Source organism: Pistacia vera, unplaced genomic scaffold (genome assembly GCF_008641045.1).
Source record: "Pistacia vera cultivar Batoury unplaced genomic scaffold, PisVer_v2 Contig132, whole genome shotgun sequence".
NCBI lineage: Eukaryota > Viridiplantae > Streptophyta > Magnoliopsida > Sapindales > Anacardiaceae > Pistacia > Pistacia vera.
Window position 1 is genome coordinate 117,455 of NW_022195380.1, and position 144,179 is coordinate 261,633.

Here is a 144,179-nt window from a genome sequence, read left to right on the forward strand (position 1 = left end):
TCTGTACTTGCAGCCAATTATAGAGAATAAAGGTTCTTTTCTCTATTTCCACTTGCTGAGAACTCAGCTTCAAGCATGTTAGTTTTATTGTCTGTGTCTTTTGGTTTTGTATTATAAAGGTAAACCGTAACTGGGTTCATGAGAATGTGGTTGGTATCATGAATCAGAGCTTTTAAAGAGCTCAAAACTGCTTTATGTTGTGGAAACTACTTTGTGTTTTCATCGAATGAGTTCAAGTCTTTAATCAGCAAATTATGAGAAAAAAAAGGGGTTCTTTTCCGTTGTCACTTGTTGAGAATTAGCTTCAAGAAGGTTAGTTTTCTTGTTTGGGTCTTGTAGTTGTGTATATGGATTTAAATTGTAACTGAGTCATGAGAATGTGGTTGGTGTCATGAATTAAAGCTTTTAAAGAGCTCAAAACCGCTGTTTGTTGTGGAAGAAGTACTTTTGTTTTCATTAAATGAATTCCAAGCTCTTTATTGCAGCAATTATAGAGAGCAAAGGGTTCTTTTCTTCAAGATCACTTGCTGAGAACTCAACTTCAAGAAGGTAAGGTAGTTTTGGAGTATGTCTTGTAGTTGTGTGCATAGGTAAAACTTTTAACTGGGTATATGCGAATGTGGTTGGTTTATGAATCAGAATTTTTAAAGAGCTCAAAACTGTGTTGTTTCAGAAGTGCTTCTAGTACTTGATGCCCTTGTTAAAAGCCCTTTTCATACCTTCTTAACAGAGTTCATAAAGAGAGAAAATTTGCAAGATTTTGACTTGTCTTTTAGAAATGAATGATGAAATTTGTTTAAACAACTCTAGCACAAAGGTTTGAACTTGATTGTATTATTTATTGTTACTATTAATGAACAAAATTTAAGAATGTCAAATGCAATTAGAGGATGTGAGCTGAGGTGCCCACAAAAAGCAAATAATTTGGTGAAAGAGAAGTGTTGAATTAAGTCCTAAAATTCTGCAAATTTGTGCTATCTTTCCAATATATTTTTAAGTACTAGGACTGAGATTAAGGTGGCACCTCTTCAATTGTAGTCTAAAGTAAAATTCCCTGTTGTAGATTAGCGTAATAAAAAATGGACTGCTTTTCACCTTGAAAGTGCTCTTCTTGCCATCATAGTACATAGAATTCAAGCTTTCTACATGGTTATGACATTGGAGTTTTTGGGATTTTTATTTTGGTGGATTGGATTTTAGTTTATTGATATTCTTTTGCAGGTCAAGAAATGGCTGGTTATGAGAAAGATGATTTACCAATGCTGTCAGATTCCGTTTATCCATTGAAAATGTGGATTCTCGGCTTAATGTCTTTGCCTCCAGGACCAGGAGTGCATCACTTTCTGTTCCTATGGACTCCACAGAGTCTATGAACCTCAACCTAATCTGTGGCCATACTGGTCCTCTACGGATGAGAGAAGAACACCATTTTACAGATGAGTGGCCCTTTATATATAGCCGTAATCGGGAAAACAATTTCCGACTGACTCAAGGTGTTACAAGTATTCAAATGCAGAACGAACGATAGAAACATATCCTTCTTTTAGTGGAATGGAACAAAAGATTGGTTTGAAGATAGGTATGCAAGAAAAAACGAACATTTACTGAGGTCTGGACAATTGGGGATGTGCAACGATCCTTATTGCACAACTTGTCCGACGTTTTACAATTACCAAGCCGGACAAGCAAAACATCAAAAAACTTTGGTCTTTTTGATGCCAAGGTATTTTTCTTACTCTGACTATCGGATTCTTCTGAGGCTGTTTTCATGTGCCTTATACTTTTGTTGCAACTCCTTAGAAGCATCATGGAACATCATACAACTTAGCTATTGAGACCTTCAAGTTTGATGGAAGTTCCAGTCACATGGTTATGAGTTGCCTGTGTTGAGCTTGGTGTTAATATTGGGGATTTTGGTTCGAACTTATGATATACATACATTCTTTGTATAGAGCACACATATGTTCATACATATCACATATGCAACTGTAATCCTTTTATACATGCTTGTTTTGGAAAATTATAATATAATTTAATATCATAATTCTATATATTTGATACTCATGACCTATTGGATTTTTTATTCTAGAATCATTTTGGGCCACAACTCAACTTATTATTCAGTCTTATTTTTGTTTGCTTTCAGTATAATGCTCTTTACGGGATGCCAAAGGTTGCGCTAGAAGATTTTTCTCTTTCTGAGTTCGTTTGTTCCTGGAATCATGAATCCTCATACTAAAGTTGTTCAACAGTGGAACCTTTTATGTTATTTCTTGCTTGGTGGCGATTTTCATAGACCCTTTGTTTTTCTTCTTGTTATACATCCAAAAGGTACTCATCAATTATTGGTTGTGGAAATATTAAGCTTGGTTGTTCCCAAAGTTATAGATTTTCATATGTTGTGTTCTTGAATACGATTCTAAAAAGTAGTTTTTGGTATAGAAGCTTCAACCTGTCAACGTGATTTTGAGTTTGATCTTGCTACTTCTATGTACAGCATCGGAAAGAAGGCGGTTGTTACAAAAGTTGGAAAACTCTATTCATGTTTTACTAGATTTTTGAGAAAATTGATAATGTGTGGTCGCTTGAGCTATCTTTTCGGATGCCAAGGCTTTAGTTAGCAGCACAAACCAAATAGGTGTCCACTTAGGAGATCAAATTTTATAAAATCACTATTTGTTGAACTCCTTTGGTGAATATTACTTTAGAGCATATATGAGTTCCATTACCTTTTTACTCCATTAAGTGTCTAAATGAACAAGATACTATATCATTTCTGCCTTTTACATGTTGCATGATTCTTTGGGAGAGTCGAGTTACGTTTCCTTACAGATCCTTTGGGCTTGTGGGTTAGGGTGGTTAATTCTGGCTTCTAGAGAATTATTTTCCTTTTGACTCATGTCCTTGGTTACTTTGTTCTAGTATTCTTCTCTTCTATTGCTTTTTGTTAATAGTGACTCTTTAAGGGTTCCTTAATTGCTTAGAGATTTCTTAAATGAGAAGATTATCCCTAGGATTACAGAGAAACATGAAGAGAGAAGGGCATACCAAAATACCAATGTGTCATTCCATCTTGAACCAAAAAATACTTTTTTTTTAATGCTTGGTCTTCAACGTTTGAAACAAATCTTTCTCATGCTTTTTGAGTGTTATTATTGCACCTGTGAAGATACTTAGATGTTTGTGAAGTTTTTAAATCAATTTTTCTGGGACAAGGAGAAAAGGCACTCCTCTTAAGTATCTCTTATTTTTCGGATTAACTTCCTTTCAAGTCCTGCAAAACCCCGTATAGAGCTAATTGAAGGATAGCTTTACCAGTAGCAAGGAATTGCAGTGTTCAAAATTTTCATTGTCTTATTTTCACCATACGTTGTTGATTTCAACTCAGGCCTTCCTGAGCAGTAGTCATTTCGTGGAAGAGTCCATATATTATTTATATGTGTGTGTGGTGTTGTTCACGCCATATGTTTTATCTTTATTTGCATACTTTGCGCATGGCTTCTGAGGATCAATATCCACTTCTAACCGAAAATGTTGATATATCATATCTTCTTTCATGTTCTAGCTAGGACTTAAAAACTTTCATAATAACCCTAATTTAGTTACCCTAATATGAAAATAAATTAACTATTGAAAACCAACACGAATACAAGTTTAACGTGGTTGGACAAAACCTTGCTATTTGCATAATGAGAAAGAATGTGCAACACCTGATGTTGAGAAAACAGATCAGACAAGCACAGCCCCTCAAATGACATTTTAACTGGATTTCAAAATGGTTTTACTTTAGTTGCCATGGAGCAAAGTCCTATTTCCTGTTGTTGCAATATCTTCTACTCTAACTCGTGAAACCCTTCTCAATAGCTGCCCTGGTCATGGCTTTTCTACTTCTTTTTCAAATATGGTGGGTGATTTTTCTTCCAGTTTTCTTAAAAATATATGTTTTTGTTGATTACTGATAGTTATTTTTCCCTTTTTCCTTTTAAGTTTTTCTAAAAACTGTAGTTCATCATTTGACTTTTCGTTGGTACTATGTGTTTAGGTTAGTTTTATAGTATGTTGTGTGCTGTTCAAGATTTTCAGTATAATATTCATCTTATTTCATTACTTCAGCATGTAGTTTTTACATATGCTTCTTTTCTGGATGCAGGATATAAGTGCATAGCCATCAACTGGCCCTGGACTAAAGCTATTGTGTTTTTTAGATCCGTGACGGATTTCGTGTACTTTTTGAACATGCTCTTCAGGTAGATTGATCCTTATTGGTTTTTCTTTTTTGTCACAACATTTGCCAATATAGTTTATGCTGATTTTTGCTACTAATTAATTTCTTTATTGGAATCACAAGTGACGCCTTCATATTACAAATCTCATAATGATCAGCCATACATCCATAAGACTGCATATGCAAGAGTGAGGCTTAGATTGATTTTGTTCCAAATTTGCTTATCAATTTCCAATAGTAGCCATGTACTCAAACTATAGAGGTAGATAGAAAAATAAGAAACATGGTGACCTGAAATGCATAACTTAAATTGTTTCCTCTAAGTCAGTGGGTATGGATTGTTAAGACAAAAATAGATGTAGATGCATGAGATATACAGAATATGAACTTAAGGTCTTTGTTCTAATAGACTAATACTATTCAAGTAATCACTGACCTAAAAGTTTAAGTTGACAAGTAATGCTCAACATAGCATTAAGCTTTTTAACACAGAAAGATTGGATTGAGCTCAATTATGGTTGATTAGATTAAGGAGATAATCTCATTTGTAATACTTTTACTGGAAGAAAAGGAACTACATTGCTTATTTGTCACCTATGTATTTTCAGAATAAAGTTTTCTGATGTTTACATTGGTCAGATTGTGGATATACGCTTGAGGGTAAAACAAAATTCTATCATTTTTTCTTATGTTTATTTTATCATTGTGTTTTACTTAGCATTGAAGGTCTTTGATTTTGCGATTTGGTAGCTTGATTAGTTTAGAACTAAGAAATCCTTTTAGAGAAAAGCTTCATATGTGTTATCTGATGCATTGCATATGTATTGTGAAATTTTGTGTGGTATGGTTGTCTAAGGAGTCCTTCTGTAATTCAGCATGGTACAGTGACTTATATATCTAATTGATTTTTTTTTGCTTGTCTGATTAAATGATTTATATTTGTATTTGCAGTTTAAACTGGCATGTTGCTCCGAATCTAGGGTGGTTGGAGCTGGGGAGTTGGTTGACCATCAAAGAAATAGCTCTCAATTACCTTCGTGGATACTTTTGTTTTGACTTCTTCGTAGTATTACCACTCCTCCAGTGGTTTACCTTATCCTTCAACCCCCTTCCGCTTTCTGGATATCAAAAAAGAAAAGGTAGAAAAAGGAAAAAAAAAAAAAAAACTCTTCGCTTCTCTGCGGTAATTTCTTATGTTTTTATTCTTTCTTTCATGAGTATTTATTTATTTATTTTTTTAAATAATATTTTGCATTCTCTTTATGATTTAAGATGGTAGATGTTTATACTTAAATGTATCAATCGATCAAGTTTTGACTTTGGCTCGGATTTTAGGGTCTGAACTGATTTTGGTCCAGAATATGTATAACTTTGAATAGTATATAATTTAGTATGTGACTCCTGTTATGTACATAATCTATGTACATCTGTGTGCACATGAAATTGTGTGTGTATGTGACAGTTAAGGATTGGCGGAAGGTATAACCACAAGTTACACTCTGTGAAGACATTTAAGCTCCTAGTATTATATTATTTTTTTTAATCTACTTGAAATTGGTTAGGCATGTGCTTTTGTATATATCTATTTACTCCACCGCATATGTTCATGCTTCATATTTATTGTTACTATACGTGTTTCCATGTCATAAGTTATATCCTTTCCTTGTTTACAGATAATGATATTGATTGTTCTACCCCGTAACTTGGCATTATCGGGGCAAATTATGCTAAAAATCTTTTACGAACAGCAGTTCTTGTTCAGTATGTTCCCAAATTGTATAGGTTTCTGCCTCTGTTTGCTGGTCAGTCGTCAACTGGATTTGAGTCGGCATGGGCAAATTTTTTCATGAATCTTTCACTTATGTCTTGTCCGGTCACGTTATTGGATCAGGCTGGTACCTTTTCGGATACAGGTAGGCAAAAGTCATTGTGGCATTTAAAATTTGCTTATTTCATCTTTTAAATACTTTCCTGCATTTGCTTATCTGGAAGTTTGACATGCTTTACATTGGCATGCTCTTAAGTTGCTAACTGTTTGTGGTGCATTATAAATCATATTCAATCATTTATCACATGAGATATGCAGGCATAAGGCAGTCCCTGATTAATGTTTTCTTGAAGTGATAATTCACAATCAAAATATTGCATCATTCTCTCTCTCTTCTTTGGGTTGCACATCGGAAATGCATGTCTTCAGACTTTATAACATGCTTGAAAATATCATTTTATAAATTAGCATCTCAAACATTTCCACAAATTCTTTCATTCATGTTGTTTTTGCACTTAAAATCTAACGCTGGGAACATAGAGAAATTTAAGCAACAAAATAGATTCCTCATTTTTTTCTATTGTTATGATAATGTCCTTGCATGCTGTTACTTATAGGATTCTAGATAATTCAACATGAAGTTTCTTGTTATTATGGTACCAGAAAGTTTTTTTTTTTTTTTAATTAATAAATGTGTGAAGTGTAGATGGAATTTTTCTTTACTTTCTCTTGCTTCCCTGTCTCTTTCTTGTAAACAGGGGTTATCAATGTCTTCGAAATGCCTGCGATGGAAACAAACTTTGCGATATATAGATTGTGGCGTGGGAATGTTACTGATAAATTTATTTAATGTTACAAAATGAATACTTGGAAAGAGATGAAATATCTAATTCTTGTTTCGGGGAAGATGATTTCATGGAATTTATCAGCAAGCTGTCAACCTTACCACAATACATAATATTGCCATCAGATACACATATTCGCTGTTTTGGGGATTCAGGTAATATTGCCACCAGAGCACTTGGCACTGCTGAACTCACTTGGTGTAGGCTAATTAGACATTGATTTTCTGATTAATTTTTACATTAAATTCATTTGTTGAGTGGTAATAGAACGTACAGCAGTTCTGTTCGTAGAGGTTTAATGTTTTGTTGGTATGCCTCAAGTTGGAGTCAAGTCTGAGCAAACCTAATACCTTTTCCTCATATGTTATATCAGGATGTTGATTGTCATTGACCATTTGTTTTCCTATCATTCCTAAGTTGAAATCTTACTGGTTTTGCGTCTGCTTAATGTTTGAATAGAAGCTCAGGCTTGATTGCTCCTTTGTTCTTAATGGTAACACGTTTTAACATGTAAATTACGAAAAAATTGGTTTTGGATTGAAGTACTTCGCTTTCCGTTTATGCTTCATATTTCTCTCCCATATGTTTTTTTCTGTTGTTATCTTTTTAATAAAAGTATTTCGATAGTGAAATTGATAGGAAACACACTCTAATAACTCAACAATTTGGGCTGGGCCATGGGTCTTCATGTGTTGGGTAGAACTCTCCTTGGAAAACCGGCTTGCTAAGGGAGGGTGCCCAAGCCTTTATAACCCACATGCCACCCTTTTCCCTTTCAATGTGGGATCCCAACATTCCACACGCTTCTGCAACCGACGTTCCACGTCGGCCTCTTTACCCCGTCGGCTTTTACCCCTGGGGACTACGCGGATCCCCTTTTCCCTCGGGCCTCCATGCCCTTTCTTCGGGGTAGCAGCCCGGGCCAAGGTCAGCCTGCCACGGGTCAGCCACGGGTCAGCCTGCCACTCGTGCGCTGCCACATAGGCACAGGATCATGCTCTGATACCAATTGATAGGAACACACTCTAATAACTCAACAATTTGGGCTGGGCCATGGGTCTTTCATGGGTTGGGGTAGAACTCTCCTTGGAAAACCGGCTGCTAAGGGAGGATGCCCAAGCCTTTATAACCCACATGCCACCCTTTTCCCTTCAATGTGGGATCCCAACAGAAATAAATATTGTTTCAACTCTGTAAACTTATGATACTTGTTTTTTGACATTATGTGTTATGTTTGATTATTTGAAGCAAATCAGTACTCTTGCGGGAAATCTAACTCCAAGCTATTTTGTGGGAAGTCCTTTACCATGGCCATATTGGGACTCGGGCTCTTGCTCTTTGCTTTTCTCATTGGAAATATGCAGAACTTCCTCCAGGCTCTCGTAAAGAGGTACAACTTTTACTAATTCATTTTTAGAAGATTGTCATATTGTTTGCCAGTGGTACTTTTTCCCCTACAAAACTCAAAACCCTCAATAAGTAGATAATACATGGATCCAACGACAGACGATGAGTTCAACATACTTGTAATTAATGCATTTGATTTCTGCTCAAATTCACGGATTCACCTGGAAATGTTTGATAAATTTCCATTCTGAAGGTTACATGTGGCAAATCAGGTATCACAATTATAATAATAAGAGTTTGTCTTAAAGAGAAAATCGGCTAACATGAATATTTGACATCCAATATTCAAATGCCTCTCTACCAATAATTTGTATGCTTAGGATTCTCTTGCAAGTGATAGTTTTGACTAATTAAGTTAGCTTGTTAAACAACTTTGACAATTTTCAATAAAATCATTCAATGGGACTTTTTGCTAATGATATTGTTCGTTTTTCAGGAAGTTAGAAATGTCACTAAGAGACGAGATGTGGAGCAATGGTGAGCCATAGGCGCTTGCCTGAAGACCTTAGAGAAGTATTTCACCAAGTTTGAAACTTATATCATACTTGTGAATTATTACATTGAAAAGTGTTTGTTTGACTAATGGCTTGTGAAATTGTGTTTAAACTTGATCTTTGTCAACGCCAATCAGGGCTGTGTTTATCTCTAGACGTGCCACCATGCAAGTCACTGAAAACACCTGAATGAACAATATAAATAGGCAGTCAATTTATTACTATAACAAAGACAACCTCTTTCTTGATTTTCCATTCCAGTAAAATAGATGCAGTGTTGTAGGTTCTATCTAATTAGAATCATGGACCGGAACCCTATTTGATCCCCTAGTAAATTGTTATTGGATCCCAAAGTAAAGCTTTTTCCTGAGTGACGAGAAGGATCATGCCGGCAAATGGCCTATAGACTTTTATGTCTGAAGCAAAAGAAAAAGTAGTTGACCTTTATTCAGAATATCTGGTCTTAGGTTTGGTTCAGTGAGATGTTAGTCTTGCTGACTCTAGGTGGGCTTGATCAAGGGCTATTATTCTCCTGTGAAAAGATCATAGATGTACGAATGGCGTTGATGAGAATGAGAATGTTAATTGTATCTTTTTTTAGTTCTTTCTTCAGATGATTGCAACACTATTTACAAATTGACCTATAAATTGCTGTAATGAATAGGCAGTACGAGCGCTGGCATGAACGATATAATTGGGCGCAACCAGAGGGGGGATGAGAAGATGCTGTTTGGAGAATTGCCTGAAAACCTTCGAGAGACATCAGGACGCCATCGCTTCAAATTGGTGACGAAAGTAAGCAACAGAATATCTAAAATCTGAGTTGTATACCAGTTGGTGACATGCGCAGTCAAAACGAAATTGTTGTCTTTATGGTTAGCAGTAGTGGTAGCTTTTGTAAATTCCTTGAGCTGTGGTCTTGATAATATGTTGTCAAATTATGTCTATCGTAGTAAACTTGGAAATGTGTCATTTCACAGGTCGGATTTTTGCTTGATGGAAGAACAATTTTAGAGTTGATTTACGTGAGGAGGTTGAGACAAAAGACATACAGCAAAGAAAGCAAAATTCTAGATCACGGTAGCTGTGATAGAAAAGATGGTGTTATTGTGCGTGGGAAAAAATGGGGAGCATAGGAGGAAGAGGGATAAGAGTTCCCTTATCCGAGGGGGCTGTTTGTGGTGAGGAAACTTCTACATGGTGTCTTGAGACAGTTTCGGCTGTAAATAGACGGTATTTATTATGATTCGTATAAATCCTTATTGAATTGATTCTGTTCGCCACGAGACGCTTCGCATGCAAACATATAACATTTATTTCCATCAACATGATTTTCTGTGGCATATGTAAAGCAAAAAAAAAGATCCTCGGGCCAGCGGGTGCTCAGCAACAGGACATGTAAGAAGCTAACAAATGTAGAAGCTTTTGCTCCGAGCATCAGATATTGAAGAAGTTACTAGTCTTTTCGCTAGATTCTTGCGGAATCCTCGCGTTCAAGGAGCCATAAGGTTATTTCTGAATCAATTCATATCTTAATGCATATAAAAGTAATATTTTCTAGTAAGTTCACCTGATTTACTTTACAAATGTTGATATTGTTTTACAAAGTTATTTCTAAAAAAAACAAACAGATCTAGCAAAGTAGGACTTCTAAATTCTGTTGAGACTTGTTATTACAAGTTATAACAAATGTTAGACTTGTAATACTTGTAAGATGTTATGAAATGCTCGATATTTTTATCGATACTGTAGCCAAATCCTACTTTCTATGACGAATACGAAAGAACAAATAATTATCAATGGATAAGCAGTATTTTCTAGGAAGTTTTGATAAGAAACAAAATCTCTCTTTCGTTAATACAAGATGTAACAATATCATTTTTCTCTTCACATGCAGGTATGAATCCCCATATTGGCGAAGCCTTGGTGCTACACGTATTCAAGTAGCTTGGCGATACAGGAAGAAACGCTTGAATCGTGCTGATACCTCACAATCTCAGTCCAAGCATTCTTCCAGATCATAGTCTTTCTACTCCTTGTAAGATACACATTATTGATTGATGATTATATGCAGTACAGTGTCAGTATCTAGCTTTCAACATCAAGCTAGATATTTTGCCAGCTTTTAAAAAAATATATAATGTAAATTATAATATCACACACGTAGTCGTAGAAATATTTTCTATTCTAGAATCTGCGTTGTGTGTCCTCGTCATGAGAAGGTCTAGATTACCACAGACATACCAGATGATCTATATGTTCATGTATTTAAAATATTTTCTTTGATTCTATTTTGAACATCAACGTGATTAGTTATTTTAATATTAAGTATTTTTATGCCTCAATGTATCCAGGTTGAATCATTTCTGGGAGGATGAATTAATTGTGATAATTAGAATGCAATCTCTTGAGATTATATTTGATTATGTGATTATAATTGTTATATATGAGATTTTTATAAAATGAAGATGGGTGGCTTTAATCCATGTAGCCTTGTCTTGATATAAATTGCTTTGATATCTGCATCAAATGTCTATGCACCTCTGGAAGAAGTGTTAAAGTAGAATTGATGTATTATTTTATCTGCATGCTCAGTCTAATGGCATTGTATGATGTATGTTCATTATCTGTATGCTCAGTCTATGCACGTATATACTTATCAACCAAAAAATTAAGTATACTTTATATTATGATTTTGGAATATACAGTATGGTTGTCAAATCGTGTATGGTATCGTCTATTGAAAACTTAATTTTTTGAATCGTGTATCGCGTATTGTATTGCAGGATATGCCTTTTTTAAAAAAATAATAATTTTTTTCTAAAAATTAATATCATTCCCATGATTAATTGGCAAATTTTGTGATATTAATGGTTTTAAATTATGGTATTACATAATCAAAATTAATTACAAAATTTAAGAATATATCATTTTCTCACAACCGTTTATATCATTTTCAAGATCAATGTCAATATCTATAATTTCATTTGTGTTATTATTATCATGTAAAATGGGTAACACATATTCCTTTTCACCTTTTTTATGCAAAATAGGTAAATTTGACAGGTTTTAGTGAACCGGGTTGGGTGACCCGAATTCGACCTGAATTTTTTTTTGGACCTTTGGCCCAAATTAATAAAATCGTATCAATTTATATCGATATTTTTAAGGATACAAACGGATACATATCATATTGTAGGATACATATCAACGTATAGATATGTTTATGATTCACTCTCTGATATGTATCGTTGGTGACTCGTATACGTATCGCGTATCAGAGGATACTAACAACATGATACAGAGAGTAATTATTAGTTTATAAAATTAAGAAGCCGAGGTTGTTCTTACTAAACCCTGAACCCGAAATCGGCAATAATCTTGTCATTTTTTGCCTAAAGTTTTTGGTAGCAAAATGAAAATAAAAAACTTGATTTTATGTTTTCGATATTTGAAAACCCATTCCATGTTAGTTTTAGAAATAATAGAAGTATGAAACATTGTAACAAGTATTAAATGGACAATGGAAACATATAAATCATGCTTTTTACGTTTTGTATATTCTTAATATTTAATTACGGTTTCAATTTAAAAAACCGTACATTCTTTACACAAGTTTTGACACATCTATCGAATCATTAAAAATTGTTTTTTGAAATTGGAGATGGCATATAAATTATGACATTTCTAATATGTATTAATTATACAATTGTTTAATTTTGTCATAATATAATTAAAAAAACAAAGAGGGATGTCCATGAACCCCTTTAATTATATATATGATCATCTATTTTTTTCTATTTAAAAAATTAAAATAATAAGTAAACAAGTATTATACATTGCACTAACTAGAGATAGATGGTTCCCATCCCTTGAACTCATAAAGTTTTTTCTCTGTGCTAATGTTCCAAAGCTGCAATGTACCTTCCTGACTAATAATCGAGAGGAATCGAACTCAATACCTCTTAAGTAATACATCAAAAAATTCCTATCATCCCACCCGATCACCTAGGGGTATTTTTTTTTTTTTTTTAATTTCTTTAACAACATGGTCGAGGAGAATTTGATTTATATTTCTTAATTAAAAAACAAAAATTCTAACACACTAATAATAATTGTTATTATTATTTAAAAAACAAAAATTGTTGAAAGTTTGAAAACAATCTCCACTTTATTGCTTACAAATGGTCAACTCCCCGCCATATGAAGTATCCACTCATTTTCACAAGCAGATGCCACTCATTTTCTCTTTAACTTTCTTGCATTTTCTCACCAACCAAACAACCCAACAAAATCATAAATTAAGAATTAAACCTTAAGTGGGTCAAGGTATACATTGCTTGAGGGTTGGGTCAAACCGTCAAAGGATGAAGCTCCCCAAACCCTAGCCTTCGACTTAAATTAAACATCGAACAATCTAAAAATTCCCAAATTTTACAATCTCGATCTCAATCTTTTCGATCCGGATTGTGTCCATTCCCTACATTAGTTTTATTGGCTCATGCCTAATTGTCACATGATAAATATATAACCAAAAAAAATAAAATATATTCACATGTTAATGACATTTTTATTGGATATCACATGATAAAAGATTATATAAATAGAAAGATTTAATTGGATAGACGTACGAATAAATAGTAATTTTTATAATTATTGTTGCGCAAAATGCCAAAATTGAAATGATATCAAATGGGCCAACTTCCAGGAAGGCGAGCCGAAGACCAAACGAGTAAACTCCGTAGCCTTTGTTTATTATCACTCTATATTGGTTGGTTGATTGTTTAAGAAAATTTCATTTTCACTCCTGATCTATAGCTTTACTACAAATCTATACTTTAACTTTAGAAATTAACAATATTTCCCCTTCTTCCATTACATTTGATGCTTAATATTCTAATTTTGGAATGTGGAGAGTAACTATTAGTTTATAAAATTAAGAAGGCGAGGTTATTATTACTAAACCCTAAACCCGAAATCTACAATAATCTCATCATTTTTTGCTTAAAATTTTTGGTAGAAAAATGAAAATAAAAAACTAGATTTTATATTTTCAAAATTTGAAAACGCATTCCATGTTATTTTTAGAAATAATAGAAGTATGAAACAAGTATTAAATGGACAATGAAAACATATAAATCATGCTTTTTACATTTTGTAAATTCTTAATATTTAATTACGGTTTCAATTTAAAAAACCGTACTTTGTTTACACAAGTTTTGACACATCTATTGAATCATTAAAAATTGTTTTTTGAAATTGGAGATGGCATATAAGTTATGACATTTCTAATATATATTAATTATACAATTGTTTAATTTTGTCATAATATACCTAAAAAAACAAACAGGGATGTCCATGAACTCTATTAATTATGTATATGATTATCTATTTTTTTCTATTAAAAAAATGGAAATAACAAGTAAACAAGTATTATACATTATACTTAACATGATAAAAAATAGAAAAGAAAGCAATGGTAACCACGTAGGGTTATTATTGTTATTTTTGAAACAAATAGGATATACATGTGATTTACCCTTGACAGAGAGAGGAACTCCACCTCATGAAAAGAGACACAGACAGACTCAAAGTAGATAACAGCAACTGGCCAATAACATGAAGCCAAACCATTTCCTACAACAAACCGACTTTTCAAAGTCTTCCGGGCATTTAAGTATAGTCAGCTCTCTCTTTCTCCTTCACTCTTGTTAGAGCTGGTTAAGTTTCCTATTCACTTCATCAACAATGAGTTCAATGCTCTTTTCTTGCATCCAATTGTAGAGAAAGGAGGGTTCTTTTTTCCTTTGCCACTTGGTGAGAATTCAGCTTCAAGCAGGTTAGTTTTCATTTCTGTGTCTTGTGGTTTTGTTTATAAAGGTGAAACTTTTACTGGGTTCATGAGAATGTAGTTGGCTTCATGAATTAGAGCTTTTGAAGAGCTCAAAATTGCTGTTTTTTTGTTGAAGTACGTTGTGTTTTTCAGTAAATGATCAGTTCAAAGCTCTTTACTTGCAGCCAATTATATAGAATAAAGGTTCTTTTCTCTATTTCCACTTGCTGAGAACTCAGCTTCAAGCAGGTTAGTTTAATTGTCTGTGTCTTGTGGTTTTGTATTATAAAGGTAAAACCGTAACTGGGTTCATGAGAATGTGGTTGGTGTCATGAATTAGAGCTTTTAAAGAGCTCAAAACTGCTGTATGTTGTGGAACTACTTTGTGTTTTTCATCGAATGAGTTCAAAGCTCTTTACTCAGCAAATTATAGAGAAAAAAGGGTTCTTTTTTCCGTTGTCACTTGTTGAGAATTAGCTTCAAGAAGGTTAGTTTTCTTGTTTGGGTCTTGTAGTTGTGTATATGGATTTAAATTGTAACTGAGTTCATGAGAATGTGGTTGGTGTCATGAATTAAAGCTTTTAAAGAGCTCAAAACAGCTGTTTGTTGTGGAAGAAGTACTTTTTGTTTTCATTAAATGAATTCCAAGCTCTTTACTTGCAGCCAATTATAGAGAACAAAGGGTTCTTTTCTCCAAGATCACTTGCTGAGAACTCAACTTCAAGAAGGTAAGGTTAGTTTTCTGGAGTATGTCTTGTAGTTGTGTGCATAGGTAAAACTTTTAACTGGGCATATGAGAATGTGGTTGGTTTCATGAATCAGAATTTTTAAAGAGCTCAAAACTGTTGTTTGTTTCAGAAGTACTTTTGGTTACTTGATGCCCTTGTTAAAAGCGCTTTTTCATACTTGCTTAACAGAATTCATAAAGAGGAAAAATTTGCAAGATTTTGACTTGTCTTTTAGAAATGAATGATGAAATTTGTTTAAACAACTCCAGCACAAAGGTTTTGAACTTGATTGTATTATTTATTGTTACTATTTAATGAACAAAATTTAAGAATGTCAAATGCAATTAGAGGATGTGAGCTGAGGTGCCCTCATAAAAAGCAAATAATTTGGTCAAAGAAGAAGTGTTGAATTAAGTCCTAAAATTCTGCAAATTTGTGCTATCTTTCCAAATATTTTTTTAAGTACTAGGATTGAGATTAAGGGTGGCCCCTCTTCAACTTGTAGTCTAAAGTAAAATTCCCTGTTGTAGATTTAGCTTAATAAAAAATGGACTGCTTTTCACCTTGAAAGTGCTCTTCTTGCCATCATAGTACATAGAAGTCAAGCTTTTCTACATTGGTTACTGACATTGGAGTTTTTGGGATTTTTATTTTTTGGTGGATTGGATTTTAGTTTATTTGATATTCTTTTGCAGGTCAAGAAATGGCTGGTTACGAGAAAGATGATTTACCAATGCTGTCAGATAATGAAAATGGGATTCTCGGCTTAATGTCTTTGCTCTCAGGACCAGGCGCATCACTTTCTATTCCTATGGATCTACAGAGTCCTATGACTCAACCTAATCTTGTTGGCCATACTGGTCCTCTACGGAATGGAGAAGAACACCATTTATACAGATGAGTGGCCCTTTATATATTAGCCGTATCGGGAAAACAATTTCCGACTGATCAAGTGTTACAAGTATTCAAATGCCAGAACGACTAGAAACATATCCTTCTTTTAGTGGAATGGAACAAAATGATTGGTCTGAAGATAGCTATGCAAGAAAAAAGAACATTTACTGAGGTCTGGACAATGGGGGATTTGCAACGATCCTTATTGCACAACTTGTCCGACGTTTTTACAATTACCAAGCGGCCAAGCAAAACATCAAAAAACTTCTGGTCTTTTTGATGCACGGTATTTTCTTACTCGACTAGCGGATTTTTCTTTCTGATGTGTTTCATGTGCCTTATACTTTTGTTGCAACTCCTAGAAGCATCATGAACGCAATACAACTCTAGCTAGCTATTTATTGCAGACCTTTCAAGTTTGATGGAGTTCCAGTCACATGTTTGATGTTGCCTGTGTTGAGCTTGTTGTTATATTGGGGATTTTGGTTAGAACTTATGATATACATACTTATTTGTATAGAGCACACATATATTCACATATATGCAACTGTAATCTTTTATACATGCTTGTTTTGGAAAATTTAATATATATTAATATCTAATTCTATACAACACTTATTTGATACTTGATTGTTTATTCTGAATCATTTTGGCCAAACTTCAACTTATTATCAGTCTTATTTTGTTTGCTTTCAGTATAATGCTCTTTACGGGGAGCCAAAGGTTGCGCTAGAAGATTTTTCTCTTTTCTGAGTTCGTTTGTTCCTGGAATCATGAATCCTCTACTAAAGTTGTTCAACAGTGGAACCAATTTTTATGTTATTTCTTGCTTGGTGGCGATTTTCATAGACCCTTTGTTTTTCTTCTTTTGTACATCCAAAAGGTACATTTCATCAATTATGGTTGTGGAAATTAAGTTTGGTTGTTCCCAAAGTTATTAATTTTCATATTTTGTGTTCTTGATACGATTCTAAAAAGTAGTTTTTAGTAATACTTCAACCCTTTCAACGTGATTTTGAGTTTTGATCTTGCTACTTCTATGTCCACACATCGAAGAAGGCGTTGTTACAAAAGTTGGAAAACTCTATTCAGATTTTACTAGATTTTTGAAAAATTGATAATGTGTGTTCACTTGAGCTATCTTTTCAAAACCATTGGCTTTAGTTAGCAGCACAACCAAATAGGTGTCCACTTGGAGATCAATTTTTAAATCACTTTATTTGTTGAATCTCCTTGGTGAATATTACTTTAGAGCATATATGAGTTCCATTACCATTTTTACTCCATTAAGTGTCTAATGAACAAGATACTAATATCATTTCTGCCTTTATACTGTTTGCATGATTCTTTGGGAGAGTCGAGTTACTGTTTCCTTACAGATCCTTTGGGCTTTGTGGTTAGGGTGGTTAATTTCTGGCTTCTAGAGAATTTATTTCCTTTGACTCATGTCCTTGGTACCTTTGTTCTAGTATTTCTTCTCTTCTATTGCTTTCTGTTATTTATGACTCTTAAGGTCTCCTTAATTGCTAGAGATTTCTAAATGAAGAAGATTTTCCTAGATTACAGAGAAACATGAAGAAGAAGGGCATACCAAAATCCAATGTTGTATTCATCTTGAACCAAAAAACTACTTTTTTTTAATGCTTGGTCTTCAACTTTGAAACAAAATCTTTTCCTCATGCTTTTTGAGTGTTATTATTGCACCTGTGAAGATACTTAGATGTTTGTGAAGTTTTTAATCAATTTTTCTGGGACAGGAGAAAAGCATCCTTTAAAGTATCTCTTAATTTTTCTGGATTAACTTCTTTCAAGTCCTGCAAAACCCCGGTAGAGAGCTATATTGAAGGATAGCTTTACAATAGCAAGGAATTGCAGTTTCTAAAATTTGCACTTGTCTTATTTTCTACCATACGTTTTGTTTTCAACTCATGGCCTCCTGAGCAGTATCATTTCGTGGAAAGTCCATATGTATATATATATATGTGTGTGTTGTTTCACTGCCCATAGTTTTATCTTTTATTTGTCATAACTTTGCGCATGGATCATCCCCACTTCTAACCGAAAATCTTTTGTAATATCTACTTCTTTCATGTTCTAGCAGGACTAAAAACTTTCATAATAACCCTAATTTAGTTACCCTATATGAATAAATAACTATGAAAACCAAACAATACAAGTTTAACGTGGTTGGACAAAACCTGCTATTTCCATTAATGAGAATAGAATGTGCAACACCTGATGTTGAGAAAACAATCAGACAAGCACAGCCCCTCAAAATGACATTTTAACTGGATTTCAGAAAGGTTTTATTTAGTTGCCATGGAGCAAAGTCCTATTTCCTGTTGTTGCAATATTCCTTCTACTCTAACTTGTGAAACCCTTCTCAATAGTGCCCTGGTCTTTGGCTTTTCTACTTCTTTTTCAAATATGGTGGTGTTTTCTTCCATTTTTCAAAATATATATTTTTTTGTTGATTATTTGTAGTATTTTTTCCCTTTTTCTTTTAGATTTTTCTAAAAACTGTAGTTCATCTTTGACTTTTCGTTGTTACTATGTGTTTAGGTTGTTTTTTATATATGTTGTGTGCTTGTCAAGATTTTCAGTATTAATATCATCTTATTTCATTACTTCACAGTAGTTTTACATATGCTTCTTTTCTGGATGCAGGATAATAAGTGCATAGCCATCAACTGCCCTGGCCTACAGCTATTGTGTTTTTAGATCCGTGACGATTTCGTGTACTTTTGAACATGCTTCTTCAGGTAGATTGATCCTTTATTGGTTTTTCTTTTTGTCATAACATTTGCCATATGTTTATGCTGATTTTTGCTACTATTAATTTCTATTTATTGGACCACAAGTGAGCTCCTTCATTATACAATCTCATATCATTGATCAGCCTACATCCATAAGACTGAATATGCAAGATGAAGGCTTAGATTGATTTTGTTTCTTCAAATTTCCAATAGTAGCATGCTCCAAACTATAGAGGTAAAAATAGAAAAATAGAAACATGGTGCCCTGAAATGCATAACTTAAATTTGTTTCTCTCAGTCATGGGTTGATTGTTAAGACAAAAATATAGATGTAGTGCATGAGATATACGAATATGAACTTAAGATCTTTGTTTCAATAGACTAATACTATCAAGTAATCACTTGACCTAAAAGTTTAAGTTGACAAGTAATTGCTCAACATTAGCATTAAGCTTTTTAACACAAGATTGGATTGAGCTCAATTATGGTTGCATTAGATTAAGGAAGATAATCTCATTTGTAATACTTTTACTGAAGAAAAGGAACTACATGCTTATTTGTCATTATGTATTTTTTAGAATAAAGTTTTCTGATGTTTACATGGTCTAGATTGTTGGATATACGCTTGGGATAAACATAACTTCTATCATTTTCTTTTCAGTTTTTTTATTATCATTGTGTTTTACTTAGCATTGAAGGTCTTTGATTTTGCGATTTGGTAGCTTGATTAGTTTAGAATCCTAAGAAATACTTTTAAGAGAAAGCTTCATATGTGTTATCTGATGCATTGCAAATGTATTGTGGAATTTGTGTGTATGGTTGTCTAAGAGTTCTTCTGTAATTCAGCATGGTACATGACTTATATCTAATATTTTCTTTTGCTTGTCTGATTAAATATTATTTATTTGTATTTTGCAGTTTAAATGGCATATGTTGCTCCCGAATCTAGTGGTTGGAGCTGGGGAGTTGTTGACCATCCAAAGAAAATAGCTCTCATCATTCTGGATACTTTGTTTTGACTTTTCATAGTATTACCACTTCCTCAAGTGAGTTTACCTTATCCTTCAACCCCCTTCCGCTTCTGATATCAAAAAAAAAAAAAAAACTCTTCGCTTCTCTGTGGTAATTTTTTATGTTTTTATTCTTTCTTTCATTATTTTTTTTTTTTTTTAATATTTGCTGCCTCTATGATTTAGATGGTAGATTTTATACTTAATGTACAATCAGATCGGTTTTGATTTGGCTCGGATTTAGGGTCTGAACTGATTTTGGTCCAGAATATGTAAAACTTTGAATAGTATTATAATTTAGTATGTTTGACCTCCTGTTATGTACATAATCTTATGTACATCTGTGTGCACATGAATTGTGTGTGTATGTACGATGATGGATTGGCGAAGGTATAACCACAAGTTACACTGTGTGAAAGATTTAAGCTCCCTAGTATTTTTTTTTTTTTTTTTTAATCTACTTGAATTGGTTAGGCATGTGCTTTGTATATTCTATTTACTCCCACCGCATATGTACATGCTTCTATTTATTGTTCTATACGTTTTGTTCCATGTCATAAGTTATCTCCTTTCCTTGTTTACAGATAATGATATTGATGTTCTCCGTAACTTGCATTATCGGAGCAAATATGCTAAAATCTTTTACGAACAGCAGTTCTTGTTCAGTATGTTCCCAAATTGTATAGGTTTCTGCCTCTGTTTGCTGGTCAGTCATCACGGATTTGAGTCGGCATGGGCAAATTTTTTCATGAATTTTTCACTTATGTCTTGTCCGGTCAGTTATTGGACAGGCTGGTACCTTTTCGGTTACAGGTAGGCAAAAGTCATATAGCATTTAAAATTGCTTATTTCATCTTTTAAATACTTTCCTGCATTTGCTTTATCTGGAAGTTTGACATGCTTCTCTTAAGTTGCTTAACTGTTTGTGGTACATTTATAAATCATATTCAATCATTTATCACATGAGATATGCAGGCATAAGGCAGTCCCTGATATGTTTTCTTGAAGTGATAATTCACAATCAAATATTGCATCATTCTCTCTCTCTCTTGGTGGCACATCGAAATGCATGTCTTCAGACTTATAACATGCTTGAAAATATCATTTATAAATTAGCATCTCAAACATTTCCACAAATTCTTTCATTCATTTTGTTTTTGCACTTATAAATCAACGCTGGGAACAGAGAAATTTAAGCAACAAAATAGATTCCTTCATTTTTTTCTATTTTTGATAAGTCCTTGCATGCTGTTTACTTTATATTTCTAGATATCAACATGAAGTTATCTTTCTGTTATTATGGTTCACCAGAAAAGTTTTTTTTTTTTATTAATAAATGTGTGAAAGTGTAGATGAAATTTTTCTTTACTTTTTTCTTTACTTTCTCTTGCTTCCCTGTCTCTTTCTTGTAACAGAGGGTTAATCAATGTCTTCGAAATGCCTGCGATGGAAACCAACTTTGCGATTATATAGATTGTGGCCGTGGGAATGTTACTGATAAATTTATTTATAATGTTACAAAATGGAATACTTGGAAAGAAGATGAAATATCTAATTCTTGTTTCGGGGAAGATGATTTCTATGGAATTTATCAGCAAGCTGTCAACCTTACCACAATACATAATATTGCCATCAGATACACATATTCGCTGTTTTGGGGATTCCAGGTAATATTGCCACCAGAGCACTTGGCACTGCTGAACTCACTTGGTGTAGGCTAATTAGACATTGATTTTCTGATTAATTTTTACATTAAATTTCTATTTGTTGAGCGGTAATAGAACGTACAGCAGTTCTGTTCGTAGAGGTTTAATGTTTTGTTGGTATGCCTCATAGTTGGAGTCAAGTCTGAGCAAACCTAATACCTTTTCCTCATATGTTATATCAGGATGTTGATTGTCATTGACCATTTGTTTTCCTATCATTCCATAAGTTGAAATCTTACTGGTTTTGCGTCTGCTTAATGTTTGAATAGAAGCTCAGGCTTGATTGCTCCTTTGTTCTTTAATGGTAACACTGTTTTAACATGTAAAATTACGAAAAATTGGTTTTGGATTGAAGTACTTCGCTTTCCAGTTTATGCTTCATATTTTCCTCTCCCATGTGTTTTTTTTCTGTCTTGTTATCTTTTTAATAAAAGTATTTTTGATAGTGAAATAAATATTGTTTCAAACTCTGTAAACTTATTGATACTGTTTGTTGACATTATGTGTTTATGTTTGATATTTTTGAAGCAAATCAGTACTCTTGCGGGAAATCAAACTCCAAGCTATTTTGTTTGGGAAGTACTTTTTACCATGGCCATTATTGGACTCGGGCTCCTGCTCTTTGCTTTTCTCATTGGAAATATGCAAAACTTCCTCCAGGCTCTCGTAAAGAGGTACAACTTTTTACTAATTCATTTTCTCGAAAATTGTCATATCGGTTATCAGTGGTACTTTTTTCCCCTACAAAACTCAAACCCCTAAATAAGTGGATAATATCCATAGATCCAACGACATACAACGAGTTGGACATACTTGTAATTAATGCATTTGATTCTCTGCTCAAATTCAACGGATTCACCTGGAAAATGTTTGATAAATTTCCATATTCTGAAGGTTACATGTGGCAAATCAGGTATCACAATTATAATAATAAGAGTTTGTCTTAAAGAGAAAATCGGCTAACATGAATATTTGACATCCAATATTCAAATGCCTCTCTTACCGATAAATTTTGTATGCTTAGGATTTTCTTGCTACGAATAGTTTTGACTAATTAAGTTTAGCTTGTTTAAACAACTTTGATTTTCAATAAATCATTCAGTGGGACTTTTTGCTAAATGATATTTGTTCTTTTTTCAGGAAGTTAGACATGTCACTAAGGAGACGAGATGTGGAGCAATGGATGAGCCATAGGCGCTTGCCCGAAGACCTTAGAAAGTATTTCACCATAAGTTTGAACTTATATCATACTTGTGAATTATTACATTTGAAAAATGTGTTTGTTTGACTACATGGCTCGTGAAATTGTGTTTAAACTTTGATCTTTGTCAATGCCCCATCAGGGCTGTTGTCTTATCTCTAGACGTGCCCACCATGCAAGTCACTGAAAACACCTGAATGAACAATATAAATAGGCAGTCAAGTTTATTACTATAACAAAGGCAACTTCTTTCTTCATTTTCGATTCCAAGTAAAATATATGCAGTGTTGTAGATTCTATCTAATTAGAATCATGGATCGGAACCCTATTTGATCCCCTAGTAAATTGTTCATTGGATCCCAAAAGTAAAGCTTTTTCCTGAGTGACGAGAAGGATCATGCCGGCAAATGGCACTATAGACTTTTATGTCTAAAGCAAAATGAAAAAGTAGTTGACCTTTTATGCAGAATATCTGGTCTTAGGTTTGGTTTCAGTGAGATGTTTAGTCTCCGCTGACTCTAGGTGGGCTTGATCAAGGGCTATTATTCTCCTGTGTGAAAGAGATCATAGATTTTACTAATGGCGTTGATGAGAATGAGAATATTAATTGCATTCTTTTGTCTAGTTCTATCCTCAGATGATTTGCAACATCTATTTACAAATTGACCTATAAAATTGCTGTAATGAATAGGCAAGTACGAGCAGCTGAACGATATAATTGGGCTGCAACCAGAGGGGTGAATGAAGAAATGCTGTTTGAGAATTTGCCCGAAAACCTTCGGAGAGACATCAGACGTCATCTCTTCAAATTTGTGAAGAAAGTAAGCAACAGAATATCTAAAAATCTGAAGTTGTATATGAGTTCGTGCATTGCGCATAAAACGAAATTGTTGTCTTTATCGTTATCATCATTATTGTTAGCAGTAGTTGTAGCTTTTCGTAACTTCCTTGAGCTTTGGTCATTGATAATATGTTGTCAAATTATGTCAATCCGTAGTAAACTTGGAAATGTGTCATTTTGCAGGTTCGAATTTTCGCCCTGATGGACGAACCGATATTAGATTCGATTTGTGAGAGGTTGAGACAAAGGACATACATCAAAGAAAGCAAAATTCTATATCACGGTGGTCTGATAGAAAAGATGGTTTTTATTGTGCGTGGGAAAATGGTGAGCACAGGAGAAGATGGGATAAGAGTTCCCTTATCCGAGGGGGATGTTTGTGGTGAGGAACTCCTTACATGGTGTCTTGAGCATTCTTCTGTAAATAGAGGTATTATTATGATTAGTATTAACTCCTTTTAGTTGAATTGACTTCTGTTCGCGACTGAGACGACTTAGCATGAAACAAATAAACATTATTTTCATCAACACGATTTCTGTTGCAGATGTAAAGCAAAAAAGGATCCCCGGGCAGCGTTTGCTCAGCAACAGGACAGTAGAATGCTTAACAAATGTAGAAGCATTTTCACTCCGAGCATCAGATATTGAAGAAGTTACTAGTCTTTTCGCTAGATTCTTGCGGAATCCTCGCGTTCAAGGAGCCATAAGGTTATTTCTGAATCAATTCATATCTTAATGCATATAAAAGTAATATTTTCTAGTAAGTTCACCTGATTTACTTTCCAAATGTTGATATTGTTTTACAAAGTTATTTCTAGAAAAAAAACCAAAACAGATCTAGCAAAGTAGGACTTCTAAATTCTGTTGAGACTTGTTATTACAAGTTATAACAAATGTTAGACTTGTAATACTTGTAAGATGTTATGAAATGCTCGATATTTTTATCGATACTTCAGCCGAATCCTACTTTCTATGACGAATATGAAAGAACAAATAATTATCAATGGATAAGCAGTATTTTCTAGGAAGTTTTGGTAAGAAACAAAATCTCTCTTTCGTTAATACAAGATGTAACAATATCATTTTTCTCTTCACATGCAGGTATGAATCCCCGTATTGGCGAAGCCTTGCTGCTACACGTATTCAGGTAGCTTGGCGATACAGGAAGAAACGCTTGAATCGTGCTGATACCTCACAATCTCAGTCCAAGCATTCGTCCACATCATAGTCTTTCTACTCCTTGTAAGATACACATTATTGATTGATGATTATATGCAGTACAGTGTCAGTATCTAGCTTTCAACATCAAGCTAGATATTTTGCCAGCTTTTAAAAAAATACATAATGTAAATTATAATATCACACGCGTAGTCGTAGAAATATTTTCTATTGTAGAATCTGCATTGTGTATCCTGGTTATGAAAAGGTCTAGATTACCACAGACATACCAGATGATCTATATGTTCATGTATTTAAAATATTTTCTTTGATTCTATTTTGAACATAAACGTGATTAGTTATTTTAATATTAAGTATTTTTATGCCTCAATGTATCCAGGTTGAATCATTTCTGGGAGGATGAATTGATTGTGATAATTAGAATGCAATCTCTTGAGATTATATTTGATTATGTGATTATAATTGTTATATATGAGATTTTTATAAAATGAAGATGGGTGGCTTTAATCCATGTAGCCTTGTCTTGATATAAATTGCTTTGATATCTGCATCAAATGCTGGAAGAAGTGTTAAAAATAGAATTGATTTATTATTTTATCTGCATACTCAGTCTAATGGCATTGTATGATGTATGATACGATTCGATACGGGTCGTTAACAATACGTATCAGAGAGTGAATCATAAACATATTTATACGTTGATATGTATCCTACAATATGATACGTATCCGTTTGTATCCTTAAAAATATCGATATAAATTGATACGATTTTATTAAGTTGGACCAAAAGTCCAAAAAAAATTTTAGGTCGAATGACATTTGTATGCTTGTCTAATAGCATTTGTAGGTATGTCATTTGTATGCTTGTCTAATGACATTTTGTACATCCATCATCTACGTATTCTTATCTAATGATATTTATACACGATTCTATGCACGTATATACTTATCAACCAAAAAATTAAGTATACTTTATATTATGATTTTGGAATATAGAGTATGGTTGTCAAATCGTGTATCGTATCGTGTATTGAAAACCTTATTTTTTGAATCGCGTAACGCGTATTGTATTGCAGGATATGCCTTTTTCTAAAAAATAATAAATTTTTCTAAAAATTAATATCATCCCCATGATTAATTAACAATTTTGTGGTATTAATAGCTTTAAATTATGGTATTACATAATCAAAATTAATTACAAAATTAAGAATATATCATTTTCTCACAATCATTTATATCATTTTCAAGATCAATGTTAATATCTATAACTTCACTTGTGTTGTTATTATCATGCAAAATGGGTAACACATATTCCTTTTTACTTTTTTCATGCAAAATAGGTAAATTTGATAGGTTTTAGTGAACCGGGTTGGGTGACCCGAATTCGACCTGAAATTTTTTTTGGACCTTTGGCCTAAATTAATAAAATCGTATCAGTTTATATCGATATTTTTAAGGATATAAACGGATATATATTATATTGTAGGATACATATCAACGTATAGATATGTTTATGATTCACTCTCTGATACGTATCATTGGCGACTCGTATTGAATCGTATCATAGGATACGTATCGCGTATAGAGAATACTAACAAAATGGTACAGAGAGTAATTATTAGTTTATAAAATTAAGAAGGCGAGGTTATTCTTACTAAACCCTGAACCCGAAATCGACAATAATCTCATCATTTTTTGCTTAAAGTTTTTGGTAGCAAAATGAAAATAAAAACCTTAGCTCCGTTTGGTTGGTTTTTGGGAATACTACTTTTAGTATTCCCAAAAAAGTTAAACAGTAAAATACCAAAAAACTCACAATATTATTCAACTTTTTTTAAACCCCCTAAATTTGTTAATTTAATTAAATACCCCTAAATATTTTTTAAAAAATTACAAAAACACCCCAATAATCCACATTTACCAGATTCCGGCCACCACTGCCGAAAAATGGCCAGAATCTGGTAGGATGGCGCACTACCGGCTGAATCTGGCCGGTAGTGTGCCGATCTAGCATTTTCCGGCCAGAGCCACGGTGGATCTGGCTAGATCTAAGGCCGTAACCAGTCGGTAACGACGACCAACAAACGGTAGTCGTTGACCATCAACGACAACCGTTTGTTGGTCGTCATTGATGAGCAAATACAGGCACCGTAAATCTGGCCGGAACAGGCCATATCGGCACACGACCGGCAAGATCCAGCCGGTCATGTGCCGATACGGTGACTTCGGCCACCCTCCGGCGGTGGTGGCCGGCTGTCTGTATTTAAGGGTGGGTTGTGAGTGTTTTTGTTAACTTTTAATGTTTTATTATAGGGGTGTTTTGTAAACAAACAAACATAGGGGGTATTTTATTAATTTATAAATCCTACATCGTAGTACCCACCCAATTCAACTTTTTTTAACTTTTTTTAAAAAACTTTTCTCAAAAACGCAAAAATTTGGACCAAACGGAGCCCTTGATTTTATGTTTTCGAAATTTGAAAACGCATTCCATGTTATTTTTAGAAATAATAGAAGTATGAAACATTGTAACAAGTATTAAATGGACAATGGAAACATAAGTTTTGACACATCTATTGAATCATTAAAAATTGTTTCTTGAAATTGGAGATGGCATATAAATTATGACATTTCTAATATGTATTAATTATACAATTGTTTAATTTTGTCATAATATACTTAAAAAAACAAAGAGGGATGTCCATGAACCTCTTTAATTATCTATATGATCATCTATTTAAAAAATTAAAATAATAAGTAAACAAGTATTTTACATTACACTAACATGATAAAAAATAGAAAAGACAGCAATAGTAACCACATAGGGTCATTATTGTTATTTTTGAAACTAATAGGATATCCATGTAATTTACCCTTGACAGAGAGAGGAACTCCACCTCACAAAGACAGACACCTCATAATATTTAACAGCAACTGGCCAATGACATGAAGCCAAACCATTTCCTACAACAAACCAACTGACTTTTCAAAGTCTTCCGGGCCTTTAAGTCTAGTCAGCTCTCTCTTTCTCTTTCACTCCTGTTAGAGCTAGTTAAGTTTCCTATTCACTTCATCAACAATGAGATCAGTGCTCTTTTCTTGCATCCAATTGTAGAGAAAGGAGGGTTCTTTTTTCCTTTGCCAATTGGTGAGAATTCAGCTTCAAGCAGGTTAGTTTTACTGGGTTCATGAGAATGTAGTTGGCTTCATGAATTAGAGCTTCTGAAGAGCTGAAAATTGCTGTTTTTTTGTTGAAGTACGTTGTGTTTTTCAGTAAATGATCAGTTCAAAGCTCTTTACTTGCAGCCAATTATAGAGAATAAAGGTTCTTTTCTCTATTTCCACTTGCTGAGAACTCAGCTTCAAGCATGTTAGTTTTATTGTCTGTGTCTTGTGGTTTTGTATTATAAAGGTAAATCCGTAACTGGGTTCATGAGAATGTGGTTGGTATCATGAATCAGAGCTTTTAAAGAGCTCAAAACTGCTGTATGTTGTGGAACTACTTTGTGTTTTTCATCGAATGAGTTTAAAGCTCTTTACTCAGCAAATTATAGAGAAAAAAGGGGTTCTTTTTTCCGTTGTCACTTGCTGAGAACTTGGCTTCAAGAAGTTTAGTTTTCTCGTTTGTGTCTTGTAGTTGTGTATATGGCTTTAAATTGTAACTGAGTTCATAAGAATGTGGTTGGTGACTTGGTGTCATGAATCAGAGCTTTTAAAGAGCTCAAAACTGCTGTTTGTTGTGGAAGAAGTACTTTTGTTTCATTGAATGAATTCCAAGCTCTTTACTTGCAGCCTATTATAGATAACAAAGGGTTCTTTTCTCTATGATCACTTGCTGAGAACTCAACTTCAAGAAGGTAAGGTTAGTTTTCTGGTGTCTGTCTTGAGTTTTGTGTATAGGTAAAACTTTTAACTGGGTATATGAGAATGTGGTTGGTGTCATGAATCAGAATTTTTAAAAAGCTCAAAACTGTTGTTTGTTTCAGAAGTACTTTTGGTTACTTGATGCCCTTGTTAAAATCGCTTTTTCATACCTGCTTAACAGAGTTCATAAAGAGAGAAAATTTGCAGGATTTTGACTTGTCTTTTGGAAATGAATGATGAAATTTGTTTAAACAACTCTAGCACAAAGGTTTTGAACTTGATTGTATTATTTATTGTTACTATTTAATGAACAAAATTTAGGAATGTCAAACGCAATTAGAGGATGTGAGCAGAGGTGCCCTCGTAAAAAGCAAATAATTTGGTGCAAGAAGAAGTGTTGAATTAAGTACCAAAATTCTGCAAAATTGTGCTATCTTTCCAAATATTTTTTGAAGTACTAGCATTGAGATTAAGGATGGCACCTCTTCAACTTGTAGTCTAAAGTAAAATTCCCTGTTATAGATTTAGCTTAATAAAAAATGGACTGCTTTTCACCTTGAAAGTGCTTTCTTGCCATCATAGTACATACAAGTCAAGTACATTGGTTACTGACATTGGAGTTTTTGGGATTTTTATTTTTTGGTGGATTGGATTTTAGTTTATTAGATATTCTTTTGCAGGTCAAGAAATGGCTGGTTACGAGAAAGATGATTTACCAATGCTGTCAGATTCCCGTTTATCCAATGAAAATGTGGATTCTCGGCTTAATGTCTTTGCTTCCAGGACTAGGAGCGCATCACTTTCTATTCCTATGAACTCTACAGAGTCCTATGAACCTCAACCTAATCTTGTTGGCCATACTGGTCCTCTACGGAATGAGAGAAGAACACCATTTATACAGATGAGTGGCCCTTTATATATCAGCCGTCATTGGGAAAACAATTTGCGACCGAATCAAGGTGTTACAAGTATTCAAATGCCAGAACGTAAGATAGAAACATATCCTTCTTTTAGTGGAATGGAACAAAATGATTGGTCTGAAGACAGCTATGCTAAAAAAAACGAACATTTACTGAGGTCTGGACAATTGGGGATGTGCAACGATCCTTATTGCACAACTTGTCCGACGTTTTACAATTACCAAGCTGGACAAGCAAAACATCAAAAAACTTCTCGTATTTTTGATGCCAAGGTATATTTCTTACTCCAACTAGCGGATTTTTCTTTCTGATGCTGTTTTCATGTGCCTTATACTTTTGTTGCAAGTCCTTAGAAGCATCATGGAACAACAATACAACTCTAGCTAGATAATTTATTGCAGACCTTTCAAGTTTGATGGACGTTCCAGTCACATGGTTATGATGTTGCCTGTGTTGAGCTTGGTGTTAATATTGGGGATTTTGGTTAGAACTTATGATATAAATACATTATTTGTATACAGCACACATATGTTCATACATATATGCAACTGTAATCATTTTATACATGCTTGTTTTGGAAAAATTATAATATAATTTACTATCAGAATTCTATATACACGAATTCATGACCTATTGGATTTTTTATTCTAGAATCATTTTGGGCCACAACTTCAACTTATTTATACAGTCTTATTTTTGTTTGCTGTCAGTATAATGCTCTTTACGGGGACGCCAAAGGTTGCGCTAGAAGATTTTTCTCTTTTCTGAGTTCGTTTGTTCCTGGAATCATGAATCCTCACACTAAAGTTGTTCAACAGTGGAACCAATTTTATGTTATTTCTTGCTTGGCGGCGATTTTCATAGACCCTTCGTTTTTCTTCTTGTTGCACATTGAAAGGGTACATTTCATCAATTTTTGGTTGTGGAAATATTATGTTTGGTTGTTCCCAAAGTTATTACATTTTCATATGTTGTGTTCTTGAATATGATTCTAAAATATAGTTTTTAGTTTCAATCTTTTCAACTTGATTTTGAGTTTTGATCTTTCTACTTCTATGTCCAGCATCAGAAAGAAGGCAGTTGTTATGAAAGTTGGAGAACTCTATTCATGATTTTACTAGATTTTTAGAGACAATTGATAATGTGTGTTCTTGATCACTTGAGCTATCTTTTCAGGAACCAATTGGCTTTAGCAGCACAGACCAAATATGTGTCCACTTAGGAGATCAAATTTTATAAAACCACTTTATTTGTTGAATCTCCTTTGGTGAATGTTACTTTAGAGCATATTTGAAGTTCCATTACCATTTTTTACTCCATTAAATGTCTAAATGAACAAATACTAATATTATTTCCGCCTTTTACAAGTTTGTATGATTCTTGGGAGAGTCGAGTTACTGTTTCCTTACAGATCCTTTAGGCTCTGTGGGTTAGGGTGGTTAATTTCTGGCTTCTAGAGGATTTATGTCCTTTTTTACTCGTGTCCTATGGTACCTTTGTTGTATTTCTTCTCTTTTATTGCTTTCTTATTAATAGTGGCTCCAAGGGCCTCCTTAATTGCTTAGAGATTTCTTAAATAGAAGATTATTCCCTAGGATTACAAAGGGCATACCAAAATACCAATGTTGTCATTCTATCTTGAACCAAAAAGCTACTTTTTTAATGCTTGACATTCAATGTTTGAAACAAAAAAATTTCCCATGCTTTTTGAGTGTTATTATTGCACCTGTGAAGATACTTAGATGTTTGTGAAGTTTTTAAATCATTTTTTCTGGGACAAGGAGAAAAGGTATTCCTTTAAAGTATCTCTTAATATTTCTAGATTAACTTCCTTTGAAGCCCTGCAAAACCCCGGTATAGAGCTATCTTGAAGGATAGTTTTACCAATCATAGCAAGGAATTGCAGTTTTGTAAAATTTTCACTTGTCTTATTTTCTACCATACATTTATTTATTTCAACTCACGGCCTTCTGAGCAGTAGCCATTTCCGCAGAACAGTCCATATATATTATATATATATGTGTCTTTCACTGCCCATATTGTTTTTATCTTTTATTTGTCATATACTTTGCACATGGCTTCTGAGGATCAATATCCACTTCTACGGAAAATCTTGTTGTATATTATATTGTCTTTCATGTTCTAGCTGGGACTTGAAACCTTTCATAAATAACCCTAATTTAGTTGCCCTGAAATGAAAATAAAATAACTACTGAAAACCAACACGAATATAAGTTTAACGTGGGTGGGCAAAACCCTGCTATTTCCATTAATGAGAATAGAATGTGCAACACTTGATGTTGAGAAAACAGATCAGAGAAGCACAGCCCCTCAAAATGACATTTTAACTAGATTTCAGAAACGGTTTTAGTTTAGTTGCCATGGAGCAAAGTCCTATGTCCTGTTGTTGCAGTATTCCTTCTACTCTCTAAGTTGTGAAACCCTTCTCAATTGCCCAGGTCATCTTGGTTTTCTACTTCTTTTTCAAATATGGTCGGTGATTTTTCTTCCAATTTTTTCAAAATACTATTTTCTTTGTTGATTATTTGATAGTATTTTTCCCTTTTTCCTTTTAAGGTTTTTCTAAAATCTTTAGTTCATCATTTGACTTTTCGTTGGTACTATGTGTTTAAGTTTGTTTTATTAATATGTTGTGTGCTTGTTCAAGATTTTCAGTATTAATATTCATCTTATTTCATTACTTCAGCCTGTAGTTTTTACATATGCTTCTTTTTCTGGATGCAGGATAGTAAGTGCATAGCTATCAACTGGCCATGGACTACAACTATTGTGTTTCTTAGATCCGTGACTGATTTCGTTTACTTACTGAATATGCTGCTTCAGGTAGATTGATCCTTTGTTGGTTGTTATTTTTTGCCATTACACTTGCCATTATGGTTTATGCTGATTTTTGCTACTAATTAATTTCTATTTATTGGAATCACAAGTGAGCTCCTTCATTAGTACAAATCTCTTATCATTGATCAGCCATACATCCATAAGACTGCATATGCAAGAGTGAAGCCTTAGATTGATTTTGTTCCAAATTCTGCTTATCAATTTCCAATAGTAGCCATGTACTCAAACTATAGAGGTAAAGAATAATAAAATAAGAAACATGGTGACCTGAAATGCATAACTTAAATTTGTTTCCTCAGCTCATTGGTATGGATTGTTAAGTAGACAAAAATATAGATGTAGATGCATGAGATATACGGAGTATGAACTTAAGATCTTTGTTCTAATAGATTAATACTATGTCAAGTAATCACTTGACCCAAAAGTTTAAGTTGACAAGTAATTGCTCAAAATTAGCATTAAGCTTTTGAACACAGATATATCGGATTGAGCTCAATTATGATTTCATTAGATTAAGGAAGATAATCTCATTTGTAATACTTTTACTGGAAGAATAGGAACTACATTGCTTATTTTTCACCTATGTATTTGTTAGAATTAAAGTTTTCTGATGTTTATATTGTTCTAGATTGTCGGATATATGCTCGAGGGATAAACATAACTTATCATTTTGTCTTTCTAGTTTATTTATTATCATTGTGTTTTACTTAGCATTGAAGGTCTTTGATTTTGCGATTTGGTAGCTTGATTAGTTTAGCATCCGAAGAAATACTTTTCAAAAGAAAAGCTTCATATGTGTTATCTGATGCATCGCGTATTATGTATTGTGGAAGTTTTGTGTGGTATGGTTGTCTAAGGAGTTCTTCTGTAATTCATCTTGGTACAGTGACTTATATATCTAATTGATTTTCTTTTACGTGTCTGATTAAATGATTTATTATTTGTATTTTTGCAGTTTAGACTGGCATATGTTGCTCCCGAATCTATGGTGGTTGGAGCTGGGGAGTTAGTTGACCATCCAAAGAAAATAGCTCTCAATTACCTTCGTACATACTTTTGTATTGACTTTTTCATAGCATTACCACTTCCTCAAGTGAGTTTACCTTATCCTTCAACCCCTTCTCTCTCTGTGTGTGTGTGCATGTCTATATATATATATATATCATAATTTGCTTTCTCCTTATGATTTACGATGTTAGATCTTTATAGTTAATTTATCAATCGGATCAATTTTTGAGTTTGGCTCGGATTTTAGGGTCTGAACTGATTTTGGTCCAGAATATGTATAAAACTTTGAATAGTTTTGTAATTTAGTATGTTTGACCTCCTGTCATGTACATAATTTTGTGTACATCTGTGTGCACATGCAGTTGTTTGTGTATGTGAGAGTTGATGGATTACGGAAGGTATAACCACAAGTTACACTGTGTGAAGACATTTAAGCTCCCTATTTTTTATTTTTTATTATTTTTTTTTAATCTACTTGAAATTGGTTAGGCATGTGCTTGTGCATATATCTATTTACTCCCACTGCTTGTGATACATGCTTCATATTTATTGTTATTAAATGTGTTGTTCCATGTCATAAATTATCTCCTTTCCTTGTTTACAGATAATGATATTGATTGTTCTACCCCATAACTTGGCATTATCTGGAGCAAATTATGCTAAAAATCTTCTACGGACAGCAGTCCTTGTTCAGTATTTTCCCAAATTGTATAGGTTTCTGCCTCTGTTTGCTGGTCAGTCGTCAATTGGCTTCACATTTGAGCATAATACGTATATACTTGATAGTATATAATTTATTATTTTGCCTCCTGTATGTACATAATCTTATGTACTCTGTGTGCACATGAAATTGTGTGTGTAGTGACAGTTAATGGATTGGCGGAAGGATAACCACAAGTTACACTCTGTGAAGACATTTAAGCTCCCTAGTTATTATTATTATTTTTTTTTTAAATCTACTTGAAATTGGTTATGTGCTTTTGTATATCTATTTACTCCCCCGCATATGATTCATGCTTCATATTTATTGTTACTATACGTGTTGTTCCTGTCATAAGTTATCTCCTTTCCTTGTTACGTAATGATTATGATTGTTCTACCCCGTAACTTGCATTATCGGGGCAAATTATGCTAAAAATCTTTTACGAACAGTTCTTGTTCAGTATGTTCCCAAATTGTATAGGTTTCTGCCTCTGTTTGCTGGTCAGTCGTCAACTGGATTTGAGTCGGCATGGGCAAATTTTTTCATGAATCTTTTCCACTTATGTCTTGTCCGGTCACGTTATGGATCAGGCTGGTACCTTTTCGGATTACAGTAGAAAAAGTCATTGTGGCATTTAAAATTTGCTTATTTCATCTTTTAATACTTTCCTGCATTTGCTTTATCTGAAGTTTACATGCTTTACATTGGCATGCTCTTAAGTCTTAACTGTTTGGTGGCTTTATAAATCATATTCAATCATTTATCACATGAGATATGCAGGCATAAGGCGTCCCTGATTAATGTTTTCTTGAAGTGATAATTCACAATCAAAATATTGCACATTCTCTCTCTCTCTCTTTGGTTTGCCACATCGGAAATGCATGTCTTCAGACTTATAACATGCTTGAAAATATCATTTTATAAATTAGCATCTCAAACATTTCCACAAATTCTTTCATTCATGTGTTGTTTGCACTTATAAATTCAACGCTGGGAACATAGAGAAATTTAGCAACAAAATAGATTCCTTCATTTTTTTCTATTGTTATGAAATGTCCTGCATGCTTGTTACTTTATTGATTCTAGATATCAACATGAAGTTTCTGTTATTATGGTTCACCAAAAGTTTTTTTTTTTTTTTTAATTAATAAATGTGTGAAAGTGTAGATGGAATTTTTCTTTACTTTCTCTGCTTCCCTGTCTCTTTCTTGTAACAGAGGTTAATCAATGTCTCGAAATGCCTGCATGGAAACAAACTTTGCGATTAATAGATGTGTGCCGTGGGAATGTTACTGATAAATTTATTTATAATGTTACAAAATGGAATCTTGGAAAGAAGATGAAATATCTAATTCTTGTTTCGGGGAGATGATTCTATGAATTTATCAGCAAGCTGTCAACCTTACCACAATACATAATATTGCCATCAGATACACATATTCGCTGTTTTGGGATTCCAGGTAATATTGCCACCAGAGCACTGGCACTGCTGAACTCACTTGGTGTAGGCTAATTAGACATTGATTTTCTGATTATTTTTACATTAAATTTCTATTTGTTGAGTGGTAATAGAACGATCAGCAGTTCTGTTCTAGAGGTTTAATGTTTTGTTGGTATCCTCATATTTGAGTCAGTCTGAGCAAACCTAATACCTTTTCCTCATATGTTATATCAGGATGTTGATTGTCATTGACCATTTTTTCCTATCATTCCATAAGTTGAAACTTACTGGTTTTGCGCTGCTTAATGTTTGAATGAAGCTCAGGCTTGATTTCCTTGTTCTTTAATGGTACACTGTTTTAACATGTATTACGAAAAATTGGTTTTGGATTGAAGTACTTCGCTTTCCAGTTATGCTTCATATTTTCCTCTCCCATATGTTTTTTTTCTGTCTTGTATCTTTTTATAAAATATTTTCGATAGTGAAATTGAAGGAACACACTCTAATCCCACAATTTGGGCTGGCCATGGTCTTTCATGTGTTGGTAGAACTCTCCTTGGAAAACCGCTTGCTAAGGGAGGTGCCCAAGCCTTTATAACCCCATGCCCACCCTTTTCCTTTCAATGTGGGATCCCAACATTCCACCACGCTTCTGCAACCGACGTCCACGTCGGCCTCTTTACCCCGTCGGCCTCTTACCCTTGGGTGACTACGCGGATCCCCTTTTCCCTCGGGCCTCCATGCCCTTTCTCGGGGTAGCAGCCCGGGCCCAAGGTCGCCTGCCACGGGTCAGCCACGGGTCAGCCTGCCACTCGTCCTGCCACATAGGCACAGGATCATGCTCTGATAACATTGATAGGAACACACTCTAATAACTCAACAATTTCTGGGCCATGGGTCTTTCATGGGCTTGGTAGAACTCTCCTTGGAAAACCGGCTGCTAAGGGGGATGCCCAAGCCTTTATACCCACATGCCCACCTTTTCCCTTCAATGGATCCCAACAGAAATAAATATTGTTTCAAACTCTGTAAACTTATTGATACTGTTTTTGACATTATGTGTTTATGTTTGATATTTTTGAAGCAAATCAGTACTCTTGCGGGAAATCTAACTCCAAGCTATTTTGTTTGGGAAGTCCTTTTACCATGGCCATTATTGGACTCGGCTCTGCTCTTTGCTTTTCTATTGAATATGCAGAACTTCCTCCAGGCTCTCGTAAAGAGGTACAACTTTTTACTAATTCATTTTTAGAAGATTGTCATATTGTTGCCAGTGGTACTTTTTTCCCACAAAACTCAAACCCCTCAATAAGTAGATAATATCCATGATCCAACGACAGACGACGTATTCAACATACTTGTAATTAATGCATTTGATTCTCGCTCAAATTCAACGGATTCCACTGGAAAATGTTTGATAAATTTCCATATTCTGAAGGTTACATGTGGCAAATCAGGTACACAATTATAATAATAAGAGTTTGTCTTAAAGAGAAAATCGGCTAACATGAATATTTGACATCCAATATTCAAATGCCTCTCTTACCAATAAATTTTGTATGCTTAGGATTCTCTTCAATGAATAGTTTGTGACTAATTAAGTTTAGCTTGTTAAACAACTTTGAATTTTCAATAAATCATTCAATGGGACTTTTTGCTAAATGATATTTGTTCTTTTTTCAGGAAGTTAGAAATGTCACTAAGGAGACGAGATGTGGAGCAATGATGAGCCTAGGCGCTTGCCTGAAGACCTTAGAAGTATTTCACCATAAGTTTGAACTTATATCATACTTGTGAATTATACATTTGAAAAATGTGTTTGTTTGACTACATGGCTTGTGAAATTGTGTTTAAACTTTGATCTTTGTCAACGCCCCATCAGGGCTGTTGTCTTATCTCTAGACGTGCCCACCATGCAAGTCACTGAAAACACCTGAATGAACAATATAAATAGGCAGTCAATTTATTACTATAAACAAAGACAACCCTTTCTTGATTTTCATTCCAAGTAAAATATAGCAGTGTTGTAGGTTCTATCTAATTAGAATCATGGACCGGAACCTCTATTTGATCCCCTAGTAAATTGTTCATTGGATCCCAAAAGTAAAGCTTTTTCCTGAGTGACGAGAAGGATCATGCCGGCAAATGGCACTATAGACTTTTATGTCTGAAGCAAATGAAAAAGTAGTTGACCTTTTATCAGAATATCTGGTCTTAGGTTTGGTTTCAGTGAGATGTTTAGTCTCTGCTGACTCTAGGTGGGCTTGATCAAGGGCTATTATTCTCCTGTGTGAAAAGATCATAGATGTTACGAATGGCGTTGATGAGAATGAGAATGTTAATTGTATTCTTTGTTTAGTTCTTTCTTCAGATGATTTGCACATCTATTTACAAATTGACCTATAAAATTGCTGTAATGAATAGCAAGTACGAGCAGCTGAACGATATAATTGGGCTGCAACCAGAGGGGTGAATGAAGAAATGCTGTTTGAGAATTTGCCTGAAAACCTTCAGAGAGACATCAGACGCCATCTCTTCAAATTTGTGACGAAAGTAAGCAACAGAATATCTAAAATCTGAAGTTGTATACCAGTTGGTACATTGCGCATAAAACGAAATTGTTGTCTTTATTGTTGCAGTAGTTGTAGCTTTTTGTAACTTCCTTGAGCTTTGTCATTGATAATATGTTGTCAAATTATGTCTATCCGTAGTAAACTTGGAAATGTGTCATTTCACAGGTTCGGATTTTTGCTCTGATGGACGAACCAATATTAGATTCGATTTGTGAGAGGTTGAGACAAAAGACATACATCAAAGAAAGCAAAATTCTATATCACGGTAGTGTGATAGAAAAGATGGTGTTTATTGTGCGTGGGAAAATGGTGAGCACAGGAGAAGATGGGATAAGAGTTCCCTTATCCGAGGGGGATGTTTGTGGTGAGAACTTCTTACATGGTGTCTTGAGCATTCTTCTGTAAATAGAGGTATTATTATGAGTATTAACTCCTTTTATTGAATTGACTTCTGTTCGCCACTGAGACGCCTTAGCATGAAAACAATAAACATATTTCATCAACATGATTTCTGTTGCAGATGTAAAGCAAAAAGGATCCTCGGGCAGCGGTTGCTCAGCAACAGGACAGTAGAATGCTTAACAAATGTAGAAGCTTTTCGCTCCGAGCATCGATATTGAAGAAGTTACTAGTCTTTCGCTAGATTCTTGCGGAATCCTCGCGTTCAAGGAGCCATAAGGTTATTTCTGAATCAATTTATATCTTAATGCTATAAAGTAATATTTTCTAGTAAGTTCACCTGATTTACTTTACAAATGCTGATATCGTTTTGAAAGTTATTTCTAGAAAAAAACCAAAATAGATCTAGCAAAGTCGGACTTCTAATTCTGTTGAGACTTGTTATTACAAGTTATAACTGTATACTTGTAAGATGTTATGAAATGCTCGATATTTTACGATACTGTAGCCAAATCCTACTTTCTATGACGAATACGAAAGAACAAATAATTATCAATGGATAACGATATTTTCTAGGAAGTTTTGATAAGAAACAAAATCTCTCTTTCGTTATCAAGATGTAACAATCATTTTTCTCTTCACATGCAGTATGAATCCCCTATTGGCGAAGCCTTGGTGCTACGTATTCAGTAGCTTGGCGATACAGGAAGAAACGCTTGAATCGTGCTGATACCTCACAATCTCAGTCCAAGCATTCTTCCAGATCATAGTCTTTCTACTCCTTGTAAGATACACATTATTGAGATTTGATGATTATATGCATATACAGTGTCAGTATCTAGCTTTCAACATGAAGCTAGATATTTTGCCAGCTTTTAAAAAATATATAATTTAATTATAATAACACACACGTAGTCGTAGAAATATTCTATTCTAAATCTGCGTTGTGTGTCCTCGTCATGAGAAGGTCTAGATTACCACAGACAACCAGATGATCTATATGTTCATGTGTTTAAAATTTTCTTTGATTCTATTTTGAACTCAACGGGTTAGTTTATTTTAATATTAAGTATTTTTATGCCATCAATGTATCCAGGTTGAATCATTTCTGGGAGGATGAATTCAGTGTGATAATTAGAATGCAATTCCTTGAGATTATATTTATTTACTAATTTTGATTATGTGATTATAATTGTTTATATAGAGATTTTTATAAAATGAAGATGGGTGGCTTTATCCATGTAGCCTTGTCTTGATATAAATTGCTTTGATATCTGCATCAAATGCTGGAAGAGTGTTAAAAGAAGAATTGATGTATTATTTTATCTGCATCTCAGTCTAATGGCATTGTATGATGTATTCATTATCTGTAGCTCGTTCTATACCGTCATTACTTTCAACCAAAAATTAAGTATACTTATATTATGATTTTGGAATATACGTATGGTTGTCAAATCGTGTATGGTATCGTCTATTGAAAAACTTAATTTTTTGAATCTTGGTACGCGTATTGTATTGCAGGATTCCTTTTTTAAAAAAATAATATTTTTTTCTAAAAATTTATCATTCCCATGATTATTGGCAAATTTTGTGATATTAATGGTTTTAAATTATGGTATTACTAAATCAAATTAATTACAAAATTTAGACTATATCATTTTCTCAAACAACGTTTATATCATTTTCAAGATCAATGTCAATATCTATAATTTCATTTGTTTTATTATTATCATGTAAAATGGGTAACACATTCCTTTTTCACCTTTTTTAATGCAAAATAGGTAAATTTGACATGTTTTTAGTGAACCGGGTTGGGTGAACCCGAATTCGACCTGAATTTTTTTTTGGACCTTTGGCCCAAATTAATAAAATCGTATCATTTTATATCGATATTTTAAAGTATAAACGGATACATATCATATTGTAGGATACATATCAACGTATAGATATGTTTATGATTCACTCTCTGATATGTATCGTTGGTGACTCGTATACGTATCGCGTATCAGAGGATACTAACAACATGTACAAGAGTAATTATTAGTTTATAAAATTAAGAAGCCGAGGTTTTCTTACTAAACCCTAACCCGAAATCGCAATAATCTTCTTTTTTGCTAAAGTTTTTGGTAGCAAATGAAATAAAAACTGATTTTATTTTTCGATTTTGAAAACGCATTCCATGTTTATTTTAGAAATAATAAAGTATGAAACATTGTAACATATTAAATGGAATGAAACTATAAATCATGCTTTTTTCGTTTTGTTATATTCTTATATTTAATTACGGTTTCAATTTAAAAAACCGTACTTTTTTACACAAGTTTTGACACATCTATGAATCATTAAAATTGTTTTTTGAAATTGGAGATGGCTATAAGTTATGACTTTCTAATATGTATTAATTATACATTGTTTAATTTGTCATAATATACTAAAAAACAAAGAGGGATGTCCATGAACCCTTAATTATATATATGATCATCTATTTTTTCTATTAAAAAATAAATAGTAAACAAGTATATAACATTACACTAACATGATAAATAGAAAAGAAAGCAATTAACCACATAGGGTTATTTTGTTATTTTTGAAACTAATAGGATATAGAACTCCCACTCATAGAGAGAGACAGACAGACTTAAGTAGATAACGCAACTGGCCAATACATGAAGCCAAACCATTCTACACACAACCGACTTTTCAAAGTCTTCCGGGCCTTTAGTCTAGTCACTCTCTCTTTCTCTTTCACTCTTGTTAGCTGTTAAGTTTCCTATTCACTTCATCAACAATGAGTTCAATGCTCTTTTCTTGCATCCAATTGTAGAGAGGAGGGTTCTTTTTTCCTTTGCCACTTGGTGAGAATTCAGCTTCAAGCAGTTAGTTTTCTTCTTCTGTGTCTTGTGGTTTTGTATATAAAGTTGAAACTTTTACTGGGTTCATGAGAATGTAGTTGGCTTCATGAATTAGAGCTTTTGAAGAGCTGAAAATTGCTGTTTTTTTTGTTGAAGTACGTTGTGTTTTTCAGTAAATGTCAGTTCAAAGCTCTTTACTTGCAGCCATTATAGAGAATAAAGGTTCTTTTCTCTATTTCCACTTGCTGAGAACTCAGCTTCAAGATGTAGTTTTATTGTCTGTGTCTTGGGTTTTGTATTATAAAGGTAAATCCGTAACTGGGTTCATGAGAATGTGGTGTGGTTCATGAATCAGAGCTTTTAAAGAGCTCAAAACTGCTGTATGTTGTGGAACTACTTTGTGTTTTTCATCGAATGAGTTCAAAGCTCTTTACTCAGCAAATTATAGAGAAAAAGGGTTTCTTTTTTCCGTTGTCACTTGTTGAGAATTAGCTTCAAGAAGGTTAGTTTTCTTGTTTGGGTCTTGTAGTTGTGTATATGGATTTAAATTGTAACTGAGTTCATGAGAATGTGGTTGGTGTCATGAATTAAAGCTTTTAAAGAGCTCAAAACTGCTGTTTTTTGTAAGAAGTACTTTTTGTTTTCATTATGAATTCCAAGCTCTTTACTTGCAGCCAATTATAGAGAACAAAGGGTTCTTTTCTCCAAGATCACTTGCTGGAACTCAACTTCAAGAAGGTAAGGTTAGTTTTCTGGTCTGTCTTGAGTTGTGTATAGGTAAAACTTTTAACTGGTATATGAAATGTGGTTTGGCATGAATCAGAATTTTTAAAGACTCAAAACGTTTTGTTTGTTTCAGAGAGTACTTTTGGTTACTTGATGCCCTTGTTAAAACGCCTTTTCATACCTGCTTAACAGAGTTCATAAAAGAAAAATTTGCAGGATTTTGACTTGTCTTTGGAAATGATGATGAATTTGTTTAACACTCTAGCACAAAGGTTTTGAACTTGATTGTTATTTATTGTTACTATTTAATGAACAAATTTAGGAATGTCAATGCAATTAGAGGATGGACATGAGGTGCCCTCATAAAAGCAAATAATTTGGTGAAGAAGAAGTGTTGAATTAAGTCCAAAATTCTGCAAATTGTGCTATCTTTCCAAATATTTTTTAAGTACTGGCATTGGATTAAGGATGGCACCTCTTCAACTTGTAGTCTAAAGTAAAATTCCCTGTTTATAGATTTAGCTTAATAAAAAATGGACTGCTTTTTCACCTTGAAAGTGCCTTCTTGCCATCATAGTACATACAAGTCAAGTACAATGGTTACTGACATTGGAGTTTTTGGGATTTTTATTTTTTGGTGGATTGGATTTTAGTTTATTTGATATTCTTTTGCAGGTCAAGAATGGCTGGTTAAGAAAGATGATTTACCAATGCTGTCAGATTCCCGTTTATCCAATGAAAATGTGGATTCTCGGCTTAATGTCTTTGCTTCCAGGACAGGAGCGCATCACTTTCTATTCCTATGGACTCTACAAGAGTCCTATGAACCTCAACCTAATCTTGTTGGCCATACGGTCCTCTACGGAATGAGAGAAGAACACCATTTATACAGATGAGTGGCCCTTTATATTAGCCGTAATGGGAAAACAATTTGCCGCGAATCAGTGTGTTACAAGTATTCAAATGCAGAACGTAAGATAAAACATATCCTTCTTTTAGTGGAATGGAACAAAATGATTGGTCTGAAGAAGCTATGCAAAAAAGAACATTTACTGAGGTCTGGACAATTGGAGGTGCAACGATCCTTATGCACAACTTGTCCGACGTTTTACAATTACCAAGCTGGACAAGCAAAACATCAAAAACTTCTGGTCTTTTTGATGCAAAGGTATTTTCTTACTCCTAGCGGATTTTTCTTTCTGATGCTGTTTTCATGTGCCTTATACTTTTGTTGCAATCCTTAGAAGCATCATGGAACAATACTCTACTAGCTATATTGCAGCACCTTTCAAGTTTGATGGAGTTCCAGTCAACATGGTTATGATGTTGCCTGTGTTGAGCTTGGTGTTAATATTGGGTTTTGGTTAGAACTTATAATAAATACATTATTTGTATAAGCACACATATGTTCATACATATATGCAACTGTAATCATTTTATACATCTTGTTTTGAAAATTATAATATAATTTAATATCTAATCTATATACACACGAATTCACCTATTGGATTTTTTTTCAGAATCATTTTTGGGCCACAACTTCAACTTATTATTTATACAGTCTATTTTTGTTTGCTTCAGTATAATGCTCTTTACGGGACGCCAAAGGTTGCGCTAGAAGATTTTTCTCTTTTCTTTGATTCGTTTGTTCCTGGAATCATGAATCCTCATACTAAAGTTGTTCACAGTGGAACCAATTTTATGTTATTTCTTGCTTGGCGGCGATTTTCATAGACCCTTCGTTTTTCTTCTTGTTGCACTTGAAAGGTACATTTCATCATATTTTTGGTTGTGGAAATATATTTGGTTGTTCCCAAAGTTATTACATTTTGATAGACCTCCCGTTAAGCATGTTTACAATACAGAGGGCTAAGCGACAATAGGTCAAAAGGGTAAAGAGTGTGAGGTGCTTGCTGTTAGTTGTTAGAGAAATTGTTACAGCCACGTGTGAGGGGACAAAGTTGTTAGTAGAATAGTAGTCATGAAGGTATTAAATAAAGGTCAGTTTTGGTGAAGGGGGGAATCAAAATAGTCATGTTAGGTAGGGTCCCCAGCTCCTCGAATTGTTGGGATCTATCTGTTGAGTTTATCAATTGTTTGGTTGTTCTTTGCTTTTCTCCATCAATATACTTGGTTGAGGCTTGTTTGTGGTGAACTATCTGTTATCTGTACTGTTTGGCTATTGTTGTTATCAGTGCAGGAGTCTCATCAATGGTATCGAGCCAAGGTTGGGGAACGGTAAAAGCGGAAATGGAGACTAGGATGGGAAATGTGGAAAAAGATATGAGATCGATGAAGGAATTTGAGAACGATCAAAGAATGCTTGAAGGAGATGCTAGCATGGATGAGGCGAAAGGAGGAGGAAACCAAAGGAGTTAGAGGGGATGGTCAACGTAAAGAGCGGTGAAACAAATCGAAACCAAGGGGGAGAACAGTGAACCCAATGCAAACCAGAATGGCAAACCCATATTTACTGAACGAAATCGACCAGAGTCAGATGGCCGGAGAATCGAAATACCGATATTCATAGGGAAGAATTTGTACGTTTGGTATTCAGGATAAAAGGTATTTTAAGTGTATCAATGGCTGAAAACGAGAGGTTGGCCACGGTGGCCGTTTGCATGGAGGGCGACGCAATCAATTGGTTCCAGTGGATGGAGTGCGAGCTCCTGTGACAACATGGGCCGCCTTAACTTGCCTTGCTTCGTTGGTTCATGGCTCACAGGAAGAAGGTCGTACACCTAATGGGAATCCAACAAGCCGGTACAATGGAAGAATATTGCCGGAGTTTGAAGCGGTATCTGCTCCATTGTGTGAAGAAAAAGAAGACATATTGTGGGCCAACTTCTTAAACGGGGCTTAGACCAAATCTAAAAGCTGAAGTCAAATTGGGCCAGCCAATTTATTAATGCAATTAATTAAGTTAGCCCAGAAAAGAGGAGAAGAATTGGGCTACGAAAGAAATAGTTTGGGCTTAAGACAGCTGAAAAACCAATTGGGCTGTATGGTTTTAATGGAGGAATTATTTCAGTGGCTAGGTAACGGGAGTAACACATACAACTTGAGTGTGGGCTTGAGCAATTGGAGAAGGGACCTGGAAGTGGACTCGGTCAGCTAGGTATGGGTCAAGGCGTAATTGATCAAGAGAAATTGGATCTAGGGTTCAATACAACACAATCGCTCATTCGCCAGATCTAGAACATATCCCTTTCTCAATCAACAGCAACACTTCGTCAACCCCTCGTCGGAGTGCCGCCCATGGAGGAGAGGCGTCGCCCGGCGCCGACTTCCGGTCACCAGAGTACAAGCTGGACACTCTTCAAAAGATCGATTCCACACCTCTCCCACCTGCGAACAACCCTCCCGGCGAATGACAGAAGATGAGGAGAATTGAGTAAGGAAGCGAGGGCATTAAAGGAGTGGAGGAGCGGTGTGGTATCGGTGAAAATTTTCCATCCCCACCTTGAACAGTGGTTCTTCAAGGGAGGGTATTGAAGACCCCCGTTAAGCATGTTTACAAAACAGAGGGCATAAGCGACAATAGGGTCAGAAAGGGGTAAGAGTGTGGTGCTTGCTGTTAGTTGTTAGAGAAATTGGTTACAGCCCCGTGTGAAGGGAATCAAAGTTTTAGTAAATAGGTAGTCATGAAGGTATTTAAATAAAGGGTCAGTTTTGGTGAAGGGGGGAGATCAAAATAGTGTCTATTGTAGGAGGTCCCCAGCTCCTCGAATTGCTGGAGCTATCTGTTGAGTTTATCAATTGTTTTGGTTGTTCTTCTTTTGCTTTTCTCCATCTTACTTGTTGAGGCTTGTTTTGTGTGAACATATTCTGTTTCTTGTACTGTTTGGCATTGTTTGTTATCATTGCAGGAGTCTCATCACATTTCATATGTTGTGTTCTTGAATATGAAATATAGTTTTTAGTTTCAACCTTTTCAACTTGATTTTGAGTTTTGATCTTTCTACTTCTATGTCCAGCATCAGAAAGGAGGCAGTTGTTTATGAAAGTTGGAGAACTCTATTCATGATTTTACTAGATTTTTAGAGACAATTGATAATTGTTTCTTGATCACTTGAGCTATCTTTTCAGGAACCAATTGCTTAGCAGCACAGACCAAATAGGTGTCCACTTAGGAGATCAAATTTTATAAAACCACTTTATTTTTTGAATCTCCTTTGGTGATGTTACTTAGAGCTATTTGAGTTCCATTACCATTTTTTACTCCATTAAGTGCCTAAATGAACAAATACTAATATTATTTCCGCCTTTTACAAGTTTCATGATTCTTTGGGAGAGTCGAGTTACTGTTTCCTTACAGATCCTTTAGGCTCTGGGTTAGGGTGGTTAATTTCTGGCTTCTAGAGGATTTATGTCCTTTTTTACTCGTGTCCTAGGGTACCTTTTTGTATTTCTTCTCTTTTATTGCTTTCTTATTATAGTAGTGGCTCCAGGGCCTCCTTAATTGCTTAGAGATTTCTTAAATAGAAGATTATTCCTAGGATTACGAGAAACATGAAGAGAGAAGGCATACCAAAATACCAATATTGTCATTCTATGTTGAACCAAAAGGCTACTTTTTTAATGCTTGACATTCAATGTTTGAAACAAAATTTTCCCATGCTTTTGGTGTTATTATTGCACCTGTGAGAGCTTAGATGTTTGTGAGTTTTTAAATCATTTTTTCTGGGACAAGGAGAAAAGGTATTCCTTAAAGTATCTCTTAATATTCTGGATTAACTTCCTTTGAAGCCCTGCAAAACCCCGGTATAGAGCTATCTTGAAGGATAGTTTTACCAATCATAGCAAGGAATTGCAGTTTTGTAAATTTTCACTTGTCTTATTTTCTACCATACATTATTTATTTCAACTCACGGCCTTCTGAGCAGTAAGCCATTTCCGCAGAACAGTCCATAATATTTATATATATGTTCTTTCACTGCCCATATTGTTTTTTATCTTTTATTTGTCATATACTTTGCACATGGCTTCTGAGGATCAATATCCCTTCTACGGAAAATCTTGTTGTATATATTGTCTTTCATGTTCTATCTGGACTTATTATTGCACCTGTGAAGATACTTAGATGTTTGTGAAGTTTTTAAATCAATTTTTCTGGGACAAGGAGAAAAGGTACTCCTTTAAAGTATCTCTTAATTTTTCTGGATTAACTTTCTTTCAAGTCCTGCAAAACCCCGGTATAGAGCTATATTGAAGGATAGCTTTACCAATAGCAAGGAATTGCAGTGTTCTAAAATTTTCACTTGTCTTATTTTCTACCATACGTTGTTGTATTTCAACTCATGGCCTTCCTGAGCAGTAGTCATTTCTGTGGAAGAGTCCATATGTATTATATATATATGTGTGTGTATGTCTTTCACTGCCCATATTGTTTTATCTTTTATTTGTCATACACTTTGCGCATGGATCAATATCCACTTCTAACCGAAAATCTTCTTGTATATCATAACTTCTTTCATGTTCTAGCTAGGACTTAAAAACTTTCATAAATAACCCTAATTTAGTTACCCTAATATGAAAATAAATTAACTACTGAAAACCAGCAAGAATACAAGTTTAACGTGGTTGGACAAAACCGTGCTATTTCCATTAATGAGAATAGAATGTGCAACACCTGATGTTGAGAAAACATATCAGACAAGCACAGCCCCTCAAAATGACATTTTAACTGGATTTCAGAAACGGTTTTAGTTTAGTTGCCATGGAGCAAAGTCCTATTTCCTGTTGTTGCAATATTCCTTCTACTCTTAACTTGTGAAACCCTTCTCAATAGCTGCCCTGGTCATCTTGCTTTTCTACTTCTTTTTCAAATATGGTCGGTGATTTTTCTTCCAATTTTTTCAAAATATATATTTTTTTGTTGATTATTTGCTAGTATTTTTTCCCTTTTTCCTTTTAAGATTTTTCTAAAAACTGTAGTTCATCATTTGACTTTTCGTTGTTACTATGTGTTTAAGTTGGTTTTATTAGTATGTTGTGTGCTTGTTCAAGATTTTCAGTATTAATATTCATCTTATTTCATTACTTCAGCATGTAGTTTTTACATATGCTTCTTTTCTGGATGCAGGATAATAAGTGCATAGCCATCAACTGGCCCTGGACTACAGCTATTGTGTTTTTTAGATCCGTGACTGATTTCGTGTACTTTTTGAACATGCTTCTTCAGGTAGATTGATCCTTTATTGGTTTTTCTTTTTTGTCATAACATTTGCCATTATAGTTTATGCTGATTTTTGCTACTAATTAATTTCTATTTATTGGAATCACAAGTGAGCTCCTTCATTATTACAAATCTCATATCATTGATCAGCCATACATCCATAAGACTGCATATGCAAGAGTGAAGGCTTAGATTGATTTTGTTCCAAATTTTGCTTATCAATTTCCAATAGTAGCCATGTACTCAAACTATAGAGGTAAAGAATAGAAAAATAAGAAACATGGTGACCTGAAATGCATAACTTAAATTTGTTTCCTCTAAGTCAGTGGGTTGGATTGCTAAGACAAAAATATAGATGTAGATGCATGAGATATACAGAATATGAACTTAAGATCTTTGTTCTAATAGACTAATACTATATCAAGTAATCACTTGACCTAAAAGTTTAAGTTGACAAGTAATTGCTCAACATTAGCATTAAGCTTTTTAACACGGAAAGATTGGATTGAGCTCAATTATGGTTGCATTAGATTAAGGAAGATAATCTCATTTGTAATACTTTTACTGGAAGAAAAGGAACTACATTGCTTATTTGTCACCTATGTATTTGTTAGAAATAAAGTTTTCTGATGTTTACATTGGTCTAGATTGTTGGATATACGCTTGAGGGATAAACATAACTTCTATCATTTTTTCTTTCTAGTTTTTTTATTATCATTGTGTTTTACTTAGCATTGAAGGTCTTTGATTTTGCGATTTGGTAGCTTGATTAGTTTAGAATCCTAAGAAATACCTTTTAGGAGAAAAGCTTCATATGTGTTATCTGATGCATTGCATATGTATTGTGGAAATTTTGTGTGGTATGGTTGTCTAAGGAGTTCTTCTGTAATTCAGCATGGTACAGTGACTTACATATCTAATTGATTTTCTTTTGCTTGTCTGATTAAATGATTTATTATTTGTATTTTGCAGTTTAAACTGGCATATGTTGCTCCCGAATCTAGGGTGGTTGGAGCTGGGGAGTTGGTTGACCATCCAAAGAAAATAGCTCTCAATTACCTTCGTGGATACTTTTGTTTTGACTTCTTCATAGTATTACCACTTCCTCAAGTGAGTTTACCTTATCCTTCAACCATCTTCCGCCTTTCTGGATATCAAAAAAGAAAAGGTAGAAAAAGGAAAAAAAAAAAAAACTCTTCGCTTCTCTGCGGTAATTTCTTATGTTTTTATTCTTTCTTCCATGAACTTTTTTTTTTTTTTTTTTAATATTTTGCTGCCTTCTTATGATTTAAGATGTTAGATTTTTATACTTAATGTATCAATCAGATCGAGTTTTGAGTTTGGCTCGGATTTTAGGGTCTGAACTGATTTTGGTCCAGAATATGTATAAAACTTTGAATAGTATATAATTTAGTATGTTTGACCTCCTGTTATGTACATAATCTTATGTACATCTGTGTGCACATGAAATTGTGTGTGTATGACAGATGATGGATTGGCGGAAGGTATAACCACAAGTTACACTGTGTGAAGATTTAAGCTCCCTAGTAATTTTTTTTTTTTTTTTTTTTAATCTACTTGAAATTGGTTAGGCATGTGCTTTTGTATATATCTATTTACTCCCACCGCATATGGTACATGCTTCATATTTATTGTTGCTATACTTCTTGTTCCATGTCATAAGTTATCTCCTTTCCTTGTTTACAGATAATGATATTGATTGTTCTACCCCGTAACTTGGCATTATCTGGAGCAAATTATGCTAAAAATCTTTTACGAACAGCAGTTCTTGTTCAGTATGTTCCCAAATTGTATAGGTTTCTGCCTCTGTTTGCTGGTCAGTCATCAACTGGATTTGAGTCGGCATGGGCAAATTTTTTCATGAATATTTTCACTTATGTCTTGTCCGGTCACGTTATTGGATCAGGCTGGTACCTTTTTGGATTACAGGTAGGCAAAAGTCATTATAGCATTTAAAATTGCTTATTTCATCTTTTAAATACTTTCCTGCATTTGCTTTATCTGGAAGTTTGACATGCTCTTAAGTTGCTTAACTGTTTGTGGTACATTTATAAATCATATTCAATCATTTATCACATGAGATATGCAGGCATAAGGCAGTCCCTGATTAATGTTTTCTTGAAGTGATAATTCACAATCAAAATATTGCATCATTCTCTCTCTCTCTCTTTGGGTTGCACATCGGAAATGCATGTCTTCAGACTTTATAACATGCTTGAAAATATCATTTTATAAATTAGCATCTCAAACATTTCCACAAATTCTTTCATTCATGTTGTTTTTGCACTTATAAAATCAAACGACGCTTGGGCCGGACATAGGAAATTTAAGCAACAAATAGATTCCTTCATTTTTTTCTATTTTATGAATATGTCCTTGCATGCTTGTTACTTTATATGGATTCTAGATACTTCAACATGAAGGTTGTATACTTTTCTGTTATTATGGTTCACCAGAAAAGTTTTTTTTTTTTTTTTTAATTAATAAATGTGTGAAAGTGTAGATGAATTTTTCTTTACTTTCTCTCCTTGCCTGTCTCTTTCTTGTAACAGAGGGTTAACCAATGTCTTCAAGATGCCTGCCATAAAGACGGCAGTTTCTGCAAGTATATAGATTGTGGCCGTGGGAATGGTACTGGTACATTTATTCGTAGTGATCCAAATTGGGAGGCTTGGAAACTCCGTGGAAGTTCTAATTCTTGTTTCACGGAAGAAGGTTTCCCTTATGGAATTTATAAGCAAGCTGTCAACCTTACCACAGAACATAATATTGCCACCAGATACATATATTCGCTGTTTTGGGGATTCCAGGTAATATTGCCACCAGAACACTTGGCACTGATGAACTAACTTGGTGTAGGCTAATTAGACATTGGTTTTATTAATATTTACATTAAATTTCTATTTGTTGAGCGGTAATAGAACACACAGCTGGTCTGTTCGTAGAGATTTAATGTTTTGTTGTTATGCTTCCTAGTTGGAATCAAATCTGAGGAAACCTAATACTTTTTCCTCATATTTCATATCAGGATATCGATTATTATTGACCATTTGTTTTCCTATCATTCCATAAGTTGAAATCTTTTCGGTTTTGCATCTGCTTAATGTTTGAATAGAAGCTCAGGCTTGCTTGCTCCTTTGTTCTTTAACGGTAACAATGTTTTAACATGTAAAACTACGAAAAATTGGTTTTGGCTTGAAGTACTTTGCTTTCCAGTTTATGCTTCATATTTTCCTCTCCCATATGTTTTTTTTCCTGTCATCTTTTTAATAAAAGTATTTTCGATAGTGAAACAAATATTGTTTCAAACTCTGTAGACTTATTGATACTGTTTGTTGACATTATGTGTTTATGTTTGATATTTTTGAAGCAAATCAGTACTCTTGCGGGAAATCAAACTCCAAGCTATTTTGTTTGGGAAGTCCTTTTTACCATGGCCATTATTGGACTCGGGCTCCTGCTCTTTGCTTTTCTCATTGGACATATGCAGAACTTCCTCCAGGCTCTCGTAAAGAGGTATGACTTTTTACTAATTCATTTTCTCGAAAATCGTCATATCGGTTATCAGTGGTACTTTTTCTCCCTACAAAACTCAAAACCCTCGATAAGTAGATAATATCCATAGTTCCAACAACAGACAACGAGTTCAACATACTTGTAATTAATGCATTTGATTCTCTGCTCAAATTCAACGGATTCACCTGGAAATGTTTGACAAACTTCCATATTCTGAAGGTTACATGTGGCAAATCAGGTATCACAATTATAATAATAAGAGTTTGTCTTGAAGAGAAAATCAGCTAACATGAATATTTGACATCCAATATTCAAATGCATCTGCTTACGACTAAATTTTGTATGCTTAGGATTTCTTGCTACGATAGTTTTGACAATAAGTTTAGCTTGTTTAAACAACTTGATTTTCAATAAATCATTCAGTGGGACTTTTTGCTAAATGATATTTGTTCTTTTTTAGGAAGTTAGACATGTCACTAAGGAGACAGATGTGGAGCAATGGATGAGCCATAGGCGCTTGCCGAAGACCTTAGAAAGTATTTCACCCTAGTTTGAACTTTATCATACTGTGAATTATTACATTTGAAATATGTGTTTGTTTGACACATGGCTCGTGGAAATTGTGTTTAAACTTGATCTTTGTCAAGCCCCATCAGGGCTGTTGTCTTATCTCTAGACGTGCCCACCATGCAAGTCACTGAAAACACCTGAATGAACAATATAAATAGGCAGTCAAGTTTATTACTATAACAAAAGCAACTTCTTCTTCATTTTCGATTCCAAGTAATATGCAGTGTTGTGATTCTATCTAATTAGAATCATGGATCGGAACCCTATTTGATCCCCTAGTAAATTGTTCATTGGATCCCAAAAGTAAAGCTTTTTCCTGAGTGACAGAGGATCATGCCGGCAAAGGCACTATAGACTTTAGTTCTAAAGCAAAATGAAAAAGTAGTTGACCTTTTATGCAGAATATCTGGTTTAGGTTTGGTTACGTGAGATGTTTAGTCTCCGCTGACTCTAGGTGGGCTTGATCAAGGGTATTATTCTCGTGTTAAAGAGATCATAGATTTTACGAATGGCGTTGATGAGAATGAGAATGTTAATGTATTCTTTGTCTAGTTCTTTTCAGATGATTTGCAACATCTATTACAAAATGACTATAAAATTGCTGTAATGAATAGGCAAGTACGGGCAGCCGAACGATATAATTGGGCGGAACCAGAGGGGTGAATGAGAAATGCTGTTTGAGAATTTGCCTGAAAACCTTAGAGAGACATCAGACGCATCATCTCTTCAAATTGTGAAGAAAGTAAGCAACAGATATCTAAAAATCTGAAGTTGTATACCAGGTCATCATGCGCATAAAACGAAATTGTTGTCTTTATTGTTATCATCATTATTGTTAGCAGTAGTTGTAGCTTTTTGTAACTTCCTTGAGCTTTGGTCATTGATATATGTTGTCAAATTATGTCAATCCGTAGTAAACTTGGAAATGTGTCATTTCGCAGGTTCGGATTTTTGCTCTGAGACGAACCAATATTAGATTCGATTTGTGAGAGGTTGAGACAAAGACATACATCAAAGAAAGCAAAATTCTATATCACGGTAGTCTGATAGAAAAGATGGTGTTATTGTGGTGGGAAAATGGTGAGCACGGGAGAAGATGGATAAGAGTTCCCTATCGAGGGGGATGTTGTGGTGAGGAACTTCTTACATGGGGTTCTTGAGTATTCTTCTGTAAATAGAGGTATTATTAGATTAGTATTAACTCCTTTTAGTTGAATTGACTTCTGTTCGCAACTGAGACGCCTTAGCATGAAAACAATAACAATTATTTTCATCAACATGATTTCTGTTGCAGAGTAAGCAAAAAAGGATCCCCGGGAGCGGTTGCTCAGCAACAGGACAGTAGAATGCTTAACAAATGTAGAAGCCTTTTCGCTCCGAGCATCAGATATTGAAGAAGTTACTAGTCTTTTCGCTAGATTCTTGCGGAAACTCGCGTTCAAGGAGCCATAAGGTTATTTCTAATCAATTATATCTTATGCATATAAAAGTATATTTTTAGTAAGTTCAACTGATTTACTTTACAAAATGTTGATATTGTTTTACAAAGTTATTTCTAAAAAAACAAACAGATCTAGCAAAGTAGGACTTTAAATTCTGTTGAGACTTGTTATTACAAGTTATAAAAATGTTAGACTTGTAAGATGTTATGAAATGCTCATATTTTATCGATACTGTAGCCAAATCCTACTTTCTTGATATATACGAAAGAACAAAATATATCAATGGATAAGCAGTATTTTCTAGGAAGTTTTGATAAGAAACAAAATTTCTTTCGTTAATACAAGATGGAACAATATCATTTTTCTCTTCACATGCAGGTATGAATCCCCATATTGGCGAAGCCTTGGTGCTACACGTATTCAAGTGCTTGGCGATACAGGAAGAAACGCTTGAATCGTGCTGATACCTCAAATCTCAGTCAAGATTCTTCCAGATCATAGTCTTTCTACTCTGTAAGATACACCTTATTGAATGATTGAGATTATATGCAGTACAGTGTCAGTATTAGCTTAACATGAAGCTAGATATTTGCCAGCTTTTAAAAAAAATATAATGTAATTATAAATACACACACGTAGTCGTAGAAATATTTTCTATTCTAGAATCTGCGTTGTGTGTCTCGTCATGAGAAGGTCTAGATTACCACAGACATACCAGATGATCTATATGTTCATGTATTTAAAATATTTTCTTTGATTCTATTTTGAACATCAACGTGATTAGTTATTTTAATATTAAGTATTTTTATGCCTCATGTATCCAGGTTGAATCATTTCTGGAGGATGAATTCATTGTGATATTAGAATGCAATCTCTTGAGATTATATTTACTAATTTTGATTATGTGTATAATTGTATATATGAGATTTTATAAAATGAAGATGGGTGGCTTTAATCCATGTAGCCTTGTCTTGATTAAATGCTTTGATATCTGCATCAAATGTCTATGCACCTCTGGAAGAAGTGTTAAAGTAGAATTGATGTATTTTTATCTGCATACCAGTCTAATGGCATGTATGTTCATTATCTGTCTGTCCTCTAATGACATTTCTACGTTTGTCATCTGTATGCTCGTCTAATGGCTTTGTACGTTTGTCATTGTATGTTGAGGAATGATATTGTTCGTTTGTCATTCGTATGCTCGTCTAATGACATTTGTACGTTAGAGAGAATGACATTTGTATGCTGTTAATAGCATTTGTAGGTCTGTCATTTGTATGCCGTCTAAGGCATTTGTACATCCTCATCTCGTATACTAAATCTAATGATATTTATACGCGATTATATGCACGTATATACTTATGAACCAAAAAATTAAGAAAAAATATGTTGAGAATCTTCATGGTCCATTTTTGTTTTTTTTCAGCCATATGCAACTGCAAGTAATTGAGCTACATAATTATGGAAGCTGTGGAAAAATAAATTGGAGTAGGCAAAACACCTAATCAAGAGTGTATAGTTGCAACTGTTCTCCATACCAATTGAAATTTTGTTTTAAGTTATTGTTCTTTTTGTCTTATAAATTAATGCTTCCCTACTACACCCTTGAAAGTTAAAGCCATTAGTATTGCAAATTTCAAACTTGGTTCGTTCGTATGATAAATGGGTTTTGGGAGAATTCACTTTCAATAGCTAGTTCAAAAAAAGAGGGAGTTCAATCACATATATACACCGTAACAATCTATCAATTTGTTGATATGGGACAAATTCAACGTCTAACGTATACCATGAGAAAACTTGGTTTATGTGTCTAGAAAATAAAACGTTCACATCTGAGAATTTTCAGTCGTACTGACAACACAAAGAATACTATTTTTATTCATATTAGTAAGAAAATAAATGAATATATCCACTTTATACCAAACAATTCTAACTAAAAAACATGGCAGAATCTGGCAACAAGTAGTTAAAATTAAATTTTTAGGTAGTGAAAGATGGTGAACAATTATTATTTGGATTAAAAATAAAAATAAAATGGAGATGTGGGTGAACTGAACTGGACCAATTTATTAATTATTTAAGTGATGTAAATTAAAAGCACTCGGTGATCTTGACCTGCCTTGATTGGTTTGGTTAGGCTAATTTTTGTTATCCATTAATTTTCATCCAACAAATTTGGGTTTAATCATGAATATATGTATCTACATAAAATATCTAATATATAATTTTATTATATGATTTATACTTTATATTATGATTTAAAGGGTTCGTTTTTATAACATTAATTGATTGTATTAATTTTCTAAATTGACACTAATTAGTAATTTCTAATGTGGGATTGGTAATACTACAAGTAAGTTCATAACATAAATCAGAAAATTAGAGTTATTTAATTTTAATGTCATGAATTTTAATATTCAAACAAATTAACCTAGCTATAATTAATGCTCAAATTTTGTTATAGAAAAATGTGCCCCGTTTTCAATCTTGAATAAATATCATATAAATGCCGGATGGTTAGGCCTTTATCTACTGGGTTAACTATACTCATGAGTCTTATCTTGTACCTGAATTATATGAGAATATTTGTGTAATTACCTTAGTCTATTGGATTTGTAAGGTATTTTATGCCTCCGAGGATTAGACAGAGTCAACTGACAATTGTGTTTGAATATCTCGGTTGCCTAAAAAAAATATCATATAAGAACTTATATATGTTACCATTATAAGCCTAACAATTAACAAATTAAATATTTTACATGTAATATAAAATTGTCTCTCTTTTTTTTTTGGGTTATAAAATGTTAGTATAAAACCAGTTTGGAAATAGAACTTTTATACTATTTAAAAATAGAAGAAATTTTTTTATTTTTAATTAAGACGATTGAAATAAATTGTTAGTATAAAACAAAAAAATAATAAAAAAATAATTTTATTATCACAAATAATATTCCAAATTTAAAAAAAAAAAATTCTATAAAATATGATAAAATATTACATTATCAAATTGTTATAAAATTATACAATTTTTTTAAAAATAAAAATAAAATTTCTATAAAAAAATGATACAATATTACAAGAATTAAAAGAAAGTGAAGGTGGGCAGATAAGTTTGGTTGATTGAATGGGTTGAAGTAATTGAAATGATTAATTGAAGAGCAATAAATAAATAAAAAATAAGCCATTGAAAAGCAACACCTAAATATATTCAATGTTGAAAACCTCCTAATTTAATTAAGTGCAAGCTCATTTTTTGGTGGGTTTCTAAAGTAGATTTTTCTTCTACAATAAGGGGCATACGTGTATTAGGTTTCTGTCTCAAATCTCGATACAACAGATGGATGTATCACGTCATCTATCTTTATTAGATGATATTAAAATTACGGATAAGTTTATTAATTATTGTTTCGAATCCGTATGCTAATGTGTAACACATTTATAGATATGTATTAAATTGCACGTAAAAGATATGTTAAGACTTTCGTTCCGAGTATATTCAATAAGGTTTTTTGTTGTTTTTCTTTTTTCAATAATAGTGGACATAATTTTTTTTGAAAATAAAATGAAAACAAAGATTACATGATGTAATTCCATGGAATTAATTAACAAAATAATCAAATTACTTATATAATTAATATCTAATTATTAGGTTAAAACAATGAAGTCTTTCAAAATTAATTCATGATAATCTTGAAAATCAAATCGTGTTTAAGATTTCACTACCTTAATGCTACTCTCTAGCCAATATTTTTCCATAAATGGATAAAAAACCAATATTAATGATCATTAAATTGATAGTAAATAATTAATAATTTTCATTTAAAGATTGACTATAGCAAATAATGTGATAAATCATTTGGTTATAATAATAATAATGATAATAAAGCTTATGGTTATTTAATTGAAAATTTTAACATGGGGTTTAATTAATTGCTTTAAATAGTTAGTGTTTAATTAATTGAAAATTCTAGGAATGAATTTGGTAAATTAAATTAGTTAACTTTAGTATATTTTTCTTTGAATGTTATTATTGACCTTGTAGTGAATTTAATTTTATGTACTTATTATTGATTTAATATTTTAATAATTAATACCTATTAAGTAATAATTATCATTATATTATTTTGAATGTTATTGATGACCTTCTTCTTTTGACTTTTCTAGATTAGCTTTAAATTTTTGCTATTCCATAATGTCTATTTAGCGAACTCTATGCTAACCCGAGCGAGCATTCAAACATCTATGGAACCCTAAGTAGAGTGTCGATGATAAGCCAGAGGAAGTTGAGGATGACGTGTTATTTTTTTCATTTGAGTACATATAATACATACATGAGGAAAATTGTAGAAATAGGGACAAATTTATAAATATTGTAAACCATATTTGATTTTGAATTGTTGATTTTATATATAAGTTTGTGATTTGGAGTTAATAAAAATAAATTGTTAAAAATATTATTAACAATTTATGATAGCATTTCACTTTGCTTGAAATTATTTTCTTATCAGGTTGATAATGTTATTGAATTAAAAAAATCATTTGTAATCCTAAGAAAAATAAATAAATAAATAAATAAATTTGCACTAGGATAAAAGTGTCGTGATGTAATTAGGGTTAAGAATAGGGTAGAGCCAAGAAGTTGATCTTGGGAGGTCGAAGTGAATGTTTAATAAATAAGGGGCCTAATAGATATGAACTTTTAGGGATGAAATTTATATTTATAAATTCAAAAAAAAAAAAAAAAATTTGTGTCTATAAATATACAAACTCATATATTACAACCCTTATTATTTTCACCTCAATCATCCATATTTGTCGAACTGATTTTTCTTTTAACATTTATCTATTTATTTTGGAGTATGCCAATTTGCTTGAAACAGTTTGTGTATCTAATATTATTCATTCGATAATGTTACTAGATTAAAAAGTCAGAAATACTCTTGTTAGACAAATTTTTCTAAAAGGTTGAAAAAAATCATCAAATAAATAACAAAAAGGGATTGAAAAAGAAAGATAGAAAAATGGTGTTGACTCTCTTTCACTAGACTAAAATAGCATTTTGACTAAGAGGGATTGAGATTTAGAAAGAGATAGAGAAGGTTGGAGTTTGAGAGGAAATTTAACTAAGAAAAAATGGGTCCACTATTCTTTATTTTTTCTTGATGAATGTACCTAAAATATGAGTAAAAGAAAGGGCCACATGGCCTCAAAAATTGAGGTGTCATAGAGGCTTACGGCTAGTTGGGTTTTTTTTTTTTTCCTTCTATACTCATCCTCATTTTCACTTTTCTATTTACCCACATCAAATTATTGAATCGATTGAGGGTAATTTTGTAATTACAATAAAAAGCATCATCACATCGATTTTAGTTCTTGAATCTTAATATTGAACAATTACAATTTTTATTAAAAAAAAATAAGTGAAGAGAATCTAATTTATCTCTGATATTATAATATATAATCGTTTGATTTACATATGATTGATTATGTTCAATTTATTTTCACATATTTAAATGTATTTTTAATATTTCTCTTATCAAAATATTTTTTTAAAAGAAAAAAGGCACCTAAACCAACAATATAAAATTGATTATATAAATCTTTTAAACGTAATATTAAGTTTCATTGACCCTAACCCTTTTATATAAAAGGCACATTTTACAATTGTTTTGAAGTTTCCTAATATATTTTGGATTTTAAACATATCTTAAAATGGCCCCCCCCAAAAAAAAAGCATATAAGGAATTAAAAAAAAAAATCAAATCTATATTCATCATAAATCATAGGGAGATGAAATATCATATGGCCTTATAACATCAAAAATTAGAAAAAATAAATAAATAATTCCATCTATAGAAAAATCGCATGTTAAATAAAAACAATATACTATATTTATTATTATTTTGACCACTTGGAAATCAAAGTGGAGTTGACATGAACAAAATGAAAAATAAATTTAAATTTAAAATGGTTTTGGGTCTACATAATTTAATAAGGAAAATAAGACCAATTGTTAAAATTGGAGGGCGGTCACCGCAGAGAAGTGCGCTCTCCAAAAAGGTATCAACTTTGACTTTTCGATTTGATTATGTGGGAGAATAAACAACCATGAATTGACTAAAATTGACTGTGTAACGCAAATCCAGCAAAGGGTATTTTTGTCATTTCATATTATCCTGCCTAAATTAATACCCCAAATCATACCTTATTAATTTATAACAAATGTCAAATTGTTACTTTTATAAGGAATTATTATATTATTATAGCAATATTTACTTGTCAATATCAACCATTAGATCGACATCAAAGTGTTTTTAAATATAAATTCAATGGTCATTTTAGGTTTATTAACATCGTCTAATAATTTACTATAATTGATAAATATTAACAGATAAAAATTAAAAAAAAATTTCTTGCATCAAAAAAATATAAAAAATCATAATTCGATATTTATCAATACCAATAAACAAAATTAAAAAAATTTAGGGCGGGTTTGATTTTGGAAATAATTTACAAAAACTAAAATATAATTAAAACATTAAAGACATATCTTAGTATTTTTATATTAAAAATGTGTTTGACACAATATTTAAAAATTGTCTTCTAATTAAAAAGACTAGAAAACGACTCTAATTTTACATTAGATTTTAAGATTGTATTTGAAAACTATATAAAAAACCTATATTTATAAGATTTTTTTGCATCCATTTCTTAAAAAAAAAAAACTATATTTAAATTCTATATCAAACGGATGCTAATAAAACTACGAACATCCACATTTGAGAATTTTCGGTGGTGTGCGTATTATAGTGAATGGGGATGGTTGTATGTTATAAAAACTTAGAGATAGTAAAGTGAATTATAGATCAATAGGGGGGGTGGTAATAGTATAAAATTGGATAATATTATTGACCGGCAACAAACCCGTCTTAATTAAACCCTTCTTTCTGTTGCGCAGACACACTGGCAGTGACTGACCGAGCGTGTGTACCACTCTCCCACTCTACTATCCAATAAATTTTAGATAGAGGAAATTAATAAATATTAAACTCTGTTTTACATTTACAACCCCATTGTTTTTTTCTTAATTTGAAAATTTAAAGTTTTTTTTAAAACTAACAAAATAACCCAATATACTAGTCTCGAGTCAGGGGTGTTTTCACTATCATTTTTGTTATTTAGAGCCTAATTGTTTCATAACACTTGCATTATCTGTATTACTGTAATGTTACCACAAAATTAGGCGATAATACGGGTTTACTTTATCATTTATATATTTTTAGATAGAATTAAAAAAAAAAAAGATTATGTGTATAACTACAAATTGAAAATACACAACTAATTGTTTTTGTTCTACTTTATTACAATGTTTCATGTTTATCGTATGATAATAAATATGTTTCTCACTATTTTCATTTTATTATAGAAAATAATAATAAATATGTTATTTTTGAAATTTTAAGAATACAAAATTTACTTTTTTTCTATTTTAATAATGGAATTCATTTTTTTCTAAATTAATAAAAAAAATCAATAATTTTCTATGACATCGTTGTCAACTTCTTTTCAATATTTTCGTTTTCAGATATAATTTTCACGAAAATGATAATAACGAGGTTTCAAAAATACAAAATATAGCTTTTTTATTTTCATATTCGGCTTCATTTTTTGTAAATAGAAACATAATTAGCAATAAATAACTCATCATTTTTTATTTTCGGATTCATTTGGGGGTATAATTTAAGTTTCCAAAACATATGGATGTACAAAAATCAACCTCGGGGGTGTGAATAGAATTTTTTAAAACATTGAATGTTGAAAAGAGAAGAGCCCGGCCCTCTCGGATGTGGTGATGATGACTGATGACCTCCCCATTCTCTATCTCTCCCTCAAATGCTTTAAATAAAAACTCATCAGTTACACAATTTCACATACAAACCAAAGAGAGAGAAAGGGGAGACTTGAAAAACCTTTGAAACTAAAAACTGCTATAATTCTTCAACATTTAGTAATTACTTTGTGGAAGAAGTAGTGGCGCAAAGTGAGCTTTTTGTGTCGTTGTTTTGTTGTGGCTTGGCTGGTGGTCTTCTCTCTCTTTCGTTCTCTTTGTTTCACACTAGTACTGGCTTAATTATGGCCTTAAAAAAAATTTTGTATTTAATTTTCCATTCCCATGTCAAGGCTTGACTCACTCATTTCACTCTCCTAAATCATGCTACTTTCTTTCTTTTCTTCTCCCTTTTATCTCCTTCTCAAATGCTTCATCAACCTTAGTTAACTCTCGGTTGTGTGTATTATATATACATGTTATGGGATATGTGTATATAGGTGTTGAAAGAGTGCTGTTTTGAGAGGTGGGCGGAGTTTGTAAAGATTGAAAGTATGGAGTTTGGAAGTGGGTCTGGTGGAGACCATGATGGCTCAGACCCTCATAGAAGAAAAAAGCGTTATCATCGCCATACTGCTCATCAGATTCAGCGGCTTGAAGCGTATGAACATTGCATTGCTTTCCATTGCATTGCTCTTTTGTTGCTTTTTGATTCGTTTTTTGGTTATTGGGTTGTTTGTTTTTGGTGGTGTAAATGAATATTTTTTGTTTTTGTTTTGGTTTAATAAAGAATGTTCAAGGAGTGTCCACACCCGGATGAGAAACAAAGGTTACAGTTGAGTAGAGAATTGGGTTTGGCTCCACGGCAGATCAAGTTTTGGTTTCAAAATAGGAGAACCCAGATGAAGGTAACTCAAGTTTGTGATATATGTTTGATTATTTCATGGAAAAAAAGTGTTAATGAAAGTTAAAACGTTTATGTTTTTATTTAGGCACAACATGAAAGAGCAGATAATAGCGCTTTAAGAGCAGAAAATGATAAGATCCGATGTGAAAATATAGCCATCAGAGAAGCTCTCAAGAATGTGATTTGCCCTTCTTGTGGTGGTCCTCCTGTGACTGAAGATTCTTATTTTGATGAACAAAAGTTGAGAATGGAGAATGCTCAATTGAAAGAAGAGGTTGTTAATTGTTTTGTTATTATTCTGTTTGTACTTTTGCTTCCTCCCTGATGGGGTTTTTACTTTTTTTTTTTTTTTTAATATTTGTTATGTTGATTTTTTGTTTTGTAGCTTGATAGAGTTTCTAGTATTGCTGCAAAGTACATTGGGAGGCCAATCTCTCAATTACCACCAGTGCAGCCCATTCATATAGCTTCATTGGATTTAACAATGGGGAGTTTTGGAGGCCAAGGGCTTGGTGGTCCTTCTCTTGACCTTGATCTTCTTCCTGGAAGTTCTTCCACTATGCCAAGTTTGCCTTATCAACAGATAGTGTTATCAGACATGGATAAGTCTCTAATGACAGATATTGCCTCAAATGCAATGGAAGAATTGCTTCGCCTTTTGCAGACAAACGAGCCCTTGTGGATTAAGTCATCAACAGATGGTAGAGATGTTCTTGATCTTGATAGTTATGAGAGAATGTTTCCAAGGGCTAATGGCCACTTGAAAAATCCCAATGTTAGAATTGAGTCTTCCAGAGAATGTGGGGTTGTGATTATGAATGGCTTAGCATTGGTTGACATGTTTATGGACAGTGTAAGTTCTTTTGTTACTCATTAAGGCTGTGCGTTTTGTTTCAAAGAGAGATGTTTACAGATTTTAGTTTGCAGAACAAATGGGTGGAGTTGTTTCCTACTATTGTGTCGATGTCGAAAACAATTGAAGTAATATCATCCGGAATGTTGGGTGGTCATAGCGGTTCTTTGCAATTGGTAAGTGCTAAATAGTCAAAAACTTGGTTACTTCGTTTCGATTTTGCTATTTTTGTTAGAATAATTTCTCACTTTGAAAAGTGCTTGTTGTAGATGTACGAAGAGTTGCAGGTGCTTTCACCACTTGTACTAACCAGAGAGTTCTACATCCTCCGTTATTGTCAGCAAATTGAACAAGGCTTGTGGGCAATAGTAAATGTTTCTTATGATTTTCCCCAATTTGCTTCTCAATGTCGTACTCATAGATTCCCTTCTGGATGCTTGATTCAGGACATGCCTAATGGATACTCTAAGGTTACCAAACCAATCTCTGAATAATTTGAGCTGTCTCTTTAATCCTATGTTGTTACTTGAAAAGTTCTTGCACTTAATAAATTTTCATTTTTTTTTATGTTAACTAGGTTACTTGGGTTGAACACGTTGAAATTGAAGACAGAACACCTATTCATAGGATTTATCGAGATCTTATTCACAGTGGCCTGGCATTTGGAGCTAAGCGGTGGCTTGCTACTCTTCAAAGAATGTGTGAGAGGATTGCTTGTCTTTTGGTTTCAGCGACTTCAACTCGGGACCTTGGAGGAGGTAATTTACCATTGTAGTTTTGTGGCATTAATTTCTCAATCCAAGCTCTTAATAACTTCATACGTTTTACAGTTATTCCATCACCTGAAGGAAAACGAAGCATGATGAAACTTGCTCAGAGAATGGTTAACAATTTCTGTACTAGTGTTAGCACATCGAATAGCCATCGTTGGACCACTCTTTCTGGGTTGAATGAAATAGTTGTGCGAGTTACGCTGCATAAGAGCACAGATCCTGGCCAACCTAATGGTGTGGTTCTAAATGCAGCAACTAGCTTTTGGATTCCAATTTCTCCCCAAAATGTCTTTGATTTTTTCAAAGATGAAAGAACTCGGTCTCAGGTATACAATTCTTGTTCCAATCTAGTTTAATTGGCTCTTTACTGTTATATGGACACTTGCTTATGTTATTAATTCTTTGTTTTTCTTTAGTGGGATGTTCTCTCCAATGGCAATGCAGTACAAGAAGTTGCTCACATTGCAAATGGATCACATTCTGGGAACTGCGTATCAGTTCTTCGAGTAAGGACAATCGAAATCTCTTTCTTTCCATTTCTCTTAATTCGTTGTGATCATTTTACTAAAATTGTAGTTGGTGTACTATTTTCTTTGTGGTGGGAATTGTTTGAAATAGGCCTTAAATACTAGCCAAAACAACATGTTAATACTCCAAGAGAGCTGCATAGACAATTCAGGAGCACTAGTAGTTTATTGTCCTGTTGAGTTACCTGCCATCAACGTAGCAATGAGCGGCGAGGATCCATCCTACATTCCCCTACTACCATCAGGATTCACGATTTTACCTGATGGTCTTCTGGACCAAGGTGGAGATGGGGCCTCGACGAGTTCAAATGTCCATGCAAATATTGGAAGATCGAGTGGTTCGCTTATTACAGTTGCATTTCAGATTCTAGTGAGCAGCCTGCCATCTGCTAAACTAAATTTGGAGTCGGTGAACACGGTTAATAACCTTATCGGCACGACTGTCCAGCAAATTAAGGCTGCTTTGAATTGTCCTAGTTCCTGATGATCTTACTTCTGTTATTGCCTCTCTGCAACACAACTGTTTTGCTCTCTCTTTCTCTACCATCCTTAAATATTTACATCAGAGAAATTCAGAGTGCGCCTTTGTGCTAGCTAATGGTATTCAATGTGGAGCAAAGTATTGGAGTTAGTTGGCGCTTTGAATGCATTTTCATCAAGAGCAGAAGCCTCCTTATTTACTGCCTGCTGCTACTAGTGCTGTTTTTTGCTGCCAAACTTCATTACAACTACACCAACCTTGAATTCCTTTTTTTTTCCTTTTCACAAAGACCCTTTTGCTTTTTGCAATTTAGTTAGGAAAAGATTTGTCTTTAAGAGGAAGTCAAGAACGCACCATACACGAAACACAAAATCAAACACAAAAATGTATGGTTCGGGTATTGACTTCTGTTCATCGACTTCTATTTATCCTATATTTCATTTTTTTCTTTTTACTGTTTGTCAATGCTCTTTTTTTTTTTTTACTTTCTCGATTATAATTGATATATCTGCTTCTAAAACATCGTCATATATTTTTACAGTTGTATAGGATGAGAATTTTTGGATATACCATTTGATATATGGTTTTTTTTTTTTTTTTTTTTAATGAAAAAAAAAATTGGGTGTGAAAGGAAAAAGGGGAGGGGGGGACAGAATGACAATTGAAATGAGAGAAGTAGGGCCAAAATTGACAATTTAAAGGCTAATGAACTTGACATAAATTTTGGGCTCCACCCTATTGGTTTTCTACTAAAAGTAACTGAACTAAAAAGATAAAAATATATCTGCATTTGCCTTAGCCATTTTCTGGGGAAAAGCTTTTTCATTTGACTGATAAGACTTCAACCGTCAGCTTGGAAGAAAAGCATCTTCATAATTCTTTTTAAATAATTTTAGACTTAATTAATTAATTAATAACTTGGACTTAAGCACCTCTTTATTATATTTTAGTGTACTAATTGATGTTGGATCATTAATAGTGGTAAAGATCCACTTAAGTTATAAAGATTTATCGTGCATTTAAAATTAAAAATTTGATGTGTATAAAATAGTTGAATAATAACAAAAAAAAAAAAACTTACAACTCTACGTTTAAGAAATAAGCTATTTCATTAATTAAAATTGCTACAATTTAATGGGTTTGGATGTAAAGTGAAACTTGTTCATTAAATGATATTTATAGAACTAAAGTTAGATCCATTTCATTCATCTAAATGGTCAAACACAAATTTTTTTTTTTTTTTTCCGAAATTCTAAGATGCATTTGTAAATCGAATTCAAAAGGACTCGCCAAATCTTATAGGTTGAATTAAACCCATTATACGTAAAAAAAAAATAAACAGATCGAAGAATACGACCAAATTTATACACGAATGGTACTTCATCTGACCGTCGATTAATTATGAATTATATTATTACGATCAATTATCTACCTCATCGATGTATGAAATCGATGTGCATTCTACAGTGCTTTACATAAAACAACACAATGTACCTTCTCAAAAGTAAATAAATGTTAGTGCATATGGGAAGTGCAATAAATAAAAATTATTATGAATCAAATAAGCTCAGCTAGAATTCTATTATTGGTTCAATCATCATAACTACAGTTGAATTATTAATTGACATTGATAGAATTAGGGTTTCATCAACTCTTGTCAGCCCAATAATTAATGACAAGGCAACAATATAGTACACTATCAGGATTGGCACTTTTTGAAGCAACTTCCACTTTATTATTACATTATGAGATTAGGGAAGAGACTGAAAGATTGAATAAAAAAGAGTTCAAGTTCAGCAAGTAAAGTTAAAGTCATTAAAGAAAGTTGAAAGAATTTTATATCATCTTGAGGTTTTTAGGGTTTCTATTTTTGGCTAAATTGAATTTAGAAAACACCATTTGAAATTGTGGGAAGTTGGAGTTATTGCAATGATTTTATGATTAATTATTGAGTTCATTCATATATGGCTTCACTGTTTCCAGCAATTTAATTATTGTCTCTGTTTGCCAGAAGCCCCCCCTCCCCTTTGATGAGATCAATTAGATGGTAGTTATTGAAACATGAGAAATTAAATAGACTTGGTTGAAATGTTAATAGGGTTTGGAAAACTATCAATCACACACCCCACTAAGAAAATGCGTACACGAAACCGTATTAGTTTTGTTGATGCGATGGGATTGTCTAATGAAATAGTTTACCCACCATAATGATATATGTCAACAAAAACAAGTTGTGAGACCATTATATAAGTTTTTCTACACTCGAAGTTCGATGAGATTCGATGATAATTTGGAAAAGTTTTGTTTTGAGAACTTGAAAGGTTATATTTCTAGTATAGTTTCTTTAAATGGTCGTCGAGTCTTGGGGTATTACTTATATATTTTAAAAGTTGGGTTTAAAATGATCAATCCTATTAGTTTTAGAAACTATCACCACACCCCAACGAGAAATATTTACATAAGTAGGTCTCATTGCCTCTTTTTTTTTTTTTTTTTTGACGTGATAAAGTCGTCCAATGAAATAATATCATGCATTGTGGTATATATATAATTTTCACTTTAATCAAAAACAACACCCGCATAACATTGTTCTATTGAACGTCTCATTACGTAACAAAAATGAAATATCAAGACATTCCCACGAAGTTTTCTCGTCGCTAAAGATTTGATGACAATTTTTTTTCAAAAAAACTCTATTTAAGAATCTTTAAATCTCGTACGGTTTCTTCAAATGGTCATCCAGTCTTGGTATACTGTTATAGTTTTGGGATTAGTGGGGGTGTTCAATGTTATTGACCATAATGGTATGGTTTCTTTTTAATTGGTCCCAAAACATTTATCTGGGAGCATTAAATCTATGTACCTATATGCATACATGCATGGCCTGAAGTATTTGAAGTCCCCTCCTTTCTTGCCATGTGGGCTTTCTTTTAAAGGGTTTCATTAATTAAAAATGCTCAAAAAATATATAAAGTTAAATACTTTGGAATTAATGAGCCCCACGCGGAGAAATTGTACTGAGTTGGGAAATAAACCCAATTTGGGCAATCAATGATGCATAGTTCTTTTATTCATTGGATGTGCTTTGTTGCAATTGGAAGTTAATTGACAACTACTCTTTTTTGTTTACAATATAAACTAAAAATAAGTTTTAGTATGGGGTTAGTTTCACTCAACCCCATATAATTTGAAGAATGGCATTTCATTTCATTTTCTTGTTTTTTGATTACGGACGGTGTTCAGTCAACTTACGTGATCTAACAAATCTCAGGACCTGAAACTATTGGTCGCTAAGACTCACGTCCCTATTAGCAACCGAAAATGTTCGAACTAAAACCTTTGAATAAAACACACATGACCCTATCAAACCACTATTCACCCAAGGTAGTCTTCATTTTCATTCTAATAAGATTAAAAGACAAGATTACCCTCCTTTAACATGGGGTAAATAATGAAATCAACATGTTAAAGTGATGGTAATCTGTCTTTTTATCTTATTTACTAACACAAAACAGTACGAAATGTGTTTTAAGGTAATCACTAATGAGTATTTGATATACGAGGAAAGTAAGTATTAGAGAAACTAAAAACTCAATTTATCTGATTTTTTTTTTTTTTTTAATTCAGGTATTGAGGAATTAACCTTTAATGCAGGTCCTAAGATATTTTCCACGATCAAAGTTTGCAACATATTTTGAAATTAAAAACTAGAGCAACTAAAGGCTTATATTCACGTAAAAGGAGAAATTACACAACACATCTAATTTAAAGCCAAACCACAATGGATTTATGGACTATTCATTATTAGTTGGGTCATAGCCCATAGCTATGACCAGGGCCGTCTAGCTTTAATTTTTTTCATTATGGCCCAAGAGCAAGCCATGACGAGGCCCGGTAATCCAAATTAATACAAACATAATGTTATATATAAAAAGACACTTTAGGGTTTTCATTTCTCAGTCTCTGAACCATCCCTGTGCCCTAGCTGGTTTCTCTTCGCAGCCGCAGCTAGAAGAAGAAGATGAAGACATTCTTTCTTCAGAGACGATGGACATCCCGACGGGGTGAAGATCAAAATCAACGCCAAGATTATCGAAGTGGAGGGCCCCGAGGCAAGCTCAGCCGCAACTTCAAGCACCTCAACCTGACTTCCATCTCATGACCGACGAGGAAACCGGCAAGCGCAAGCTCAAGATCGACGCCTGGTTCGGCACCCGTAAGAACAGCGCCGCCATTCGTACCGCGCTCAGCCACGTGGGGAATCTTATCACCGGTGTTACCAAAGTTACCGGTACAAGAGAGATTTGTCTACGCTCACTTTCCTATAACGTTCGATCGCGAACGGAAACAAGGCGATTGAGATCCGTAACTTTCTTGGAGAGAAGAAGGTACTTTTTTTTAGTTCTTCCTTTCGTTTATTTATTGTTTTGAAGTAGAGTAATATACAATGCTGGAGTAGTAACGTAGGGGGTGACAGAGCATTTGCTGTTTGTTTTTAGAGTAATAGTAGTAAGTATTTTCTGAATGGTTACTGGACAAGTTGGAATTGAATAAGTATGTTATGCTTTTTTATGCTGAATTTATGCCCGTATTCTTTCATTTTTTTAAACTTTTGTGTGTGTTGAGAATTTTTAAAGACTGTAATCCCTTGTCTATGCCTTGAAACGTATGTTTTTAGACTCATTCCGGTTAAAAACTTTGGTTTACTCATGGCATGAACAAATTCAATTATGAAGTCGACAAATGGATTTTATGTTTAAGTGATAATCTTATGACTAATTTTGGTGCAGGATTGAATCGACTTTGATTTTGCATCGTGTCACTTTTGTCTGGATTCAAAATTTAGGCTGTCTAAATCTTTTAGGGTGGGCAGTAGTTTACAGAACCTTATTTCTTTTGATTGATTTGGGTTATGTTGTTGTTACAACAGGTTTCGTAAAGTGGATATGCTTGAGGGTGTAAGCATTTTGCGATCGAAAAAGTTAAGGATGAGCTCGTATTGGATGGGAATGACATTGAGCTAGTGTCTCGTTTTTTTCTTTCCTTGTCAGGTGCTTTGATTAATCAGGTTATCTCCCTCTCTATCCCTGTCTTTCATTGATTTATGTGTGGTTACAATAGTTGTTATTCTGACTGTTTATCTTTGTTTTGAACAGAAATGCCATGTCAAGAACAAGGATATTAGGAAATTCCTTGACGGTATCTATGTCAGTGAAAGGGGCACAATTCTTGAAGAAGAATGATTACCTATCCATTTCATGTTATAGTAATGTTTTCGGAGTTTTTGGTTCTTCTACCGTCAGTATGAAAGCGATAGTTTTGTTTTTTCTGGAATTTTTTGTATTAGAGAATTTTGGATTTCAAATTACTAGTCTTTTAATGGTTTTGTTTCAAAATTTGTTATGGATATTATCGAAACATTGCTATATTGCTCCATTTATCCTAATTGAAACTCACTTTTCAGAGGTTGGATAGTTGGATTTTGTTTGCTGAGTTATTTCTTTGCATCTTTTGTTGGTCAATGTTTTGATAATGTTATATTAACCCATAGAGTTAAATTGTAGTTGTAATCATGGAGTGCTCAAATCTTGGGTTGAAAGGGTTTCCTAACCTGAGTTTTTGCTCTAGGGTTTTGGTGGGGGTTTGAAACTTAGGTTTTTAGTTACTTAGGGAAGATGCTTCGAAAGCATGTGTTGATTAACAAAAAACAAACACAAAGACATAATTTTACAGATTTTAATTGGTATATCAAAATTATCATCATCATGGAGGGGTAAAAGAAAAGTTAACGTTGGAGGGATTTTGGCATGAATCCATTGATTCTATATGGTGTACTTTAAACTTTTGACCACTTTTATTTGGACATGGAGTCAGAGTGTGTATATAACACTTTTTTTTTCAAGTGCAGAAGTGGCCATGCTGAATCATGTAGTACTCGCATTGATTTATAACTAAATTGGGTTAGTGAAACTAGTTTTTCTGTTTTGAGAAGTCATTAACTAAAAGTTTGTGAAGTTTTTGCGGAGTTTACTAGGCATTCCAAAAGATCCTCAAACCGGGTTTTATTTGTTGGAAAAACGTGTGTTTAAATTTGTTGAAGAGATGTTGGAGGTGACAAACTTTGAAAACTTAAAGAAGGAAATGGAGTTTGAGGTCAAGATATAGTACCCTACAAGAATTGCAGGCAGGATGCCTAACAATTTCTAAGCTTAAAAGCTCCATCAAATGCTAAAAAAATAAAAGAAGATTCGCCTCTATTGTAATTCAATAATCCCTTACAACGTTATGAGCAAGTTTGTTCGTAAATGCAAAATGCAAATAAATCTAAATCCAACAATGGATACGGTTAGGGCTCTGCGTTTGCCGGGAGTCGAACCCGGGTCTATTGCTTGGAAGGCAATTATCCTAACCGTTGGACTACAAACGCTGATGAAAAGCTGGTGTCCGTACCACTTTATTTATTGTATGTCTTTTTATCAATATGGGTTAATAACATTAATCCGTTTAAAGTATGATAAAATAACAAAAATTCTTCTGAGGTTTCGGAATTAACATAAATCTTACACTGTTGAGTTTTAAGTGTTAAAATAAACGGTAGAAAAGTAATTTGATAATATTTTCTAGCTTATAACTAAGTAAATTTTAACATTTCATTGTTTATTAATGATAAAAGAATTTTGGTTATTTTAGAAACATTAGGGTAATTTGTGTTTTTATATCATACCTTAGGGGGGTCAATGGCATTTAACCCTTTCAATAATTTAATTTCAATATGCTTGTTATGTTAATTTTGGGAATGTTTCATAATGGTTTAATAATGTTAAGAGGGTTTTATATAATATAACTAATGTTCAATACTTCAAAGAATATGCTTAAAAATTAACCTCAAGGGTTTAGTCTAGCATTCAAAGAAGTTTGCTCCACATACCATAATAACCAGGGCCGGCTTAAGGGGTAGGCAGGCGAGGCACCTGCCTAGGGCCCCAAAAAAATGGGGGCCCAAATTTTTTATAAATTTTTTTTTTTTAATATCTTACAAAAATGAAAATGGTTTATAATTTCTTATCTAAGTCAAGGGGCTCAAAAAAAAAAAAGCCATAAAAGCCCAAATTTATTATAAACTTTTTACATATATACCCACCCAAAGTTTAACAAAATAACAAGTTTGTACCTCTAGTTTTATATATTTTAGTTTATACCCCTAAATTAACACATTGAATCTCTTTTAACAATGGAAGACTAAAATAGTCACTTACATATCTCAAATTACTCACCCCCCAATTCAATCCCAAAATTTGACATTTAAATCATCTCCAACCCTCTTCTGCCGCCAATGGTTTGGAGTTGATTTCGGTCAATTTTGGTTCCGGTCGATTTTCTCACCAAAATCGACCGAAATCATTATTTTATCATTTCCCAACCTTGATAGCCCTTGATTTGACTAATTTTTGATGAACCTCGCAACCCAACTCCACCACATGACAGCCATTTCCAGTCTTTTTGGCATATACCCGATATNTAATGGTAATATGACAATTGAAAAAAAAAATTACGGGTGTGAAAGGAAAAAGGGGAGGGGTGGGACCAGAAGTTGACAATTTGAAATGAGAGAAGTAGGGCCAGAAATTGACAATTTGAAAGGCTAATGAACTTGACATAAATTTTGGGCTCCACCCTATCTGGTTTCTCATACTAAAAGTAACTGAACTAAAAAGATAAAAATATATCTGCATTTGCCTTAGCCATTTTCTGGGGAAAAGCTTTTTCATTTGACTGATAAGACTTCAACCGTCAGCTTGGAAGAAAGCATCTTCATAATTCTTTTTAAATAATTTTAGACTTAATTAATTAATTAACTAACTTGGACTTAAGCACCTCTTTATTAATATTTCTAAGTGTACTAATTGATCGTTGGATCATTTAATAGTGGTTAAATTCGATCCACTTAAATTGTTAATAGAAGATTTACTCGGTTTGTCAATTTCAAAACTTCAAAAGATTTGTTGATGTGCGTATAAACTAGTTTGAACACTCTCAATCAACCAAAAAAAAAAACTTACAACTCTTACGGTTAAGAAATAAGCTATTTCATTAATTAAAATTATGCTACAATTTTAATGGGTTTGAGATGTAAAGTGAAACTTGTTCATTAAAATGATATTTTATATAACTAAAGTTAGATCCATTTCATTCATCTAAATGGTCAGAACACAAATTTTTTTTTTTTTTTTCCGGAAATTCTAAGATGCATTTGTAAATCCGAATTCAAAATTGGACTCTCCAAATCTTATAGAGTTCGAATTTAAACCCATTATACGTAAAAAGAAAATAACACAGTTATCGAAGAATACGCACCAAATTTATACACCGAATGACGTAACTTCATCCTGACCGTCGATTAATTATGAATTAATATTAATTAACGATCAGAATTATACTACCTCATCCGATGTATGAAATCGATGTGCATTCTTAACATTGCTTTACATAAAAACAACACAAATGGGTCACCTTCGTCAAAAGTAAACTAATGTTAGTGCATATGGCGAAGTGCAATAAATAAAAATTATATATGAATCTAAATAACCTCAGCTAGAATTTCTATTATTGGTCTACATCATCATAACTCAACAGTTGAATTATTAATTGACATTGAATTAGAAATAGGGTTTCATCAACTCTTGTCAGCCCTAATAATTAATGACAAGGCAACAATATAGTACACTATCAGGATTGGCACTTTTTGAAGCAACTTCCACTTTATTATTACCATTATGATTATTTAGGGAAGAGACTGAAAGATTGAATAAAAAAGAGTTCAAGTTTAGCAAGTAAAGTTAAAGTCATTAAAGAACAGTTGAAAGAATTTTATATCATCTTGAGGTTTTTAGGGTTTCTATTTTTGGCTAAATTGAATTTAGAAAAACCCATTTGAAATTGTGGGAAGTTGGAGTTATGCAATGATTTTCATGATAATTATTGAGTCATTCATATATGGCTTCACTGTTTCCAGCAATTTAATTATTGTCTCTGTTTGCCAGAAGCCCCCCCTCCCCTTTGATGAGATCAATTAGATGGTAGTTATTGAAACATGAGGAAATTAAATAGACTTGGTTGAAATGTTAATAGGGTTTGGAAAACTATCAATCACACACCCCACTAAGAAAATGCGTACACGAAACCGTATTAGTTTTGTTGATGCGATGGGATTGTCTAATGAAATAGTTTACCCACCATAATGATATATGTCAACAAAAAACAAGTGTGAGACCATTATATAAGTTTTTCTACACTCGAGTTTCGATGAGATTCGATGATAATTTGGAAAAGTTTTGTTTGAGAAGCTTTGAAAGGTTTATTTCTAGTATAGGTTCTTTAAATGGTCGTCGAGTCTGGGGTATCTTATATATTTTAAAAGTTGGGGTTTAAAATGATCAATCCTATTAGTTTTAGAAACTATCAACCACACCCCAACGAGAAATATTTACATAAGTAGGTCTCATTGCCTCTTTTTTTTTTTTTTTTTTGACGTGATAAAGTCGTCCAATGAAATAATATCATGCATTGTGGTTATATATAATTTTCACTTAATCAAAAACAACACCCCGCATAACATTGTTCTATGAACTGTCTATTACGTAACAAAAATGAAATATCAAGACCATTCCCACAAGTTTCTCGTCGCTAAAGATTTGATGACAATTTTTTTTTCAAAAAACTCTATTTAAGAATCTTTAAATCTCGTACGGTTTCTTCAAATGTCATCCAGTCTTGGTATACTGTTCATTAGTTTTGGGATTAGTGGGGGTGTTCAATGTTATTGACCATAATGGTATGGTTTCTTTTTAATTGGTCCCAAACATATCTGAGGAGCATTAAATCTATGTAACCTATATGCATACATGCATGGCCTGAAGTATTTGAGTCCCCTTTTCTTGCCATGGGGCTTTCTTTTTAAAGGGTTTCATTAATTAAAAAGCTCAAAAAATATATAAAGTTAAATACTTTGGAATTAATGAGCCCACGCGGAGAAAATTGTAACTGGAGTTGGGAAATAAAACCCAATTTGGGCAATCAATGATGCATAGTTCTTTATTCGAGTGGATGTGCTTTGTTGCAATTTGGAAGTTAATTGACAACACTCTTTTTTGTTTACAAATAAACTAAAAATAGTTTTAGTATGGGGGGTTAGTTTCACTCAAACTCCCTATAATTTCGAAGAATGGCATTTCATTTCATTTTTCCTATTAGTTTTGATTGACGACGGTGTTCAGGTCAACTTACGTGTATCTAACACAAATCTCGAGGCTCTGAAACTTGGTCGGCAAGAGCTCACGTCCTGCATAGCAACGAAAATTGTTCGAACTCAAAACCTTTGGAATAAACTACCATTGAACCTCTATCAAACCACTATGTCACCCAGAGGTAGTCTTCATTTTCTATTCTAAAAGATTAAAAGACAAGATTACCTCCTTTAACCATGGGGTAATTAATGAAATCAACATGTTAAAGTGTTGGTAATCTGTCGTTTTATCTTATTACTAACACAAAACAGTAGAAATGGTGTTTTAAGGTAATCATATGAGTATTGGATATGACGAGGAAGTAAGTATAGAGGAAATAAAAAACTCAATTTATCTGATTTTTTTTTTTTTTGGTTAAATTCAGGTATTGAGGAAATTAACCTTTAATGCAGGCCTAAGATATTTTCCACGATCAAAGTTTGCAACAATTTTTGAAATTAAAAATAGAGCAACTAAATAAAGGCTTATATATCCGTAAAAGGCAGAATTACACAACACATCTAAATTTAAAGCCAAACCACAGATGGATTTGGACTTCATTATGTAGTTGGGTCATAAGCCCATAGCTATGGACCAGGGCCGATCTAGCTTAATTTTTTTTCATTATGGCCAAGAGCAAGCCCATGATCAGGCCCCGGTAATCCAAATTAATACAACATAATATTATATATAAAAAGACACTTTAGGGTTTTCATTTCTCAGCCTCTGAACCATCCCTGTGCCCTAGTCTGGTTTCTCTTTCGCGCCGAAGGCTAGAAGAAGAAGTGAAGACGATTCTTTCTTCAGAGACGATGGACACCCGACGGGGGTGAAGTCAAAAACAACGCCAAATTATCGAAGTGGGAGGGCCCCACGAGGCAAGCTCAGCCGCGAACTTCAAGCACCCTCAACCTCGACTTCCATATCATGACCCGACGAGGAAACACGGCAAGCGCAAGCTAATGATCGACGCCTGGTTCGGCACCCGTAAGAACAGCGCCGCCATTCGTACCGCGCTCAGCCACCGTGGGGAATCTTATCACCCGGTGTTACCAAGGTTTACCGGTACAAGATGAGATTTGTCTACGCTCACTTCCTATAACGCTTTCGATCGCGAACGGAAACAAGGCGATTGAGATCCGAACTTTCTTGGAGAGAAGAAGGTACTTTTTTTTAGTCTCCTTCGTTTATTTATTGTTTTGAAGTAGAGTAATATTACAATGCTGGAGTAGTAACGGTAGGGGAAGGACAGAGCATTTGTGTTTGTTTTGTAGAGTAAAGTAGTAAGTATGTTTCTGCTAATGGTTACTGGACAAGTTGGAACTTGAAAAGTATGTTATGTGCTTTATGCTGAAGTTTATGCCCGTATTTTTCATTTTTTAAACTTTTGTCGTGTGTTTGAGGAATTTTGTAAAGACTGTAATCGCCTTGTCTAGTGCCTTGAAACGTATGTTTTTAGATCTATTCCGGTTAAAAACTTTGGTTTACTCATGGCAGAACAAATTCAATTATGAAGTCGACAAATAGATTTTCATGTTTAAGTGATAATCTTGACTAATTTATGTGCAGTGATTGAATTCGACTTTGATTTTGCATCGTGTCACTTTTGTCTGGATTCAAAATTTAGGCTGTCTAAAATCTTTTAGGGTGGGCAGTAGTGTTACAGAACCTTATTTCTTTTGATTGATTTGGGTTAGTGTATGTTGTTACAACAGGTTCTGTAAAGTGGATATGCTTGAGGGTGTAAGCATTTTGCGATCGAAAAGTTAAGGATGAGCTCGTATTGGATGGGAAATGACATTGAGCTCGTGTCTCGGTCATGTGCTTTGATTAATCAGGTTATCTCCCTCCTATCCCTGTCTTTCATGCTTAGTGTGGTTACAATAGTTGTTATTCTGACTGTTTATCTTTGTTTTGAACAGAAATGCCATGTCAAGAACAAGGATTAGGAAATTCCTTGACGGTATCTATGTCAAGTGAAAGGGGCACAATTCTGAAGAAGAATGATTACCTACCATTCATGTTATAGTAATGTTTTCGGAGTTTTTGGTTCTTCTACCGCAGTATGAAAGCGATTAGTTTTGTTTTTTCTGGAATTTTTGTATTAGAGAATTTTGGATTCAAATTACTAGTCTTTTAATGGTTTTGTTTCAAAATTTGTTATGGATATTATCGAAACCATTGCTATATTGCTCCATTTATCCTAATGAAATCACTTTTCAGAGGTTGGATAGTTGGATTTGTGTTTGCTGAGTTATTTCTTTGCATCATTTTGTTGGTCAATGGTTTTGATAATGTTATATTAACCATTAGAGTTAAATTGTAGTTGTAACATGGAGTGCTCAAACTTGGGTTGAAAAGGGTTTCTAACCTGAGTTTTTGCTCTAGGGTTTGGTGGGGGTTTGAAACTTAGGTTTTTAGTTACTTAGGGAAGATGTTCGAAAGCATGTGTTGATTAACAAAAAACAAACACAAAGACATAATTTACAGATTTAATGGTATATCAAAATATCTCATCATGGAGGGGTAAAAGAAGTTAACGTTGGAGGGATTTTGGCAGAATCCATTGAATCTATATGGTGTACTTAAACTTTGACCACTTTTATTGGAAATGGAGTCAGAGTGTGTATAAACACTTTTTTTTTCAAGTGCAAGTGGCCATGCTGAATCATGTAGTACTCGCATTGATTTTAACTAAATTGGGTTAGTGATGAACTAGTTTTCTGTTTTGAGAAGTCATTAACTAAAAGTTTGTTAAGTTTTTGCGGAGTTTACTAGGCATTCCAAAAGATCCTCAAACCGGGTTTTATTTGTTGGAAAAACGTTGTGTTTAAATTTGTTGAAGAGATGTTGGAGGTGACAAACTTGAAAACTTAAAGAGGAAATGGAGTTTGAGGTCAAGATATAGTACCCTACAAGAATTGCAGGCAGGATGCCTAACAATTCTAAGCTTAAAAGCTCCACAAATGCTATAAAAAATATAAAAGAAGATTCGCCTCTATTGTAATTCAATAATCCTTACAACGTATGAGCAAGTTTGTTCGTAAATGCAAAATGCAAATAAATCTAAATCCAACAATGGATACGGTTAGGGCTCTGCGTTTGCCGGGAGTCGAAACCGGGTTATTGCTGGAAGGCAATATCCTAACCGTTGGACTACAAACGTGATGAAAAGCTGGTGTCCGTACCACTTTATTTATGTATGTCTTTTATCAATATGGTATTATAACATTAATCCGTTTAAAGTATGATAAATAACAAAAATTCTTCTGAGGTTTCGGAATTAACATAAATCTTACACTGTTGAGTTTTAAGTGTTTAAAATAAACGGTAGAAAAGTAATTTGATAATATTTTCTAGCTTATAACTAAGTAAATTTTAACAATTCATTGTTTATATGATAAAAGAATTTGGTTATTTTAGAAATATAGGGGAATTTGTGTGTTTATATCTACCTTAGGGGGTCAATGGCATTAACCCTTTCAATAATTTAATTTCAATAGTTGTTATGTTAATTTTGGGAATGTTTCATAATGGTTTAATAATGTTAAGAGGTTTTTATAATATAACTAATGTTCAATACTTAAAGAATATCTTAAAAATTAACCTCAAGGGTTTAGTCTAGCATTCAAAGAAGTTTGCTCCACATACCATAATAACCAGGGCCGGTGGTAAGGGGTAGGCAGGCGCGACGGCACCTGCTAGGGCCCCAAAAAAAATGGGGGCCCAAATATAAATTTTTTTTTTTAATATCTTACAAAAATGAAAATGGTTTATAATTTCTTATCTAAGTCAAGGGGCTCAAAAAAAAAAAAAGCATAAAAGCCCAAATTATTATAAACTTTTTACATATATACCCACCAAAGTTTAACAAAATAACAAGTTTGTACCCTAGTTTTATATATTTAGTTTATACCCCTAAATTACACATTGAATCTCTTTTAACAATGGAAGACTAAAATAGTCACTTACATATCTCAATTACTCACCCCAATTCAATCCCAAAATTGACATTTAAATCATCTCCAGCCCTCTTCTGCCGCAAATGGTTGTGGAGTGATTTCGGTCAATTTTGGTTCCGGTCGATTTTCTCACCAAATCGACCGAAATCATCATTTTATCATTTTCCAACCTGATAGCCTTGATTGATAATTTTTGATGAACCTCGCAACCCAACTCCACCACATGACAGCCATTTCCAGTCTTTTGGCTATACCGACATTGTTGGCTTCCTCGAACACCATCTTCCTCCCATCAGCCCCCACCAAAACCCCTATCATACCTTATCCGTTTACTCTGCCAATCACCAGCCATCGATACCTTTGGGTCGTGACTTCTCAAGCCTTTTATCAATCTTGGCATTGGATCACTCATTTCACCACCCATCACTTCTCCAACATCTATCTCCAAAACCCCGCACAACCTAACCTTATAAGCCTGCCGATTGTTGTTCACCTCTCTAGTGATTTTTCATCTCAAAAGGGAAAAAAAAAATTGAAATGAATAATTTTTATATGCTTATATTATTAGAGGGCCCGAAGTAACTCTGCTAGGGTCACAAATTTTCTATAGACGGCCCTGTAATAAACATTATGGTTCTGATCCTTTCGGCTTATAGGATGTTTAATGGATCTCGATAATTAATGAGGTACGTGTAAGTGACTTGGATACTCCAATTACCCAAAAAAAAAAAAAAAAAAAAAAAAAAAAAAAGCTTAAAATTATAGAGAAAGATCTAGTGTTGCCAATGTCACTTACTAATTTCCAGAGAGTTTAGGCATGAATACTTTGTTTAAAGAACATACATTATAATGGATATAAATACACTTATAAGCATGGATAAAATAGAAACTTCATTGCATCAAAGAGAAAATCAGTAGTGTTGCCAATGTCACTTACTTAATTTCCAGAGAGTTTAGGCATGAATTCTTGTTTAAGAACTACATTTTATAATGGATATAAATACACTTATCAAGCATGGATAGAATAGAAACTTCATTGCATCAAGAGAAAATACAGTAGTGTTGCCAATGTCAACGAGTTTATTTCCATTGATTTGAAGATTCGGTAAGGCCACTACTCTTACTCTAGGCTTAATGCCCAAATTTGGAAACCGTGTACCAATTGACTCAGCCTCTGCCACGTCATTCTAAAGTCAACGATCCATCTTTCTATTTATCTTCTTCTTCATCACCAAAAAGAAATAACCCTAATCTTCTTCTTCATCAAAATGGGAAGACTCAGCCACGACCCTTTCATTCAACACTTCAGCCACCATCATCAGCTCCAGCTAACCCAAACCCTAACACCAACGACACCGTTTTGTTCTGGCTGCAACCGTCAGTCCTCCGGCTGGATGTACACTTGTAGACCCTGTAACTTCTCCCTCCATCTTTCATGTTCCCAGATGCCTCAGCTCATTAACCACCCCTCTCATCCTCTCCACCCTCTCTCCCTCCTCCCAAAACCGCTCTACCCTGGCGGCGTCTTCAAATGTGACGCGTGCGGCCACCAGGGCCACGGCTTCAGCTACCACTGCAATAACTGTGACTTCGATTTACATATTCTTTGCGCCTCCAAACCGCTCTACGTCACCCACCACGCCCACGCCTGCCGCCTCTCGCTCTCTTTTTCTCCCCCATATCAAGCAAAAGGATTTTCTTGCGATATTTGTCGTAAGTTCGGGGCGAATCATTGGCTGTATCATTGTGGGAACTGTGAGTTTGATGCGCACTTGGATTGCGCTTCCAATACTCATCAAATTCAGCACTCTATTTCGTTTCCAGGGGGAAATTATCATAATGGGGTGATGAATCAGCAGCAGTTTGTGCATAGTCAAAGCATGGGAGGCATGCAGATGCAGAGTAATAATTATCAGCAGTTTCAGCAGCAGCAGCAGCAGCCATGTTTGAGTGGGAATTCTTTGATGAATGCTGCGGTTCAAGGGTTTGTTGAAGGTGCGGCTCAACAGGTTGGTCAGAATTTTGTGCAGAATATGATGACTGGTGGCAGCATTCTTGATCCCGGTAACAATGGTGGAATGGTTTTTGATTTTGGAGATTCTTCCATGGTGGGTGATTCCTCAGGTGAAGCACAAAGTTAAACAATTATCCGATAACACATGCGCCTAAAAATATCATGTTATGTTGTTGGGGTAACGTTATGTCTCATTATCCATCCTTGGATCTAATTCATGTTCGTTAATGTTATCTTCAGTAACATATCATATAACACAAATGGTTTGTTAATTATATGAGACACGAAATTGAAGAATTACCGGACGTATACATAAGAAAATGTTATGTTATTAGGGTAACATTACATTTTGATATTCAGCTTTGAATTTTGATTTATGTTCATATGATAATTTCGACGCCATGGATTTGTTATATTTTATTGTATTATTGATATGATAAGAAATGTTATTAGATTGATAAGAACTTTAGAATTAATTATTGACTTGGGTTACAATGTATAATAATATCCGATCCATATGCATTAATCTAGTGTTTGTTGTTAATTTGTGGTTGAATTTGTCAAAATTTGACTTCATGAAGGACAACAAGCACATGCATTACGGTCTAATATGAATTGACTTTAATTAATATTATCTTTAAAATATAATTCAATTTTAAAATAAATATACTAACTTTAAGGTTTAGAAGTTTTCCAATAAATCTTAATAATTCAAATAAATATTTTTTTCATTATTATATTTCGGTTACATCTGACCCACCCAATTTAATCGGCAGGAATATGGTATGGGCCACTGTCCGTACTAAGCCCATAAAGTAATGTGGCCCATTTTTGTTTAAGCTATTTTGATGTAGAAACATAAATAATTGCTTTAGCAAAAGTTTTTCTCCCTTTGTTATATATAGAGGTGAGCACGGGTAGCGGGTAGAATAGGAACCTACGGGTAGAATTGGAATCAAAACCAGAACCTACCTAGAACTGACACTATGCTGATAGGTTTTGATTTTGATTCCTATAGGTTTTGGAGCCGGAACCAAAATCGGGGAAAAGAAGCTAAAGCGGGTACTCGGGTTGGAACTTGTTTGTGTTTTGGTTTTGATTCAGAAATTTTAATGTGAATTATGACGAATTAATTGAATTCAAGTGTTGCTTAGAGATTAGTAGATTTATGAGTCACATTGGACACAAATGAATGAGTAATAAAAAGTTGAAAACTACTAATTTGTTAGGGGTGTATTTGTAAACTTTTAAGGTATTTTTGTCAGTTTTTAAACTAATAGGGGTAATTGATTTTTTATAGGGTATCGGGGTAAGGAACCGGAACCTGCATTTCAGGTTTCGGTTCTCCCAAAAAATGCAGAGTATCCAAAACCACTCAGTCCTAGTTATAAATTAACCCTTGTATTTATAAAGTTATAAGCTTATGATTATGCTCTCTTAGTACTATTAGATGTTACTAGAGAAGTTTTCTTACTACTAAAAAGATGAATCCCACATTTTCTTTCTATTTTCATAGAAACCAAACAACAGCACCATAAAAACAAAACCAAGGGTGATACTGTAAATTTAAAATCAAATGAAAGTCAACCATGAAGCGTCGTGCAAAAAACACAAAAAACAAAACAAAAACCATCAATTTTCTTTCTATTTTCCCGGCAACCAAACAAAAAGAGTTGCAGAAAAATATGTGTGTATATATATATATACAGCCAATGGCTTACCTACGATTTCTAGTTAGTGGGGTCAAAAGATCTAAGTTGATAAATTTACAATAAAATATATATTGAAGTAATAAGTATAAAATAAAATAATGTGATTAAAAATTTAATTTTAAAAGTTATACATACCAAATTATCAATTCTATAATTGTTTTCGATAATTTTTCATATTCTAAAAACGTTGCATAATTGATTACCTTTAACTAGACCCAACTCATTTAACATACAATTATGTCAGTTACATACATAAAATGATAAAACACAAACTAGGGCAACATAACTCATGATCTTTTATCAATTAAGAAAGATAGAATAAGAGATTTTTAAACAAAATAACAAAAAATGAGCATCATCTTATCTTGTGACCTCTAAAGGAGTAGTTTTTCTTGATTAATCCAAACAAAGGAAGAAGAAAGTATGAGAGAAGAGTAAAGAAACTGAAGAAGAAAGAAAACGTGAAAAAAAAGGGGGTATTTTCAAATCCTGGGATCAATAAAAAATGAAAATATCTTAGTGGAGTCCGACAAAATATGGGTTATTTTAGTGGGGTCAACAAAAATTTTAATGGAATCAAAATTGTTGATTAGTATAAAATATATACCTATTTTTTAATAAATGACCTCACTAAGTATACTTTGGCTACGCCTTGTATACAACTGAGACTTTTTGTTCCACCTTAAAATTGTGATTCAATTCAATGTTGGTTTAAGAATTTCACATGGTGAATCGTGATTGTGGTCTTACATATATAGCTGATAATTCGAATTCGACAAAGACTTTTCATCGGTATAGAACAAACTCGCTTATTGATCATCTTCAAACTTTTTCTTATTGACGATTTTCCATATCTTGATAATGAACTTCAAAGAATCATAGCCTGCTTCATTCAATTTTGTCGGATGCAATAAATAAGATAATATCATTTCCAACTCTTAAAAAGACTATCCAATTAACTCGTTGCATTGATTGTTATATATACATGTATATGGGCCATACCGTAAATAGGACTAAATTGAAAAGTATTTAAACTAAGAAGGACTGCACTAAATTAAATAGAGGATTGTAATTAATACATGCCATAATAGAGACTATAAAACTTGCGATGTTCTTTCAAATTTAGTTGCAAAACAACTACTTATTTCCTAATGCAAACCCACTACTTGTTTCCTTTCCCATTCAATTAGGGAGTTTGTAAAACTTACGCTTCAAGAAAACAAGTAGTTAAATTCATGAGGGACACTCTCACTTGTTGTCTCTACAATTGATCCTCCTCTCCCAGAACACCATACTTGAAATTTCATCAATATACTCTCATTTGTTCTCTCTAAAAACCACAAAAAACAAACACTTCCATTTTATCAAACACAATCACAATCACTATTTCTCAAAGTCAGAATTCTTAGCGATCTTTTCAAATTAGCGGCTGTGTGGCGGAAGAGTTTTTCAAACTCAACAACATAGACATGGCGATCAAGTTTCTCACAGCAGCCAAAGAGTTTAATCCGGAATCACCCAACATCGATGACTACTTCACAGCTTACAGAGTGCACGAAGTGGCTGCCAAGAACAGCACCTGGTATGATATTCTGGACCCATGTTTCAAGTTTGAGTTTGTTCAGTTTTGTTACAAAAAAAGTTGATGGCCCAATAGTTGCATCAAGAAAGTTAGAGTTGGTCAGGCAGGAGTTGTATAAGCTTTTTGTTGCTTATGAGGGTCTAAGTTGCAATGAGGTTCTCGGCGATCCTTGGGTACAGACTAGTAGTCCTAATATCATTGGAGATGATATTTGTGTAAGTCAATACTCCCTAAATATTTTTATATTCTTGTAATTAATAAGGTTTTGTTTATTTTGTAATTTTGCTTTATTAAATTTAAATATTTAAATGGTGCATGAATTTGACTACTACAAGAGTGATTTAGTGCTATTAAGAAGTCCGAATTGGATATTTATTTGGGAGAGGCAAGGTTTGATCGCATCAAATTTTGCAATCTAGATATCCTGGACCATTGGAAGAAAAATTGTGATCGATACCTAATACTTTCCATGATGGCCGTGATGTGATGAGCAAAAACTTGTTGTTGATTTTCGCAAGTGTACGAAATCGTGTAAGTAATACAGTGTAAGAATACAGATGTCGAACCCAAGGGAATTACTAATACCAAGTACCACACTAACCTATCTTATTGCTATTTGATTAATTAGATTTTTAGAATGATTCAATGAAAAATAAAACAACTTAGAAACAAAATAAAAACAGACTTTTATTAACACTTTAGTTGGAAATCAATATGACTAAACCTAGGGCATATATTTCACACCAATTTAATCCTATGCATTGACAATTATTGTTAACCCAATTAAGCTTATTCTAAAGACCAAACTCTCTAATATTTCGCTAACTTTCTCTTGAACAATTAACAAATTAACTCCTAATCACTAACTCGAATTATCTCTAATCAGATTTAAGCAATTGAAGATCATTAAGTTCTATGAAATTTACCAGAGCCTCACAGATCGCGGTAACCCATCTCTAACGTTCGCTCAATCTATAGTTTTATTACCTTAGACTAATTAGGTTTCATCTCTCGATCTCAACCTAACCCATAAAATCATTCAACTTGAGGGCCCCTAAGAATTGAAAGCTTTAAGCGCAATAATAAAACTTAAAACAAATCCTAATAAAAATTAGCAACAAATAATTCAATGCATACTCATAAAATTGGGCTACATCTTAGCCCTAGAAAATAAAATTAGTTCATACTTTCAGTAATAAAAGTCATCGTATTCATGAACATGAGTATAAGAAAGAGTAGAAAAACTTCTCTAATTGATGACTCAAAATTGCAGGAATTTGCAATCTCCAAAGAGCAATTGAACTTTTCTCCCTTCTCCTCTAAAAATAAGCTAAAGACATCTATTTATACTCCTAGGGTTTTAGGGTTATGATTCCCACTATCCTAATCACTTTAGAACTCTTAAAACAGGAAATACACATCATAAATTTAATGTAAATAATTCCAGAATCGCAGTTGTGCCGCGGCACTGTGCCTAGGCATAGTTGATTCTGCCCTAGAACTCACAATCTTGAAAATATGGTGGTTTTTGACCATGATAACATTCGAATCTTTCCAAGTGGTAAACATATGAATTGTAGCCCTTTGAATCAGATTTCCAACGGTTTAAGAATCATCTCAATCCAAAATCTACAGCTCAAGTTATTGTCGAATTACTATCACATGTTCAAAACTGGAGCGTTTTCTAGGATTTTCACTTTAATTTCAAATCGCCCTAACTTCTTCGTTTCAGCTCCGAATCATGAACTATTTGATTCTTGTTGTCCCACATTCTATCGTCAATATAACCTTCATTTGACTATCATCTTCAAGAACCTGAAAACACTCAAAACATACCCGTGATCCCATAAAAGATATTTATGAAATAATTAAATTAAATTTCACAAATTAAACACATTTTTCCACAAATAATCCAATTGAATCACTAAAAAAATATGTATTTTCAAGCTTTGATCATATACCAATAACAACTGTTGCTTCGGAGTCCAGTTTCAGTGTTAGTAGCAAAGTGCTCAGTAAATATCGAAGTTCACTTTTACCGGAGAATGCAGAGTCTTTGATATGCACCAGGACATGGATTTCTAGATATGAAGTTAAAGGTAGCATTTTAACTATATTTCACATGTTTTAATATTTTTGTTTGTTAATATATTACGATAGTTAACTTATATTTTGTTAATTGTAGAAGATGAAATTGATGATGCTCAACGTGTTGTGCCATTAAGCCAAGTGCTAGCAGAGAAGGAGATTACAGAATCAGGTGCCGCTTCTAACGGCTCAATGTGTAATAGACTTTGTTTGTTTAGTGTGTTTGGTTAAACAATTCTATATGTTTAATTGTTTAGTGTTTACTATGTATGTTAGTATGTATGTTGAATGCTGAACAATTTTATATGCTTAGTGTATACTAATTAGTAATTACTATGCATGTTTAGTGTTTACTAATTCTATATGTGTAGTGTTTACTAATTAGTAATTACTAAGTATGTTTAGTGTTTAGTGTTTACTAATTCTATATGATGAAGTTTGATATAAATATGAAAAATATTAATATTGAATTAATGATATTTGGTGAAATTTAATCATCCATTTATTTAATATAATTAACCAAGTTATTCAAGCTTAATAAATGAATTTTATATCAAGTTTTTAAATCAATACAATTTACATCTTCAAATATGCAATTTGAATAACAAAAAATAGTGAAAAAATAACAAAAATCTGGAAAAAAATTTTATACAGAAAATGTCATTTTCCGTGGGTGACCCGCAAGTTGACCTGTACCTACACGAGCGGGGTACGGATCACGCATATACCAATCTGTACGAAAAATCTACTTGTAAACCCGTACCCATTTCACCCACAACCCGTTGATACCCGGCCCGCTTCCGACCGACCCACCCGTTTGCCAAGTCTAGTTGTGATACTATGGTTCAGGTCCGATAAAATTAAGGTTGTTAACTAACACACAAATGGTACACACTACAGGGTGATTGTAACTGTCTCCAAATGAGCATTATTTATTAAAAAAATTGTGTACCTTAAAATTTTTTCTACTAATAAATATTAAAATTTTAATATTTATTGATAATATTTTTTGTCTAATACTATTATAATTTTTCTACTATATATCATAAGCTAACAAATAATTTGTCATATATCAAAACCTTAATTTATTAAGTTTGTATAAAATGCATTTTATTTATTTATAATAAGTATTTTATTTGATTTGTTTTTGGCTTAATTATTAATTGTGTAATTAAGTTTGTACATGATAGGCCTTATTTATAGTCAAAGCTTCATTTAGTTTGCTTTTGGGTTTAATTATTTGATTGGGTAAATTTTTATTTAATAAACTATTTTTCAAGTATAATTGTAATTATTTGAAGTATTGATGACATAACTGTAATAAGTTAGAGATTTTCTAGAAAATCATAGGAGGGTGGGGCCCCACAGTGGGCTTGCATTGGCTCTGCATGTCTTATGTTAAACAGAACAACTTAATTATTGGAAACATTTGGCACAATTTTGTCATGAAGAAAAAAACATTTATATAGTATATATTTTTTTCTCATTAGAAAAAAAAAAAGAGAGAGATTTTTTAAAGTCAATTTTTTGGGTACAAATTTGTGTCAAAAAATTATATCACAACTTAATCCTTTATTTATGTACACATACCTATGAATTCAAAAAGGAAAAAAAAAAAAATTCAATTTAAACAGTTAATTGATTCGAGCTCTACCATGCTTCCAAGACTTCCAGAATTATTGTTCTTGTAACTGCTTCTTCTCGTCCACAAACAACTGACAAGCTGACAAAAACACAGCAAATTGTATTTTGCCAAACACAATATTGCAACTCCAGAGAGAGTAAAGGCTATGGCTCGAGGTGAGGTGACCGCCGTTCGCCTTCAGTTCGCCTGAGATTGGGACTAGCTTTATGACATTGTAAAACAGTAAGAAAGTGACTGGTTCTCTCCGGTGACTTTCTTACAGTTTAGATGTGTTTTTAATATTTTCCAAAAATAAGTAGGCAACATTACGGCTAAGTTGCATGCAATCACAAAAAAGTTGATTTGCAGAAGATATGTCTACAAAACTTTCACACCCAGCTGTGGGCTTAAAAGGCCAGTGAAAATGAAAATGAAACCAATCTATTTCATTTCCCAGTCCTCTCTTTTGTGCTCTACCGCTATTTCATTTCCTAGTCCTCTCTTTTGTGCCCTATCGCTATTTCATTTCCTAGTCCTCCCTTTTCACTGTAGAAAAGGCCAGCTTCTCTCTACTCACCGACTCAAGTTCCATCTATGCTCTTGATCTCCTCTCTCCTCAGGTATGTAAAGAGCATATGAATTTGGTTTATTTTACAATTGTGCTAGAAGGTGAAACATATTTAATCATTACCGGTTGGCTCTAGCTAGTGATGTAAAATGACAAGCATTTAGCAATTATAGAAAATAGTTAGGAGAGAAGCACCTAACTTCTCATGCTGCTCGAGTATTTTCGCTGCATCCTGTATTGTTGCTAAACAACAACCATGACAAAAGGGCAATTGTGAGGTGGTGCTGGGCCCAAGTGATATAAGAAATCTTCAGGGCATGAGAAGTTATGTAGATATTAGAGCATAAGGAAGTACTTGGTTTATATAACGGAATCATAGTGAGCTGAATAATTCCAAGTCTGCTTCTTTGGTTTGGTAAACTCTACAAACGACGGAAGTTATTAAGGTGCATATAGAAGAAAGTTTTCTTCTTCCTCTTTGTGAAACAATTTTGGGATTGTTCCTTTCACAGTTCATTTACTAGGGGATTTGTATTAACGGTGAAACTAAAACCATGGAGGAGGATGAGGATGAGAATAAAGTTTGTTTAGAAGATTCTTTGCCACCAATTTATGGAAGCTTGGAAGAAGAAGAAGAAGTTGAAAAGAGTTGTTTGAAAATAGCAAGAGAGAGTAGTCTTTAACAAGTAGAAGTGAGAAAGGTTTCACCTTACTTTATGAATGGCTGTAAAGCTTCAAAATTGAAGGCTAAAAATATAAAGGTTTCGCCTTACTTTAAAAAGGCGGTAACACCTTAATGGTTGTTGTGATTATCAGAAGTTTGATGAGGCTTATGAAAGAAAAAGTTCGTATAATAATTGGAAGCCTCCGTGTTCGTATCATGGCCTTTTACAAGAAGATCATTGTCATGACACTTGAAGGGTCTTGATTATTTGTATGCTTCTCAACCACACGTTTGGTATCCAGGTATAATGTTATTGTTTCTTTTATATTGTGTTCTTAGTTTGGTTTAGTTTCTGATTGAGGTGAAATTTTGCTTTGCTAGTGAGCTGTTTATATTTAACTCTTGTGGCTTGAGTTAGTAGATATAGGTTATTCGGCAGAAACATATAGGTTTCTAACAAGCTTGTTTGGTCAACTTGGCACTTATATTAGAAATTATAGTGTTTCAAAGAAGTTTCCTGTTTCTCTCTACTCTGCCGAGGAAATGAAAATTCTCTATACTGTAGGTATTTTGTATGAACCAAGAAGTTAACTATAATATAAATTGTATCCATCATTTTCCCTAAATTATCCTGCATATTATAGTTGAGACAATGATGAAGGTCCTGACGTATGGGGATTAGGCTCGTTTGCTAATGTTTACTCTTTTTTTTGAGACATCTGTTGCATTTGAAATGAATCTCTGTTGTGGCTTCCACACACTTAAGTGTATTAAGGAAAAATATTTTTTTTCCTTAATACAGTTGGACACTTCTATTGAAGAAGGATAAATTTTACTGCCTTTGTAGGGCTATTCTTCCTTGCTGGGCCAGAGTTACTAGGAATCAGAAAATATTTATGGTATATGATAGCTTCAAAAAAAGTTAAGAAAGTTATTTTATGTCTATCTCAAGTTTTTCGCCCTGGCTGAGTCATGGTCATAAAATTATGTTTTTAGCATCAGTTTTATATCATCATGAGCAAGATCATATATTCTTCAAGAAATAATTTGGATTTGATGACTTTGTATAGAAGCAGAAGAATGGGGTAGCTCTCTACATTGACTATCTAGGGACGGAATTCCAACTAGTTCTGTATGTCAAAGGGGGCAGTTTTGCTACTTTTTTTTTATTTTGTTTATTTTTTGAGTTAAATTCTGCATTTTTGGCTGTAGGTTAAACAGTATGGGCTGCTTATATTTGACTTTTCTTCTGATTGATAAGTAGCTTTTATAACCAGATGAACTTTTATGCTTTTTATTCGCCATATGAACATATTCTTTTAGTTCCAAATAAAATATGGATAGACTCCTGCATAATATAGTCAACATCCTTAAAGAAGTATAAGATCTTCTTCTAGGCTAAAAGAGTCATATCAGAACTTTTCACTCCGTGGCTTGATGTAAAGACTGCAACCGAGGTTGACCTGAGGAAATGGAAAAGATCATACAAACTCTAGGTCTTCAAAAGAAGAGGGCAATGATGATACAACGTTTCTCTCAGGAGTATTTTGGGGAGGAGTGGACGCATGTAACTCAGCGTCACGGTGTTGGAAAGTAAGTTGGCAACTCTTCTCTCTTACTTGATCCAAAATTTATTTGTGCCTTGATCTTGCTCTAGATATCTCAATTCATCTCGTTGGAAACTCATATTTCGCTACCACCTTTGATTGGCCAGGTATGCAGCTGATGCATATGCAATTTTCTGTATAGGGAAGTGGGAAAGGGTGAGACCTACTGGTCACATGTAAAGTATTACTGGGAATTTCTTCATAGTATCAAAAGTTCATTGTAATTTTTGTTTCTATCTGTATAACCGGTTGGCTAAACCATTGATGAGAAACATGTATATATTTATCAGAAGAAAAAAGAAAAGAATTTTGGGTTAGCACATCTCTCATAGAATTCACAGGTTATTTGGTTAACTAGTGTAAACTGCCATTTAAGTATATATACAATCAAACTACAAGGAATTCCAATCTTTTAAGCATTACGAGATAGTCAATATTAGCATTACTTCATCAAACTTTCTCACAGTACACTCAAACAAGTGGCTACTGTTGATCTACAACTATATACAACCTCATTTGCTGTAAATAAGAGAATATGACACAAGTGATGCCAACAAAAGAGAGGACTATTCAGGCCAGCATTTGAGGGGGTCATGCAGACTTGCACAAGTTGATTAAGTCGTGAATACCTTCTAAATAGTTTCGATTCTCCCTAGGTATAGCAAGGATCCCATTACAAACAACAGTATGTAACTCCAACATCTCCATAACTCGCTTTAACTCTTCTTTCTCTCCACATAACCCCTCACGCTGTACATGTAATCTGTCGTTCACTCCTCGTAAATTCCCTTTCTTCCTCTGTGAATATTTCTGTAAGATGCAAGTGTGCCCAGTGCCGCATGCCTATTCGTCTGACTTAAACTTCTTAAGAGAAAGCTGGAGCTCATAAATGTAATCCTGGCAATGTTTTTCCATAATCTGCTATTTGAACAATTGATTTCACGATGTAGTAAAATACGCAAGTGAATAAACAAACATAATAGAGAGGTCAATTAAAATACTTAACCAAACTGCAAAGCTCACTATGTTCATCATAACGTTTTTCTTTTCAATTCACTAAAAATGCTTTTTGGGAAGGGGATATAGAGCCAATGAGTGGCAACTGGTTCTTAAGGCTAACAAAAAACAACCTTCTGTCTATGTGTTGTCAGAGGTCTGGAAGTCCATAAGCAAACCCTTCAAAAGAACTTTATAGGGTGTTATTAAAACAAGTAAAAGAGCTTCCTTCCTTCCTCTACTTCTTCACGAAGTTTAGATAACTCTGAGAAATGCAAGTAATAATAAATCAACAAAAAGGAAAAGGGAAAATATTAAGTTGGACTCTACATATATCCCTTACAAGGCAAGTTGAAACTAAACTTTTTTTTAGAATTTTATAATTACTTGATATATGAAATTATATGTTATAGAAGTTCTCTTAACTATTGACTCAACTGTATTAAACTATAAATCATAAATTGTCAAATCTTTGATCCTAACACAGAAAATGTTAATCAATCATTTTGTTTGGAACTTAAAACGAACTTATAATACTTTCTATTGCAAAATGCAAAGTATTATCTATACTAAGACCAACACTCTTCATGAGGGATAAGAAAAAAGTTACCGTCAATATTGTCACACATGGGCTTTGTCTTATTCTCTGGCAATTTATGATAATTTGCGCTTGTTTTCCTTAATATGTCTCTTGCTTCCTGCGAACAATAAGAATATAAGATTCAGTCATATTAATTATTAAAACCAAAGGCAATATCATAAAAAGGCATTTAAAAAATGCAAAATGAATGGCTAAGCTTAGACTTTAATAGTTTCATGTAACTTAATTCATAATTGTGTTTTTGGCAGCTGTTACATCTAAAAAAATTTAAACTTATTTAATAATAATTGGCTTCTACTTAGCATTAACTTTTTCCAATTCGGATACCATCTAACCATTAATGTCATACCTAGGGGTGGGCGGGTTCAAGTACCCGCCCAAATCCCATGGAACCGGAATATAAAATGGAACTGGTTGGTTCCAGTTCCCGATAGCCTGGAACCATAACCTGTAACACAGATTTTGGTTTTGGGTACCCAGGAAATTATTAATCCTTACTATTCATAAAAAATGACGAATACACCCCTAAAAAATTACAATACACCCCAAAAAATTATCATTCAGTCCTAATTCCTACCCAAATACCCTGGTCTCGGTTTTGGTTTCTGTAATGGTGGAACTGGAACTAGAACCGCATAATACCGGTTCTAATTTTTCAGAATCGGAATCGACCCTATAAGGGTTGATTCCGACCGGTTCTTTTGCACACTTCTAGTCATACCCTACTAGGGAGCTATGCTGATATATAAAAAAAAGTTGTACCATTGGACACTTACTTTGGTTGAATTCCTCTCATTGAAATAAGCATACTTCAAATTGTCAAGCATTCTTGTCTCGAAAAGCTGAGAAATAAACTTCTTCACCCTCTCTTGCGTAGCTTAACCTAATAAAAATAATTTAATGAGATTTGGATTGAATGATTAACCAAATAAAAATAATTTAATGAGATTAGGGACTAAAGGAAAGATTATGGTAATGATGAAAACTCATAGTATAAGTAACGCCATTCTTCTTATATATTGGATCACCAACAACAAAACCTGTCACTTTTATGTTTTGAAATCTGCATAAATAAAGATTATAATTAAGCTAACTTGATAAATTATCTATCATAATCCAATTTATAGCCTAATCAATGTAAACACCACAAACACAAGATTCACCTCAACGGAAGACCTAACATAATAATTTTATACACAATCATAACGAAACCCCTACAAATGCGCTTCCAAGGGTATCATTCAAGAAATTTAAGACAAAACCCAATCAATGATCTTCACTAGATACTGCACTTAGGGGTGAGCGGGTTTAGATACCTTGTGTTTTTTGAAGGAATTGGAATCAACCGGTTCCGGTTCCTAGAAACTAGGGGTGTTCAAAAGTGGTAAATCGAACCGGTTAACCACTTTTCTTAATCGAACCGGTTTTTCGGTTGAGGAAAATTCTCGAGCTGGTTTTTCGGTTTGGGGGGAAAACCGGTTTTTTAGTTAACCAAAAAATTGGTTAACCGCTTTAAAAAAAAGGGTTAACCAGTTTTCAATCGATTTTCCCCTTTTTTATTGGATAAAACTTATTTTTTTTTATTTTTTCCTAAATTAAATTGTAAACATAAACAATACATATCCAAATAAAATTAAACATTCATACATATTAAAAATTAATAATATATATTAACATATAATATTAATATATATTTTTATTTTTATTATATATATATATATAAACCGGTTAAAAAAACTAGCTTTGATTTTTTCTTGAACCGGTAACCAAACCAGAAATCTGGTTTTTTGAATTTTTTGAATCGTGACCGAACCGTTTTTTCGGTTCGATTACCAATTTTGTTATCGGTTCGGTTCAGTTATTGCATTTTTTTTAACACCCCTACTAGAAACTTAGAACCAAAACCTGAAACATAGGTTCCAGGTTAATTTCATTACAGCCCACTTTTTTAAAAATGACAAATACACCCCCAAAACATTTCCAAAACACCTTTAATAGCTTAAAAAATTACAATTCAGTCCTGGCTCCTACTCAGGTACTTGGATTTCAGTTTCGGTTCCGATTTTGGTTCCTAGTTCCAACAGTGTAAGAATCAAAACCAGACCCAGAAACTCTCGATTCCAATTTTTTGAAACCAAAACCAGACTCTAATAGGGCTAGTTTCGGGACCCTTTACCCATGCTCACCCCTAACCACACTAAGCTAATTGGTATTAATTAGTTAAAGAAAAAAAATTTAAGAATATAAAGTAAGGAGGAAACTTTACTAGATATTGAAATTGTTGAGCAATCGCTTTGATTCCATCACTTCTATATAAAACACTATAACGTTGACAAATAACCCAAATCATAAGTCTGAAACACAAACATAGAATCAACAAGAACATAAAATAAAAGTAATTAATTTCTACACATGAACAACTAGGTAGACAAATATTAAATTACACTCATACCATAAAGGATTTGCAGACGCATTAGCGTCATTCGAAATTGCAGGCCCAATGTACTTGGTTCCAACATCTAAACCAAGTAAGCGGCCTTTGTTCTTGTTGACTATTTTGAACAATTTAAAGGGTGCCACTTTCTTCATCTAAGATTTAACTTATCAAATTAGTATTTAATTAAACATTTTAAGAATTACCCACACATAAAAGGAAATAATCCGCAACCAAAAATAAAGATACAAAACTACACGTGGCAAAACAATAAATCATCCTTTCTTCTATAATGAAACCACATGTAATAATTCATGCTTCCTGCCACATTCTTATTGCAACACCAATATACTACGTCATCAAGACTTGGACCATCACTTAAATTACTCAGTCTTCACCACAGTCACCTCCGCTGTTCTCCACCGTCTGGGTCACTCTGTTCTCCTCCTCTTTCCATACCAATCACCGCAAAGAATATTATCATTAATCCTTTTCTTCTTCTTTGAGTTATCAAAGATGGAACAAATCCCATCTCCAAAAACGAAATTCACTTCTTCCCCATCAATCCCACTCTTAGTTTTCCTCTTTTTATTGGACTCAGCCGCCGAATTTAAGGGTTGTTTTTGAAAAAACCGAGAAACAAGTCACGCCTTTCTATGCTTTCTCTTCGTGGTAGAATGAGAGGACAGTTGATGTTCTCGTTCATCTTGTTCTCTTTGGTATGAGTTTGCAGACCCTTTATGGTATGAGTTTGCATAATTTAGTAAATATTGAAGCTGAAATGAGTCATGCAAACAAGAAGACTATTGAAGCTGAATTGGACTCAGACTACAAAGCAATAGAAATGGGGGAAGCTGCACCTACTGATATATTTGATGAAGATGGAAAAGAATTAACACTAAATATTGGAAAAAAGGATATCAACTTCTAATAGGGAGCTCAAGGGAGAATCCTCCCTACACGTCGAGTGTATAGGGCCAAGGTGCTTGGCGTGCAAGGAGCGTGCAGGGCCAGGGTCCAATTAAATCCATGTCATAAAATTTGTTTTATGCATAAGTAGTATTGCCTTAAAAACTGATCAATTTACATGTTTTTCATTTTTGTTTTCTTTACATATATTGTTGTAAATTGAAGGTTAACGATATTGTTTCAAAGTTTAGAGACTTGCATGCCAATCTAGATATCAAACCTTCTTCTGCCTTATATGAGAAGCTCATTGCTTATATGTGTGATTTAAACAAGGTATGAATCTAATTTCTTTGTAGAAGGAGAAATCTCACTAATTAAAGGAAAAAAGACTAAAAAGATGAAAAAATTTGAACATAATTTTTTTAGGATTATAATGTCATGTGGATTATTGAAAAATTGTTTTCCCTATCTCATTTTTTAATCTAATTGTGTAATCATGTAGTTTTTGAATTCTTACTGCTATTTATTTGGCAGAAAATTACAATGAAACTAATATATATTATCTTGATATAGTTGACGAAATATTTGAAGTTGGATTGACATTATCCACAGGCACACTCAACTCTATTTTGATTGCTTGTGAGGACAACTATTAGTTTGGTTTGGTATATAGGTTTAACTCTGACCATTTTCTTGTGTGTACTTTTGGATAGTTGTTAGAGATACTTGGAATTCAAGTTGTAGGATGTACTAGTAATAAGAAACATGATTTTAATTGTTGAATTGTTGACAGTGATTTCAAGAGTCTCTGTATTTGTCATGTATAATGATGATGAACTAACAATTTCACATCAAACAAATTCTTTTGTGATATTTCTGGGTAAATTAAAAAAAAAAAAAATTCCGTGTTTTTGGTCGTCTTTGATATGTGAAATTTTATATATCCATTTTGAACATATGAACAACCAATTTTTATATCGCCTCTTATAAAAAGTAAATAAATAAATAAACCAAGGAAGTTGGAATGAAAGTGAATCCACCATGTTTGAAATCAAGTAATCCTAAACTTTAGTTCACTGGAATGATTGTAACTTATGATGGTTAGATTAATTGTTTAATTATTGTCATATTACCAATCTTTGTTGGTGCACCACATTGATCTGAGCTATGGTGTTAAGAGATAAAACCATAGGAGATTAGTTGAGGTCTTTAACAAACACAAACTTGTAAAAATTTACCATCACGAAATCCCCATTATCATCATTATTACTATAATTCTTTACGCGGTGTCTCCTATTGTTGTTCTTATTGGTGCTAGGGATTGTCTCTCTGGGTGGCTGTGAAAGCTGGGATTGAGTAAGGGAAGTTGAATAGCAAGCAACTCTGAAGTGGGCGGTCAGTTGCTGCTTCAAGAAGGGGTTAAGGTTGGTGGGAATTGAGAAGATTGGTGGTGATAATATGTGAGAATGAAGAGCGCAATAATATTTTCTCATCATTTTTCAGCTGCTTATAATTCTTGATTGTTTGTCTTTGAATTTGGTAATTTGTAGTTACTCCTGGAGCCAACAAGAAATTAATCAATTATGTTAACAATAATGCTACAAACACCGACACTTTGCATCGAAATGTTAAATCGAACGACGTGTCACCTGAGTTAGATGAGCCACGTAACACATCAAGTAATATGTTACGAATAAATGGTTGTCCATAAAATATGGACGACCGTCTATCAAATATGGACAGTCATCTATTTTTATTGGACGGGAGTCTACCTATAAGGATGCCCATTCATAGTTTAAATTAAAAAAATTTGATAACAAAAATCATAGACCCCCATTCATATATTATGAACACCTATCCATATATTATGGACGGGCGTCCCTACTTAATGGGCGGGCATCCCTATTAGATGGACGCCTGTCCATTGTTTAAATTAAAAAAAAATTAAAAACAAAAGTAATGGACGGGCGTCCTTCTTTGGTGGACGCCCGTCCATTTCCGTCCATTAAATGGGGACTTTGCTCAACAACATAATCTCCTCTTTCCCACAATGTTCTTAGTATAAGTGTCTTAAGTAAGTTCATCACTTGAACTGCATACATCAATGCAGTCAAGGGGTCCGCATATGCAATAAAAAATAAAGTAAAGAAACAGGTGTCATGCATACATCAAATGAGTCAAGGGGTCCACCATCTGTCATGGAAAAAAAAGTAAAATCCAGGTGCCATGAAAAATAAAGTAAAGAAATAGGTGCTTTTAAATAAGGAAATGGACGGGCGTCCATCTAAGAGGACGCTCGTCCATCACTTTTGTTTTTAATTTAAACAATGGATGGGCGTCTAACTAATAGGGACGTCTGTCCATTAAGTAGGGACGCCCGTCCATTAAGTAGGGACGCCCGTCTATAATATATGGATGGGTGTTCATGATTTTTGTTATCAATTTTTTTTTAATTTAAACTATGGACAGACATCCTGACTCCCGTTCATAGTAAATGGACTCCCATCCATATAATATGGACGGGAGTCCATTTCAAATGAAAGGTTGTCCAATAAAAATGGACGGCCGCTCAATCATAAAGTATTTCTTAACGTGCTACGTGACTTGTTTGACTCAGGTAACATGCCATTTGGTTTAACATTTTGGTGCAAAGCATCAGTGTCCGTAGCATTATTGATGTTAAATTTCTTTTGAAAGGCTCAAAAAAAAAAAAAAAAAATATTGGTTAAAATATCGAATTAATGCGAAATCATATGCTAAATATCATATGCACCCATAATAGCGTATGCCATAAAATATTTCCACAACAATAAGTATAATGTTTTGGAACTCCACGATAACATCTAAAATATTATATAAGTTGTCCTTTCAATATACAATATCATAAAAGTCCTCATGTAGATCTAAACTATCAAACAAGTCATCCATTTTACCATTTATGTAGAATGTACACAAGGCCTCCTTTTATATGTTAAATATCAGACAAGTTCATTTTGGTTGTAAAATATCAAAAAATTCCCTTTTGTATGTAAATACAACATAAGTCCCCCTTTGGATGCAAATATATTACTAATCCCCCCTTTGATGTATAATATCAAACAAGTCTTCATGATCACTTTGTATAACTAACACGATGAAGCATCGGCCGGTGTACTAGAGATGTTGTATGGTATAGGAAGTCTGTAGGGTCGATCGTTGCTGCGACGTGGTCTTGTGCAACCCGCATGAGTGTCCAACACCACAAGCTAGGGTGTGTGAGGACTGGCTCACAACGTTGCCACAATTAACCTACCGCCATGAACACATCAGTCCCGACTTTTCTTGATTTATGTTCTTTGAAGTTTCAAATCCTCCTATTTGGGTGTCAAAGACTGAATGAACATGCTAATACATTTTTCTGGATGATTTAATTGACACTCCTAGTTTACTGAAAGAACATGCTCACCGATAAGTTTCAAAACTAACATATGTACCCCTATACTAGATTTCGTTAGAAAAAATGGTATTTGACTGAGAAATAGTGTTAAATCTAAAATGTACTCAATTCCAAAATCAAGGCAAAACCAAACCTCAGTCTTTGACACCCAAATAGGAGGATTTGAAACTTCAAAGAACATAATGAAGAAATCATCCATTGACTCTTTCACATCGGCAACTCTAACTTAATTTGTCATTTTTTTATTACTGTTTAACTCTATTGAAAACTCTATTTATACCAATGTGGTAATCGCGCCAGCATAGAGAAAAGCTGTATTGAGCCAGCCTTTTCCTGGCATAGAAAAACATGCCAACAATAGGCTGACCAATCGTTGTCAGGGATAATATCCCCTTATGCCAATCCACTCATTGGTGTACGTTAATTTCCTTGACATCAGCGTTCAAAACTAGGAGCAGATGTTAGTTTTGAAACTTATCGGTGAGCATGTTCTTTCAATAAGCTAGGAGTGTCAATTAAATGATCCAGAAAAATGTATTAACATATTGTATTATTGCTAACATGAAATTGTGGATTTTGAACGCCGATGTCAAGGAAATTAATGTACACCAATGAGTGGATTGGCATAAGGGAATATTGTCCCTGACAACGATTGGTCAGCCTATTGTTGCATGTTTTTCTGTGCCAGGAAAAGGCTGGCTCAATACAACTTTTCTATGTGCTGGCGCGATTACCACATCGGTATAAATAGAGTTTCCAATAGAGTTAAACAGTATTACAAAAATGACAAATTAAGTTAGAGTTGCCGATGTGAAAGAGTCAATGGATGATTTCTTCATTATGTTCTTTGAAGTTTCAAATCCTCCTATTTGGGTGTCAAAGACTGAGGTTTGGTTTTGCCTTGATTTTGGAATTGAGTACATTTTAGATTTAACACTATTTCTGAATCAAATACCATTTTTTCTAACGAAATCTAGTATAGGGGTACAGATGTTAGTTTTGAAACTTATCGGTGAGCATGTTCTTTCAGTAAACTAGGAGTGTCAATTAAATGATCCAGAAAAATGTATTAACATATTGCATTATTGCTAACACGAAATTTCCAAAGTCAGTAGTTCAATAACTTCTATTATTAATTAATTAAATCATCCATTGACTAAGTCCTCCCGTGTACAAATTAAAAACTCTCAATATGTGATATTTTAACATGAACCAATGAAATTAATTTGTTTGTGTATCCAATAACTTCAGCGACTGGCTTACCAGAATGCACTTGTTTTATTTTGAATTAATTGAGAGACCATATACGAATGCCCTGGTGTTTTCCGAATCCATGGGTTTGCGTGGAATCTTTCACATCGGCAACTATCCAAGGGAGTATCCTTCTCAACATTATGATGCTTCACATCTTTGAGTTGAGTTTAGAGAAAGCAGTAGCTGCTCATCTTTTCGATATGTTCTCTACTCAGATGAAGGAGCCTGTGGAGAGGATGAGTGAGCTCAATTATCTTAACGATGGAAACAACTTGCTTCTGTTCAACTATCTCTTTGCTATCACAACGTCTACTCATTTTGTTGATGATCCATCTACCTGGGATTGTTCTCCATCGTTCCAGTTGCAGCTCCTTTTTGTTCTCTACTGAGAAGGATGAGCCTGTGGATACTGGAGAGGATAAGTGAGCTCAATTATCTCAACGATGGATATAGCTTCTTTCTGTTTAGCTATCTCTCTGCTATCACAATGTCTACTTATTTTTTCGATGATCCATCTACCTGGGATCGTTCTCTGTCGTTCCAGCTGTAGCTCCTTTATAACAAGATATCTCTGTGAAGGTTACTTTCTTTCTTTCTATCATGGTTAATTAAAACTTCCCTGTTATCTTATCTAACCTAAGTTGATTTCGAAAACTACTGTTTTATGAAAGCTCTCAGTTTTTGTATTTGTTTTTTACTTTCTTCATTTGCGCCCCCCCCCCCCCCCCCCCCCCCCCCCTCCTTTTTCTTTTTTGGGTTTCCTCTCAATTATAAACCACTGGATTTGAATGCCGATGTCAAGGAAATGTACGTACACCAATGAGTGGGTTGGCATAAGGGGATATTGTCCCTAACAACGATTGGTCAGGCTATTGTTAGCGTGTTTTTCTGTGCCAGGAAAAGGCTGGCTCAATACAGCTTTTTTCTGTGCTGGCGCGATTACCACATCCGTATAAATAGAGTTTCCAATAGAGTTAAACGGTAATAAAAAAATGACAAATTAAGTTAGAGTTGTATAATTTTTCATAAACTTTTTTACGGTTTGATTTTTGATTCTATATAACTTTCAAGAAATTAAAAAGGCTGTTTTATGTACAATAAATTTTATGAAATTGAGATGAAGTATACAAATTAGATCGTGGATATAATTCTAAAACACATAGGGAAAAAAAGGATAATATGGTCATTTCATCATATTTGTAAAGTCCTTTTTCCCTCGGACAGAACCTAGGAGATTCATCTCTAGATAAAGAGTCTTCACCAAATGGATTGGTGCCCTCACCTTCACTGTTGGAGCTATTGCCAATTTCATCCTCTTGATCTCATGTGATTCTTTGTCTTGAAAGTTGTTCTTGTAATTCTCTTATTTGGTTTCGTAATTCCTCAATTTCAACATGATAATTTTGACGTTTTGGTGGCATTTTTGTGGTAGGAGTGATGAGGTAAACAACATTAGCAAAAATGTCCAAAAGGGTAATTGTGAATTTATGATCATTCCAGTAAGTGGTTGGGTCCAAGTAAACAACATTAGCGTCGGCCCAATAGGGCTCAAGGGTAATTTGGGAATAATATAGAAACGTGAGATTTCCACAAGATTTTCAATTCCTGGGCTCAGTATTTCTACCTCCCTTGAGTTTAAGAAAATTACAAGAAGACTCATGGGTATTAGATATTATATATTACTTCCCTAATTAGTTTGATTTTGACCGTTGAATTTTATGGTCAAAGGGAGGAAGTGATGAATTTCGTGGGCGATAACATCTTTTGATATCAAAGAGCACCCAGATTTTATCTTTGAAGATCATCGGTACATAATTTGTTTTTTCGTTGACTTTCTTTTTCTCAGATTGCACCTTCTTTAAATATGATGCTCCTTCTTGATAGCTGTCTTCCATTAATCCCACAAACAAATAAATGTTTGAAATAAAAAAAAAAAATGTTTCAATAATTTAAAAGATTTAAAGTTGTTAGGGTTTATGATTATGAATTAATGGTTAAGAATTAAAATAAATATATATATAATAAAGTATGACTATATTTAAAAATTATTATGTAATTGTTAAAAACTTTCATTAAGATTTAAATTGTTACACACACACACACACAATGGGATAAATTTGAATCTAAAAAGAAAAACTAAATTTGAAATTTGAAATTGGGAAAAAAAGCAATAAACAAAAAATCTAATTAAAAAATTGGAGAAAATTGTGCAAACAAAAACCCTATTTAAGTTTGAAATTGAGAAAAAAAAGGTGCAAACAAAAACCTTAATTAAACTTAATTAAGTTGGGCTATATTCGATATTAAACAGGGTTTTAAAGAGTAAATTTAAAAATATAATAGAAATGTATTTAATAATGGGGATACTAAATACATTTAATTGACAATATATTTTTGCATGAGCTTGATCTAAGAAAACAAGTTAGGTGGCCAACTGGCTGAGGATAAGAATTTGGAGAAGACGATGACGTTGATGAATTATTTAATGGAACAACTATCAAATATAATACATATTAATCAAACAATAAAAATCTTAATAAAAGACTAATAGAAAATAATACTCCCTCAGTTTCTTTATAAAGTCGTTTCGAGGGTATTAACTTTTTTCAAAATAAATGACATTGTCTTTTCTCTTTCAATATTTCTCTGACCCACATCTCCATTCTCTACTTTGCCCCTTATCTCCCCTCTCCACTTTTTTGTATGGCCCACATCTCTTCTCTCTCTCTCTCTCTCTCTCTCTTTATCTATCTATTCCATCGCCCACATCTCCTTTCTCTACTCTGTCCCTCATCTCCTCTCTCTCTTTCAATATTTTTGTAGCGGGAAAAACAAAATTTTCTCACCTACAATATCAGAGGAAAAAGTCAATTTGAGGAGAGATAAAATTGATTCATTAAAAACTGTGCAGAAGCTTAAAACGATAGTTATATAGAAATGAAGGGAGTAATTATTAAATGAAACCTAGTGGAAATATTTAATAACTTTTTTTGAATATACTTTACCTGCGAAAGTGATGGGAAAGGGAAACATTTAATAACAAAAAATGGGGATTGATTATATTTGTATTACTTGAGACGCTATCTGTAGCTTGTTACAGATCGAAGGACTGACCTCTAATCATACAAGAATAGGAGTATTCATGAAACCAACACTCAAATCTGTTGCGTAGAAATCCTAAGAATCTATGTTCTAATTCTTCAGTAGGAGTCTCTTAGCCATGTTTATTTACTCTCTTCCTATTTTTCTTTGATTTCCTTTCATGGATTAACGGACAATTATTTTCCGGTGCTAGTTTTATTGATCTGCTATCCGTTGGAGTGTTTGTAGTTTTGATACAATTGTTGAATGTTGCTATGATAGAATGGAAATATAAATTTGTGTATCAATATTATGGAACGAATACAATTAATAAGAACATAGGAGCTGAGAACATTCTCCTATTGCTATAAAAAAAGAATATCATAGGGAGCTTTAGTATGTGAACTTTCTCTGTTCTTAGAACATTACAATGAGAGACCTAAAAGCCCATTTTTAGAATTTGCACTGTACATGTAATATATATTGCATCATTTGGTTACTGCCTTTGTGAAATTTCACTGGCTCTGAATTATGTAGGCTATGATATGTTCTTGGCTCTTGAACTTCATTATGTGTTTGTTTTTTGGTTTTGTATTTTTTTGGAGGTTGCTCTTGGGGTGATTATAGCTTTAGTGATTGTTTTTGAGGATCCTGATCAGGGTTTGTTACGTCTTTATGTTTGTTAGAAGTAAAGATTTGTGTATTAATCATAACAATTGGCTTGATGTTGCAGTGATCACTAACAACACACCTTATGGTTTTCTACTGGTCAATACATTGCATCACATAAATTGTAACACATCAAAACCATTTAGTATAGAGGCGGTTGGTGTGACTGTGATTCCATTGACTGATACACAGACATGCTTTATAATCAGCGAACGGGTTGATCTTTGCAGGGACGACCTTAAGTGGCAAGTGAATGTGAGAGATCTAGTGCAAGAGGTCAATAAGGCTCCTTGACCCCTGTGAATGTCTGTGTGCTGGTGAAATGATCATGGACCTCATGGTTCATTACTTGGGTTGATGGTGCTAGTTTTTCAAGGGGAGGGAGTATGAGTTCAAGGGCGGAGATATCAGGGGGACACGATGGGTCAATGGTGGTTTGGTGTGGGGAGGGGATAGAATTTTCTCATATTTCTTTTTTAATAAGTACATTTTTCAATTATATTGGTATAATAATTAATTTGATTATAGACTGAAATTTAGTATGTTTTTTCGCCTGCAATTAAAAAATTGGGCGGCTTTAAAATGAAAAAACTTTATAACATAATATCAAATAACTATAAAATGGCATAATATATAGTTGATATTCAAAGAACCCTATCTGATATTCAATTCAATTTAATCAACTGCTAGGAGCCTCATTGGCCCATTTTACTAGATGGGCAGATGATTACCCAGGTTCAAATTGAAGTTGGGCCTTGAGCCTTAATTCAAGAGCAGTTCTTGAGAAGCTGGGCCTTGGGCCTTAATTCAAGAGTAGCTCTTTAGATTTACCAAAACAGGTATAGCAGCCAAAGATTATTTGTCTTAGTTTAGTTTAATTAAAATAGAATTTGCGTAATTTATGAAGGCGGATATGTTACTTAATTATGGGAAAATTTACCAAATAGAGATAGTATTTATTCTTAATTTATTTCTTATATTTTTAGAAAAAAAGTTATACATTTAAAGTAAACATTTAGAATTTAAGTTAATTTTTATTTAAAATTCCAATCGAATTTAAATTAAATGAAGGGATCTATTTATAACATCACTGTCTTTTGAATCCACCTACAACTAATCAAATTTTATTGGCCTTTTTGGGACTTCATCCTATCTAGAATTTGGAAATCAAGATCCGATTGGGCCTTATTAGAGCTCAGAATCCAAATCTCATTGGGCCTCACTGACCCTCATCCGAGAGAAGTCATTTTTAGTTCCTGTTAAAAATTAGAATAATACTACACCAACAACCCCTTCTTACAAACTTTCTTTCACAATTCTAACGTGGCAGCTCACAATTAGTCAGCTGGTAATTAATTAGTGGGACTCATGTGAGACATGTTGTGAATTGACCAATTGGGAACTGTCACGTTAGGGTTGTGAGAGAAAGTTTGTGAGAGATGGTTATTGGTGTAGTATTATTCTAAAAATTAATTAGTACCCCACTTTCAAATATATATATTTTAATAATTTCAATCTTAAGGAAAATTATTTAAAATTACAAAACAATTTTTGACTACGCTCATACTCTATTTTATATATTTGTTTCAATTTTTAAATCTAAAGAAGAAAAACTAAATTTGAAATTGGAAATTGGAAAAAAAAAAAAAGGGAATAAACAAAAAACTTAATTAAAAAATTGGAGAAAACTGTGTAAACAAAAACCCTATTTAAGTTTGAAATTTGGAAAAAGAAAGATGCAAACAAAACCTTAATTAAACCTAATTAAGTAGGATATATTCGATATTAAATAGGGTTTTAAAGAGAAATTTTAAAAATATAATATAAGTATTTAGCAATTGGGGAAACTAATAAATTTGATGGGGCTAAAAATCATTTCTCCTCATTCAATATAGAATTCGAAATCAAAATTGAAAATCCATGGGAAATCAGCGTAAATATCCTAAATAGAACTACATAAACTTTTTTTTGACTTAGTTTAAGACACTAATTCTTATCTTCCACAAATTATAATCAACACAATTAAAGGTAGCTATACATAGGTTAATCTATATTTTAAAAGAGTGGCACTATCATTACAAAGTTGAAATCCCAATTTTAGATCCTAATTGATGTCAATGGTAATGTTAATGTAACAATATTGCATTACTTATAGGAAATATGAGTCTATCAATAAATTAAACTAAGCATGATAATATTTACTTGGTTAAATACAATATGTTACATACTCTAAGCTATTTTGATGTAGAAACATAAATAATTGCTTTACCAAAACTTTTTATCCCTATGTTATATATAGAGGTGAGTACTGGTAGTGGGTAGAATGGGAACCTGTGGGTAGAATTGGAACCGAAATCGAAATCTACCTGGAATCGACATTGTGCAGGTAGGTTCTGTTTTTTATTCCTATCGGTTCTGGAACTGGAATCGAAATCGGGGAAAAGAACCTGAGGCGAGGAACTTGTTTTTGTTTTTATTTTGATTGAGAAATTTTACATGAATTGTGATGAATTAATTGAATTCAATTGTTTCCTATAGATTAGAGGATTTATGAGTCACATTAGACATAAATGAATGAGTGATCAAAAGTTGAAAACTACTAAATGTAGGTTTTCTTAATTTGTTAGGGGAGTATTTGTAAACTTTTAAGGTATTTTTGTCATTTTTTAAACTATTTGGGGGGGAGGGGGTAATTGATTTTTTATAGCATACCGGAATAAGGAACTGAAACTCGCATTTCAGGTTTTGACCCCCCTAAAAAATGTAAGGTATCCAAAACTGTTCACCCCTAGTTATACATTAACCCTTGTATTTATAAAGTTATAAGCTTATGATTCCGCTCTCTTAATATTATTAGATGTTACTAGAAAAGTTTTCTTACAACTAAAAAGACGAATCCCACTTTTTCTTTCTATTTTTGTACAAACCAAACAACAACACGATAAAAACAAAACCAAGGGTGATACTGTAAATTCAAATCAAATGAAAGTCAACCATGAAGCGTCGTGCAAAAAACATAAAAAACAAAACAAAAACCATCAATGTTCTTTCTATTTTCCGGGCAACTAAACAAAAAGAGTTGCAGAGAAAAATATATATGTACAACCAACGGCTTACCCAGGATTTCTAATAAGTGGGGTAAAAGATCTAAATCAATAAATTTACTTTTATATATTGAAGTAATAAGTATAAAATAAAATAATGTAATCTAAAATTTAATTCTAAAAGTTATACATACCAAATTATCAATTATGTAATTGTTCTCGATAATTTTTCATATTTTGAAAGCGTTGCATAATTAATTATCTTTAGCTAAACTCTACTCATTTGACATAAAATTATGTCAATTACATACATAAAATGATAAAACACAAACTAAGGCAACATAGCTCATAATCTTTTATCAATTAAGAAAGATAGAATAAGAGATTTTTAAACAAAATAACAAAAAATGGGCATTATCTTATCTTATGACCTCTAAAGGAGCAGTTTTTTTTTTTTTTTTTATTAATCCAACCAAAGGTAGAGGAAAGTATAAGAGAAGAGTAAAGAAACTGAAGAAGAAGAAAATGTAAAAAAAAAAAAGGTATTCTCAAATCCTGAGATCATAAAAAATGGAAATATCTTAGTGGGGTCAACAAAAATTTTAATGGGATCAAAATTATTGATTACTATAAAATATATACATTAACTTATCCATAGACACTGTTTTTGGTAATGTATGGTTTAGCTATAATTTAAACGACTTTTATTCGTTATTGTTTCTATTTTTTTTTGCTGAGAAGTCTGAATAATTGGTTGCAGGTTGTGGGTTTGAATCTAGAAGCAAGTACTTATTTGGGAAAGCAAGTATGCAGATCAAACTAGTTGAAGGTGATTCTGCAGGAACTGTCACAACCTTCTATGTAAGTTAATTACTTCTGTTTATGATATGTTTGTTTGTAATTTTTTTTTAATATAATGTGTTTATTGAAATTCACAGATGTCATCGGAAGGGCCAAATCACGACGAGCTAGACTTTGAGTTTCTAGGTAATGTTTCCGGGGAACCATATCTAGTTCAAACAAATGTGTACGTGAATGGAAGTGGAAACAGAGAACAAAGACATTCACTTTGGTTTGATCCTACACTGGATTTTCATTATGATGCACATGGAATAAGAATTTTGCTTCCATTGAGTAGGTAACCCATCGCATCCAGAGACAAGGTGCACATGGAAGGAATCAACCGCACGAGATTTTTTTATGCTTTCATTATGATGGGACCACATGCCTTCATAAATGAATATTCCTGTGGGGTGCCGTGGATGTTCAGTGACAATCCTTTTTTTTAAGGATTTTCAGTTCTCCAATGACGAAATTGAGATAGAACAACAAAAATACTAGGAGATATATTGAAAGAGCATAATCAGGATTTTGTTTCAGGGGATGTGAGCAAGATAAACCCAATAGGTCTTCATTTGATCACAAATTTGCAGTTCTCACAATCAAGGTCATGAAAAAAAGTGAAACTCCAGAGACCTATGCATCTACCATGAACTGGCTCTTCAGAGCCCAGTTATGAAAATACAGAAACTACAGGAGAAAGAGGAAAGAGAGAAAAGTGACTTACTGAAAGAGTAGGTTGCAATCAAGATTTGCACAGTTTTCAATGCCTTAACTCAGAAATTTGTGAATCACATATGCAGCACATAGCAAATGGGTTTTCGAGAAACTTGTCCAGTCTTGTTTGCTTCAGCCATAGCTTCAAGCTTGTAGGTTCCAGGTGGGAGAGAAAGACGGGAATCAAACACAAACAAATTCCCAACCCACTCTACAGGACCTTCATTCTTAAGATAGTGAGAAACACCTCCCTTGGTGAACACTTCGTAAAAGGGAAGAAAATTAAGCTTGTCGTGCTATATTGTCAAATTAAATTGGAATAAGCCCTGCAGATAATTCTTCGTTTTCTCAATACAGTAGAAAACTAAAACTAAATATATTCCTGTGTATCCATTAATAATCTAAAGAGAAAACTACGTACTTGTGCCTCTTTGACGACTCTTATAAGAGCTATATGCAACAGAAGGAATCAATCTACTTGTGTATCCATTAATAACTTTAAACAGAAAACTACTTGTGCCTCTTTGACAACTCTTATAAGAGCTCTATGCAACAGAAGGAATCAATCTAATTGAAAAGTATATCCAGATTGATATAATACCTTTAACATCAAACATGATATTACAATGACAAGGAAAAATGAAAACAGTGAACTACCTAAGGATATTAGAATATAAATCACAGCGGATGCCTCCTGTGCAATACATTAAAATGTTTTGTCGTACAATACATTGAAATGCCTGTCTTTTCTTTACCAACATTTGCTAAAAGATCTGAAACAAGAGCCTGGAAAAAGTAACATAGTGACAGCGTAAATATAATTATAATCGTCACTGAATCACTGAAAATTTTATAATATGGTGAAAAAGATGCACAATATAATATGTCTTACAATAAAAGTGCAATTATAGCATAGCTCAACTGGTAAGATAAACTATATGCACCCATAATAACGTATGCCATAAAATATATCCACAACAATGAGCATAATGTTTTGGAAGTCCACGGTAACATATAAGGGGATTCCCCAGTCTCGGCGTGTAGCTTGAACAGGGAATTCAGGAAATCCTCGAATTAGGCCCGATCCCCAAATCCGAATTCCCAAAATCCCTGTTTGGGTTTTTGCATTATAATTTTTTTAAAATTTCTAATGATTAAAAAAAATTATAATGATTTATTATAATGAATCAAAATATCAAAATTATAATTATGATACATTATACATATATGTAAATATATTATATATTAATGGTATAATATTATGTATTATTATATTGAGTAACAAGTATTAATATATAAATATATGATATTATGATTACGGATAATAGCATATTATGTATAATGTATAATGTATAATAAATAATATATTATAATAAATTCTAAATAAATTATACCATATACAGTATAATGTCTCATTAATATTATAAATAATACATAACATTATACATAATGTATTACATATGATACATTATATATATATATTATAATAAATTCTAGATAAATAACTACCATAATATAACAAGGGCAATTAGGTAATGGAATTGATTCAATGAGGGACAAAAAAATTTTATAATTATTTATTCATTTATTATAATCAATCAAAATATCAAATGATACATTTTACATAAATAACATATATATTATGTATATCAAATGATACTTTATACATATATAACATATTTATTATGTATTACAAATATTTATAATGATTCATTAGATTTAATCTAGTTTTATTGATTACCTATTTGTATAATGTTTCATAAAATATTCACATAATTATAATTTGTTATCGTATAATGTATAACTTCATTAATTGATTTTCAACTATTAAAATTAATATTGGATTAAATGGTTAAAATTAAAACTTACTATATATATAAACAGGGTGGGGCACAACTAATCCCATTCCAGAATTCGGAGGTCAATTTTCAGCCCGAGCCCATTTCAAATCCCAAATAATTTGAAGAAATTCCGCCTCGTTTTGGGTAGGTCGGGATGGGTCCCAACGGGGACGGGTATTATGCCCATCCCTACCACAAAATCATCTCAATCACCAACAGTGCCACCACCCTTTAAAAAGTCTTACTAAAAAACATTTATGTACCTGATAATTGTGAATTGAAAAAAAAAAAAAAAAACAATATCTTTATGTGTGTGAGACCTTCTCCGGTCATTTTAAATTTGGTAATAGTGAATTGAAAGTGATCTCGAAGTTGAGGGTTCTCTTTGATTTCCTTTTTGAATTAATCGGAGATATGTATAATTAATTGATGGAAACACTAAGTATTTAACTAGATTAGTGGCCATGGGATCTTAACTCTGAAGTAAATTGTGAACTTTTTTTTTTTTTTAATTGGTTTTTAACTCAGAGGATTTGTTATCAATATGAAAACTAATTTATTGATTTATTAATATAAAATTGTGACTAAAAATTTATCACAATTTCAATACAAATATAGTATGTTATAACTAAATTCATATAATAAGTTTTGAAAATACTTATTTGTTATGATCAAAAGTATTTATAATAAATGGCACTTGATATATCCTTTAATTTAAATTAGTTAATAATATAAATATTATAATGAAAAGCATGTTTAATAATTGAAAATACAAAATTACGTTCTATTACTTTTTTTTTTCAAAAGTTAAATGTATTATTAATTTTTATTTATCTTGCGAATTTTTGTTTAACTTTTATTCTAATCTAATCTTGCTCACTTAAAAAAAAAAAAAAAAAAAAAAATCTTGCTTTCGTAAGTTTTCTTAATTTTTCAAATAAAATAATATGATACTTCCATCTAAAATATATTTCCAATTTAAAGCTTTTCCCCGGAAAATGTCTCAGGCCAATGTAGATATAATTAATGAAATAGCCTATTTCTTAACAGTAAGAGTTGTAAGTTCTTTTTTTTTTTTTTTTTAGTTGATTGAGGTGTTCAAATTAGTTTATGCGTATTTTAATTAATCTTTTGAAATTGATAAACCGAGTAAATCTTCCATTAACAATTTAAGTGGATCGAATTTAACTATTATTAAATGATCCAGTGATTAATTAGAACTCTTATATATATTAATAAAGTGGTGTTTAAGTCAAATTTAATTAATTAATTAATTAAGTCTAAAATTATTTTAAAAGAATTATGAAGATGCTTTCTTTCAAGCTGACGGTTGAAGTCTTATCAGTCAAATGAAAAAGCTTTTCCCCAGAAAATGTCTAAGGCAAACGCAGATATGTTTTCTTTTTAGTTCAGTTACTTTTAGTATGAGAAACCAATGGAGCCCAAAATGTTCGTCGAGTTGATTAGCCTTTCAAACTGGCGCCACTTCTCTCATTTCTTCTAGTGTTGGTCCTCCTCCCCCTCCCCTTTTTCCTTTCACAGTTCACACCCATCAATTTTTTTTTTTTTTTTTCAATTTTTCAATTGTCATATTACCATCACAAAAAATAAATATATCTCAAATGGTATTATCCAAAAATTCTCATCCGATAACAGTGTGTAAACACTAAACATTATTGTTATAACCTAAGCCTAATAAGCTAATTCGCAACACAAACAACACACACAAGATTAAAGATCAAACAGAATCACACAAACAACACAAGGCACGATTTTACCGTGGTTCGTCTATCCAATCTTGGATAGACTACGTCCACGTTGAGCTCCGAAATACGGACGCCCACAATACTAAGAAGATATTCAACGATTACAAGAAGGACAAGAATACAAATCTGCCAAAAACAGACTAACACCCACCAAGGCCTAATCACTCAAGAATCTCTCAATAATCTGCAAGAAACAGAGGACAAATACCAGCCTCTAGAAGGAAACGCAACCCTCTCTCACAATCAACCCAGATTACACCCAGAAAGATTCTGCAAAAACCCAACCCTAGTGTTTTCCCTCTTTTGCAAACCCTAATACCTGAGTAACAAAAACGCGTTCTTCTGTTTTATCACTTTTGCTCTTCTTTATATATGTCTGCATTAGTAATTCTCAGCCCTTGGATCTGTCTTGATCTGACGGCTGAGTTTCGGTAATGGTCTTAAATGAAACGACCCCGTTTTGGCTTCCAATGGACTTAAGCCAAAACGGCTCCGTTTTTGGCTTCACAATATTTTCAATTATGATGTGATAAATGATATGACAATGTTTCAGAAGCCTATATATCAATTATAATCGAGAAAGTTAATAAAGAGAGCCAATTCGACAAACAGTAAAACGCGAAAAAAATTGGGTAGAAGCATCTTTAAAGTCGGAAGTTGCTTTCAAAACTTGTTATATTATCCCCCATTTAGGCACTCTTTCTCCATTGGTTTTAGTTTTTGATTTCGAAATCGCGTTGTTAAAACTTAAAAGGTCAGCTTTTGTCATTATCGCCTTACGTTTCTTAGTTTTTCATTTGTTGTAATTTATTATTGAAGTTGAAACGTTTTGTTCTCGTCACCTGGATCGGTGTCTCTCTTTCTTTCTTTTTATTTTATGCTTTTTTGTTTGATTGATTAAAGGGTAATTTTTTTTTCTGTATTCACAGATCTTCGACGTTGATGTTGTTTAGTGTCTATTTTTGAAGTTAATTTAAAATATTTGTTGATCATTAGCAATTGTGAATTGTCAATTAACTCGATCTGGGTATGGTTTCTTTTGTGATCTCATGTAGTTTTGTCATGTAAATTTTCTATCATATTGTTTATTGTTGACGGGGTTTCGTATTGTTAAGTGTTGTTCTTCAAGGTTTTATTACCGTTTTGATGAGATTAGTTTACTTGAGATTGGAACTTTTATTTGAATCTCATTAGTTTACGAATAATCGTTGTTGTAGATATAGTTATTTTGGGATCGAGAAAACGTGGGTGGTGGCAAGAACGAAGAATCCGATAAGGGGCTATTTTCAAATCCTGCTGGTATGGCTAGTTATGAAGGTCATGGATATCCTCCAGGACAGTACCCTCCTTAGCTTGGGGCATATCCATCGCAAGGTTATCCACCACAGCAAGGTTACTGTTAGGGCCAAAAATCGTCTTGGGCTTGACGGGGCCCACTAACGAAATAAACATGTCACGACCCAAGGCCTCAACCCAATCCCGATTGGGCCCACACTTAAAATCACCTTGCGACCTACCCACTCTATGAGTTGGGCTATCCTATAAGTTAAGCTAAACTAGGTTTCAGCCCATTAGCCTACAACAGAGTATAAATAGGAAATCAGAATCTCATTCTATTTCCTCTTCTACTAAGATTTCAAATCTCACTCAAACTATTAAACTTGATCTGATAAGGTCAAGAAATCATATCTCTTTCATGATAGGGATTATCTCCCAAAATAGGACTTAGTGTCCTACTAAGATTCCAACTCTTATTTAAACTATTAAACTTAATCTGATAAGGTTAAGAAATCATATCTCTTTTATGATAGGGATTATCTCCCAAAAGAGGACTCAATGTCCTACTAGGATTCCAACCCCTTAGGTTCACTATAAAAATAGAGGCTTGCCCTCTCATTATGGATGCAATCTCTCACAGTCAATCTACACCACTCAAAACCATCTATTTGCTCCTAAGTTCTTGCTCCCAAGAACCCGACGCCTCCGCCGTAGTCCTAGCCTCCGACAAGACTCCTGGTAATTCTTCTTCTCCTTAATTCTTATTAAATCTCTTTCAGCCTTGCTGACTTGAGCGTCGGAGTGCCTACGGCAAACACCATCTCGGTGTTTTCCGGAAGCTTCACGCTTGCCCTTTCATGTGTGCAGGTCTAACAGATTGTCAGTGACCTCAACCTCACGGGATCACACCCTATTTTCATGACGGTAGATTTTTTGCATCTACAGTTACCCCCCACAAGGTTATCCTCGACAGCATGGTTACCCTCCTGCGAGCTACCCGCCAGCTGGTTACCGTCCTGCCCGCTACCCTCCGGCTGCTCGTGGCCGATCAGCCTCACAGCATTCAGGTATGAATATGCGATAAAACAAATGTGTTGTTGAATTAAAATATTTAATCTGAATGGTTGTTTTAAAGTTGTAATTGGGACCTTTACTAATCTGAGTACAATGCAAAGTAGTATTATTGATTTGCATTTGATTAGTGAAACTAAGAAGAAGATTCTGGCTTTAAAATCAGGCAGCTTGACATTGTGAATTTCCTCTATAGGTCGCCGCCTCTCGCGCTCGCTTTCTCCTCCATATCAAGCGAACAGATGTTCTTGCGATATTTGTCGTAAGTTTGGGGCGAATCATTGGCTGTATCATTGTGGGAACTGTGAGTTTGATGCGCATTTGGATTGTGCTTCCAATACTCATCAAATTCAACACTCTAATTCGTTTTGCAGGGGGAAATTGTCATAATGAGGTGATGAATCAGCAGCAGCAACGGCGACGTTCGAGTGGGAATCTTTTGAGGAATGCTGCGGTTCAAGGGTTTGTTGGAGGTGCGGTTCAAGGGTTTGTTGGAGGTGCGGTTGAAGAGTTGGGTGGAGGTGAGCCCTTTGTTGGAGGTGCGGCTCAAGGGTTTGTTGGAGGTGCGGCTCAACAGGTTGGTCAGACTGTTGGTGAAGAAGAATGGGAAGAATTTTGCAGCTTTGAATTTTAATTTATATTCATATAACAATTTCGACGTTATGGATTTGTTATATTTTGTTGCATTATTTATAATAACTTTAGAATTAATTATTGACTTGGGTTACAATGTATAATGATTTCCAATCCATATGCATTAATCATGAGTCTAGTGTTTGTTGTTAATTTGTCGTTGAATTTCTCATAATTTGACAACAAGCACGTGCATTACGGTCTAATATGAATTGACTTTAATTAATCGTATCTTTAAAATATAATTCAATTTAAAAAAAAATATACTAACTTTCTGGTTGAGAAGTTTTCCAATAAATCTAATAATTTAAATAAATAATTCTGGCTATATACATAATGAAAGATAAAAGAGGTTATATANTCAAAATATCAAATGATACATTATACATAAATAACATATATATTATGTATATCGAATGATACTTTATACATATATAACATATTTATTATGTATTATAAATATTTAAAATGATTCATTATATTTAATCTAGTTTTATTTATTACCTATTTGTATAATATTTCATAAAATATTCACACAATTATAATTTGTTATTGTATAATTTATAACTTCATTAATTCATTTTCAACTATTAAAATTTATATGGGATTAAATATATATATATATAAACGGGGCGGGGCACAACTAATCCCGTCCCCAAATTTGGGTATCAATATAAATGGATGGGGTGGGGCACAACTAATCCCGTCTTCTAATTTGGGGATCGATTTTCGGCTCGAGCTCGACTCAAACCCCGAATAATTTGGGAAAACTCCGCCTCATTTGGGGTGGGTCAAGATGGGTCCTGCGGGGAGGGGTATTATGCCCATCCCTACAACAATATCATCTCAATCACCAACAGCGCCACCACGCTTAAAAAAGTCTTACTCAAAAACATTTATGTACCTGATAATTGTGAATTGAAAAAGAAAAAACAATATATCTATGTGTGTGAGTCCTTCTCCGATCATTTTAAATTTGGTAATAGTGAATTGAAAGTGATCTCGAAGTTGTGGGTTCTCTTAATAATTGTTACTAATAATTATTTTGATTTCCTTGTTGAATTAATCAGAGATATGTATAATTAATTGATGGAAACACCAAGTATTTAACTAGATTAGTGGCCATTGGATCTTAAATCTGAAGTAGATTGTGAACCTTTTTTTTTTTAATTGGTTTTTAACTCAGAGGATTTGTTATCAATATGAAAACTAATTTATTGATTTATTAATATAAAATTATGACTAAAAATTTATCACAATTTCAATACAAATGGTATTATCCAAAAATTCTCATCCGATAACAACCTGTAAAAATGATATGACGATGTTTTAGAAGCAGATAAATCAATTATAATCGAGAAAGTAAAAAAAGAGGCAAATTGACAAACAGTAAAAAAGCAAAAAAAAAAAAGGAAAAAAATATAGGATAAATAGAAGTCGATGAACAGAAGTCAATACCCGAACCATCAAATCTGGCGTGTGAATCTGTGAAGCCACTAAGTAAGAATTTTGCTTCCATTGAGTAGGTAACCCATCGCATCCGGAGACAAGGTGCAAATGGAAGGAATCAAGTAATCAACCGTACGAGATTTTTTTATGCTTTAACCTCTACGTGTAAAAAAAAAAAAATCAGGAGATTTAGCTAAAATTAGCCATTATATAAATATATGGTCTCTCTTCTAAAGATATCGTGTTTAAAAAAAAAAATACAGACCTCGTTAGCCGATGTTAAGGTCTTAGTAAACAAGGGTTAAATCTTAAGAAAATATGAATATGTCACTAATTTTTTTTCTTAATATATATAATTCTAGTTATAGAAAAAGTGCGTTTGATTTATTATTTTGGATAGAATTTTAGGAATAATATTGTATAGTTGAGTAAGGTTATGATTACGAGAATATGATTTAAAAAATATATGTTTGATAGAGTATTTTTACCTTGATATTTGTGTTGAATATTTGATTGATATATTTTTTTATAAATGATTTATTAATATAATATTTTGGTGCATTTTATTAAAATAATATATTATTAGTAGAGTATTTTTACCTTGATATTTGTGTTGAATATTTGATTGATATATTTTTTTATAAATGATTTATTAATATAATATTTTGGTGTATTTTGTTTAAAATAATGTATTATTATATATATAACTTATCAATTAACATTTTAATAATATTAAACATTTTATTGGTAATTTTGTCACCAATAAATATTAAAAAACAAAAACACATATTAATTTCAAGTACTAATCCAACTGTTTAAAAACATCACATTAATACATATATAATAAAAGTACTATTTATCAACCCTTATAATCGTTCTTATATGTATATTCTATTAACAACTACGATATGATCCACTATATTACCTACAGTGCATTCATTATGTTATCTTGTATAATCGTCGTATTGTCAATAATTCATTGCTGTAGTTGACTCAAGATGAGAAAATGAAAAAAAAAAAAAAAAAGAGAAAAAAAAGCTGTAAAAAGTCTTAACGATCAAATACATGATACAGTGAAGCAGATGAGTAAATGAAAAAAAAAAATGAGAAAGAGAAAAAAAGCTGCAAAAAGTCTTAAGGGGGCGTTTGGTTGGGGGTTATCTGGGATTACTAGGGTAATGTCATTTTATATTACTTGATTACTATGTTTGGTTGTCAAGTAATATAAGATACCGGTAATCTTCAAATACCAATAGTGGTTACTATTGGTAATATGGGAGGTAATCTGATTACCTCTATTTTCGTAGGTATTCTGAGATTACCAGGGTTATCATTTTTTGTTATAATTTTATCCCTTATTAATAAAAATTTTATACAATAATACCCCTAGTTTAAAACAAATTTACATTAATATCCTATTTCAATTTTACCCTTGTTTAATTAAAATTTTGGATAATAATACCCTTATATTAAAAATAATTTACAGACCACCACTGCCATCCAGCCACCACCGCCGACAACGAGCCAACCACCATGGGCCGCAGCCGGAAAATCACTGGAGTCCCCAAAAAAGAACGAGATTCAGTGGGAGACTCCAAGAGGCTTTGATATGGCCGTTTCCGGCCAAATTGATGGTCGAAAACGGCCATATCAGGCCAGATCTGGCCATAACTATTTTGGCCATTTCCGGCCAGATTGATGGAACTGGCCGTTAACGACCAAGTTTGGGCGAGATCTGGCCGTTAACGGATAACGGCCAGATCTATTTTGGCCCGAATAGATCTGGCCCAGACCTGGTTGATAATGACCAGGGATCTGGCCGTTAAGGGCCAGATTTGGCCTAATATGGCCGTTTTTTTCATATGGCTAGAAACGGTCATATCGGAGCCTCTTCGTCACGATGAGGTACTCACAAGTACTTTCGGAGATTTCTGGTGGTGGCTTGCGGTGGCGGCAGGCGGCGGCAGGAGGTGGGGGTGATTTTGTCATAAATTAAAGTTTCATATAAGCGGGGGTGTTTTGGCTAAATCTGAAATATTGGGGGTTAAAAAATTATTCAAAAATTAATAATAAAAATAATCTTATATTAATATTTAAAAGGGGGACAATTTAGTAATTTAAATAACATACCCACCAATTTATTCCCCATAACCAAACATATTAATATAACATACCCACCAACTAACCAAACACATTTTTCTAAAGATTCCTAGTAATCTTCCAAGGTAATCTATCTTTCTAGTAATCCAACATTCCCAATAATCTAACATTCCTGAACCAAATGTCCTAGGGTCTATTATTATTATTATTATTATTATTATTCTTCTTCTTCTTCTTCTTCTTCTTCAATATTCATGTGGAGTGGAGTGGTGTGGTGTGGGGACCAGGGAAATGTGCAAATGGTGGCATTTTCCGGTGTGGGTTCCACAGTTCGAATCCAATAATCACGCAACTTCACAAACCTTTCTCTTTGATAAACAAAAACCCAAATTTGTTATATCTTTTACTTTTTCCTTTCTCCAATTTCATCTCCATTTTTGCATTTGCCTACCTAAGCTAACGTGGTCTTATTCATAATTCATGGGCCAATCATCATTCAACTCTCACTTTCTCTTCAATTTGCTAAATTGATCCTCGTCTTCTCCTTCTTCTTCTTCAACTACCGATCCAACAGATTTAAAACCCATTTGTGTTTTTATGTATAATGGGTCTAATTCTGAATCCTATAAGATCTGGAGAGTCCAATTTTGATATATTTTCTTTTTAGTTCAGTTACCTTTAGTATGAGAAACCAGATAGGGTGGAGCCCAAAATTTATGTCAAGTTCATTAGCCTTTCAAATTGTCAATTTCTGGCGCCACTTCTCTCATTTCTTCAAGTCTTGGTCCTACCCTTCCCCTTTTTCCTTTCACACCCATCAAAAATTTTTTTTTTCAATTTTTCAATTGTCATATTACCATCAACAAAAAATAAAATAAATATATCTCAAATGATATTATCCAAAAATTCTCATCCGATAACAATGTGTAAACGTTATACTGAAACTAGGTAGAAGCATCTTTAAAGTCGGAAGTTGCTTTGAAGTTGCTCTCAAAACTTGTTATATTATCCCCCATTTAGGCACTCTTTCTCCATTGGTTTTAGTTTTGGAATTCGAAATCACGTTGTTAAAACTTAAAAGGTCAGCTTTTGTCATTATCGCCTTATGTTTCTTAGTTTTTCATTTGTTGTAATTTATTATTGAAGTTGAAACGTTTTGTTCTCGTCACATGGATCGGTATCTCTCTTTCTTTCTGTTTATTTTATGCTTTTTTGTTTGATTGATTAAAGGGTAATTTTTTTTATATGATAAGAAATGCTGTTAGATGGATAATAACTTTTGAGTTGATTATTGATTTGGTTACAATTTATAATAATTTCCAACCAATACGCATTAATGATGAGTCTAGTGTTTGTTGTTAATTTGTGGTTGAATTTGTCAAAATTTGACTTCATGAACGATAACAAACACATGCACTAAAGTCTAATATGAATTGACTTTAATTAATATTATCTTTAAAATATAATTCAATTTTAAAACGAACAAATTGTCTGTAAATAAGATTATCCCGATTATATAATAATTAAAGCTTTAATGAATTTCTTTTGGAGAATACTGAATTTTATATACTGTTAACTTTATTTTCAAGAACTTTTTTTTCCAATAAATCTTAATAATTCAAATAGATATTTTTTCATTATTAAATTTCGGTGACGTCTGACCTATCCAATTTAATCAACATGAACCTAGTATGAGTCACGGCCCGCACTAAGCCCATAAAGAAATATGGCCCATTTGAGTTTAACTTGAAATTTTAATATGGGAGTAAGACTTCACCACCTACATTTATATGGAAAATGATAGAGTTACCGAAAAGTGTACACCGAATGACATAGTAAAATCCTGACCGTTGATTAATATTAACTTATAATAAATCAAAGGTCAAGATTTTACCACGTTATTCGGTGCACACCCATTGGTAACTATAGCATTACTCCATTTATATTCAAGTGTAATGAATTATATTAACATTTAATAAAGACTTGTAAAATAGGGTAATCGGTGCCTTCAAGGTATTGCAGCTAATTCCTAAAAAATTGTACCTGATTCGGGTGCAAATTAGTTTTCAATCACTCTTATGTCTAATTATCATCATTAAGCTAAAAAAATTAAAACTAAACTAATCTCACCTGAAGCAATTTGAATTAATTTCGGAATTTGATGCTGGTTTTAGGGTTTTGGAGATTGATTTGGATTTTACCATTTTATCCTCAAAATCGTTACCTCTCACTGAGCTCTGAAAATCAAGGGATGTAAGTGTCACTTTTGGGAACCATGTGAGTAAGTGTGTATTTTACTATCCATATTTTATATATAAAAAAAAAATACAAAATCATCACCAAAAAGAGTTCATTTTCCATCTCACCGTTACACAAAAGTAAATAATTATAGTTAGCCACAAATAGTTTAATGGTTCACTGTTAGAAAATGGAGGATAAGGGAGGTTAGTGATATTTTATCAAATGTTAAGGGAGGTTGGGAAGGTCTTTTATACAACGGGGGCATCAGTGTAAGTCGTAAAACCTTGGGGGAAGTCTCTGACAATAACCCTGCTATTAATGATTAAAAAAATCATTCATATCAATAACCTTGCTATAAACTTTTTTTTTTCGTAAATGGGATGTTTACATTGACGCCCTAAAGGTTCAAGATAAACTATGTTGAACCCACATATTTCCGATACTGATAAAAACACTCATGTGTTTAGATCTTATAAGTTAAATGAAATACCCACTAAGACCGAAGTCAATTTTAACCCCAAAAACCCGAGATTAGGGCAGGAGATAGAGGGAGCAATATCTTAATGGGGATGGGGCTAAATATGAAGGCATTTGGCCTCGTCCTCGAAAATTGCCAACCCTACCCTCAATCAGCCATACCCTTTTTCTTGTATTTATACAAATTCAATCCCATGACCCCTTTAGCAGAAAGTTACAATAAAATTAATGAAAGTTTTAATTAATTAACTTGGAATTATTCTTAATTAAATTATGGAATTAAGCTTTAATGTACTCACCATATGTTTGAGATTCAGAGTGTGCATCGAATCAAAAGAGTTTAAACAAAAGTATAAGTGCTTTAATTGCCAACAGGTGTCAAATTTTTGTTTTGGCCTACTTGAGATAATAAAATTCAATTTCCCATCATTTAAAACCCTAATTTATGCCTTTTTTCTTTGAGATTACTTGTACAAATCTTTTCATAGTTAATTAAGAGTAAAAGTACATTGCAATATTTTTAAAAGAAAAATTTACAAAAAAAAAAATTAAGGGGAGGAAATAATTATCCTAAAATAAAATATCAAATTCAATTGTTGCATGTTTGTTAATTTTCAAATAGCCTATTTGATATCGGGAATTGCATGAGCTTTTTAATTGCTATATGTATACTGAATTATCAGTTTGTGATATTAGTGTATACAAACTGAATTTGTCCATTAGTTTGTTTAATCGGATGCCTATTGCAATTTTTGCAGTTTTTGATTCGATTGTATCAGTTGCTTGTTTTATGCAATTATATTGTACAAAGGGCCTGGTTTTGGTACAATGTTTTGTGGGCTGGTTAAATAGTGTCATGTTTGGTTTGCCTTTATTGAAGAATTTTGGGTAATTTTGTTGACTTCCATTAATTTGCTTTGTATTTCAGTTGTATTTGTTTGATTAGAAGTATGTTTTATTTCGAGCTAGAGCTGGTTTTGTATTAACAAAATCTGATGTTGTTTTTATGTGTTGGTTTGTTTGTGAAACAAGTGTGAATGGGTTTATAGAATACGTTGTGAATCAGTTTGATGGTTTTTATGTTATGAATCGAGTGTCAATTGGCAAAATTGTTGATTGTCTCGTTTTGAAGAGAGTAGAGAGAAGATGGTGAGAGGTGGGACATTGAGAGCTTACAGAGATTTGATTAGACTCACAAGGTATTCATTCGCCGAAGACACCATGATGTAAGAGATTCAATAAGAATCATCATGTTAACTCTGATACTGAGATTCATAAACTCTTTGAACGTGTACGTTTATTCTCTCTTCTCATCAGATCTTTGATTGCCAAAGTTGAACTCGAGTTCTTCATAACACTAGCATGTAAAAAATGAGTAACGTTAAAAAATGTGAACATGGAAAATATAAATTTAACCCCATATTTTTCACTCATTTCAACTTAGTCTCAAACGTTTTCAAAACATATAATTAACCACCTGTCTGACTGTCTGTACTTCAATATTCGCAAAAATGATAAACTACCTCCTAGAAATTAGGCATGGCAATGTTCTCCGGAATTCCGGGGACCCGTCCTGCCCTACCCAATATGGGGCAGGGAAGCCTCGATTTTCTCCGGGATAGGGGCAAGGGTGAGGAGCGTTTTAATCCCCGTCCTCAGGGATGGGGCAAGGGTGGGTGATGCCTTTCCCCTGCCCACCCCGCCCTGCCTTGTATATAATATATAAAATTAAAAATTATATATATATACTTTTTATTAATACCCATATATTTTATCTAATTACACAATTATCTTACCTATATAAACCCATATTTTCCCAATTTCTCTCACCCGAAACAACAACAAACCCTAACCCATATTTATGTGTAATTAATTATATTTAAATGATTAATTTAAGTGTTTGCTAAATGGACGAGAATTAACTATTGTGTTTGATAATGCTCAAATTAATTTATGTTTATGTAAAGTTAACGGGTTCTCCTTTGGGCAGGGAAGGGGAATTCCTATCATCCTTGTAAGTTGTAACAAGGATGGGGCGGGGGTGGGGAGTGATTTTGAGGATGGGGATGGGTGCAGTGAATGAGATCCCCGCCCTGCCTCGCCCCATTGCCATGCCTACTAGAAATCCAGCCGCCAGTCACAATCCAATACTGAACCTAAAAGAAGGCAATCTGGGCCTTGTTAATAATAAGCTAGCCCACCACCAAATAATAAACCCAATTACTCAACCAAATAATCCTAGGCCTTAATGTTAATAGGCCAGCCCACCAATCGAATAAACCCACCAAAGCCTTTTTAAAACCAGGCCAGTCAGCAAAATAATTAAGACCCAACGGCCCAAACAATTTACTGGGCCCAATTAGTCTAAATAGGACTTTCGTAGATTCTGTTCTTGCATGCAATCTTATTTTTATATTATATAATAAGACCGTACAATTGCGTTTTACAATTTTTATGAAACGATTAATAGTAATTATTCCCCTTACATATAATCAACTGACAAAAATCCTTTAAGAAAATAAAAAGAAATTCCTTTATTATTAATTGTTTTCTGTATTAAAATAAATGATAAAGATATAATTTTCCATTATTAGCTAATTAACGTTAGAAAACTTTTTTTTTTTCCTGAAATTTGAAGGGAATTTTGTTATTTAATTAAAGAGAGGGGGTTAAAGGAGCCCCTTTATAAAAATATATCATATTATTATAATAAAGAAATATTTACAACCATGATTAGTCAAAGCACAGTAAATATCGACTAACAACAAATCGAGGGTGTTATTTTAACCAATTAAATAAAATTTAATTCTAATAATATTCCCAATTTACTTATATATATATATATATTATTTTCAGCTTTAGGGTTTAGAATTGAGGGGTGTGAATGAAACATTTGTATAGATATCTCGTAGGGTTAGTTTTGTGAAATGGGATGTAGTAAGTTATATCCAAGAATTTTAGTAAATTTCAATTAAAAATCATATGGTAATATAAATATTAAAAAAATAGATTTAGGCCTCACATAACACCATTTAAATTTATGATTAGAAAATATAATTTAATAAAATAATTTTATGTTGGTGGTTGAAGGCGGAGCTTGAGCGAGCTGATGCACATCAACTTCCAATTTATTTAATAAAATAAATGCGATTACTTTTACTATCACCCTCTTCATGGTTTTCTTCTGACTTTTCCCTGTTGAAAGAACACAAATAAAACAAGGGACAGTTAATGAAAGAAGAGTAAAATTTGCTTATATTTTCATGTTTGATGAGGTAAAAGAAAATAGTTAATGATAATAGAATTTAGAGAACAGTGATAATGATTTAAACCAAAACAGAAATAAAAATGGCTACCCAAACAGCAGCGGAACTAAGAACAAGACAAAAAATAAAATAAAATTGCAGATGGTTAAGTACTTAAGTTAGATAGAATATTTGATGTTTCTAGATGTTAGAGTTGTCGACTACTTCAGCATTAATGGGTAACGGAGACACACTCGGGGGTCCCGCTGTCCGATTAGCGGGCGGGTGCCCCGCTTCCCGGTGAGCAGGCAGGGGTCGCGGGGGCAGCGCCCCCGAACCCATAGGCGGTTTTGGGCTTTTCCATTATAACCGCTGTAGGATTTCTTTTAAGTTACTAATTCCTTTTTGGGTTGGGCATAGGAATAGAAATCCTTGTAAAACTAAGTTTAATCTCTTAAACCTAGTATATAAACATACTTTTCTCTTGTTATGTGTGTTAGAGCAATTCATTCATTGTAAACGAGAGAAGTGAGGCATATTGCAATAATATTGACTCAGCTTGACGTAGCCCACATTGGGTGAACCAGGGTAAATCGCGCGTATTATTTTCTTTGTTTATTGTTTGATTTGTTTTACTATTATATTTTGTTCTTGTTGTTGTCTCTATTTCGTTCACTAGAAACAGAGAGAAATAGCTGTAGTATCCTGTCCTAACACAGTTAAGATATTATCCGTTTTGACAGCCTGGGTGGTCCGACTCCAAAGCCTAGTCTCTCATGGTTTTGTTTTCAGGTTCAAGAACCCTTACTCAAACCCAAAACGCGTCTTGACTATTAGAGAGTTCCCCTGGTATTTAATTAGCTCAGACCCCTCATTCTCAAGCGATGTGGGATGTCTTATGAGCTGAGAGATAGTTTAGTTCTAACACGACAGGCGTTTCCTAGGGAAAACGATCGAGGGGATGGATTAAAATAATAGCAATGGAGCAAATGAAAATTGAAGGGTCAGATCTCTTTCTTAACGTGGTTGAGAGCAACAATAATATTTAAAAATGAAAATCCCTCCCCCCTCACGCAGCTCTTTAATTCTGGAATCTGGATAATTACATTTAAATCAAGAGAATTTGTACCAGTTATTTAAATAATGTATATATATTTTTTTTTGCTCAAACGCAAAGCATTTGTTATATTTGTGAAAAACCACCCACAAAAACCAGAACTTGCCTTCGCCATTATCAACTCCGTGTATAGTAATTATATTGATATATATAGGAAAAAACAAGAAGATATATTCAAAGAACCACACCTAAACTATCTTTGGGTGGTTGAATGGTTCGATAGATACTCTTAGGTATATTATTTAAAAGATCTTGAATTTAAGTCATTCTTTGGTTGCTAATAGGGTAGTCACTAAACTCTTACTCGACCGTTAGTTTTACGGTCCCACGAGACTAATTGAGGTGCACTTAGTTTCAGGTTTTTGCGGGATTAATTGAGGTGCACGTAAGTTGGACGGATACTTCCGATTAAAAAAAAAAAAAAAACCACCTAATCTAATATCTCAAATAGTAACAATTTATAAATTTACTGTTGTGATTTAATTGAATTTGACAGATTTCATACTAAACCCACAAATTACAGAGAATGTATAAGTATCTCTAAAAATCACCCATGAAAACCAATGGTATAATCAGTGAGATACCTGAACGTTAATCTATTAGGAGGATCAATATTTCTATTCCATACACGTTTATTAGTCAACAATTTAATACCAAAACCTTTAGTCATATATTATCCTAAATCTAGTCCATTTAGTGCATATTAGATAAGTGTACAGTAGGGCCTTTATTCAAGAGCAGCCCTTGAGATTACCAAAACCTTGATTAAACCTAATTAAGTAGGGGATACTAAATGGGGTCTTAAAGAGAAATTTTAAACATATAATAGAAGTATATTTAGTGATGGCGACACTGATCTATTTGATGGGGTTATAAAACAAATCATCGTTCAGAAAATGTCCCAGCAATAAGCCACCTAATTTCAGGGAATGACACTTTCGTTCTAAAGGTTTAGCTCAAGCACCCTTTACCCCTAATATATTGAAAATCTTAAAGTTTCATCCAAATATTTTAATGACAGTTAACTTTCTTTCCATGGTGGAAGGTGTTTATTGAATATTAATTCATTTTTATAATTTAAATTTACAAATGTCGAATTAACCAAATACATATTAACAATTAATATTATAAATATTTAAAATTTTTGATTAATTTTATCAAAACCAATGCCCTAATCTACAACACAATCATTCGAATCGAATTTTTTTTTTTTTTTTTGAAAAATGCCAATCAATAGAAAGCTTATATGATTTAATATTCTAATATACTTTATATGATAGTAAAATATAGTTTACTATTTTTTGTTTCGTATAAACATTTGAATTATCAGTTATGTGAAAACATTATTACGATGTTTTTATTTTCCACAATTTATACCATTTCCATTCCTTCAAATAAATAAGAAGAAATAAGAGTATTGTAGATCTTTTATAATAATTGTTTGATTGTTACTACCTATTCATTTTATGGAGGATTTTATTATCGTTAAAACCAAACAAATCTGAAAACGTAAATTAATAATAATAATAATAACAATAACATAATTCTAAAATAATTAAAAAATCAAATAGATCTAGAAACTTTTTACTCACTATTGGGAATCGAGGTTGGCCTGATCACTTTGTATAACTAACACGATGAAGCATTGGCCAATGTATTGGAGATGCCGTACGATATAGGAAGTCTGTAGGGTCGATCGTTGCTGCGACTTGGTCTTGTGTAACCTGCATGAGTGTCCAACACTGCAAGCTAGGGTGTGCGAGGACTGACTCACAACGTTGCCACAATTGACCTACCACCATGAACGCATCAGTCCCGACTTTTCTTGATTTATGTTCTTTGAAGTTTCAAATCCTCCTATTTAGGTGTTGAAGACTGAGGTTTGGTTTTGCCTTGATTTTGGAATTGAGTGCATTTTAGATTTGTTAACACTATTGCTCAGTCAAATACCATCTTTTCTAACGAAATCTGGTATAGGGGTACAGATGTTAGTTTTGAAACTTGTGGGTGACGATGTTGTTTCAGTAAACTAGGAGTGTCAAATAAATGATCCAGAAAAATGTATTAGCATATTGCATAATTGCTAACACGAAATTTGCAAAGTCAGTCGTTCAATAACTTGTATTATTAATCAATTAAATCATCCATTGACTAAGTCCTCCCGTGTACAAATTAAAAACTCTCAATATGTGATATTTTAACACGAACCAATGAAATTAATGGGTTCGTGTATCCAATAACTTCAGCGACCGGCTTACCAGAATGCGCTTGTTTTATTCTGAATTAATTGAGAGACCATATAGGAATGCCCTTGTGTTTTCCGAATCCATGGGTTTGCGTGGAATCTTTCACATCGGCAACTCTCCAAGGGAGTATCCTTCTCAACATTATGTTCTCTACTGAGACGGAGGAGCTTGTGGAGAGGGTGAGTGAGCTCAATTATCTTAACGATGAAAAACAGCTTGCTTCTGTTCAGCTATCTCTTTGCTATCACAACGTCTACTCATTTTGTTGATGATCCATCTACCTGGGATCATTCTCTGTCGTTCCAGCTGCAGCTCCTTTTTGTTCTCTACTGTGGAGGAGGAGCCTGTGGAGAGGATGAGTGAGATAGCGGTGCCGCCGCCGTTATAAACTTAATTCAGCTTCTTTGAATTTGTATTAAAGGTGGTGTATAGCAGTTAGTGTACTTCTTCCACGTCATAGTCTTGGGTGTAACTGAAAACTGCCCTAGTAACAACACATCAATCGTTAAAAACAAATTTAGAGCGAAAATCAAGTTAGAGAAATATATGAATTTAGGAGTACCTAGAACGTCTCCCACGCGAGCCTGAATGGTTGAAATATCGGAATCAGGACTCCAACCTTTAGATCCACCGATATAAATGGTTGTAGCACCTGCAGAGCAGAGGCAGGAGAGGATGAAGACAAGTAGAGTGAAGTTTGAAGCCATTAATTCCCTTCAAATATCAATGAAATTAAACGTGATTAGAAGAAGTTGAAGAAGAAACAGAGCAACCGAACTGTTAGCGTAGCAAGAAAGTAATCATATTATGAGTACAACTGTACAAGCGTATCGTAGAACCTTAATATAGAAGAAATGTTGCCATTACAAAATTATCTCTTTATTTAACTCTACTGACGTTGAATGGACAATCGTGATCCACCTGCATCTTCTGGAATCTTATATTCAAAATATTTTATCATTCAATAACACTATGTACACATATATACAACACTCGGAAGGTCCAATAAAATGTTCTCGTTTTCAAGAATCTCAACAGGTGATGATGAGAGTTAATGTTCGACTTTTCCTTTTCATCAAGTGAAGCCATGTTCATCTTCAGCTCTTCTTCAATGTTACTGTTAGAGTGTTCGTAAGTGTGTGTGTGAATGAGGCAAGAGAGATAAACGTGATTTCATTTATTTTTGTTAATACATATAGTACTTGTCTGCCCAAATGCATCATTTTTGAGGCGTCGTTTTCGCTGCCACCTAGTCATACAAAACAGTAATGTGAATTAATGAATAAAAATGAAGACAATAAAACAGAATAAAACTGCGGAGAATAATAATAATTATGTCAAAAGAAAGGCTGAAAAGTGATTTGGTCAGTGATCAAAACAGAATAGAAGAAGCGCTTGTAGCGCTGGTGAGCAGACAAAAAGATATTGTATTTCAATTTGACGGGCCTTGTATCTACTGTCCATGGTTAATTTGGTCGTTGTGAGCGTGGGTGGTTTGGATGACCGTGGTTGTTGTGGGAAAAGTGAGTAACAGAAAAAAAAGAGAGGTGTGAGCGCGTGGAGTTTAATACTTCAATCTTGGATCTTGGAGAGAGACCATTTTAAGATTGTGATACTATGCTTATAAAATTAAGGTTGTTAACTAATATACACATAATACATACTATAGGGTGATTGTAACTGTCCTCAAATGAGCATTACTCATTAAAAAATCATGTATCTTAAATTTTTTCCTACTAATAAATATTAAAATTTTAATATTTATTGATAATATTTTTTATCTAATACTATTATAATTTTTCTACTATATATCATAAGCTAACAAATAATTTGTCATATATCAAAATCTTAATTTATTAAGTTTGTATAAAATGCATTTTATTTATTTAGAATAAGTATTTTATTTGATTTGTTTTTGGCTTAATTATACAAAACTTTCACGCCCTGCTACGGGCTTAAAAGGCCAGTGAAAATGAAAATGAAACCAGTCTATTTCATTTCCTCTCTTTTGTGCTCTATGGCTATTTCATTTCTAGTCCTCTCTTTTCACTGTAAAATTGGCCAGCTTCTCTACTCCCTAACTCAAGTTCCATCTGCGCTCTTGATCTCCTCTCTCCTCAAGTACGTAAAGAACATATGAATTTGATTTATTTTGTAGTTGTACTAGTAGGTGAAACATATTTAATCATTACTTGGAGGAGGATACTGTACTCAAAATAATTTTTATCTGGAGGAGCTTGTTCCTTTATCCTTCAATGTTTGCGTTATTTGCACTATATGCATAGATATTTACTCACATAACACACCAAGAGTTTTATGAGTAACAACACTAATGCCGTGAAACTTATAGAAAATACAGTTAAGATTACACATTTCCCACAATAATTTCTTCATTTATATCATTTTTTCTCGAGATTCGTGTTTTTTTTTTTTTTTTCATAGATTTTGTTTGTTGGTTTGGTGGAGTTGTCTTATTTGTGAATTATAATTTAGTTAATTTTATTTGTGAGTTTTGTTGGTTGGGTCTATTTCATAGGCTTGTGATTTAATAATGGTATTAAATTATGATTATGCGTAGATGTTTACTCATATTTCTTTTTTAATTATATTGGTATAGTAATTAATTTGATTATAGACTGAAATTTAGTATATGTTTTGGCCAGCTGATTGTGTGGCCTTAAGATGAAAAAACTTTATAATATAATATCAAATAACTATAATATAAAGTCTTAATATTTCAAACCTAATATTCAATTGAATTTAATCAAAGACTAGGGGTCTCATTGACCTGTTTTAGTAGATGGGTAGATCGTTACCCAAGTTTAAATTGAAGTTGGGGCTTGGGCTAGGCAGCCCTTTGAGATCACCAAAACGGGTTGAGGGATGACCAGACGTTCTTTATTAAATGTGTTTAATCAGTTCCCATTACGCTTAACCCGAGTTGAGAAATGACCAGACTTTGTAGGAGTAGAGATAGTTCACGTTCTTCAAGGGCGAAGACGTAGCAAAGCTAATAGAGGTTTTGAAGTGCGAGAGGAAAGTAAAGGTTGATCACTGATAAGATGAGTCAGGTGAGTTGAGAGACATATAGATATAGTTAAGTGCAACACTTAGAATGTTCCAATAAGATGTTCTCATTTTTAAGAATCCCAATAGGTGATGATGAGAGTTGATGCCCGGCTTCCTTTTCGTCCACGGAAGCCATGTTCGTCTTTAGTTTCATCTTCAATGTTACTGTTAGAGTGTTCGTAAGTGTGTGTGTATGGGGCGAGGGAGAATAAACGTGATTCACTGATTTGTGTTAGTACATAACACATATAGTACTTGTCTGCCCAAATGCATCATTTTGGTAGTGTCATTTTCACTGCCTCCTAGTCCTACAAAACGACACTATGAATCAATGAATAAAACTACAAAGAATAAAACATAATCGCATAATAATAATAATAATTATATTAAAACAGAATCAAAAGAAAGGTGGAAAGGTGATTTGGTCAATGATCAAAACAGAACAGAAGACGTGCTTGTAGCACAGGTGAGCAAACAGAAAAATATTGCATTTCAATTTGATGGGCCTTGTGTCTACTGTCCAGGGTGAATTTGATCATTGTGAGTGCGTGTGGTTTGGATGACCATGGTTATTGTGGGAAAAGTGAGTAACAAAAAAAAAAAAAAAAAGAGGTGTGAGCGCGTGGGGTTTAATACTTCAATCTTGGAGAGAGACCATTTTAAGGTTGTGATTAGACCTGGCAATACACTACCTGTACTCACGGGTAAACGGGTACCCACACCCAGCAAGCGGGTACAGGTATCCCATAACATGACCCGTTTAAAATCAACCCGTACCCAACCCGCCCGTGAAATTTGTGGGTAGGTCGGGTAATACCCGCGGGTACCAGCAATTGAATTAAAAAATTAAAAAATCCTAAATTCAAATAAAATAACTAAACAAAACAAACCCTAAGTGAAAACGTAACTCTCAATCTTTTAGACTCATAGACACACTACACACTCATCACTCAAGTCACTCAACTCTCTTCTCTCAGACTCTGACGCGACAGTTCAGCATGGCAGTGGTAGCACACGCTGACAAACTCAATGCTCTTCTCTCTCAGACTCACATTACACACTCATCACTCAACTCTCTTCTCTCATGCAGGTGACGCAGCACGGCAGCAGCAGCAGGCTCAGTCGCTCACGACTGCCTCAGAGCTGACTCTCACCGACTAACTTGGCTCTCTTCTCCCATGCAGCAGCAGGTCAATAGCACGCTCACGACTCCCTCACAGCTCACTCACGCAGGATGCAACCATGGTCAGATCAAAGCTCACTGTCACCGATGAACAACAGCTCCCAAACCCAATCCTCTTAAGTGGGTACGTCACTGCATTTGTTTAATCCATTAATTACTGAATTTCAACTCAGATGCAGATGCAGATGCACTTGCACATGACTAACCCCTTTGATATAATCTGCTTCAGTTACAGTCTACTACAGTTTTATTTATAAAACTCTTTTGCGTTTCTCTCACTCACCTTGCCCATTCAAATTGCAATTCCTTTCCTTTTTTAACATGTAACCATTTCCATGGGATATCTTTATTCATGTATTGTATTTGAACATTTGATATGAAAGAATTAATGCAACAAGCTTATTGTAGATTGATGAAGGGTGGCCAATCGTATTCTAGATGTATGCCTTGTTCTTTTGGTAGCAACTTATTATTAATAAACAGAGAAATTTTTAATAATAAGGTCATTCCCAAAAGATATATATCATTGTTACCCTAAATAACACCCTTATACAACTCATTTATAAATGATGATAATGAGAAAGAGATGGAGGATCAGAATTATTATTCTCTTGGTCTTTTGGTCAGACGTAGCAACAAATTATATCCATACCATATATTTCTCCTTCACATAGTGTTGATTGTTGAGTTGGAAAAATCCAGTCATTTGGTAGGGCTGGTTTGCTTGAAAAATATATAGGAGTGTTTTTTTTTTTTGGATGAATTGTTATGTTTGGTTAATTAATTAAATGTAAATACTTTGTCGTGTCCTTTAGATTGGCTTGGTATGGAGAAGTCTACATATTTGTTTAATGAGGCAATATAAATGGGCCATAATGTGGCTGTAGGTCAACCTCCTTCTAGTGCTAGTTCTATTTGTCCAAAAAGACATAAAGTTTCAGATGTTTGGGGTCAATTTACAAAACATATGGAAGACAATGGGGATGTAAGGGCAAGGTGTTTGATTTGTAGTAAGTCTTATGCATATGATAGTTCCACTCATGGGACTAAGAATTTGAGGCGCCATATGGAAGGTTGTCCTAAACGTACCGTTAGTAGTGTAGATCAAATAATGATGGATTGTGATAGTAAATTGAAATGTTTGAGGATTTCTCAAGAAATTTATCGTGAGAAGATGGCAATAGGAATAATAAAACATAATTACCCATATTCAATAGTGGAGCATGAAGGAATTAGGATGTCCGCATGTATTTGAATTATGAAGTTAAGCATTATACTAGGAACACCGCTAAGGTGGATTGCTTAAAGATATATTATAAGTAGAAGGAAAAGATTAAGCTTGCTTTAGAGAGGGTTTCGGGTAGAATATGCTTGACTTTTGATATTTGAAGTTCTTGTACTACTGATGGGTATATTTCTTTAACGGCTCACTATGTTATGAGAATTGGGAGTTACAAAGTAGAATTCTTAATTTTTGCCATATTCCTCCTCCACACTCAGGGGCTCTTTTGTTAGAAATAGTGTATGATTTCTTAAAAGATTGGGGGATTGAAAAGAAAGTCTTCTCTCTTACATTAGACAATGCAAATAATAATGATAAAATGGAAGACATTTTAAGGAGTCAACTTTGTGTGCAAAATGCTTTATTATGTGGTGGTTCTTTTTTTCATGTGCGATGTTGTGCACATATCTTGAATCTAATAGTCCAAGAGGGGTTAAAGGTTAGTAGCATGGCTTTACATAAAATTCGTGAAAGTGTGAAATATGTTAAAGGAAGTGAGGCTAAAAGAATCAAGTTTGGAGAACTTGTTAAAAAAATTGGTGTGATAAGCTCAAAAAGATTGCGAATGGATGTTCCCACAAGATGGAATTCCACTTATTTAATGCTTGAAAGTGCGTTAATATACCATTGTGTGTTTGTTCATTTGTCACTGATAGATCCCAATTATAAAAGTTGTCATTCAGGAGACGAATGGGAAGAATGGGGGGGGGGGGGGGGGGGAGGGTGTTGTGGTGGGATTTGTAGTTCTTGCAACCATTTTATGATATCACTACTCTTTTTTTGGGTTCCCAATACCCCATAGCAAATTTGTACCTCAGAAATGTGTGGAGAGTTCAAGTGCGTTTATATGAAAAGATGGAAAATGAGGATGAAGTTCTTAGTACCATGGCAAGTCAAACGAAAGTAAAGTTTGACAAATATTGGATTCTTATAGAGTTGTGTTAGCAATTGCAGCAATTCTGGACCCATGTTTCAAGTTTGAGTTTGTTGAGTTTTGTTACGAAAAAGTTGATGGCCAAATAATTGCATCAAGAAAGTTGGAGTTGGTCAAGCAGGAGTTGTATAAGCTTTTTGTTGGTTATGAGTGTCTAAGTTGCAATGAGGTTCCTGGCGATCCTTGGGTACAGGCTAGTAGTCCTAATATCATTGGAGATGATATTTGTGTAAGTCAATACTCCCTAAATATTTTTATATTCTTGTGATTAATAAGGTTTTGTTTATTTTGTAATTTTGTTTTATTAAATTTAAATATTTAAATGGTGCAGGAATTTGACTACTACAAGAGTGATTTAGTGCTATTCAGAAGTCTGAATTGGATACTTATTTGGGAGAGGTAAGGTTTGATCGCATCAAATTTTGCAATCTGGATATCTTGGACCATTGGAAGAAAAATAGTGATTGATACCCGATACTTTCCATGATGCTCATGATGTGATGAGTATACCAATAACAACTGTTGCTTTGAAGTCCAGTTTCAGTGCTGGTAGCAAAGTACTCAGTAAATATTGAAGTTCACTTTTATCGGAGAATGCAAAGTCTTTGATATGCACCGGGACATGGATTTCTAGATATGAAGTTAAAGGTAGCATTTTAACTTATATTTCACATGTTTTAATATTTTTGTTTGTTAATATATTACGATAGTTAACTTATATTTTGTTAATAATAGAAGATGAAATTGATGATGCTCAGCTTGTTGTGCCATTAAGCCAAGTGCCAGCGAAGAAGGAGATTATAGAATTAGGGGCAGCTTCTAACGCCGTCAATGTGTAATAGACTTTGTTTGTTTAGTGTGTTTGGTTAAACAATTCTATATTTTTAATTGTTTAGTGTTTACTATGTCTGTTAGTTTGTATGTTGAATGCTAAACAATTTTATATGCATAGTGTATACTAATCAGTAATTACTATGTATGTTTAGTGTTTCCTAATTCTATATGTGTAATGTTTACTAATTAGTAATTACTATGTATGTTTAGTGTTTAGTGTTTACTAATTCTATATGGTGAAGTTTGATATAAATATGAAAAATATTAATATTGAATTGATGATGTTTGGTGAAATTTAATTAAATTTAATCTAATCATCCATTTGTTTAATATAATTGACCAAGTTATTCAAGCTTAATAAATGAATTTTATATCAAGTTTTTAAATCAATACAATTTACATCTTCAAATATGCAATTTGAATAACAAAAAATAGTGAAAAAATAACAAAAATCTGGGAAAAAAAAATTTATACAAAAAATGTCATTTTCCGCGGGTGACCCGCGGGTTGACTTGTACCCGCATGGGCGGGGTACGGGTCATGCATATACTGACCCGTACGAAAAATCTACCAGTGAACCCGTACTTGTTTCACCCACGACCCATTGATACCCGGCCCGTACTCGCCCAACCCGCCCGTTTGCCAAGTCTAGTTGTGATACTATGGTCTAGGTCCGATAAAAGTAAGGTTGTTAACTAACACACAAATGGTACACACTACAGGGTGATTGTAACTGTCCTCAAATGAGCATTATTCATTAAAAAAAATCATGTACCTTGAAATTTTTTCTACTAATAAATATTAAAATTTTAATATTTATTGATAACATTTTTTGTCCAATACTATTATAATTTTTCTACTATATATCATAAGCTAACAAATAATTTGTTATATATCAAAACCTTAATTTATTAAGTTTGTATAAAATGCATTTTATTTATTTAAAATAAGTATTTTATTTGATTTGTTTTTGGCTTAATTATTAATTGTGTAATTAAATTTGTACATGATAGGCCTTATTTATAGTCAAAGATTCATTTAGTTTGCTTTTGGGTTTAATTATCTGATTGGGTAAATTTTTATTTAATAAACTATTTTTTCAAGTTTAATTATTTGAGTGGATAATTGTAATTATTTGAGGCACTGATGACATAACTGTAAGAAGTTAGGGATTTTCTAGAAAATCATAGGAGGGTGGCGCCCCACTGTGGCCTTGCATTGGCTCCGCATGTCTTATGTTAAACAGAACAACTAAATTATTGGAAACATTTGGTACAATTTTGTTATGAAGAAAAAACATTTATATATAGTATATATTTTTTGCTCATTAAGAAAAAAAAAAAAAAAAGAGATTTTTTTAAGTCAATTTTTTGGGTACAAATTTGTGTCAAAAATTATATCACAACTTAATCCTTTATTTACGTACACATACCTATGAATTCAAAAAGGAAAAACAAAAAATTCAATTTAAACAGTTAATTGATCCGAGCTCTACCATGCTTCCAAGACTTCCATAATTATTGTTCTTGTAACTGCTTCTTCTCATCCACAAACAACTGACAAGCCAGCAAAAACACAGCAAACTGTATTTTGCAGAACACAATATTGCAACTCCAGAGAGAGTACAGGCTATGGCTTGAGGTGAGGTGACCGTCGTTCACCTTCAGTTCGCTTGAGATTGGGACTAGCTTTATGACATTGTAAAACTGTAAGAAAGTGACTGGTTCTCTCCGGTGACTTTCTTACAGTTTAGATGTGTTTTTAATTATTTCCAAAAATAAGTAGGCAACATTACGGCTAAGTTGTATGAATAAAAAAAAAAATTGATTTGCAAAAGATATGTCTACAAATCTTTCACAACCAACTGCGGGCTTAAAAGGCCAATGAAAATGAAAATGAAACCAGTCTGTTTCATTTCCCAGTCCTCTCTTTTGTGCTCTACCGCTATTTCATTTATAGTCCTCTCTTTTCACTGTAAAAAAGGCCAACTTCTCTCTACTCATTGACTTAAGTTCCATCTATGCTCTTGATCTCCTCTCTCCTTAGGTACGTAAAGAGCATATGAATTTGGTTTATTTTGTAGTTGTGCTAGTAGGTGAAACTTATTTAATCATTACTTGGAGGAGGATACTGTACTCAAAATAATTTTTATTTGGAGGAGCTTGTTCCTTTATCCTTCAATGTTTGCGTTATTTGCGCTATATGCATAGATGTTTACTCGCATAACACACCAAGAGTTTTATGAGTAACAACACTAATTCCGTGAAACTTATAGAAAATACAGTTAAGATTACACCTCTCCCATAGTAATTTCTTCATTTATATCACTTTTTCTTGAGATTTGTTTTTTTTTTTCCATAGATTTTGTTTGTTGGTTTGGTGGAGTTGTCTTATTTGTGAATTATAATTTAGTTAATTTTATTTGTGAGTTTTGTTAGTTGGGTCTATTTCATAGGTTTGTGATTTAATAATGGTATTAAACTATGATTATGCATAGATGTTTACTCATATTTCTTTTTTAATTATATTGGTATAGTAATTAATTTGATTATAGACTGAAATTTAGTATATGTTTTGGCCAGCCGATTGTGTGGCCTTAAGATGAAAAAACTTTATAATATAATATCAAATAACTATAATATAGAGACTTAATATTTCAAACCTAATATTCAATTGAATTTAAATCAAAGACTAGGGGTCTCATAGACCTATTTTAGTAGATGGGCAGATCATTACCCAAGTTTAAATTGAAGTTGGGGCTTGGGCCAGACAGCCCTTTGAGATCACCAAAATGGGTTGAGAGATGACCAGACTTTGTAGGAGTAAAGATAGTTCGAGTTCTTCAAGGGCGGAGACGCAGCGGAGCTAATGGAGGTTTTGAAGTGCGAGAGGAAAGTAAAGGTTGATCACTGATAAGATGAGTTAGGTGAGTTGAGAGACATATGGATATAGTTAAGTGCAACACTCGGAATGTTCCATCTATGCACTTGATCTCCTCTCTACTTAGGTACGTAAAGAGCATATGAATTTGGTTTATTGCAGTTGTGCTAGAAGATGAAACATATTTAATCATTACCGGTTGGCTTTAGCTAGTAATGTAAAATGACAAGCATTTAGCAATTATAGAAAATAGTTAGGAGAGAAGCACCTAAGTTCTCATGCCACTCGGGTATTTTCGTTGCATCCTGTATTGTTGCTAAACAGCAACCATGACAAAAGGGCAATTTTGAGGTGGTGCTAGGTACAAGTGATATAAGAAATATTCAGGGCATGGGAAGTTATGTAGATATTAGAGCATAAGGAAGTACTTGGTTCATATAACGAAATCATAGTGAGCTGAACAATTCCAAGTTTTCTTCTTTGCATTGGTAAACTCTACAAACGACGGAAGTTATTAAGGTGCATGTAGAAGAAAGTTGGGTTCTTCCTATTTGTGAAACAATTTTGGGATTGTTCCCAAGTATATTGGTGTTGCAATAAGAATGTGGCAGGAAGCATGAATTATTACATGTGGTTTCATTATCTAAAGAAGAAAGGATGATTTATTGTTTTGTTACGTGTAGTTTCATATCTTTATTTTTGGTTGTGGATTATTTCCTTTTATGTGTGGGTAATTCTTAAAATGTTTAATTAAATACTAATTTGATGAGTTAAATCTTAGATGAAGAAAGTGGGACCTTTTAAATTGTTCAAAATAGTCAACAAAAACAAATGCCGCTTACTTGGTTTAGATGTTGGAACTGAGTACATTGGGCCTGCAATTTCGGAGGAGGCTAATGCGTCTGCAAACCCTTTATGGTATGAGTCTACATAATTTAGTAATGTAATTTAATATTTGTCTACCTAGTTTTTCATATGCAGAAATTAATTACTTTTGTTTTATGCTCTTGTTGATTCTATGTTTGTGTTTGTGACTTATGATTTGGGTTATTTTGTCAACGTTGTAGTATTTTATAGAGAACTGATGGAATCAATGCGATTTCTTGACAATTTCAATATCTAGTAAAGTTTCCTCCTTACTTTATATTCTTAATTTTTTTTTCTTTGACTAATTAATACCAATTAGTTTAGTGTGGTTAAGGGTGAACATGGGTAAAAGGTCCCGAAACTAGCCCTATTAGAGTTTGGTTTTGGTTTTGGAAAATTTGAACCGAGAATTTCTGGGTCTGATTTTGATTCCTTCACTGCTGGAGCTAGGAACCAAAATCGGAACCGAAACTGAAGTCCAAGTACCTGAGTAGGAACCAGGACTGAATTTTAATTTTTTAAGCTATTAGGGGTGCTTTGTAAATGTTTTGGGGGTGTATTTGTTATTTTTTAAGAAGTAGGCTGTAATGAAATTAAATCGGAACCTATGTTTCAGGTTTTGGTTCTAAGTTTCTAGTAGGGGTGTTCAACAAAAATGTAAAAACTGAACTGAACCGATAACCAAATTGGTAACCGAACCAAAAAAACGGTTCGGTTCTGATTCAAAAAATTCAAAAAACCGGATTTCAGGTTTGGTTACTGGTTCGGGAAAAAATCAAAGCTTGTTTTTTGAACCGGTTTATATATATATATATATATAAAATAAAAATAAAAATAAAAATAAATATTATATGTTAATATATATTATTAATTTTTAATATGTATGAATGTTTAATTTTTATTTGGATATGCATTGTTTACGTTTACAATTTAATTTAGGAAAAAAAAAAAGTTTTATCTAATAAAAAAGGGGAAAACCGATTGAAAACTGGTTAACGCTTTTTTTTTTAAAGTGGTTAACCAGTTTTTTGGTTAACTAAAAAACCGGTTTTCCCCCCAAATCGAAAAACTGGTTCAAGAATTTTCCTGAACCGGAAAACCGGTTGTGTTTAGAAAAGTGGTTAACCGATTCTATTTACCGCTTTTGAACACCCCTAGTTTCTAGGAACCGGAGCCAGTCGATTCCGATTCCTTCAAAAAACACAAGGTATCTAAACCCGCTCACCCCTAAGTGCAGTATCTAGTGAAGATCATTGATTGGGTTTTGTCTTAAATTTTTTGAATGATACCCTTGGAAGCGCATTTGTAGGGGTTCCGTTATGATTGTGTATAAAATTATTATGTTAGGTCTTCCGTTGAGGTGAATCTTATGTTTGTGGTGTTTACATTGATTAGGCTATAAATTGGATTATGATAGATAATTTATCAAGTCAGCTTATAATCTTTATTTATGCAGATTTCAAAACATAAAAGTGACGGGTTCTATTGTTGGTGATCCAATATATAAGAAGAATGGCATTACTTATACTATGCATTTTCATCATTACCATAATCTTTCCTTTAGTCCCTAATCTCATTAAATTATTTTTATTTGGTTAATCATTCAATCCAAATCTCATTAAATTATTTTTATTTGGTTAGGCTGCACAAGAGAGGGTGAAGAAGTTTATTTCTCAGCTTTCCGAGACAAGAATGCTTGACAATTTGAAGTATGCTTATTTCAATGAGAGGAATTCAACCAAAGTAAGTGCCCAATGGTACAACTTTTTTTTTTTTTTTTTTATTATATATATATATATCAGCATAGCTCCCTAGTAGGGTATGACTAGTGGTGTGCAAAAAACCAGTCAGAATCAACTCTTATAGGGTCGATTTCGATTCTGAAAAATTGGGATCGATATTATGCGGTTCTAGTTCCAGCTCCACCATTATAGGAACCAAAACCGAGACCAGGGTATTTGGGTAGGAATTAGGACTAAATGATAATTTTTGGTGGTGCATTGTAATTTTTTAGGGGTGTATTCGTCATTTTTTATGAATAGTAAGGATTAATAATTTCCTGGGTACCCAGAACCGAAACCTGTGTTACAGGTTATGGTTCTAGGCTATCAGGAATTGGAACCGACCAGTCCCATTTTTTATTCTGGTTCCATGGGATTTGGGTTGGTACTCGAACCCACCCACCCCTAGGTATGACATTAATGGTTAGATGGTATCCGAATTGAAAAAAGTTAATGTTAAGTAGAAGCCAATTATTATTAAATAAGTTTAAAATTTTCAATTATTATTAAATAAGTTTAAATTTTTTTTAGATGTAACAGCTACCAAAAACACAATTATGAGTTAAGTTACGTGAAACTATTAAAGTCTAAACTTAGCCATTCATTTTGCATTTTTTAAATGCCTATTTAGGATATTACCTTTGGCTTTAATAATTAATATGGCTGAATCTTATATTCTTATTGTTCGCAGGAAGCGAGAGACATATTAAGGAAAACAAGCGCAAATTATCATAAATTGCCAAAGAATAAGACAAAGCCCATGTGTGACAATATTGGTGAGTTTGTGATATTGACAGTAACTTTTTTCTTATCTCTCATATAAAGTGTTGGTTTTAGTATAGATAATACTTTGCATTTTGCAATAGAAAGTATTATAAATTCTTTTTAAGTTCCAAACAAAATGACTGATTAACATTTTCTATGTTAGGATCAAAGATTTAACAATTTATGATTTATAGTTTAATACAATTGAGTCAATAGTTAAGCGAACTTCTATAACATATAATTTCATATATCAAGTAATTATAAAATTCTAAAAAAAAGTTTAGTTTCAACTTGCCTTGTAGGGGATATATGTAAAGTCCAACTTAATATTTTCCCTTTTCCTTTTAGTTGATATATTATTACTTGCATTTCTTAGAGGTGTCTAAAGTTCGTGAAGAAGTAGAGGAAGGAAGGAAGCTCTTTTATTTGTTTTAATAACACACTATAAAGTTCTTTTGAAGGATTTGCTTATGGACTTCCAGACTTCTGACAGCACATAGGCAGAAGGTTGTTTTTTGTCAGCCTTAAGAACCAGTTGCCACTCACTGGCTTTATATCCCCTTCCCAAAAAACATTTTTAGTGAATTGAAAAGAAAATTGTTATGATGAACATAGTGAGCTTTGCAGTTTGGTTAAGTATTTTAATTGACCTCTCTATTATGTTTGTTTGTTCACTTGCGTATTTTACTACATCGTGAAATCAATTGTTCAAACATCAAATTATGGAAAAACATTGGCAGGATTACATTTATGAGCTCCAGCTTTCTTTTAAGAAGTTTAAGTTGGTCGAATAGGCATACGGCACCGAGCACACTAGCATCTTACAGAAATATTCACAGAGGAAGAAAGGGAATTTATGAGGAGTGAACGACATATTACATGTACAGAGTGAGGGGTTATGTGGAGAGAAAGAAAAGTTAAAGTGAGTTATGGAGATGTTGGAGTTACATACTGCAATTTGTAATGGGATCCTAGCTATACCTAGGGAGAATCGAAACTATTCAGAAGGTATTCACAGCTTAATCAACTTGTGCAAGTTTGCAAGACCCCCTCAAATGCTGGCCAGAATAGTCCTCTCCTTTGTTGGCATCACTTGTGTCATATTCTCTTATTTACAGCAAATGAGGTTGTATATAGTTGTAGATCAATAGTAGCCACTTGTTTGAGTGTACTGTGAGAAAGTTTGATGAAGTAATGCTAATATTCACTATCTCGTAATGCTTAAAAGATTGGAATTCCCTATAGTTTCATTGTATATATACTTAAATGGTAGTTTACACTAGTTAACCAAACCACCTGGGAATTCTAGGAGAGATGTGCTAACCCAAAATTCTTTTCTTTTTTCTTTTGATAAATATATACATGTTTCTCATCAACGGTTCACCCAACCAGTTATACAGATAGAAACAAAAATTATAATCAACTTTTGATACTATGAAGAAATTCTCAGTAATATTTTAACATATGATCAGTAGGTCTCACCCGTTCCCACTTCCTTGTACAAAAAATTGCATATGCATCGGCTGCATACTTGGCTAATCAAAGGTGGTAGCGAAATATGAGTTTCCAACGAGATGAATTGAGATATCTAGAGCAAGATCAAGGCACAAATAAATTTTAGATCAAGTGAGAGAGAAGAGTTGCCAACTTACTTTCCAACACCGTGAAACTGAGTTACATGCGTCCACTCCTCCCCCAAATACTCTT

The 144,179-nt window shown here is 33.3% G+C and overlaps 5 protein-coding genes, 1 long non-coding RNA gene, 1 other non-coding gene and 2 pseudogenes across 7 annotated transcripts; 8 read left to right on the forward strand and 1 right to left on the reverse strand.

Annotated features, from left to right (window-relative positions):
- The first annotated feature begins 14,388 nt into the window (after positions 1-14,388).
- LOC116122152 lies at positions 14,389-16,044 on the forward strand. Its single transcript, XR_004126848.1, has 3 exons — positions 14,389-14,578; positions 15,236-15,300; positions 15,996-16,044. It is a non-coding gene; the product is annotated as an uncharacterized LOC116122152 (long non-coding RNA).
- Positions 16,045-19,873: 3,829 nt separating this feature from the next.
- Positions 19,874-24,936, forward strand: LOC116122173 (probable cyclic nucleotide-gated ion channel 20, chloroplastic). The gene is given in 11 exon segments (XM_031408078.1): positions 19,874-19,996; positions 20,545-20,594; positions 20,596-20,667; positions 20,669-20,773; positions 21,378-21,627; positions 22,195-22,340; positions 22,807-22,884; positions 23,559-23,688; positions 23,892-24,138; positions 24,254-24,416; positions 24,810-24,936. Coding segments are annotated over 11 exon segments (1,491 nt in total).
- Positions 24,937-27,872: 2,936 nt separating this feature from the next.
- On the forward strand, positions 27,873-52,244 carry LOC116122151 (probable cyclic nucleotide-gated ion channel 20, chloroplastic). Its single transcript, XM_031408059.1, has 10 exons — positions 27,873-28,057; positions 28,680-28,744; positions 29,432-29,943; positions 30,382-30,570; positions 32,417-32,515; positions 33,486-33,623; positions 34,143-34,294; positions 50,264-50,360; positions 50,984-51,241; positions 51,802-52,244. Exons 3-10 carry the CDS (start codon positions 29,440-29,442, stop codon positions 52,045-52,047), a joined length of 1,683 nt encoding a protein of 560 aa, XP_031263919.1. The 5' UTR covers positions 27,873-28,057; positions 28,680-28,744; positions 29,432-29,439; the 3' UTR covers positions 52,048-52,244.
- Positions 52,245-61,947: 9,703 nt separating this feature from the next.
- Positions 61,948-65,751, forward strand: LOC116122158 (homeobox-leucine zipper protein HDG11). Its single transcript, XM_031408066.1, has 10 exons — positions 61,948-62,448; positions 62,578-62,695; positions 62,780-62,968; positions 63,080-63,547; positions 63,622-63,723; positions 63,817-64,017; positions 64,125-64,305; positions 64,378-64,646; positions 64,737-64,826; positions 64,939-65,751. Exons 1-10 carry the CDS (start codon positions 62,342-62,344, stop codon positions 65,329-65,331), a joined length of 2,118 nt encoding a protein of 705 aa, XP_031263926.1. The 5' UTR covers positions 61,948-62,341; the 3' UTR covers positions 65,332-65,751.
- A 3,495-nt stretch (positions 65,752-69,246) lies between these two features.
- On the forward strand, positions 69,247-70,793 carry LOC116122174 (annotated as a pseudogene).
- An 890-nt stretch (positions 70,794-71,683) lies between these two features.
- On the reverse strand, positions 71,684-71,755 carry TRNAG-UCC. Its single transcript has one exon. It is a non-coding gene; the product is annotated as a tRNA-Gly (tRNA).
- Positions 71,756-75,808: 4,053 nt separating this feature from the next.
- LOC116122175 lies at positions 75,809-77,591 on the forward strand (annotated as a pseudogene).
- Positions 77,592-80,832: 3,241 nt separating this feature from the next.
- On the forward strand, positions 80,833-81,985 carry LOC116122164. Its single transcript, XM_031408069.1, has one exon. The coding sequence runs from the start codon at positions 80,842-80,844 to the stop codon at positions 81,712-81,714; it is 873 nt and encodes a 290-aa protein (XP_031263929.1). The 5' UTR covers positions 80,833-80,841; the 3' UTR covers positions 81,715-81,985.
- Positions 81,986-101,118: 19,133 nt separating this feature from the next.
- On the forward strand, positions 101,119-108,998 carry LOC116122176 (probable xyloglucan endotransglucosylase/hydrolase protein 8). Its single transcript, XM_031408080.1, has 3 exons — positions 101,119-101,407; positions 108,617-108,717; positions 108,795-108,998. Exons 1-3 carry the CDS (start codon positions 101,119-101,121, stop codon positions 108,996-108,998), a joined length of 594 nt encoding a protein of 197 aa, XP_031263940.1.
- The last annotated feature ends 35,181 nt before the right edge of the window (positions 108,999-144,179 follow it).

What these genes read in the sequence shown, in the direction of transcription:
- LOC116122151 (XM_031408059.1), top strand. Translation starts at nt 29,440, where the DNA reads ATGGCTGGTTACGAGAAAGATGATTTACCAATGCTGTCAGATTCCCGT. An exon ending in TAGCATTACCACTTCCTCAA is followed by an intron (nt 33,624 to 34,142) that starts GTGAGTTTACCT and finishes CCTTGTTTACAG; the next exon opens with ATAATGATATTGATTGTTCT. An exon ending in CAGTCGTCAATTGGCTTCAC is followed by an intron (nt 34,295 to 50,263) that starts ATTTGAGCATAA and finishes GTCATCAACTGG; the next exon opens with ATTTGAGTCGGCATGGGCAA.
- LOC116122158 (XM_031408066.1), top strand. Translation starts at nt 62,342, where the DNA reads ATGGAGTTTGGAAGTGGGTCTGGTGGAGACCATGATGGCTCAGACCCT. An exon ending in ATAGGAGAACCCAGATGAAG is followed by an intron (nt 62,696 to 62,779) that starts GTAACTCAAGTT and finishes GTTTTTATTTAG; the next exon opens with GCACAACATGAAAGAGCAGA. An exon ending in ATGAAAGAACTCGGTCTCAG is followed by an intron (nt 64,647 to 64,736) that starts GTATACAATTCT and finishes GTTTTTCTTTAG; the next exon opens with TGGGATGTTCTCTCCAATGG.
- LOC116122164 (XM_031408069.1), top strand. Translation starts at nt 80,842, where the DNA reads ATGGGAAGACTCAGCCACGACCCTTTCATTCAACACTTCAGCCACCAT.
- LOC116122176 (XM_031408080.1), top strand. Translation starts at nt 101,119, where the DNA reads ATGCCCTGGTGTTTTCCGAATCCATGGGTTTGCGTGGAATCTTTCACA. An exon ending in TGATCCATCTACCTGGGATT is followed by an intron (nt 101,408 to 108,616) that starts GTTCTCCATCGT and finishes AATTGGTTGCAG; the next exon opens with GTTGTGGGTTTGAATCTAGA. An exon ending in GAACTGTCACAACCTTCTAT is followed by an intron (nt 108,718 to 108,794) that starts GTAAGTTAATTA and finishes TGAAATTCACAG; the next exon opens with ATGTCATCGGAAGGGCCAAA.